At 49.7% G+C, this 144,179-nt stretch overlaps 2 protein-coding genes across 2 annotated transcripts; one reads left to right on the top strand and one right to left on the bottom strand.

The window, feature by feature from the left end:
• Nucleotides 1-47,274: 47,274 nt before the first annotated feature.
• On the top strand, nt 47,275-52,611 carry SPAG7 (sperm associated antigen 7). The gene is made up of 7 exons (XM_040415315.1): nt 47,275-47,408; nt 48,237-48,304; nt 51,336-51,424; nt 51,503-51,587; nt 51,660-51,749; nt 51,849-52,002; nt 52,180-52,611. The coding sequence occupies exons 1-7, from the start codon at nt 47,282-47,284 to the stop codon at nt 52,275-52,277; spliced, it is 711 nt and encodes a 236-aa protein (XP_040271249.1). The 5' UTR covers nt 47,275-47,281; the 3' UTR covers nt 52,278-52,611.
• Nucleotides 52,612-64,095: 11,484 nt separating this feature from the next.
• LOC120986650 (beta-enolase) lies at nt 64,096-114,857 on the bottom strand. Its single transcript, XM_040415314.1, has 12 exons — nt 114,827-114,857; nt 110,430-110,520; nt 110,187-110,282; nt 110,037-110,095; nt 92,724-92,793; nt 92,509-92,642; nt 78,096-78,318; nt 76,070-76,267; nt 69,402-69,603; nt 66,420-66,528; nt 65,134-65,192; nt 64,096-64,509 (listed from the first exon to the last, which is right to left on the bottom strand). Exons 2-12 carry the CDS (start codon nt 110,512-110,514, stop codon nt 64,440-64,442), a joined length of 1,305 nt encoding a protein of 434 aa, XP_040271248.1. The 5' UTR covers nt 110,515-110,520; nt 114,827-114,857; the 3' UTR covers nt 64,096-64,439.
• Between the last annotated feature and the right edge of the window lie 29,322 nt (nt 114,858-144,179).

Below are 144,179 nucleotides of genomic sequence, written 5' to 3'. Positions count from 1 at the left end.
ATTCAGTGATTAGGACCATGATCAGAGCGAGGAAGTCTTCTTCCTCCCGGATTTACTATAGTACCTGGAAGGCCTTCCTGTCCTTTTGTGAGAGTTCGGGGTTCCCTCCCCTTTGCTTTTCCATCCTGATGGTACTGTCTTTTCTTCAGTCCGGGCTTGAGAAGAGACTGTCGCTTAGTTCCCTGAAAGGTCAGGTTTCGGCGCTGGCCGTCTTATGGATCCGGTGAAGACCTTTCTTCAGGGGGTGGCACATTCGGTTCCCCCGTATGTTCCCCCTTTGTCTCCTTGGGATCTCAATTTGGTACTGCACGCTCTGCAGTCGGCCCCCTTCGAGCCTTTGAGGGAGGTCTTTCTGACTGGTCTCACCTGGAAAGTGGTCTTCCTTGTGGCCATAACTTCTAATACAGCTACATAGCATAGTGATTAAAGTTCTGGGCTATTATGCAGAAGCTGTGAGTTCAAATCCCATCACAAGTTTTTAAATCGGACTGGTGTCGGAGCTGGCCGCTCTTTCCTGTCAGGAGCCTTTTCTGGTTTTCCACCAGGATAAGGTTGTGCTCCGTCCGGTCCCCTCCTTTTTGCCCAAGGTGGTCTCTCCCTTCCACCTTAATGAGGATCTTGTCCTGCCTTCCTTTTGCCCTTCTCCGGCTAACCCCAAGGAACGCACTCTGCATTCCCTGGATGTCGTACGGGCCCTGAAGGTGTATCTCGCGGCTACTGCTTCCGTCCGCCGTTCATGGCGCGCTGGATCCGCTCGGCTATTTACGCGGCTCCCCCCCGGAGTTCCCCCGGCTAGGATTACTGCTCACTCCACTAGGGTGGTGGGGGCTTCCTGGGCAAGACGCAATCTGCCTCTGCGTCCCAGCTGTGTAAGGCGGCCACCTGGTCGTCCTTACATATCTTTACAAATTTTTATCAGTTGCATTCACTGGCTTCGGCTGATGCGGTCTTTGGCCGCAGGGTTTTGCAGGCTGTGGTTCCTGTTTGACCGTTAGACGTTCCTCCTGGCGGTGCTGATATTTTTTCCCACCCCATTGACTGCTTTAGGACGTCCCATGGTCTGTGTCCCCCAATGGAAAAAAGTACGAGAAAAGGAGATTTTTTTGTGAAACTCACCTGTAAAATCTTTTTCTCGTCTTTTCCATTGGGGGACACAGCTCCCACCCATTCTGCCTGTTGCAGGAGGGGTCTTCAATTCAGTTTCTGTTTCTGGTTGGACCTTATGGCTTGGTCCGATGGTTTCCATAATTTTTTCTTGCTCCTTCTCCTACTGCTTGTGCAACGCCTGAGTTCCTCCTGGTGGAGTCAGGGGGTATAGCCCGAGGAGGAGGAGCTCTTTTGTATTTGCATAGTGTCCCTCCTACTAATACCTCTAAGCTATACCCATGGTCTGTGTCCCCCAATGGAAAAGACGAGAAAAAGATTTTACAGGTGAGTTTCACAAAAAATCTCCTTTTTAGCTTAGTGTCGGATAAGGAGGTGACACTCCTGCTACTGCAGGGTTGTCCCTGTAATTTTTCTCTTCTCCTGTTTGTTTTTTTCTCAATAGAGGACGCAGGGTTGCATGGTGCGTCCCTGGTCTCTCAGTGGAGCGAGCGCCGGGCTCGAATGGCCGTCCCCGGCTACCTCCCTTTCCCCCCAGAAGGGGGGTCTCATTGGACCCCCCTCCTAACGGGGCTCCCGATAAGGATCCAGTCGGACAATGCCACAGCCGTGGCCTACATCAATCATCAGGGCGGAACCCGCAGCCGGCCGGTGATGCAGGAGGTGAAGAGGATCCTCCAGTGGGCGGAGACTCGCGTTCCGATATTGTCTGCAGTGTATATCCCAGGGGTCGAAAACTGGACGGCGGACTTTCTCAGCCGCAACAGGGTGGATCCGGGAGAGTGGTCTCTGCATCCGGACGTATTCGAGGACGTCTGTCGCCGTTGGGGCCGCCCGGATGTGGACTTGATGGCGTCCAGGCTCAACAACAAGGTTCCCACGTTCCTGGCCCGAGCTCGGGATCCGGAAGCGTACGGAGTGGACGCTCTGGTATCTCCGTGGCAAGACTTCGCACTCTGGCGGACGTGCCATGGCCTCTTCCTCTCAGGGAGGACCTGCTGTCTCAAGGACCTCTCTTCCACCAGAATTTGCAACCACTTTGTTTAACGGCATGGCTGTTGAGACCTCCATCTTGAAGAAGAGGGGTTTCTCGGACTCTGTCGTGAAGACCATGATCAAAGCCAGGAAGCCAGCTTCCTCCCGGATATACTATCGTACCTAGAAGGCCTTTCTTGCCTTTTGTGAGAAGATAGACGTTTTTCCTCTTCATTTCTCCGTTCCGGGGTCCTCTCCTTTCTCCAGTCGGATCTGGAGATGGGAATGTCGCTGAGCTCTCTGAAGGGTCAGGTCTCCACTCTGGCCATTTTCTTTCAGCGCTCTCTGGCTCTGCTAGGGCCGGTGAGGACCTTCCTGCAGGGGGTGGCACATTCGGTCCTCCGTATGTCCCTCCTCTGCCCCCCTGGGATCTGAACCTGGTTCTGTCTTCACTTCAGGCGGCTCCTTTTGAGCCCCTGAGGGACATTTCCCTGAGTTTTCTCACCTGGAAGGTGGCCTTTTTGTTGGCCATCAGCTTTATCAGGAGGGTATCGGAGCTAGCCGCCCTTTCCTCAAAAGAGCCCTTTTTTGGTCTTCCACAAGGACAAGGTGGTACTGCGCCCTGTCCCTTCCTTTTTGCCCAAGGTGGTTTCCGCCTTCCACCTTAATGAGGACATTGTACTGCCATACTTTTGCCCCGCTCCGGTGAACTCCAAGGAGCGCGCTCTCCATTCTCTGGATGTTGTCCATGCTCTACGGGTGTACCTGACGGTGACTGCCCCATCTCGCTGCTCGGACTCCCTTTTTGTGGTTCCCGAGGGGCCTCGTAAGGGTCTGGCGGCCTCCAAGGTCACTGTGGCTCAGTGGATTCGGTCGACTATTGCCATGGCCTATCGGTCCAGGGGTAGGGTTCCCCCAGCGGGGGTTACCACACACTCCACCAGAGTGGTGGGTGCCTCCTGGGCGAGGCTCAATCGAGCCTCTATGTCACAACTTTGTAAGGCGGCCACCTGGTCGTCCTTACATACCTTTATAAGGTTCTACCAGATGCACTCTTTGGCGTCTGCTGATACTGCCCTAGGGCGCAAGGTATTGCAGGCTGTGGTTCCTGTTTAACCGTTGGACGTTTTCCCTCTGGAGGTGCTGGTCTTCCCGACCCATGGACTGCTCTAGGATGTCCCCTGGTCTGTGTCCCCCAATGGAATGGGCGAGAAAAGGAGATTTTTTGTGAAACTCACCTGTAAAATCTTTTTCTCGTCTTTTCCATTGGAGGACACAGCTCCCACCCATTCTTGTCTGTTGCAGGAGGGGTTGGTTCTCTTCTAGTGGACCTTATGGTTAGCGGCCCGATGACAGTGTTCCTTGGGTCTGTTTTTCTTGGTTAATATTTGGTTTCTGATCTCCTTCTCCTACTGCTTTTGCACACACTGAGGTCCTCCTGTTGGAGCATGGGGGTATAGCCAGTGGAGGAGGAGCTGTTTTTTACTATTTGCATAGTGTCTCCTCCTAGTAATAACCTATGGTCTGTGCCCCCCAATGGAAAAGACGAGAAAAAGATTTCACAGGTGAGTTTCACAAAAAATCTCCTTTCGTAACCTCAGACCACTGTATATATTCTTTGTGTATAGTGTGTTATCTAGTGAGCCCTTAAGGCGATTAAATATATAATTTAATCTTGTGCTGTCTTGTATCTCGATCACGAATCCCTATGTCCGTGTTTCGGCCTAGTTATAAGCTACCCCGGGTTGGTTTCTCACCCTATATAATCCCATTAGCGGACCGAACTTCTATCAAACGAGAATTTCCCAGGCTGAGGAAGCACTGTTTCACCGGGGCAGTGAGAAGGCTTACTCAGCTTGTTGCATCTCTGTGCGCGTGTGGACAGGAGGTGTGTGTGTAAACTGTACCAAGCTGACCTTACCCGCTCCTCCGGGAGGGCGTAACATCACGCCTTGGTAATCCGTAACCATACCGTATCTCGTGAGCTCGACGTAGAATGATATTGATCTAGGTGCGCAGGTCCACCCAAGCCATCCAACAGATCTGAAGTAACTTTGAGGCTTACTGAATCTCGGTCAGATGAAAGCTGGTTTGGAATGTCTTATAGTGCACAAGGCTGCCATTGTAAGGTATGCTGGCTGTTATCTGTCTCATGGATAGGTTGTTGGCTTGCACATACGTGGCTTTTGGCATATAGCCTTTGTGTGGTTGTCTATTGTATGTCGTAGATAATAGGAGTCCAAGACGCATCCAGCTATCCTCTTAATGCTGTTTCCAAACCATTTTGATGGGGTTTCTATCAATTTCTAACCTTTTTTTGTGAACCAGACACCCTCTCTCCTTCAGAGCCTGGTTTGATGCTTGGGTCTCCCATTGACTTTCATTGTATTAAATTGTACTCGAGCACCCGCAGTATTCGGCTGAGCACTCCGATGTGCCGAGCATAGTGATGCTCGAGCTGAACAACAGTTTTCGCCGAGCATGCTCGCTCAACACTAATGAGAACAGAGAAATGGTCTGTGGTCACCACCTGCAGAACCACTCCTTTATAGTTCAGTGTTGCTTCATAACTGGACAGGCTAATTTCGCAGAAGTGTGATTAACTTGGAGTTGGATTGTGTTGTTTAAGTGTTCCCTTTATTTTTTTGAGCAGTGTACTTTGTTGAAGTAATCTTTGAATGCACAGCATATTTTGGGTAGGAGTCTACCAGCATGGCACATCTAGACTTTCCCATCTTTGCCCTCTCTTCCTTGCAAAACCTCTCCTATCTACCGCCCTCTACAGGTCAACCCTCAGATTTTTAATTGGATTCAGGTCTGGGCCATTCCAAAACTTTGATCTTCTGGCGAAGCCATTCTTTTGTGGATGTGGAGGTACGCTTTGGGTCGTCGTGCTGAAAGGTCAAATTTCCCTTAAGCTTTTTAGCAGAGGCCTGAAGGTTTTGTGCCAAAATTGACTTATATTTGGAAATGTTCATAATTCCCTCCACCTTAACTAAAGCCCCAGTTCACGCTGTAGAACGACAGCGCCAGAGCATAATGGTGCTTCTACTATGGTTCACTGTGTGTAGGGCGGTCTATTACAAAATGCCACCTCCACCATGCTTCACTGTGTGTATGGCGGTCTATTACATAATGCCACCTCCACCATTCTTCACTAAGTGTAGGGCGGTCTATTACAAAATGCCACCTCCACCATGCTTCACTGTGTGTATGGCGGTCTATTACAAAATGCCACCTCCACCATTCTTCACTGAGTGTATGGCGGTCTATTACATAATGCCACCTCCACCATTCTTCACTAAGTGTATGGCAGTCTATAACAGAATGCCGCCTCCACCATTCTTCACTGAGTGTATGGCGGTCTATTACAAAATGCCACCTCCACCATGCTTCACTGTGTGTATGGCGGTCTATTACATAATGCCACCTCCACCATTCTTCACTAAGTGTAGGGCGGTCTATTACAAAATGCCACCTCCACCATGCTTCACTGTGTGTATGGCGGTCTATTACAAAATGCCACCTCCACCATTCTTCACTGAGTGTATGGCAGTCTATAACAGAATGCCGCCTCCACCATTCTTCACTGAGTGTATGGCGGTCTATTACAAAATGCCACCTCCACCATGCTTCACTGTGTGTATGGCGGTCTATTACATAATGCCACCTCCACCATTCTTCACTAAGTGTAGGGCGGTCTATTACAAAATGCCACCTCCACCATGCTTCACTGTGTGTATGGCGGTCTATTACATAATGCCGCCTCCACCATGCTTCACTATGGGTATCAGGGGGCATAGAGAGGGGGGGCAGCCAGGGCATGTGCCCCGGACTGCAGAGGCTCGGGGGGCACACCCACCCGGTGGTTCCTTTCCATGGTGAAGCAGGGACCCGTCCTCTCACTGTTTCGCTGGTCTCCGGTGCTCCTCAGCAATCTGCACATCGCTCAGCGGACTGTGTGGGCGGAGCCACCAGTGCAATGTGTGTGTGTGAGCGCTTCTGGCTATCGCTGGGAACGCCGGATGTGCCGATCATTAGAGAAACTGGTAAGTGTTATTTTTTTTTTTTATGTAGGGGCACAAAGGTGGCCATTACTACAGTGAGGGGGCACGCAGGTGGTCATTACTACTGTGAAGGGACCACAAGGAGGACATAACTACTGCCAAAGGGCCACAAGGTGGGCATAACTGCTGTGAGGGGATATAATGTGGGCAAAACTGCAGTGAGGAGGCACAATGTAGGCATTAATACTCTGTGGTAGCACTAAGGGGAAATGCCCTATATTACCCTGTAACACATTGGGATGGCTCGGTTTTACAGGGCAGCACAGCGCCCCTGCTGAGGATTTCACGGGGGCATTTACCATCCCTTACTTATGTGATTATTCTTTTTACTCTATCACCACAGGGACCTTGTTCCAGATCCGGCGGACATCACGCCGATGCCAGCGACACCCTGGATTTGGTAGAACCAGTTGGTTCTTTCATTTATTCTCAGACCAATTTTCTTCTTGTCTTTTCATAAATTTTTGAGAGACGTCCAGTTCTTGGTAAATATCACTGTTGGCCAAATGTTATCCACTTCTTGATGACAGCCTGTACTCTTCCATGGTACATCTAATGCCTTAAAGACCATGGCTTCTGCTGTAAAATAGAACGTAGAAAATGTCAGGAGAATCCCCCTGGAAGAGCTGGACTTCAGAGTCACTGTTTAACATAAGTGTAAATGTGACTGGCTAAATCCGAACACGACCACATCCCCAATTATAAGAGGGTGTTCCCACTCATGTTACCACATTATTTTAGTTTTCATTTTCCCCACTAATTTATTTTAGTTTGTTTTTCAATGGATTTGTACAAATTATGGGTCACATTGAAGGTGGAAATAAATCTGAAATAATTTCTCTTGATCTGATTTTTTTTTTTACAAGTCAAAAACCTGTGAAGACTTCTTATATCCACTGTAAGAGATTTATAATGTAGGCGAGGTGAGGGGGTAACGTGATGTAACGATTTATAAACAGGGGTGAGGTGTGAGGGGGTTACGTGATGTAACGACTCTTAACAAGGTCGAGGTGAGGGGTTACGTGATGTAACGACTCTTAACAAGGTCGAGGTGAGGGGGTTACGTGATGTAACGAGGTCGAGGAGAGGGGGTTATGTGAAGTGGCGTCTCTAGCTTTCAAATTTTGGGGGGGCACACTGGGGGCCAGGACAAAAGTAGGGGGGGCAGCTATAACAACGATACATTTACACAAGTATGCTTAGAAATGCTGCGATGCTTTACCCAATACCTAAAACCGCAACAGGGAAGAAAAGTCCTGCTGTCTGGTTTTAAAAAAATAAATAAAATCACTCAGATTTCAACATGTCCTAGTTGCCTGTGGCTGACACTGTTATAGGGAGGAGGATGTGTGGATGACACTGTTATGGAGGGGGATCGGTGGATGACACATACCGTATATAGCATCTTATGCTATACAGTACAGACCAAAAGTTTGGACACACCTTCTCATTCAAAGAGTTTTCTTTATTTTCATGACTATGAAAATTGTAGATTTACACTGAAGGCATCAAAACTATGAATTAACACATGTGGAATTATATACATAACAAACAAGTGTGAAACAACTGAAAATATGTCATATTCTAGGTTCTTCAAAGTAGCCACCTTTTGCTTTGATTACTGCTTTGCACACTCTTGGCATTCTCTTGATGAGCTTCAAGAGGTAGTCCCCTGAAATGGTTTTCACTTCACAGGCGTGCCCTGTCAGGTTTAATAAGTGGGATTTCTTGCCTTATAAATGGGGTTGGGACCATCAGTGGCGTTGAGGAGAAGTCAGGTGGATACACAGCTGATAGTCCTACTGAATAGACTGTTAGAATTGGTATTATGGCAAGAAAAAAGCAGCTAAGTAAAGAAAAACGAGTGGCCATCATTACTTTAAGAAATTAAGGTCAGTCAGTCAGCCGAAAAATTGGGAAAACTTTGAAAGTAAGGACCGGACCTGAACCCAATCGAGATGGTTTGGGGTGAGCTGGACCGCAGAGTGAAGGCAAAAGGGCCAACAAGTGCTAAGCATCTCTGTGGAACTCCTTCAAGACTGTTGGAAGACCATTTCAGGGGACTACCTCTTGAAGCTCATCAAGAGAATGCCAAGAGTGTGCAAAGCAGTAATCAAAGCAAAAGGTGGCTACTTTGAAGAACCTAGAATATGACATATTTTCAGTTGTTTCACACTTGTTTGTTATGTATATAATTCCACATGTGTTAATTCATAGTTTTGATGCCTTCATAGTCATGAAAATAAAGAAAACTCTTTGAATGAGAAGGTGTGTCCAAACTTTTGGTCTGTACTGTATGTATCATCCACAGATCCCCCTCCCTATAACAGTGTCATCCACAGATCCCCCCAATAACAGTGTTATCCACAGATCCCCCTCCCTATAACAGTGTCATCCACAGATCCCCCTCCCTATAACAGTGTCATCCACAGATCCCCCTCCCTATAACAGTGTCATCCACAGATCCCCCTCCCTATAACAGTGTCATCCACAGATCCCCCCAATAACAGTGTTATCCACATATCCCCCTCCCTATAACAGTGTCATCCACAGATCCCCCTCCCTATAACAGTGTCATCCACAGATCCCCCTCCATAAGTGTCATCCACAGATCCCCCCCCCAATAGCAGTGTCATCCACAGATCCCCCTCCCTATAACAGTAGAAATAGAAGGCCACAGCAGCATATCCAACCAATTCTTCTTTATTGTACAAAACTCCAACGCACAGTGTACAAAGGTAGCGACGTTTCGGCTAAGTGTAGCCTTTATCAAGCATTCATCAAATTCCTTTTTTCCCTCCCTATAACAGTGTCATCCACAGATCTCCCCATAACAGTGTCATCCACAGATCCCCCTCCATAACAGTGTCATCCACAGATCCCCCTCCATAACAGTGTCATCCACAGATCCCCCTCCATAACAGTGTCATCCACAGATCCCCCTTTATAACAGTGTCATCCACAGATCCCCCTCCATAACAGTGTCATCCACAGATCCCCCTCCAATAGCAGTGTCATCCACAGATCCCCCTCCCTATAACAGTGTCATCCACAGATCCCCCTCCCTATAACAGTGTCATCCACAGATCCCCCTCCCTATAACAGTGTCATCCACAGATCCCCCTCCCTATAACAGTGTCATCCACAGATCCCCCTCCCTATAACAGTGTCATCCACAGATCCCCCTCCCTATAACAGTAGAAATAGAAGGCCACAGCAGCATATCCAACCAATTCTTCTTTATTGTACAAAACTCCAACGCACAGTGTACAAAGGTAGCGACGTTTCGGCTAAGTGTAGCCTTTATCAAGCATTCATCAAATTCCTTTTTTCCCTCCCTATAACAGTGTCATCCACAGATCCCCCTCCCTATAACAGTGTCATCCACAGATCCCCCTCCATAAGTGTCATCCACAGATCCCCCTCCATAAGTGTCATCCACAGATCCCCCTTCCTATAACAGTGTCATCCACAGATCCCCCTCCATGACAGTGTCATCCACAGATCTCCCTCCCTATAACAGTGTCATCCACAGATCTCCCTCCCTATAACAGTGTCATCCACAGATCCCCCTCCCTATAACCGTGTCATCCACAGATCCCCCTCCCTATAACAGTGTCATCCACAGATCCCCCTCCCTATAACAGTGTCATCCACAGATCCCCCTCCCTATAACAGTAGAAATAGAAGGACACAGCAGCATATCCAACCAATTCTTCTTTATTGTACAAAACTCCAACGCACAGTGTATAAAGGTAGCGACGTTTCGGCTAAGTGTAGCCTTTATCAAGCATTCATCAAATTCCTTTTTTCCCTCCCTATAACAGTGTCATCCACAGATCTCCCTCCCCATAACAGTGTCATCCACAGATCCCCCTCCCTATAACAGTGTCATCCACAGATCCCCCTCCCTATAACAGTGTCATCCACAGATCCCCCTCCCTATAACAGTGTCATCCACAGATCCCCCTCCCTATAACAGTGTCATCCACAGATCCCCCTCCCTATAACAGTGTCATCCACAGATCCCCCTCCCTATAACAGTGTCATCCACAGATCTCCCTCCCCGCCGCACACAGGAGTGTACATTTGACATTTCTAAACTGTAATCCATATCCTGCAGTAACTTTAAATCAGGATTCAGCGGCCGCTCATCTCTACTAGTACCTTAACCTTACACCACTCGGCTAGCTTCAGTAACAGGGCCAGGCTACAGCCTACAGGCACTGCCTGTTAGTTGTTACCGAGCGAGCGCTGATTTCTGCAGGTCAGAGGATACGGATTACAGTTTAGAAGAAATGTACACTCCTATGAGCGGTCCAGTGGCGGATCCAGAGCCTGGTCTCGGGAGGGGCACTTCCAGATTATTTTATGTCCGTCGCCACAAAACAATGGTGCTTATAGAACAGATTACACAGTGTAGAGGTATACTGTATATTGTGTGGCACAGTGTAGAGGTATACTGTATATTGTGTGGCACAGTGTAGAGGTATACTGTATATTGTGTGGCACAGTGTAGAGGTATACTGTATATTGTGTGGCACAGTGTAGAGGTATACTGTATATTGTGTGGCACAGTGTAGCGGTATACTGTATATTGTGTGGCACAGTGTAGAGGTATACTGTATATTGTGTGGCACAGTGTAGAGGTATATTGTATATTGTGTGGCACAGTGTAGAGGTATACTGTATATTGTGTGGCACCGTGTAGCGGTATACTGTATATTGTGTGGCACAGTGTAGAGGTATACTGTATATTGTGTGGCACAGTGTAGAGGTATACTGTATATTGCGGGGCACAGTGTAGAGGTATACTGTATATTGCGGGGCACAGTGTAGAGGTATACTGTATATTGCGGGGCACAGTGTAGAGGTATACTGTATATTGTGGGGCACAGTGTAGAGGTATACTGTATATTGTGGGGCACAGTGTAGAGGTATACTGTATATTGTGTGGCACCGTGTAGCGGTATACTGTATATTGTGTGGCACAGTGTAGAGGTATACTGTATATTGTGTGGCACAGTGTAGAGGTATACTGTATATTGCGGGGCACAGTGTAGAGGTATACTGTATATTGCGGGGCACAGTGTAGAGGTATACTGTATATTGCGGGGCACAGTGTAGAGGTATACTGTATATTGCGGGGCACAGTGTAGAGGTATACTGTATATTGCGGGGCACAGTGTAGAGGTATACTGTATATTGCGTGGCACAGTGTAGAGGTATACTGTATATTGCGTGGCACAGTGTAGAGGTATACTGTATATTGCGGGGCACAGTGTAGAGGTATACTGTATATTGCGGGGCACAGTGTAGAGGTATACTGTATATTGCGGGGCACAGTGTAGAGGTATACTGTATATTGCGTGGCACAGTGTAGAGGTATACTGTATATTGCGTGGCACAGTGTAGAGGTATACTGTATATTGCGTGGCACAGTGTAGAGGTATACTGTATATTGCGGGGCACAGTGTAGAGGTATACTGTATATTGCGGGGCACAGTGTAGAGGTATACTGTATATTGCGGGGCACAGTGTAGAGGTATACTGTATATTGCGGGGCACAGTGTAGCGGTATACTGTATATTGTGGAGCACAGTGTAGAGGTATACTGTATATTGTGTGGCACCGTGTAGCGGTATACTGTATATTGTGTGGCACAGTGTAGAGGTATACTGTATATTGTGTGGCACAGTGTAGAGGTATACTGTATATTGTGTGGCACAGTGTAGAGGTATACTGTATATTGTGGGGCACAGTGTAGAGGTATACTGTATATTGCGGGGCACAGTGTAGAGGTATACTGTATATTGTGTGGCACAGTGTAGAGGTATACTGTATATTGTGGGGCACAGTGTAGAGGTATACTGTATATTGCGGGGCACAGTGTAGAGGTATACTGTATATTGCGGGGCACAGTGTAGAGGTATACTGTATATTGCGGGGCACAGTGTAGAGGTATACTGTATATTGCGGGGCACAGTGTAGAGGTATACTGTATATTGCGGGGCACAGTGTAGAGGTATACTGTATATTGCGGGGCACAGTGTAGAGGTATACTGTATATTGCGGAGCACAGTGTAGAGGTATACTGTATATTGTGTGGCACAGTGTAGAGGTATACTGTATATTGTGTGGCACAGTGTAGAGGTATACTGTATATTGTGTGGCACAGTGTAGCGGTATACTGTATATTGTGCGGCACAGTGTAGCGGTATACTGTATATTGTGCGGCACAGTGTAGAGGTATACTGTATATTGTGCGGCACAGTGTAGCGGTATACTGTATATTGTGGGGCACAGTGTAGGCTATATGTGTATGACAAACTTATTTCACATGAAAACTTACAATTACTTGCCTTCGCCCTTGGGGATCTCGGACGCCACTTCAACACTTTGGCCGGGGGCTCGGCGGAGCTGATGATGTGTTTTATCCTAATGAGAGAGATTTCATAATAAGGATTTGGAGAAGGGGCAGAGGGATAGTAGAGCAGGGAGAGGCTGGCGCTGCTACTAGGGCAGTGGTGGCGAACCTATGGCACGGAGGTGGCACTCTATGGTGTACCAATATGCCTTAGACATTTCCTGCCATTCATCAACGCAGGATGCACTATGAACAGCACAGGCAGCGCACTGAATGTAGGCAGGATATTATAGATAAGTGATAACGTACATGGAAGATATACTATTGGACTGTAGTATTCAGGTTACATTGTATAAATATGTGGGTTTTGGGTTGCAGTTTGGGCACTCGGTCTCTAAAAGGTTCGCCATCACTGTACTAGGGGGCTCATACCATGGGGGAGTAATAAAGCCCACCATAATGCCCCCCCCCCCCCCCAGTAGAAATAACTCTGCTTATAATGTGACAGTGCAAAAAATACCCCCTTGTAATGCCCCCAGTTGAGCTAATGTCCCGTAGTGCCCCTATAATGTGCCAGTATAAAATACCCCTATATAATGCCCCCATAGTGCTCCTCTCCCCCCTTCCTCCTAGTGCCCCCCATAATGTACCAGTATAAAATGCCCCATATATAGTGCCCCAGTAGATGCCCTCAGTGTCCCCCATAATTTGCAAGTATAAAATACCCCTTTTTAGTGCCCCCGTAGATGACCCCATAGTACTCCTCTCCCCCTTTCCATATAGTACCCACCATAATGTGTCCCAGTATAAAATGCTACTGTACAGAACCCCCCATATAAAATACCCCTTCTTTGTGGCCTCAGTAGATGCCCCAGTAGTGCCCACCAATAATGTGCCAGTAATAAGTGCCCCTAATAATGTGCCAGTAATAATTGCCCCCAATCGTGTGCCAGTAATAAGTGCCCCAATCATGTGCCAGTAACAAGAGCCCCATCACGTGCCAGTAATAAGAGCCCCCCCATCACATGCCAGTGACAAGAGCCCCCCATCGTGTGCCAGTAATAAGAGCCCCCCATCGTGTGCCAGTAATAAGAGCCCCCTATCGTGTGCCAGTAATAAGAGCCCCCCCATCGTGTGCCAGTAATAAGAGCCCCCCATCATGTGCCAGTAATAAGAGCCCCCCACCATGTGCCAGTAACGAGCCCCCCACCATGTGCCAGTAACGAGCCCCCCACCATGTGCCAGTAACAAGAACCCCCCATGTACCAGTAACAAGAGCCCCCCACCATGTGCCAGTAATAAGAGCCCCCCATCGTGTGCCAGTAATAAGAGCCCCCCATCGTGTGCCAGTAATAAGAGCCCCCCACCATGTACCAGTAACAAGAGCCCCCCCATGTGCCAGTAAGAGGCCCCCCCATCACGTGCTAGTAATAAGAGCCCCCCCCATCACGTGCTAGTAAAAAGAGCCCCCCATCATGTGCCAGCCCAGTAACAAGAGCCCCCCCCAATGTGCCAGTGACAAGAGCCCCCCTAAAGTACCTGTAAAACTATTGTACATATAAACAAAATAAAAAAATAAACACTTATACCTCCATAAGTAGGATTTGGAATAAACCAGCAATAGACCGCACTGCTGTGTGAGGCGGCCCGGATGGGTGCTCTCAGCCCACAGATTCACCCAATCTATAAGCTGCAACAATATTTCAAAAGAAGGGCTGGGCACTCGCAATATATGCAGTATGTGGTACTTTATTAAATAAAATGCTATAATACTGATAAAATTAGCAATAACAATAATACTGATAAAAATATAATGACACTACAATCAATAAACACAATAAATAGGTCTGGCCAGACTATATAGTACCTTCACAATAAAAACAGTAAATTATTAAAACCACAGAGTTCCAATAAAACGCAATGGTTATCCTTAAATCTGATGTCCATAAATTTCGCATCAATACACACAAGTCCAAAATTTCGTGCCGGCCTCTGATAGGCTGCAGGCACTAGGTTGGCAGCCTATCAGAGGAAGGAGAAGGGACACGCCTCTCCCTCCCCTGCCCCGCCGCACTAGCACAGGCATCTGTATCGCTGTCCTGAGGACGGCGATACAGATGACTATGGAGATGAGCGCAATGGGAGCGCTCATCTCCCTGTGCCCTGCGGCCACCGCCCCGCCCCCCCAAGCTGCTCAGTTGGGGGGGGGGCATTTCAGTTGGGGGGGTACAGCGCCCCCCCCCCTTTGACGACGCCACTGGTTATGTGATGTAACGACTCTTAACGTGGTCGAGGTGAGGGGGTTACGTGATGTAACGACTTATAATATCGTCAAGGTGAGGGGGTTAGGCCAGTTTCACATCTGCGGCACATGGACTCGGCCAACAATGCCAGGAATCAGCCGGCCGATTCTCCACATTTCTGCTGGAACTCCACCCGACCCCATTATACTTAACGAAGCCACAGGCATTCCATTTTTGTCCAGCAACGCCAAATCCGGAGAATTCTGGCAGGCTGTTGTGAAAGTAGCCTTACGTGGGGTAACCCAAGATTTGCAGATTTACAGGTTGAATTGAGGTTTGAGTAGACGTTTGGATAGTAACATGGCCAGATGGGCAGTTATAGTACAGGCCTCCCATGGCAGGATTATGAAGAGGCCAGAACCCCAGGGGATAACATGGACCAGGCCTTTATTGACAAAGTTAACAGTACCACATCAATATACACGTTATCAAGTACAGAATATGCATGACAGATTCAAGACCTCTATGGTCCGAGTTCCTTGATTCATTAAACAAAAACAAATAAAACTAAAAAATAATAATGCAGAAAGAAGTTGAGAAAAATCCAGCTCCACTTTAAAGGAATTGCGTTTATTCAGCTTGCGGTTAAAAACTCATCCAAGAAATACAAAAATTTAGCAGTCTTGTCTTGTCTACATGTTTCGGGCTATCAGAGACATTTCCAGCCCTTCTTCATGACACAGAAAGACATTAAAAGTGAGACCTTTTAAAGGGGAGGGTGCACCTGTCCTCACTGATTGTTTCCACAGGCCTGTAACCGCCCCCAGGAAAAGGTGCCACACTTCCAGTTAACTCTTCTCATGAAAATTAAATGAAAGAAAAAACAAAAATATATAACCATATGTATGCATAGAGAAAATAAAAGTATAGTGACTATGAAAAAAACTATGTCATACAAGGGTATACATATATAGAGGATACATGGGGTATGAGCCGGATATACAGCAATATTCTAGCAAACCATGGTGGAATGTAATGGAAATCAGGTCACCAGAAATGTGTTGTAGCATTCTCAGGAAAGGAAGAAATTCACATGCCAAAATATTATTAGCATGAGAATTATTGCTGCAAAATCAGATCTAGGCGTTTATTGAGCCCCTCAGGTTGGCGTGTATTCAGTGAAAAAATCCAAAAGATTTTCAGAAGGAACTCAGGGCCATCTTGGATTTAGGGATCCAATCAGGCTTCCTAACCAAAAAAGAATCAGAGTATATTTATACCATGTCCCCAGTCATCCCAGTGTTCCATGCACTTCCTAAAACACATAAAAATGTTTTTCCACCTCCCCTTAGGCCAATTGTAGCAGGCATTGGCTCCTTTTCAGAGAGAATGTCACAATGGGTTGATTCCATACTTCAGCCACTCATACCATTAATACCGGGTTATCTCAGGGACACCACGTCTGTTTTACAAACAATTGATAACATTGAATGGTCCTCAAATTATGTTTGGATCACAGCAGACGTGGTGTCCCTGTATACCAATATTCCCCATGAATTGGCCATTAAATACCCTAACCTGGTTCCTACAGATATATGGAAACATTACCGCAGGCCTGCAGGAATATGTCCTGATGGTGGTGGACTTCCTCCTCAGGCGCAATTTCTTCATGTTCAACAATAAATTTTATCTCCAGACATCGGGGGTTTCGATGGGGGCTAAATTCTCTCCCTCCATCGCCAATATTTTTATGGCATGGTGGGAGAGGTGTTTTCTCTTCATCGACACCCACCCTTTCTGGCACCACATCAGGTGGTATGGCCGTTACATCGATGACCTGATCCTGATCTGGACGGGCGATGTGGCGGCCATACCATCCTTTTGTGGTTACATCAATTCCTGTGTGGATACCATCTCCTTTAGTGTCCATTATGACACGCTGGAGGTGGCCTTTTTGGATTTGTGCCTGAGGGGGGACCCCGCCACCAGTCAGGTATCCACCTGCACATATAGGAAACCTATGGCAGGCAATACCACATTACATGCGACGTCATGTCATCCTAAACATGTAACTGCCAATATACCCAGGGGGGAAATCATCCGTGCAAGAAGGAATTGCACAGAGGAAATTGGCTTCATGGAGGAAGCTGGACATATTTGCCATAGACTGGGTAAAAGAGGCTATAGCATCAAACATCTAAAAGATGCTATAGCTCAGGTCTCAACCATTGAAAGGGGATCCCTCCTTTATCCCAAACAGCAAAATCCTGTGCATAAGGAGGTTCCACTACTGGATATAGGCACTAATAGTGAAAACAAAAATAGAAACACAAACAACATTATCAAGGACAAGGACAGAAGGAATCTGTTTGTAACACAATATAGTACAGAGCACCAACAGATATGTCATATTATAAAGAAACATTTTCCTGTCCTGTCTTATGACAGAGAATGGACTGACATAGTTGCAGATGGGGTTAAATGCGCAGCCAGACGGGCGCCCACAATTGCAAACTATGTCAGCCCGAGCCTATACCAAGAAGACAAAAAGTCGCAACCTGTGTGGCTTAGGACCAAGGGGAGTTACAGGTGCGGACACCACAGATGCATCTGCTGCAGACATATGATGAAATCCAAAACCTTTTCCTCAACTGCAAACAACAGAGTCTTTCCAATGAAAGCGTATCTTAACTGCAATACAACCCACGCTGTCTACTTGATCACCTGCACAAAGTGCAAACTGCAATACGTGGGCTGCACTATTAATGCAATAAAATCCAGGATACGCAAACACATCTCTGATGAGCCCACCATGGCAGTCGCAATGTGTCTGCAGCTAGTCTGCATTTTGCTGTCTGCCATGGTGGGGACACATCAGATATGATAGTACAAGGCATAGAAAAAGTTTTTCTGCCTAAACGTGGAGGAGACCATAGAAGAAAATTATTAAACAGGGAATCCTTTTGGATTTTTTCACTGAATACACGCCAACCTGAGGGGCTCAATAAACGCCTAGATCTGATTTTGCAGCAATAATTCTCATGCTAATAATATTTTGGCATGTGAATTTCTTCCTTTCCTGAGAATGCTACAACACATTTCTGGTGACCTGATTTCCATCACATTCCACCATGGTTTGCTAGAATATTGCTGTATATCCGGCTCATACCCCATGTATCCTCTATATATGTACACCCTTGTATGACATAGTTTTTTTCATAGTCACTACACTTTTATTTTCTCTATGCATACATATGGTTATATATTTTTGTTTTTTCTTTCATTTAATTTTCATGAGAAGAGTTAACTGGAAGTGTGGCACCTTTTCCTGGGGGCGGTTACAGGCCTGTGGAAACAATCAGTGAGGACAGGTGCACCTCCCCTTTAAAAGGTCTCACTTTTAATGTCTTTCTGTGTCATGAAGAAGGGCTGGAAATGTCTCTGATAGCCCGAAACATGTAGACAAGACAAGACTGCTAAATATTTGTATTTCTTGGATGAGTTTTTAACCGCAAGCTGAATAAACGCAATTCCTTTAAAGTGGAGCTGGATTTTTCTCAACTTCTTTCTGCATTTGCTGCCCGCACCTGACACGGGCCATCCGTGCTCACAACTAAAGGAAGGGCAGGTGAGAGCTGCTACATTTCTCTTTTCCTAAAAAATAATAATAATTCCGTTACTGTTAGGGATGAGCGAACCCGAACTGTATAGTTCGGGTTCGTACCGAATTTTGGGGTGTCCGTGACACGGACCTGAACCCGAACATTTTCGTAAAAGTCCGGGTTCGGTGTTCGGCACTTTCTTGGCGCTTTTTGAAAGGCAGCCAATCAACAAGCGTCATACTACTTGCCCCAAGAGGCCATCACAGCCTTGCCTACTATTGGCATGGCTGTGATTGGCCAGTGCAGCATGTGACCCAGCCTCTATATAAGCTTGGGTCACGTAGCGCCGCACGTCACTCTGCTGATACAAGTGTAGGGAGAGGTTGCAGCTGCGACGTTAGGGCGAGATTAGGCAGATTAACTCCTCCAAAAGACTTCATTCTGTGATCGATCTGCAGCTGTGGATCATTGAACTGCTGCTATTCAATTGCTCACTTTTTTTAGGCTGCCCAGAGCGTTTTTATATCACTTTTTTCTGGGGTGATCGGCGCCCATTTTGTGGCTTGTGGAGCGCCCTTTACAAGCTATCACCAAGTGCATTTAACCATCAATAGTGTGGTTATTTTTTGCTATATCCTACATCAGCTGCAGGCTGAGCCTGTGTCACCGAAGTGCATTTAACCATCAACAGTCTGGTTATTTTTTGGCCATATACTACATCTGGTGCAGGCTGAGCCTGTCACCCAGCGCCTAAAAAATAGGCCTGACATTTCTATTCAACCAAATCTGTACTGTTTTAGCTGGTCAAGTTATATTTAGTGACCGTAAAAGCACAGTTTTTGTTCTGGGTTGAAAAACTATTCCCAAATTTGCCATTCTCAAAATTAGTAGTTTCTGCTATATCAGGCCTACTTTAAATCTATCCCAAAAAGGATATCTTAGATTCAAGGTGCTGATAGTGTCATTCAGAAAAACTTAACACACACGCTACCGTGCAGTTACAAGTCTAATTCTGTGATTAAAGGTATATCTGTCACACAGCGCGTAAAAAATAGGCCTGACATTTCTATTCAACCAAATCTGTCATTACTGCTGTGCCTGTATTAGTGTAATACGGTACCTAAATAGATAGCCAGACAGTGTTAGGTGCCTGTAAAAAAAAGGCCTGAATTTTAATTCAATACATTGGCCCGAATAATATTTTTCTTATTGTGGTGAACGGTAACAATGAGGAAAACAACTAGTAAGGGACGCGGACGTGGACATGGTCGTGTTAGTGGACCCTCTGGTGCTGGGAGAGGACGTGGCCGTTCTGCCACAGCCACACGTCCTAGTGTACCAACTACCTCAGGTCCCAGTAGCCAGCAGAATTTACAGGGATATTTGGTGGGGCCCAATGCCGTTCTAAGGATGGTAAGGCCTGAGCAGGTACAGGCATTAGTCAATTGGGTGGCCGACAGTGGATCCAGCACGTTCACATTATCTCCCACCCAGTCTTCTGCAGAAAGCGTACAGATGGCGCATGAAAACCAAGCCCATCAGTCTGTCACATCACCCCCATGCATATCAGGGAAACTGTCTGAGCCTCAAGTTATGCAGCAGTCTCTTATGCTGTTTGAAGACTCTGCTGGCAGGGTTTCCCAAGGGCATCCACCAAGCCCTTCCCCAGGGGTGGAAGAGATAGAATGCACTAACGCACAACCACTTATGTTTCCTGATGATGAGGACATGGGAATACCACCTCAGCACGTCTCTGATGATGACGAAACACAGGTGCCAACTGCTGCGTCTTTCTGCAGTGTGCAGACTTAACAGGAGGTCAGGGATCAAGACTGGGTGGAAGACGATGCAGGGGACGATGAGGTCCTAGACCCCACATGGAATGAAGGTCGTGCCACTGACTTTCACAGTTCAGAAGAAGAGGCAGTGGTGAGACCGAGCCAACAGCGTAGCAAAAGAGGGAGCAGTGGGCAAAATCAGAACACCCGCCGCCAAGAGACTCCGCCTGCTACTGACCGCCGCCATCTGGGACCGAGCACCCCAAAGACAGCTTCAAGGAGTTCCCTGGCATGGCACTTCTTTAAACAATGTGCTGACGACAAGACCCGAGTGGTTTGCACGCTGTGCCATCAGAGCCTGAAGCGAGGCATTAACGTTCTGAACCTTAGCACAACCTGCATGACCAGGCACCTGCATGCAAAGCATGAACTGCAGTGGAGTAAACACCCTAAAAACAAGGAAGTCACTCAGGCTCCCCCTGCTACCTCTTCTGCTGCTGCCGCCTCGGCCTCTTCTGCTGCTGCCGCCGCCTCGGCCTCTTCTGCTGCTGCTGCTGCCGCCGCCTCGGCCTCTTCCTCCGCCTCTGGAGGAACGTTGGCACCTGCCGCCCAGCAAACATGGGATGTACCACCAACACCACCACCTACGTCACCAAGCATCTCAACCATGTCACACGGCAGCGTTCAGCTCTCCATCTCACAAACATTTGAGAGAAAGCGTAAATTCCCACCTAGCCACCCTCGATCCCTGGCCCTGAATGCCAGCATTTCCAGGGCCGTCTTTAATATTGATTGGACCCTGGGCAAGAATTTACTTGGGCCCCTGGATCCCGCCTTCCCACACCCTAGCATGCAATCACGCCCTCCACCACAGCACACACACAAAAAAAAAAATCCACACACCTCGTAGAGTAGTGAACTACTACTGCAGTATTATTTATTTAGGGACTGTAAGGCCTCATGCACACGACTGTGCCGTTTTTTGCGGTCCGCAAACCGGCAAAAAACGGAAGCCGCCCGTGTGCCTTCTGCAATTTGCGTAACGGAACGGGCGTCCCATTGTAGACATGCCTATTCTTGTCCGCAAAACTGACAAGAATAGGACATGTTCTATTTTTTGGGCGGGGCCACGTAACGGAGCAACGGATGCGGACCCAAACAACGGCCGTGTGCATGAGGCCTAAGCACATGCAGTCTCGGGAGTGGTCCACACCACACCCCTGCCTTGCAGCCTCACAGGAGTACAGGACCAGTATCTGCACACGTATGTATGGCATAATTGGGATGCACATCACACATGACATGACACAGGTCTTTACCAGGCTGCAGGCCGGCAGACACGTTATTATTGCCACATGTGTCACATGCCACTACTGACTGTACAGCCGTTCAGAGTTCAGACAGTTCACAGTTCCACTGCCTGCCGTGCCCTCCAGCCACTTACAGATAGAGGCAGTGGCGTTGCTATGGCTGGTGTCACCCTTTGCTCAGGGGGGCCCTCATGAATATAGTTTAACCGTTTATGTGCAAAAGAGAAAAAAAGAAGTCACTATGTCAGCTCCAATCAGATATCTGCACATAGACCCAGAGTCTTGGTCTATGTGCAGATATCTGATTGGAGCTGACTTCTTTTTTTCTCTTTTGCACATAAATGGTTAAACTATATTCCTTAGTGAAAATGACCAGTCCACACCACACCATGAGGGCCCCCCTGAGCAAAGATTAGTGAATGTGGCTGGTGGTGGCCCCAGGCCACAGTTCAGCAGACAGAGAGAACCCAACCCCTTATGTCTCCCGTCTCTATAATAATCCCCCACTATTGGGGTTATTTAAATTACTGGTCGATTATTAGACGACAGACGAGAGAAATAAGGGATTCTCTCTGTCTGTCTGCTGAACTGTGGCCTGGGGGCCACCACCGGCCACATTTACTAATCTTTGCTCAGGGGGGCCCTCATGGTGTGGTGTGGAATGGTCATTTTTTACTAAGGAATATAGTTTAACCGTTTATGTGAAAAAGAGAAAGAAAGAGGTCACTAAGTCAGCTCCAATCAGATATCTGTTCTGCACATAGACCCAGAGTCTTGGTCTATGTGCAGATATCTGATTGGAGCTGACTTCTTTTTTTCTCTTTTGCACATAAATGGTTAAACTATATTCCTTAGTGAAAATGACACCATGAGGGCCCCCCTGAGCAAAGATTAGTAAATGTGGCCGGTGGTGGCCCCAGCCCCCAGGCCAGTTCAGCAGCAGACAGAACCCAACCCCTTATGTCTCCTGGGGCCGTCCGTCTCTATAATCCCCCACTCATTTATGAATGGATCTGGGGTGGTTAATTATTAATTTGGTGATCAGCCTGACTGGTCTAAATTTCTAATGTAGAATTAAGTCAATATATATGCGTGCTTTTTGCTTTAAAGCCTTTACCATACCTACCGAGTCCTCCCCTCCTGGCGCGGCAGTGGCAGGTCTGGTCTGGCCTGTAAGGTGAGTGAGTCACTGGTGCCTGGTCTGGTCACGTGAGGCCGTGACTCACCACCCAATCCCTTTAGCTCCGGACCGGAGGAGAAGACTTATTCCCTGCTGCTGGCTGCTCCGCCGTGGCGCCACTCTACTCACCAGGCTGTGGTGAGTCACATCATACACCCCTTTTACCACGTGACGGCGGGGCGCCGACATGCTTGCTAACTAAGCAGCGCAGCGCAGTTGTAACTTGTTCTGAAGAGTGTCTGCTGCGCTGCTGCATAGTGATTTGGAGTCGCGAGTCGGGCCCCCAGGAACAACTGGGCCCGGGGCAGCTGCCCCTTTTGCCCTGCGGCAAAGACGGCCCTGTGTCCGCTCCCATTACTTCCTGTATAGTCGGTATAGTCTGTGTAACGGTCACGTACACACACACACAGGGGGGAGGGAAGTGACCACTGCGCTCCACCCTTACCCCTGGCCCTGCCTACTTGCCTCGCGAGTCCTAATGACAGGGGACAACTGGACTGCAATCCCTAACTTGGAGTAAGTGCAGGGATGACAGACAGACAAACAACAGGACGTGAACAGTCCGAGTCAATACCAGGAAAGCTGCAAAGTACAAATGGAGCAAGCAGAGAATTGTCAGGAGAAGCCGGGGTCATAAATACCAGGAGAGCTGAGAAGTACAAGAGGAGTCCTAAGAGAGTAGTCAGGTGGGAGCCGAGGTCACAATACCAGGACGGATGCGCAGTACAGGAGGAGCAGGCAAAAGGATGGTCAGGGAACAGGATCAGGTAAGTATTCAGCAGTCCAACAAATAGCCAGGAACCTAGAAATTAACAGGCAACCTGTAGCCAGCAGGCTGCCTGTATTTATAGTGGGGAGTGAGGGTCATGTGACGTGGCCAGCGTCACATGACCAACAGACCAACCAGTCGAGCACCGAGTGATCAGCTCGGCGCTCAAGGCAGACTAGGAGAAGGGAGCCACCCAGCTAGTAAAGCCACCCTGGGAATGAGGTCAAACACAGAACCTCATTCCAAAAGCTAAGCAACAGTTCTGCGGGCAATGGGGGACCGAGTGCACCTTCGGAACCCCGTGACAGTCTGGCTATCCCACAAAGGTATGCCCGAGGCTACCTCAGTAAATTTATCTAGTGTTTTGGCTTCTTTCCAGACCGTCCGGACTAGTCTGTGTATTGGTAGCATTGGCTTTTGGAGTTTAGCTGGTCCTTCTAATACTGCCCATAAGGTATTGCATTTAAGGAAGGACTTTAAGAAGTTCTCTGATATGGGAATGTCCTCTGTCGTAAACCAGGTGTGAATGAGCCGTAGTTGGCCCCATATGTAATATATAAAATAGTCTGGTAAGGCCATACTTCCCTCTATTTTTGGGCGTTTTAGTGTATCTAAACTGAGTTTAGCACGGCATCTGCCCCATATAAACATCCTAGTCATAGCATCTAATTCTTTGAACATTGACTTGGGTATAGACACTTCAGAGTGCTGGGCAGCATACAACACTTTTGGAAGAATAATCATTTCCACTAGGTTAATACGCCCTGCCACCGAGATAGGCAACGGCTTCCAGTTTCCAAATTTATTTCGGATATGTTCAATTATAGGAGGTATATTGAGTGACAGTGCCTGGGAGTGTCGCCTAGATATTTGACGGTGGGAAACCTGGGAGGGTCTGTTCCAATATGTCCTGCCCAGTGGCATGTACACCGATTTCCCCCAGTTAATTCTCAAGCCTGAGTAATTCCCAAACTGATCTATTAGGTTCACCGCATTATGGAGAGACGAGTCCGGCGATGACAGATATAGAATAATGTCGTCAGCGTACAGTCCTACTCGAACCTCCCTTTCCCCCATGATTATTCCTGTTATATCACTGCTACTTCTCACCCTGATGGCCAAGGTTTCAATTGCCAGAGCGAATAGAAGTGGTGAAAGGGGGCAACCCTGCCTCATCCCTCTATGGAGGGGGAAGCTGTCTGACAGTTCTCCATTTATCAATAGCCTACTTATTGGGTTGTTGTACAGGATCCTCACCCATCTGAGGAACTAAGGACCAAATCCAAAGCTTCTAAGACAGCCAGTCAAATATGGCCATGGCCGCGTCCAGTGAGGCCAGCGCCCAGTCTGCATTCATAGAGTGCCCCAGCTGTGTCACCACCTGTACCCTTCTTATATTCTCAGTGGTGGATTTCCCTGGCATGAAGCCAGTCTGGTGCTCGTGAACTAACGAGAGGATTACCTGGTTGAGGCGTGTGGCTAATATTCTAGTTAGGATTTTATAATGCACATTTAGCAGTGCTATGGGCCTATAGGACCCATAGTCTAAAGGATCCTTGTTAAGTTTAAGCAAAAGTACTACTGTGGCTTCCCTAAATGATTCCGGTAGGTGCCCCGTCTCTAGAGCCGAGTGAAGAGTGGTCAACAGTTGGGGAGCTAACACCTCTGCATACCTGGTATAGATACCTCTTTGGGGAGACCATCTGGACCTGGGGATTTCCCATTATTGAGATCTGCTATAGCTTGCAGTACTTCCTCCAAGCATATAGGTCGATTCAGTTGGGCACTTTGGGATGTAGTGAGTTTGGGGAAGGACATGTCTTCTAGGTATTTTGCTATTTCCATTTCAGAAACCGTTATATTAGACCTGTATAAATCACGATAAAATTGTGTGAAGGCATTAAGAATGGTTTCTTGGGTTCTAAGTTCTTGCCCCGTGTGGTCCCTAATAGCTAAAATCGCTGTAGATGGTGAGTCATGTCGAATTAACTGGGCCAGTGCCTTAGCCGATTGGTTTCCCAGCTCGAAGGCAGTTTGTTTCATAAAGAATAGTTTCCTGTCAGCTTTATCCTTAAGTATTGCCAAATATTGTCATCCTGCCTGTAGCCACTCGTTTCTGTTGGCCTCAGTCGGGTGACTAATATACTGCATCGGGATTCTAGCTCCAGCTCAGATCTTTTAGTGTCTCTTTTAATATAGGATATATTGGAATGCAGAAATGCTTTTAGAGTGTCCAATACCAGCCCAGTATTGGGTTCATTTTTGTGCCTTTTAAGAAATTCCTGTAGTTGGTATGAGATCTCATCTGATGCACCCATAAGGTTCAACCAGAATGGGTGTATGTTCAATCTATACATGACTGAGGGTGTACTATGAACCAGTGTGCCAAAAATTGGTGAAAGTGATCTGAAATTCCTCGGGGCATGTATGTATAGACCTCAAGTTTAGAAGTTCAGGTTCATTACCTAATATGAAGTCTATCCTGGTTAGGGAGTTATAACTGCTGCTGAGACATGAATATATTCTGGATCTAGGATACCTGGACCTCCAGAGGTCGAGCCATCTAAACTCTGTTAAGAATCTGCTGAGTTGTGAGGGGTTCCCTGTATTAGGTGGGCTTACCACATCCGTGAAACGATCCAGTGAGGGATCTAACATCATATTTAAGTCTCCCATGCAAAGTATTTTGGCGTGTGGATATGCAGCTGCAAACGTGGCTGCTAGATGTAAAATTTGCATGGATCCTGGGGGAGGGTTGTAGATGCCTATTAAAACATAATGTGCATTGTCAATAAGAGCGTGTATGAAGACATGTCTGCCTTCCGTATCTATGGCTTGTTCTTTTACCTCCCATCTTAATTGCTTGTGCACTAACAGGGACACTCCCCTTTGAGGAAGAGGAGTGATAGGAATGTGCGGACCATTGTACCCATGGTTTGTTTAGTACCCGTGATGTGGAGACATATATAGGCGGGTTAGTGTTTCTGATAAAAGTATGCACCATTGATCTTTTTTGTGGAGAGCCTAATCCTCTGACATTCCACAAAAGAATTTTCAATTCAGCCATGGAATTTTGTGCCTGTATGTAACCTCAGGAGGTAAGCGTATTGCCATGGTCATGATAATTCTGGACAGGTTTGTTTGGATAACCATAAACGTGTTAACAATAGCAACGAAACCACGAGAACTTTAACTCTTAACAACGTAATATTTGTTGGTTAATTGTTATGTCTGGTATAGCTATCCATCTACCAGACTCTGGGCCGGTAAAACCGGGATGCCTCTGTCTTTGGTGTTAATGTGACAGCGGCACGCCGGCTACAGCAACTGCCGTGATAATTCCATCTATGCACAAAAGTATAGTGAGTGCGGCCCTGGATAAGTAAATAAATGAAACCTATATAGTTCTAAACCAGAAGCTGCATATAAGAATGTTTGATGCACATTAACTTAGCCTAGCCAGTCCCCTGGCGCCATCAGGTGACTCTTCTGCAGCTGGTTTCAAGGACTTCATCGTCTTGGTGACCTTCTTCGCAGGGCTAGCCACTCGTTAACCCATCCAGGAGAGGTAAAGAAGACCGCATCCTCTATTCGGGATATACGCTCTTCAGTGTGTTGGACTCTGTCCCTCATGTTGTGCATGTCTCGTCGAAGGAGGCCTAAGTCAATTTTGACCTCTAGTTTTCCTGTTAGAGACGTCTTGCAGGCAGTGATGGCTTCCAGGACCTGTGCCGTTACTTGTTTAAGAGTGGGTTCATCTGGAGCCTCCTCAGGTTCCATAGCAGGGGCTGTATTGTCTGACGCTGTACTGGCTCTAGTATGCATATTTCTCTGCCGCAAAGGGGACCGCGGTGCCTCTTCTGGTTATTTGGCAAATTCTTTCAGCCTGTCTGCCGCATTTTGAGCTTTTTGTGGCCCCATTATTCTGATTTTTGAGCGGTTAATATGTCTAAGGTGGAGTTGTACTCCTCTTGTGCGCCTCTTAATGGGCCTTCTTGAAACAGTGTATATTATTAGGGAGGTCTGCAGAGGTTGTGCAAATCTGCTTTTGGAGCTCCTATATCAGGATTGTGGAGTCCTTGCAGTGATAAGTGCCGGTAACAGTCTCTCTTTGTACCCTGCAGGGTTCTGGGGTCTCCTGTGCTGCTGAATGCCACGTCGTATTAGAGCTCTCCCCTCCTCCCTTATACCAGCCGGCGGCTTGCAATATGGCAGACTGGAGGGAAAGTCAGCGAGTTCGCTGTATCTTCTGCGACCTGCTCTCCCACACTCCTTTCTCCCTCTGCCCGAATCGTCTTTCTCCCTGCTCTTCTCACCTTAGACAGGGGCACTGCTGCGCTGGGAGTGCTTCCGGCTGGGGATCTATCCCGACACACGAGCGGCTGGTTGGCACACCGCTCCATCGGATCTTTATAGGGTGAGTCAAGCTGACTCTGTTATGGCTCACTTGTCTTTGATCGGAGTCAGAACACTTTCAGTTAGTACTCTGCTGCTGCACACTCCCAGCCGTCCACATGATATAACAGGATTTACCAGACCAGGCCGCCTTCTTCCCATAGTGCACCTGATGCTATATCATTTCAGGTAAGTGATGCACAAACTACCGGCCGTCCACAAGTCCATCAAGTTCAACCAAGGGATAGGTGGAGACATGAATCCCAGAAGGAAGTGAGACTCAGATTTCTACACATTTTCATAGGCATTTATGTAATTTAAACTGTAGATTTTTATTAGTACATGACGTACAAATTTTCAATGATATGACGTACAAATTTCCACAGTGTTGTTAAGGGACGCCGTGAGGCAATCCATGGACCTGAAGTCACGTGACCCTGGCCAGCAACATGGATTTGGTGGGAGGAGTAGTCTGCTTCCAGGATCCGGAGGACTTGTTCAGTTTCGGAGGTGGTAAATTGAGCAAGTGGATCTAGCGGTCCAGGGGATCCAAAACGGGATTGAGCCACGTCCCTCACCTTCTCCCAAAACGGGGTGATGCTGGGGCACAAAAAAAAATATGGTACAAGGAACCTACGTCGTTCAAGCACCACCAGCAGACAGACGGAATGGTGGGGTTTATGGAATGTAGAAGGGCATGAGTGTGGTACCAGTGCATGAGCAGCTTATACTGGGTCTCCTTATACGTGGTACAAGTAGAGGACTGGGCTGCCCTATTTCAAGCAATCTGCCAGGCGCCGCGAGAAATGTATGTATGTCCATGTATGTATGGTGGGAAACCTCACCGTCCGCCGATGAAGCCAAGAGGCGATAGATAAGGGAAATCAGACCTCTCGTCCCGGTACCTAGTCAGCACAGACGCTCGAATGGAGTAGGGAGTGACACCTTAAGCGATCCAAAAGTAGTGATAACATAATGATGAACCTGGAGGTAGTGGAGCCTCTCTGTCGTCGGTACTTTTGATTGCTCCCTAAGTTGTGCAAAGGATTTAAAGCATCAGAGTAGAGGCGTCTACAATTTCCGCCAGGCGGAAAGGACCTAACAACGACCAGACCTGGACCATAGGGGCGGTTAAGCTGGAGGGAATAGCTGGATTGTGGAGTAAAGAGATCATAGAGGAGTGCTGGGAGGCTAAGGAAAATCGACTGTGGCAGGTGTTCCATATATGTTTAGTAAAGGCAATAGGCCCCGGGAGGGAGGTGTGGGGGACTACGGGGGTCTGCTGCCATAGCAGGGTGTTCGGATGAACCAGGGCAATCCAAAGCTTTTCGACTTCTACCCATTTGGTGTATGCCTGTTGGGAGGCCCAGAATGGAATGACACACAAATGAGAGGCCCAGTAGTAGTGCATGATATTAGGGAACGATAGGTTGCCTCTATCTGTGGCTGCAAACATGACCTTGCGGGGGATGCAGTGTCGTTTACCTTGCCATATGTAGTCGAGGATGGCCTGTTGAAGGAGGCGTAGTTCAGACATAGGGATTTGTACTGGGAGGGTCTCAAAGTAATAAAGCAATTTTGGGAGGAAGGACATCTTCACCTCCGCTATGCGGTCTAGTAGTAATATGTACAGGGGTTTCCATTTAGCGAGGAGGGACTTGAGCTCATGGAAGAGGGGAGGGAAGTTACTGGAGTACAAGGAGGCATACGTAGGGGTAATGTAAACCTCCAGATACTACAGAGTGGTATCCGACCACCGATAAGGAAAGTTGCTTAGGAGCAATGCTAAGTCAGGGGAGGGTATAAGGACAGGTAGGGCCTCTGTCTTGGAAGTATTGACCTTGTATCCTGAAAGAGCACCATAATGTGATAAGGCTATTTGCAGGTTAGGTAGTGTAATGTGGGGTTTGGTCAGGGTGAGAAGGACATCGTCTGCATAGAGGGAGATCTCGTACTTTAAATCCCTGGATGTCAGGGTTCAGTTGTATGTGTGCTGTAAGAGGTTCTATACACAGTGCAAAAATAAGTGGCGAGAGTGGGCAACCCTGACGTGTACCATTAGAGATATTAAACGGAGTGCAGGAGCAGAAGGGCAACTTGATAAGCGCCGAAGGGGAAGAGTAGAGGCTGAGAATGGCTTTTAAAAAGGGTCCCGCAATACCGAAGGTTTGGAGGGTTTCAAATAGGAAAGACCAGTTGAGCTGGTAAAAGGCCTTCTCCGCGTCAATACTCAAAATTACTGTGGGGGTCGTAGTACGAGTCGCCACATCAATCAAATTAATAACCCGGTGAGTGTTATCTCCACCCTGTCCATAGGGGATAAACCCCACCGTGTCCTTATGTACCTGGGTGGGAAGCCACACATTCAGGCGAGGATACGAGTGAAAATTTAAAAGGTTTGCATTAAGAAGGGTGATCGGTCTATAGTTAGCACAGTCCTGGGGGTCTTAACCTGTTTTATGGATGACGACAATGGGATTGGGGAGCCCAGTAGAAACGAGTCGAGTAAGGTCAGGAGGTGGGGGTAGAGTTCCAATCAAAATGTTTTGTAGTATAGGTCAGTGAACCCATCAGGTCCTGGAGATTTGCCAGGGGGAAGAGTTTTAATCATGTCCTTTAGTTCCTCAATGGATATAGGGCTGTATAGGGAGGAGACAGCCTCCGATGAGAGCCTGGGCAATTTACAAGAGGATAGATAATCAAGTATGCGGGAGAGTGTGCGAGGATCCATGCAGCCGGAGGCAGACCTGGAGTTTGCAGAGGACCTGACGCAGAAACGGAAGCTGGTAGGTGTTGGGGGCATACACATTTCAGAGTACAATAGGGGGACCCTGATAGGTCCCTTCCAAAATGACGTAGCAGCCAGCGGGGTCTATGTGGGAGGATAATGTGATGGGACAGGAAGCCGGTAAAAGTATGGTAACAGCTAGGAAGGCATGGGGGTAGTGGTGCTTGGCAGAATTAAGGATCCAGTCTTGTCGAAGTGGGTCTTCTGAAGAAAGGCCAGATCTGCCCGCAGGTTGAGGAGCTCCCGGAGCACCATAAGCCTCTTAGCATTGGAGCCCAGTCCCTTGACGTTCAAGGTGACACACCTAACCATTGGGGTGGAGTAGAGTAGTAAGGTGTCTTACCAGCTATGAAGGCAGTCTAAGGGGAGCGGGAGGCAACTACTCCAGGGGGAAGAAACAGACACCACAAGACTTCACAGAAACAAACAAGTCTGAAAAGGAACCAACCCCGCTGGGACAAAAGCCAGCAGAGCGGACTCACTGAACCCCACTGTCTGGGGACCAAACTAGTCACGTCCCAAGAGGTGGGGGGGGGGGGGTGACCTGAGCAGAACTAATGGGTCAAAAACAGGAATAAACAATTGTAATCAACATGCGGCGACTATGCCACCATTAGAACTTTCTAGGCCCTGAGCGGGCGATAACATTGGAGCCCCAAGAAGGCAAAGGAGAATCTATAGGCACGTCCATCAGCAATGGGTGGTCATTCCTCCGGGTTCAGGGAGCGCCAGTCTCACTGAAGGGGACACTCAGGGTCAGCAGACATCACTCCAGGTGAGGGCAGTCGACGTCTCTTGTGACCTCCCATCACCTGCCAAGGAAGTGGGGCGGGCAGGGATGTTGTGGCGATCTCTCAGTCAGGAAGGTCAGATACTTGCAAGTCCAGCATGGCACAGAATGGGTCGAGGTCAGTGTAGGACCTTTGTGCGCCTGTTTATCTGGGCGTTTAGGGCACAGAGGAACCCCCAAAGGTATGGGATGCGATGGTCCCTCAGGGTCTCCAGATGTAGGCGGAGATGGCGTAGTTTCTTCAGCATGATCCACGACAAGTCCTGGAAAAGCTGTATTCGGGCACCTCGAAAATCCAGAAATCAGGAGTCCCTAGCTTTCGTCATGATCGCTTCTTTCCGGGTGAAGTCATGGACATAGCAAATAATGTACCTGGGTTGAGAGGTGGACCTTTTCAGTCGGAGAGCTCTATGAGCCCTGTCCAGCTTAGTAGTATGACATAGGGGGTTCCCAATAATTTTGTTGAAGAGCGCGTCCAGAGTTCTTTGTATGTCCTCCTCCCCTGGGGGCTCTGGGAGGCCATGGATTCTGTTATTCCTCCTCCCACGGTTGTCTAAGTCCTCAAAATGACTCTGCAAATCACAGAGCCCCACGACCTGCGAGGACACAGATGCGTGAAGTTGAGAGACACAGGACCGCGTAACTTCGTGTTCCTTCTCCAGGGTCTCCACCCGGGTGGCAATAGATTGTAGGACACGCCGTACCACGGAGATTTCAGAGCGGCACGTTGCGGTGACCTCCCTAACTAGAGCTTGGAAGTCCCCTTTGGTGGGTAACTGAGAGAACATAGAAGCCCAGTCTGTGGGGGGGGGAAACAGCTGTAGGTGCCGTGGTCAGAGTATGGAGAGTGTGCAGGGATTGGGGCAGCGTACCGCTGCATGGAGGGGGAAGCCCCTATGTTGGCCTCAAGTTCCAGAGATGGTGAGGGGGCAGAGGGCACTGCCACTATAATGTCCACAACCGGGGGTCCCCATCTACTGGAAGGATGGCAGGATTGGGTCAGGGTATCTTCCCTGACCAGCACGTGTGGGCGCCATCTTAGAAGCAGGATCTTCCCTCTGGGCCCATGTCCAGGGTGTTAACCCAGCAATCTGTGTCGGCGCTGCCCCTACCCGTGGGCACGGCCACCGGGCTCCCTCTTGTTGCTTTTGGGATTATCTTATTTTGCTTGATCGCCGCCTGCCTTGACTTCGGTCTTTTTAACCATGTATTTCTTCTCGGTGCTTGCACCGGTATCTTTGACCCCCTGGTTAGCTGCCACTGACTCGGGGACTGCTCTGGTGTGGCACCTGGCAACTACCCAAACGGCCCAAGCCTATCCTCACCATCAGAGGCTCTAGTGAAGACCAGGTAGTTGCTTAGTCCCACCCCTCCAGAGTATACCCAGTCAGTGGCGCAGTGGGTCCACACCTGCTTGCTTAACACAGGGCAGCAGAGCAAAAGCTGGAGGCTGGCTGGCCTCAATAATCGGCACTGGGGGGTCCTGTACTGTGAGGGACTCCGTCTCCTTGCGCTAATGTTCCTCCCTGCAGCGCGTTTGCAGGGGCGGCCAGGACTAGAGCGGTGCGCAGGACAAAGTCCCGGACTGTGCCTCGATGAGGATGGTCCAGAGGAGGTAGGGCCCCCTGTGGGGCTTCTTTGGCAGCTTTTTGCTCATGGGGGGAGCGGTGTGATAAGCTCGGGGCCCCTAATGTTGCCACGCTCACGCGTCCTGCTCCATTGACTGCTAGGCCACGTCTCTCATGATTTACTTTTAAGAATTCATCGAAACCCTTTTTAAAACTATCCACTGTTCCTGCTGTGACCACGTCCTGAGGAAGTCTATTCCACAGATTCACAGTTCTTGCAATAAAGAAGCTTTGACGCTTCTGGAGACTTTACGATTTCCTCTCCAGTCGGAGGCAGCGCCCCCTTGTCTTTTGAGGGAATTTTACATGGAACTGTTTTTTTCTGTATTTTTTGTATGGCCCATTTATATATTTGTATAGGTTAATCATTTCCCCCTTAGACGTCTCTTCTCAAGACTAAATAAATTCAGTTCTTTCCTCATAACTCAGACCGTCTAGGCACCTTATCAGTTTAGTCGCTCTCCTCTGTACTCTCTCCAGCTGCAGTGCATCCTTTCTATGGACTGGTGCCCAAAACTGGACTGCATATTCCAGATGAGGCCGCACCAACTCTTTGTAAAGTGGTAATATTACATCCCTGCCCCGCGAGTCCATGCCTCGTTTAATGCATGACAATATCCTGATCGCCTTTAAAGCAGCTGATTGACATTGTATGCGGTTATTTAATCTACAAGGACACCCAAATCCTTCTCTATAGGTGACTCCCCCAGTGTTACATCCCCTAGGTAGGACATGAAGCACAGAGATTATTACTACCAAGATGCAGAACTTTACATTTGTCCACATTGAACCTCATTTGGCAAGTTGATGCCCAATCACTCAGAGCGTCCCGGTCAGCTTGTAGTTTATGGACATCTTCCATAGACTGTACAGTACTACACAGCTTAGTGTCATCTGCAGAAATAGATATGGTACCATTAATCCTGTCTTCGATATCATTAATAAATAAATAAATTAAATAATAAAAAGGGCCCAGCCCTAAACCTTGGGGTCACCACTTATAACCTGGGACTATTCTGAATAGGAACCATTGACCACAACTCTCTGGACACGTTCCTTCACAGTTTTCAATCCAATTACAGACTATACTTTCCAAGCCTATAGACCTCACTTTACCTATTAAACATCTATGAGGGACAGTATCAAAAGCCTCAGCAAAATCCAGAAACACTACATCCACAGCCGCCCCTCTGTCCAGGCTACTACTCACCTCACTACATCCACAGCCGCCCCTCTGTCCAGGTTACTACTCACCTCACTACATCCACAGCCGCCCCTCTGTCCAGGTTACTACTCACCTCACTACATCCACAGCCGCCCCTCTGTCCAGGCTACTACTCACCTCACTACATCCACAGCCGCCCCTCTGTCCAGGCTACTACTCACCTCACTACATCCACAGCCGCCCCTCTGTCCAGGCTACTACTCACCTCACTACATCCACAGCCGCCCCTCTGTCCAGGCTACTACTCACCTCACTACATCCACAGCTGCCCCTCTGTCCAGGCTTCTACTCACCTCATTACATCCACCCCTCTGTCCAGGCTACTACTCACCTCACTACATCCACAGCCGCCCCTCTGTCCAGGCTACTACTCACCTCACTACATCCACCCCTCTGTCCAGGCTACTACTCACCTCACTACATCCACAGCCGCCCCTCTGTCCAGGCTACTACTCACCTCACTACATCCACAGCCCCGCCTCTGTCCAGGCTACTACTCACCTCACTACATCCACCCCTCTGTCCAGGCTACTACTCACCTCACTGCATCCACAGCCCCGCCTCTGTCCAGGCTACTACTCACCTCACTACATCCACCCCTCTGTCCAGGCTACTACTCACCTCACTGCATCCACAGCCCCGCCTCTGTCCAGGCTACTACTCACCTCACTACATCCACCCCTCTGTCCAGGCTACTACTCACCTCACTGCATCCACAGCCGCCCCTTGTCCAGGCTATTACTCACCTCACTACATCCATAGCCGTCCATCTGTCCAGGCTTCTACTCACCTCACTACATCCACAGCTGCCCCTCTGTCCAGGCTTCTACTCACCACACTACATCCACAGCCGCCCTTCTGTCCAGGCAACTACTCACCTCACTACATCCACAGCCGCCCCTCTGTCCAGGCTTCTACTCACCTCACTACATCCACAGCCGCCCCTTGTCCAGGCTACTACTCACCTCACTACATCCACAGCCGCCCCTCTGTCCAGGCTTCTACTCACCTCACTACATCCACAGCCGCCCCTTGTCCAGGCTACTACTCACCTCACTACATCCACAGCCGCCCCTCTGTCCAGGCTTCTACTCACCTCACTACATCCACAGCCGCCCCTCTGTCCAGGCTTCTACTCACCTCACTACATCCACAGCTGCCCCTCTGTCCAGGCTACTACTCACCTCACTACATCCACAGCCGCCCCTCTGTCCAGGCTTCTACTCACCTCACTACATCCACAGCCGCCCCTGTGTCCAGGCTTCTACTCACCTCACTACATTTACCCCTCTGTCCAGGCTACTACTCACCTCACTACATCCACCCCTCTGTCCAGGCTACTACTCACCTCACTACATCCACCCCTCTGTCCAGGCTACTACTTACCTCACTACATCCACAGCCGCCCCTCTTTCCAGGCTACTACTTACCTCATAAAAACAAATCAGGTTAGTCTGACAACTTCTCTCCTTGATAAATCCATGTTGGTTATCACTTATGATATTACTTGCAGTCACATACTCCTGTATATAGTCCCTTAAGAGTACTTCAAACATTTTTCCCACAACAGAAGTTAAACTAACTGGTCTATACCTGTGGAGGACCTAGATCCTTTTTTGAATATTGGCACCACATTTGCCTTGCGCCAATCACTTGGCTCTGTACCAGTACCTGGAGAATCTTTAAACATTATAAACAAGTACACAGCAATGACTGAACTGAACTCTTTAAGTACTCGGGTGTAATCCATCTGGACCTGGAGCCTTGTTCACATTTACCCTATTTAACTTCTCTTGGACTATATCTACAGTTAGCAAATTGGGTATATCACTGGACGTACTAACAGCCCCAGCAACACAGATATCAGCTCCTTTCTCTTCTTTTGTATATACAGAGCTAAATGTAATGCGATTCATCAGACCAGACGGCCTTCTTCCCATAGTGCACCTGGTACCATCTCTTCTCAGGTACGTGATGCATACACACCCGGCCGTCCACGTGATGTAATGTGATTCATCAGACCAGACGGCCTTCTTCCCATAGTGCACCTGGTACCATCTCTTCTCAGGTAAGTGACGCACACACACCCGGCCGTCCACGTGATGTAATGTGATTCATCAGACCAGGTGTCTTCTTCCCATAGTGCACCTGGTACCATCTCTTCTCAGGTAAGTGATGCACACACACACCCGGCCGTCCACGTGATGTAATGTGATTCATCAGACCAGGTGTCTTCTTCCCATTGTGCACCTGGTACCATCTCTTCTCAGGTACATGATGCACACACACCCGGCCGTCCACGTGATGTAATGTGATTCATCAGACCAGGTGTCTTCTTCCCATAGTGCACCTGGTACCATCTCTTCTCAGGTACGTGATGCACACACACCCGGCCGTCCACGTGATGTAATGTGATTCATCAGACCAGGTGTCTTCATCCCATAGTGCACCTGGTACCATCTCTTCTCAGGTACGTGATGCACACACACCCGGCCGTCCACGTGATGTAATGTGATTCATCAGACCAGGTGTCTTCTTCCCATAGTGCACCTGGTACCATCTCTTCTCAGGTAAGTGATGCACACACACCCGGCCATCCACGTGATGTAATGTGATTCATCAGACCAGGTGTCTTCTTCCCATAGTGCACCTGGTACCATCTCTTCTCAGGTAAGTGATGCACACACACCCGGCCGTCCACGTGATGTAATGTGATTCATCAGACCAGGCCGCCTTCTTCCAGTCATCCAGATGATGTACACATGCGGCTCTGGCTGCTGGGGCCAAACAAGGCCATCAATCTGCCGTCTCAGTAAATAAAATGTTCGAAGTAAAAAAAAAAAAAATTTTTAAATTATATATATAACATTTTACGTTATTTATCCCCCAGAAATGCTGTTTGTTTTTTCTCGTTTTGTTGTTCCTGCTTCACAAACTGTCATGTCATGTATACCACAAAATGATAGCAATTATTTATTTATGTTATGCACTTCTATAGCACTACTATATTCGGCAGCACTTCGCAGACATTATCATCCATGGGGCTCACAATCTAAGGTCCCTATCAGTCTGTTTTTGGAGTGTGTAGGAAACCAGAGAACCCGGAGGACCCACGCAAACACGGGGAGAACATACAAACTCCATGCAGATATTGTCCTTGGTAGGATTCAAACCCAGGACCCCAGCGCTGACCACTGAGCCACCGTGCTGCCCAGCAATGAATAATTCACCCCACAAAAAAGCCCTCACACGGCTACTTCAGCAAAAATATAAAAAAGTTATGGCTCTCAAGGTGTTGTTAGGGCCCGCAAAAGGAGAGTGAAGGTTGTAGTACCAGTGATGCCTCCATGATGGGTGTCCTGGGTCAGGTTCTCTGAAATAACTCTGTCTGGGGGGAAATAATGGAACCAAGACAAGGACGTGGCGGTGTATCAGGAGTACACGACGATAGACGGCGGTGCACAGGAGTACACGACGATAGACGGCGGTGCACAGGAGTACACGACGATAGACGGCGGTGCACAGGAGTACACGACGATAGACGGCGGTGCACAGGAGTACACGACGATAGACGGCGGTGCACAGGAGTACACGGCGGTGCACAGCGGTGCACAGGAGTACACGGCGGTGCACAGGAGTACGCGACGATACACGGCGGTGCACAGGAGTACGCGACGATACACGGCGGTGCACAGGAGTACGCGACGATACACGGCGGTGTATCAGGAGTACGCGACGATACACGGCGGTGTATCAGGAGTACGCGACGATACACGGCGGTGTATCAGGAGTACGCGACGATACACGGCGGTGTATCAGAAGTACGCGACGATATACGGCAGTACACAGGAGTACACGACGATATTTGGCAGTACACAGGAGTACACAACAATATACGGCAGTGCACAGGTGTATACACAGGAGTACACAATGATATATGGCAATATACAGCAGTATGTACAGAGGTATACAAGAATACAGTCAGGTCCATAAATATTGGGACATGGACACAATTCTATCATTTTTGGCTCTATACACCACCACAATGGATTTGAAATGAAACAAACAAGATGTGCTTTACCTGCAGACTGTCAGCTGTAATTTGAGGATATTTACATCCAAATCAGGTGAACGGTGCAGGAATTACAGCAGTTTGCATATGTGCCTCCCACTTGTTAAGGAACCAAAAGTAATGGGACAATTGTCTTCTCAGCTGTTCCATGGCCGGGTGTGTGTTATTCCCTCATTATCCCAATTACAATGAGCAGATACAAGGTCCAGAGGTTATTTCCAGTCTGCTATTTGCATTTGGAATCTGTTGCTGTCAACTCTCAAGATGAGATCCAAAGAGCTGTCACCATCAGTGATGCCATCATTAGGCTGAAAAAAACACAACAAACCCATCAGAGAGATAGCAAAAACATTAGGCCTGGCCAAAACAACTGTTTGGAACATTCTTAAATAGAAGGAACGCACCGCTGAGCTCAGCAACACCAAAAGACCCGGAAGACCACGGAAAACAACTGTGGTGGATGAACGAAGAATTCTTTCCCTGGTGAAGAAAACACCCTTCACAACAGTTGGCCAGATCAAGAACACTGTCCAGGAGGTAGGTGTATGTGTGTCAAAGTCAACAATCAAGAGAAGACTTCACCAGAGTGAATACAGAGGGTTCACCACAAGATGTAAACCATTGGTGAGCCTCAAAAACAGGAAGGCCAGATTAGAGTTTGCCAAACGGCATCTAAAAAAGCCTTCACAGTTCTGGAACAACATCCTATGGACAGATGAGACCAAGATAAACTTGTACCAGAGTGATGGGAAGAGAAGAGTATGGAGAAGGAAAGGAGCTGCTCATGATCCTAAGCATACCACCTCATCAGTGAAGCACGGTGGTGGTAGTGTCATGGCGTGGGCATGTATGGCTGCCAATTGAACTGCTTCTCTTGTATTTATTGATGATGTGACTGCTGACAAAAGCAGCAGGATGAATTCTGAAGTGTTTCGGGCAATATTATCTGCTCATATTCAGCCAAATGCTTCAGAACTCATTGGACGGCGCTTCACAGTGCAGATGGACAATGGCCCAAAGCATACTGCAAAAGCAACCAAAGAGTTTTTTAAGGGAAAGAAGTGGAATGTTCTGCAATGGCCGAGTCAATCCCCGGACCTGAATCCGATTGAGCATTTCACTTGGTGAAGACAAAACTGAAGGGAAAATGCCCCAAGAACAAGCAGGACCTGAAGACAGTGGCAGTAGAGGCCTGGCAGAGCATCACCAGGGATGAGACCCAGCGTCTGGTGATGTCTATGCGTTCCAGACTTCAGGCTGTAATTGACTGCAAAGGATTTGCAACCAAGTATTAAAAAGTGAAAGTTTGATTTATGATTATTATTATGTCCCATTACTTTTGGTTCCTTAACAAGTGGGAGGCTCATATGCAAACTGTTGTAATTCCTGCACCGTTCACCTGATTTGGATGTAAATACCTCAGATTACAGCAGACAGTCTGCAGGTAAAGCACATCTTGTCCGTTTCATTTCACATCCATTGTGGTGGTGTATAGAGCCAAAAAAGGAGATTTTTGTGAAACTCACCTGTAAAATCTTTTTCTCGTAATTTCCATTGGGGGACACAGACCATGGGTATAGCTTCGAGATATTACTAGGAGGGACACTATGCAAAAAAAGAAGCTCCTCCTCCTCGGGCTATACCCCCAGGCACCTCCAGGAGAACTTCAGTCGTTGCAAAAGCAGTAGGAGAAGGAGAACGGAAACAAAACACTATGGAAACCATCACACAGCACACCATAAGGCGTAAACCAAAAAAGGGGCGGGAGCTGTGTCCCCCAATGGAAATTACGAGAAAAAGATTTTACAGGTGAGTTTCACAAAAATCTCCTTTTCTCGTTCATTCCATTGGGGGACACAGACCATGGGACGTCCCAAAGCAGTCCATGGGGTGGGAAAAAAGAACAAATCCAACACCGCCAGGAATAAACGTCCAGTAGTCAAACCGGAACCACAGCCTGCAATACCCTGCGCCCAAGAGCAGCATCAGCCGAGGCCAGAGAGTGTAACTGATAAAACTTTGTGAAAGTATGTAAGGACGACCAAGTGGCCGCCTTACACAACTGGGAAACGGATGCGCGATTGCGTCTAGCCCAGGAAGCTCCCACTGCCCTTGTGGAGTGAGCGGTAATCCGCGACGGCGGAACATGGCCACGAGCGCGATATGCCGCAGCAATAGCGGAACGGATCCACCGCGCCACGGTGACCTTGGAAGCCGCCAGGCCCTTACGGGACCCTTCAGGAATCACAAAGAGAGAGTCTGAACGCCGGAAGGAAGCGGTAGCCCCCAGGTACACCTTCAGGGCCCTGACGACGTCCAGGGAGTGGAGAGCGCATTCCTTGGGGTTCGCCAGAGAAGGACAAAAAGAGGGCAGGACAAGATCCTCGTTAAGGTGGAAGGGAGAAACCACCTTGGGCAAAAAAGAAGGCACCGGTCTGAGCACCACCTTATCCTGGTGAAAGACCAGAAAAGGTTCCCGGCAGGAAAGTGCAGCCAGCTCCGAAACTCGCCTGATGGAGGTTATGGCCACCAGAAAAACTACCTTCCAGGTGAGTAAAACCAGAGAGACCTCCCTCAGAGGTTCAAAAGGCGCCGCCTGAAGGGCGCGCAGAACCAAGTTGAGATCCCAGGGGGGCAAGGGAGGCACATACGGGGGAACAGAATGCGCCACCCCCTGCAGGAAGGTTTTTACAGGTCTCAAAAAGGCAATGGACCTCTGAAAAAAGATAGCCAAAGCAGAAACCTGACCCCTCAAAGAACTGAGCGACAGACCCATGTCGAGGCCGGACTGGAGAAAGGACAGCACCACTGGGACAGAGAAACGTAGGGGCGAGTAGCCCGATTTCTCACAAAAAAACAGGAGGCCTTCCAGGTGCGATAATAGATTCGTGAAGAAGTCGGCTTCTGAGCCCTGATCATGGTTCTCACCACCGCATCAGAGAAGCCTCTCTTCCTCAGGATGGCGGTCTCAACAGCCACACCGTTAAACGCAGCTGCCGTGAATTCTGGTGGAAGAGCGGCCCCTGAGACAAGAGATCCTCTCTGTCGGGCAGAGGCCACGGAACGTCCGCCAACATACGAGCGACGCTGGAGAACCAGGCGCGGCGAGGCCAATCCGGAGCGACGAGAATGGTTGGTATCCCCTCCGCCTCGATCTTGCGCAGCACCTTCGGCAACAGAGGAATCGGAGGGAAGACGTAAAGGAGGCTGAACTGCTGCCATGGAAATACCAGCGCGTCCACCCCGCCCGCCCGTGGGTCTCGAGCGCGGGCAAGATACACCGGCACCTTGTGGTTGAGCCGGGAAGCCATCAAATCTACGTCCGGACGGCCCCATCGGTGGCAGATGTCCTCGAACACCTCCGGATGGAGAGACCACTCTCCCGGATCCACCTTGGTGCGACTCAGAAAATCCGCCGTCCAATTGTCGACTCCCGGGATGTACACTGCCGACAATACTGGAACATGAGACTCCGCCCATAAGAGGATCCTCGCTACTTCCCGCATTACTGCCCGACTGCGAGTCCCGCCCTGATGGTTGACATAAGCCACAGCCGTGGCATTGTCCGACTGAACCCGCACTGGGCGAGTCGCAAGGAGAGGAGTCCAATGGGAGAGGGAGTGGAAAATCGCCCTCAATTCCAAAACGTTTATAGGGAGACGGGATTCCTCCGTCGACCAGACACCCTGAACTGTGAGGTTCCGGAGAACACCTCCCCAACCGATGAGGCTGGCGTCGGTGGTGACTATCGTCCAGGAGAACGGAAGGAAGGACTTTCCTGACGATAGGTTCAGGGGAGACTGCCACCAAGGGAGAGACGCTCGAACTTGCCGGGACAGACGAACAGGAGTGTCTAGACCCCGAGGGTTCTTGTTCCAGAGGGCAAGGATCACCTGTTGTAGCGGACGAGTGTGAAATTGGGCGTACGGAATCGCCTCGAAAGAGGAGACCATAAGGCCCAGCACCCGCATGCACTCCCGAATGGTGGGACGTGGAGAGCGTAGAAGGAGCACCACTGCCAGACGAATCTGGGAAGCCTTGGAATCTGGAAGAAACACCCGAGAAATCGAGGTGTCCAAGATCATCCCCAGGAACGAGAGTCTCTGGGAGGGGTGCAGAGAGGACTTGGGGAGATTGATCAGCCATCCGAACCGTTCCAGGGATTGAACCGTGATTCGGACGCTGTCCTCGGCCTGTGGAAGAGACGGAGCTTTTATCAAGATGTCGTCTAGGTATGGTAACAAAGAGATGCCCCTGGTGCGAAGAAGCGCCATGAGAGGCGCCAGAATCTTCGTAAAAACTCGAGAGGCGGTTGCCAACCCAAAAGGTAGGGCGACGAACTGGTAATGACGCCCCCCTATGGCAAAGCGCAGAAAGCGATGGTGGGACTCTGCAATAGGGACGTGCAAGTAGGCGTCTTGAATGTCCACAGACGCGAGAAATTCTCCTGGAAGCAGAGAAGCAATAACGGAGCGAAGGGACTCCATGCGAAACTTCCGCACCCGTAGAAACTTGTTGAGAAGTTTTAGATCCAAGATTGGACGCACTGACCCCTCTTTCTTTGGAACAACCAACAGGTTTGAGTAAAAACCTGTCCCTTGCTCTTCTGGGGGAACGGGGGAAATGACACCACGGTCCAGAAGAGAGGAGACCGCAAAAAAGAGGTCCGAGGCCCTGGCTGGATCCCCCGGAACGCGAGAAGGGAAAAAACGTTCCGGCGGGCTGGACGCGAACTCCAACTTGTAGCCGGACGTCACCACTTCCAGAGCCCAGGCGTCCTGAACGTGAGCCCTCCAGACCTGTTGAAAGGAGAGCAGACGGCCCCCCACCACGAGGGATGGGGGCACTCCTTCATGCGGAGGGTTGCTTGGGAGCAGGAGGACGGGCTGACTGCGCCCGAGGCCGCCAAGAGGGCTGGGGCTTGAAGAAAGGCTTCTTGCGGGAGTCCTGGGATCCCCCTGCTGATGAGGACGACGGCGTCCTGGCAGTGGAGAAGCGACGAAAGGACTGGCCCCGGAAACCTGAAGGCCGAGACCGAAAGGGACGCTTGGTCCTGGGCTGGGGTAGATGAGTGCTCTTGCCCCCTGTTGCGGCAGAAATGAATTCATCTAGTTGAGCCCCAAAGAGCCTGGACCCTTCAAAGGGAAGGTTAGCGAGGGAACGCTTGGATGAGGCATCAGCATCCCACACCTTCAGCCAGACCTCCCTGCGCTGAATGACAGAGAGGGCCGAAATACGGGCAAAGAGGGAGCCGATGTCCATTGAAGCCTCACAGAGATATTTAGACGCTTTAGACATCTGGATGATAAAATCCAGAGTATCTGCAGAGGCGTCCTGCTCTGACAGATCCTGGTGGTGGCGCTGCAACCACGTTGTAAGGGCTCTGGCGACCCAAGCCGACGCAAAGGCCGGTCGCAGGGAAGCGCCCGCCAGCGAGAAGATGGACTTGGAAAGTGAATCCAAACGTCTGTCCACCGCATCCTGCAGAGAGGAACCGTCTAGGACGGGAAGGGCCGTGTTCTTGGCTAACCTGGCCACCGGAGGATCTACCTTAGGGGAAGAAGTCCACTTTTCCACTGTGTCAGCTGGAAAAGGATAAAGCGTATCCATACGCTTGGTGGCCGAAAAATTTTGATTAGGTCGATCCCAAGCTTTTGATAGGACCGCAGTGAATTCCTCATGAATAGGGAACACGGCGGACTCCTGTTTCTTGGGTGGAAAAAGGGAGAACTCCCGACTAGTGGAGGGAGGAGAATCCCCTTGTATATTAAAAGTGTCACGGACAGCTGCCACCAACTCGGTTACCATGGTGGAAAGCTTAGGCAGGGGTTCCCGCTCCGTGACTTCGTCCGATCCGGACAATTCCCCATCGGATTTGCGCTCCCTGCGAGGGGGAGAGTCAACCGGGCATGCCTCAAGGCGAGGGGGAGAAGCGGAGTTATCCGAGGAGGAATGCTGCCGCTCACGCTGCCTTTTAGAAGTCAGACGCCCTCTGTGAGAGTCACTGAGAGGGGATGGAGTGGTGGATGCCACTGGAGTAGTAGCCGACATGCGCTCCATGAAGGACATGGCTGCCTTGGCAACTAAGGCCAGATCAGCTGCCGCATTAGACATGGCGGAGGCCCAGGCGGGTACCGCTGGATCCGCAGGGGCAGAGGGAGGACCGGGCTGAGCAAGAGAAGGAGGCTGATCCTGTCCAGGAGCAGGGCATGAGTCACAGGAACCAGTGACAGAAAAAGGCCTAAGGCATATTTTACATGACTCCAGTGGAGCCTGAGAGGAAGCCTTGGAAGGCTTAGGGGCCCCAGGTTTAGGCATGATGGTATTCCAAAAAAGATTTCCTACCAGGTTGCTGCAATTCCTACCACCCAGGCAACAGCAGAAGTCTCCGGTCACCGAGAACTGAGGAGCTGCACGGCCGCAATCCAGCAGAGTCTCCGGCGTAGGGAGAGACAGAGCTGGACGCCGAGGCTCCGCCCCCTTGGACGCGTCATTGCGGCGCGAAATAAGCGCGCGCGCATTTCAAAATACACCCCTTCGCCAGATACGGCGCAACGGGGGTTAATATCGGGAGGAGCAGGCCGGCGGGAGCTGCAGAGAGCGCAGCGGCCATAAGATAAAATAAAATACACTCCTTCAGTGCCAAGATTGCCGCCGATGCGGCCATAGTCTGAGCTGCAGGCAGGTAGGAGAGACGCAACCTGTTCCCAGAGTCAGTGGAATCACCAGCCCTCCCCAGAAGGGGCCCCCTCCCAACGGGAAAAAATGCCCCCAGCCGGTCCTTCTCTAGCTCACCTCAGGTCACAGAGCGCCAGACAGACGACATGAAGGGGTGGGGGGAGGGGGGAAGGAGGGAGATTGAAGCAGGCAATACTTATCTGCACAGCATGCTCCCTCGATGTCCAGACCAGCAGGGATTCACCTCTTCAGATGTCTGACTCCAATCAAGGAGAGCAGTGCTCTGGTGGAGGGTAGGCAGCAGGTGTCCCAGCAGCTGGTGGGATGCCAGAGCTAACATGTCGAGCCTGGATCCACTTTTCTTCTGTGGGGGAATGGGAGGTAGCCAGGAACCTTCAGAAGACCGTGGCAGACCCTCCACAGGGGCCAGGAAAGCGCAATGCTGACCTGCGTCCCCATCTGAAACCAGAAAAAAATAACAAACAGGAGAAGAATAAATGTCAACCTCCTTGAACGGACACTAAGCAAAGACTGAAGTTCTCCTGGAGGTGCCTGGGGGTATAGCCCAAGGAGGAGGAGGAGCTTCTTTTTTTGCATAGTGTCCCTCCTAGTAATATCTCTAAGCTATACCCATGGTCTGTGTCCCCCAATGGATTGAACGAGAAATGTTAGAATTGTGTCCATGTCCCAATATTTATGGACCTGACTGTATATACAGGAGCATATATAAGGGTATACAGGAGTTTACATAGGTGGACACTGAGTATACTCCACACAAGTATATACAGAACAGTAGTACATAAATGGTTGTACAGAAGTGTATACATGACAGGGGTACACAGGAGTATGAGAATATACAGAACAGTAGTATACATACAGGAGTACATACAGAGCAATACAGGAGTATATATGGGGTATAGAGGAGTATATAAAGGGATACAAAGGAGTATATAGGGGGTACACAGCAGTATATAAAGAAGTACACAGGAGCACACGGGAGTACGCAGCGGGGTACACGGGAGTACGCAGCGGGGTACACGGGAGTACGCAGCGGGGTACACGGGAGTACGTAGCGGGGTACACTGGAGTACGTAGCGGGGTACACTGGAGTACGTAGAGGGGTACACGGGAGTACGTAGAGGGGTACACTGGAGTACGTAGAGGGGTACACGGGAGTACGTAGAGGGGTACACTGGAGTACGTAGAGGGGTACACTGGAGTACGTAGAGGGGTACACGGGAGTACGTAGAGGGGTACACGGGAGTACGTAGAGGGGTACACTGGAGTACGTAGAGGGGTACACTGGAGTACGTAGAGGCGTACACTGGAGTACGTAGAGGGGTACACTGGAGTACGTAGAGGGGTACACTGGAGTACGTAGAGGGGTACACTGGAGTACGTAGAGGGGTACACTGGAGTACGTAGAGGGGTACACGGGAGTACGTAGCGGGGTACACGGGAGTACGTAGCGGGGTACACTGGAGTACGTAGCGGGGTACACTGGAGTACGTAGAGGGGTACACTGGAGTACGTAGAGGGGTACACTGGAGTACGTAGCGGGGTACACTGGAGTACGTAGAGGGGTACACTGGAGTACGTAGTGGGGTACACTGGAGTACGTAGTGGGGTACACTGGAGTACGTAGAGGGGTACACTTGAGTACGTAGAGGGGTACACTGGAGTATGTAGAGGGGTACACGGGAGTATGTAGCGGGGTACACTGGAGTATGTAGCGGGGTATCTAGAGGGGTACACGGGGCCACACTGCCCATCTCCTCCGGGGCCACACTGCCCATCTCCTCCGGGGCCACACTGCCCATCTCCTCCGGGGTCACACTGCCCATCTCCTCCGGGGTCACACTGCCCATCTCCTCCGGGGTCACACTGCCCATCTCCTCCGGGGCCACACTGCCCATCTCCTCCGGGGCCACACTGCCCATCTCCTCCGGGGCCACACTGCCCATCTCCTCCGGGGTCACACTGCCCATCTCCTCCGGGGCCACACTGCCCATCTCCTCCGGGGTCACACTGCCCATCTCCTCCGGGGCCACACTGCCCATCTCCTCCGGGGTCACACTGCCCATCTCCTCCGGGGTCACACTGCCCATCTCCTCCGGGGTCACACTGCCCATCTCCTCCGGGGCCACACTGCCCATCTCCTCCGGGGCCACACTGCCCATCTCCTCCGGGGTCACACTGCCCATCTCCTCCGGGGTCACACTGCCCATCTCCTCCGGGGCCACACTGCTCTTTTATTTCGGCTTCGCACTAGGTGGGGACAGACAAGGTGTTGCCCCTTTAAGAACGCGCATGCGTTTAAGGCCGGGCGCGCTCCCGCTCACAGGATCCAAGATGGCGGATCTGCTCGGTTCTATCCTGAGCTCCATGGAGCGGCCGCCTCAGGTCGGGGACCAGGAGAGTAGGCGGAAGGCCAGAGGTGAGTCCGCTCTCGCAGTTCGGTGAAGTATGTACGGTAACCCCGGTCACCGAGCTCTTCTAACCCGAGGAGCGGCTCGGAGCCGCCCGCTACATTTTGTGTGTCCGAGAGACCGGACCGGCGAATTTCCGCAGTTTCATTGGTCTGTCAGTGTGTCAGTCAAGATATCAATGACCAATCGGCGAGGAGCTCACGTAGAAGCTGTGTTACTATTGGTCCTGTGCGCGATTGGGCGTGTTCTTACTCTGCTTTTGGCTGAGTGTGAGCTGATTGGCTGTTTTAATGTCCTGCTTGTGTCGCAGCTGCATTGTGATTGGTCCATCGAGGTCGTGTCCTGTTTCCTCATTCGCAGTTCGAGCCCTCTTGTATTTTGTTTGCCCCGCCTCTTAGGGTGTCACGTGTTCCAGTGGCTGCTTCTCGTCAGTCGGTGGTAATTAGAGGGGCCGTCCATCCGCCTGCATCTGTGTCTGTATCCCAGGCTTATAATGAACGTGTATGGTCTGCTGGGACTTGTAGTGTTCAGGGTCCCATACAAATGGCACCTGACCTTGAGAAATGTAAGGTGTCAGTCCTCTGACCCTGGTCAAGCCCCTCCAGTCCTCTGTGCCCCCCTGACACCAATATTGCCCCCCACAGAGTAGGATGTCCCCATCACTGACATGACAGAAGAGCCCGCTGCGCCTGGACGGAGCCCGGTACTGCAACTCCCATCATTGAGTGGACAGAGCCGCAGAGTGTGTCAGAAGTGAGGGCGAGCGCTGTTCACACCCAGAAAACCCAGCGTCCTGGTATCAGCGGGAAATAATAGCACCTTCTCCTTCCTTTCAGAGCAAGCGGCCCGACTGAAGAAGATGCAAGAGCACGAGAAGCGGCAGAAGGTGGAGTTCCGAAAAAAGGTGAGACGCTGAGCCCGCCCCCTGCAGGGTGATGTAGAAGGGAGCTATGAGCCTTCCCCGCCCCCTGCAGGGTGATATAGAAGGGAGCTATGAGCCTGCCCCTCCCCCTGCAGGGTGATATAGAAGGGAGCTATGAGCCTGCCCCGCCCCCTGCAGGGTGATTATAGAAGGGAGCTATGAGCCTGCCCCTCCCCCTGCAGGGTGATACAGACAGAAAAGAGCTATGAGCCTGCCCCTCCCCCTGCAGGGTGATACAGACAGAGGAGAGCTATGAGCCTGCCCCTCCCCCTGCAGGGTGATACAGACAGAAAAGAGCTATGAGCCTGCCCCTCCTCCTGCAGGGTGATACAGACAGAGAAGAGCTATGAGCCTGCCCCTCCTCCTGCAGGGTGATACAGACAGAAGAGAGCTATGAGCCTGCCCCTCCTCCTGCAGGGTGATACAGACAGAAGAGAGCTATGAGCCTGCCCCTCCTCCTGCAGGGTGATATAGACAGAAGAGAGCTATGAGCCTGCCCCTCCTCCTGCAGGGTGATACAGACAGAAGAGAGCTATGAGCCCGCCCCTCCTCCTGCAGGGTGATACAGACAGAAGAGAGCTATGAGCCTGCCCCTCCTCCTGCAGGGCGATACAGACAGAAGAGAGCTATGAGCCTGCCCCTCCTCCTGCAGGGTGATACAGACAGAAGAGAGCTATGAGCCTGCCCCTCCCCCTGCAGGGTGATACAGACAGAAGAGAGCTATGAGCCTGCCCCTCCTCCTGCAGGGCGATACAGACAGAAGAGAGCTATGAGCCTGCCCCTCCTCCTGCAGGGTGATACAGACAGAAGAGAGCTATGAGCCTGCCCCTCCTCCTGCAGGGTGATACAGACAGAAGAGAGCTATGAGCCCGCCCCTCCTCCTGTAGGGTGATACAGACAGAAGAGAGCTACGAGCCTGCCCCTCCTCCTGCAGGGTGATACAGACAGAAGAGAGCTATGAGCCTGACCCTCCTCCTGCAGGGTGATACAGACAGAAGAGAGCTATGAGCCTGCCCCTCCTCCTGCAGGGTGATACAGACAGAAGAGAGCTATGAGCCGGCCCCTCCTCCTGCAGGGTGATACAGACAGAAGAGAGCTATGAGCCTGCCCCTCCTCCTGCAGGGTGATACAGACAGAAGAGAGCTATGAGCCTGCCCCTCCTCCTGCAGGGTGATACAGACAGAAGAGAGCTATGAGGCTGCCCCTCCTCCTGCAGGGTGATACAGACAGAAGAGAGCTATGAGCCTGCCCCTCCTCCTGCAGGGTGATACAGACAGAAGAGAGCTATGAGCCTGCCCCTCCTCCTGCAGGGTGATACAGACAGAAGAGAGCTATGAGCCTGCCCCTCCTCCTGCAGGGTGATACAGACAGAAGAGAGTTATGAGCCTGCCCCTCCTCCTGCAGGGTGATACAGATAGAGGAGAGCTATGAGCCTGCCCCTCCTCCTGCAGGGTGATACAGACAGAAGAGAGCTCTGAGCCTGCCCCTCCTCCTGCAGGGTGATACAGACAGAAGAGAGCTATGAGCCTGCCCCTCCTCCTGCAGGGTGATACAGACAGAGGAGAGCTATGAGCCTGCCCCTCCCCCTGCAGGGTGATACAGACAGAAGAGAGCTATGAGCCTGCCCCTCCTCCTGCAGGGTGATACAGACAGAAGAGAGCTATGAGCCTGCCCCTCCTCCTGCAGGGTGATACAGACAGTAGAGAGCTCTGAGCTGGCCCCTCCCCCTGCAGGGTGATACAGACAGAAGAGCTATGAGCCTGCCCCTCCTCCTGCAGGGTGATACAGACAGAAGAGAGCTATGAGCCTGCCCCTCCTCCTGCAGGGTGATAAAGACAGAAGAGAGCTATGAGCCTGCCCCTCCTCCTGCAGGGTGATACAGACAGAAGAGAGCTATGAGCCTGCCCCTCCTCCTGCAGGGTGATACAGACAGTAGAGAGCTCTGAGCCCGCCCCTCCTCCTGCAGGGTGATACAGACAGAAGAGAGCTATGAGCCTGCAGGGTGATAGACAGAAGAGAGCTATGAGCTGGCCCCTCCCCCTGCAGGGTGATACAGACAGATGAGAGCTATGAGCCTGCCCCTCCCCCTGCAGGGTGATACAGACAGAAGAGAGCTATGAGCCTGCCCCTCCCCCTGCAGGGTGATACAGACAGAAGAGAGCTATGAGCCTGCCCCTCCTCCTGCAGGGTGATACAGACAGAAGAGAGCTATGAGCCTGCCCCTCCTCCTGCAGGGTGATACAGACAGAAGAGAGCTATGAGCCTGCCCCTCCTCCTGCAGGGTGATACAGACAGTAGAGAGCTATGAGCCTGCCCCTCCCCCTGCAGGGTGATACAGACAGAAGAGAGCTCTGAGCCTGCCCCTCCCCCTGCAGGGTGATACAGACAGAAGAGAGCTATGAGCCTGCCCCTCCCCCTGCAGGGTGATACAGACAGAGGAGAGCTATGAGCCTGCCCCTCCTCCTGCAGGGTGATACAGACAGAGGAGAGCTCTGAGCCTGCCCCTCCTCCTGCAGGGTGATACAGACAGTAGAGAGCTATGAGCCTGCCCCGCCCCCTGCAGGGTGATACAGACAGAAGAGAGCTCTGAGCCGGCCCCTCCTCCTGCAGGGTGATACAGACAGAAGAGAGCTATGAGCCTGCCCCGCCCCCTGCAGGGTGATACAGACAGAAGAGAGCTATGAGCCTGCCCTTCCTCCTGCAGGGTGATACAGACAGAAGAGAGCTCTGAGCCTGCCCCTCCCCCTGCAGGGTGATACAGACAGAAGAGAGCTATGAGCCTGCCCCTCCTCCTGCAGGGTGATACAGACAGAAGAGAGCTATGAGCATGCCCCTCCTCCTGCAGGGTGATACAGACAGAAGAGAGCTATGAGCCTGCCCCTCCTCCTGCAGGGTGATACAGACAGAGGAGAGCTATGAGCCTGCCCCTCCCCCTGCAGGGTGATACAGACAGAAGAGAGCTCTGAGCCGGCCCCTCCCCCTGTGGGGTAACCTGTTGCTTTCTGCCCTGTAGATGGAGAAGCAGGTCTCGGACTTCATTCAGGACAGCTCGCAGACGAAGAAGAAGTATCAGCCGATGAGTAAGATTGAGCGCAGCATTCTGTGAGTATTGTCGCCCGTTTCTCGCCCTCTCTCTGTCTCTTACGCCCTTCGTGATGTCTCTGACGCCTCCTCTTGCAGACACGACGTGGTGGAGGTCGCCGGCCTGACGTCGTTTTCATTCGGGGAGGATGAGGAGAGCAGATACGTCATGATCTTTAAGAAGGTGGAGTGTGCTCTGCTGGGGGTTGTAGTTGTCCTGCTGGTGGAGTAGTGTCTGACGACGCTCTGTTTTTAGGAGTTTGCCCCGTGTGACGAGGAGCTGGAGGCGTACCGCCGCGGGGAGGAGTGGGACCCGGTGAAGGCCGAGGAGAAGAGGAGGCTGAAGGTGAGGTCCCAGCATGTGACCCGGAGAGGCCAATCTGAATGCTGCCTTCTGGTTGCTAGGGGCAACCACTGTGTATATAATGAGTCCATGTTCTGACAGGAGTTGGCACAGAGGGAGGAGGAGGACGCAATGAAGGCGCCGTCCAATGTCAACCCCAACAGTGACTACAAAGATAAGTACAGTCACCTGATCGGGAAGATGGCCGCCAAGGACGCCGCCCACACCCTGCAGGCCAACAAGGCCTACGGCTGCGGTAAGAACCTGCAGGCAGCGCTGATCCACTCGTTAGGTCTGGGGGGGCGGGGCTTGACTGAGATTCCTGTTATGCTCCACCCCCTCCCTAGGCATAACCAGTGGATCTGTTTCAGGATTGATGGGGGGGGGGGGGGGGGGGGTGATGTTTTGGTAATTGTGACTTCTCGCCCCTCAGTTCCTGTCGCCAATAAGCGGGACACGCGATCCATCGAGGAGGCCATGAACGAGATCCGAGCCAAGAAACGTTTAAAACAAGAGGACGGCGCCCAGTAAACGCTGTGGGGCCCCCCGGAGCCCGCGCCTCCCTCTCCTCCGGGGTTTCCTGGCGGCGGCCGTTGACCGTTCTTCACGCGGACGCTGCCGAGACTCCGGATCTTATCATTTTACTGAACTTGTTTTAACCTTTGGGGATTTTAAATTTTTGTTTTTAAGTCTTGGATGTAAGATGGTGGCTGTCAGTGAACGTGGCCTCTGGGGGCCCCCCCCGTCTATGAAGCTGCGACCTGGGGGTCCCTGATCTAACATGGCCGCTCCTGGACGCAGAGTGGCTTCGTGGAGGTCAACAAAAGTGTTTTTGGGGGTTTTAGTTTTTTTTTGCTTTGTAAATATTTTCTTTGAAATAAAAAAAACTAAAAAGAGATTGTTGTCGTTTGATGAGCGCGGTCCCGGGGTCGTCGCCGTTCGCTGCCCTCAGTACTAAGGAGCGCTGCTCCTGAGGCCGAAGTCTGTCCTAATATCTGGCGGCTGTAAGGCTGCGTTCACTCTGGACAGGCGGCCCTCGCGCGAGAGATGGTCCTGGATGTCCAGAAGCAGCGCCCCCGCTGTCCTCAGGCTGTGTCCGGTATTGCTGTTAACCACTTCCTGACCGGCCCGTGTCACTTTGTGTGGTAATAACTTTGGAACACTTTTACGTATCCGAGCCGCTCTGCGACTGTTTATTCGTGACACATTGCACTTCATGTTAATGGTAAATTTGAGTCGATTGTGTTTTACCTTTATTTCTAAGAGAGGAAAAAAAAGCTAAATTTACCAAACATTTGGAAAAACGTGCTATTTTCTAAATTTGAATTTCTCTTCTTTTGCGATATCTCGTAAAATACTTTATTATTGGACATTCCCCGTATGTCTACTTTAGGTTGGCGTCATTTTGGAAACCTTATTTTTATTTTTTTAAGACATTAGAAGGTTTCGAATTTTAGAAGCAATTTATGAAATTTGCAAGAAATTCTCCCAAATCAAATAACCGTATTTCCAGGACGTCCTCCATGACAGCACTACAGGGAGGTTGTCTCCCCCGCCCACTATTGGGACAGGAAACAGAGAGGTTAAAATCTCCCCCCCCACCCACCATCACCAGTGTTTTTTCCTGTCCCAATAATGGACAGGGCAGAGAGGGGTCTCTCTTGTAGACCTGTATAATTTTTTTTTCTTTTTCCTTTTTTTTTCCTATTTTGCCGGGCTAAACCCCCTATGCTGGGGTCCCTTAGCCTCCCAGCCCTCTCCAGTACCTGTGGGTCATGCGGCTCTCGGCTGGAAACAGGTATACCAGGGGCTGGGAAACGGTAGCCGCAACCCCGCCGGGGCTCTGGGCTGCAGGACGCTCCTCCAGGAGGGATCGCGCGGGAGCCGGAGCATCTTTTTTCCTCACTTTCGGCTTCGGCGCTGAGCCGGAAGTGACGTCTAAGCGCCGCCAGAGGAGTGCGCATGTGCGTGACCTCCGACGCCGGATCCAGTATGGCGGCGCCCTGCGATCGGTCCCCAAGCGGCGAGGGACGCTGAGGCCTAGCGGTCGGCCTCGCGTCCATCCAGATCTATGGGAGGAGCATCCACGTCAGGAGGGGTAAGTGCCAGTGGCATTTAAAGTCTGGTTGGGCTAGGTGTTAGTCCCTCAGTCATGGACTCGTCCGGTATGAGAGAGCAGTCCCCAGACCCTCCTGCCCAGGGACATGTGAGTAACCCAGCACTACATGGTGGGAATAGTGATAGGCTCAGAAGGTTTATGGCCTGTTTTTTCTATCATCATGTCTCCTAGGGAGAGAAAGATCCTACCCCAAAGGTGGACATCAAAAAGAAGCCCAAAAGATGCGCTATTTGCAACAAAAGGCTTCAGGAGTCATATACAAAGAAGCTTTGTACCGATTGTATTAACAAAATGATGAAAGAGGAACAGTCGTCCCTTCTAACAGACATTAGAGCCATCATTAAAGAAGAGGTCAAAGCGTCAGTTTCCTCCTTAATAACGCCTAAGGTGGCTGAACAGACCACCGGGATTAAAAGACCTAGGGAAATCCTGGAGTCAGACACAGAAGTCATAGAGGTGGAATATTCAGGGGAGGAGGAAGAAGAGGAGTCTTTACCTTCCTCATCCCATGAGGAGAAACGCAAGTACTGTTTCTCAACTGAGGATATGGATTCCCTCCTAACTGCAGTTAGGCAGACTATGGATATCTCAGACGAACCAACTAAGAGGTCCATTCAGGAGGAGATGTTTGCTGGCCTAATTACAAAACAGAGGAAGGTGTTCCCCTTAAATTCTAGCCTAAAACAAATGATCCTGGATGAATGGGAGGATGTAGAAAAAAGGCTGTTTATTCCCAGAGAATTTAAAAGCCGTTTATCCTTCAACAAAGAAGACACTAAGGTTTGGGAAGAAATCCCCAAGATCGACGCCCCGGTCGCCAGGGTAGCTAAAAAAACAGCGATCCCATTCGAGGACTCCTCCCAGCTGAAAGACCCCATGGACCGCAAAGCCGATGGTCTCCTGAGGAAATCTTGGGAGGCTTCTGCGGCCTTAATTTCTACTAACGTGGCAGCTACTTCAGTGGCTAGGTCCCTATTATTGTGGTTATCTCAGCTGGAGAATCATTTGTCAATGGGAACTCCCAGGGAGGACATTTTGGAGACTATCCCGCTCCTAAAGATGGCGACAGCCTTTACAGCGGACGCCTCAGCAGAGTCAGTCAGATTCGCAGCTAAAGGTATAAGGATAAGGGGAAGTCGGGGAGATGGTCCTATCCTAAAGGGGGTAGGGGCAGAGGATTTCTGCTTAATCCCAACACTTCCCAAGACAAACAATGACGCCAGACCAGTCGGGGGGAGATTAAGATCCTTTCTCCCAGCATGGAGCAAAATAACTCAGAACCCTTGGGTGCTCCAAATTATTCAAGAAGGCTACAAGATAGAATTTATATCTATTCCGCAACACAAATTTGTGCTGACAGGGTACGGAAAATCTTTTAAAAGACGTCGCAAAATTAAAAAATCTAGGTGCAGTGACCCGCGTCCCTGCGGGTCAGGAAGGCAGGGGCTTCTATTCAAGGTTATTCCTGGTCAAAAAGCCAGATGGTTCGTTCAGAACTATAATCAACCTAAAACCCCTAAACGTCTTCATAAAGTACCGTCGTTTCAAGATGGAATCGATAAGATCAACAACACCCCTCATTTCTCAGGGAGCGGTAATGTGCACCTTGGACTTAAAAGATGCTTATTACCATGTACCAATACACCCGGACCACCAAAAATTCCTAAGATTCGCGGTAAGGGAAGCAGACAAAGTAAACCATTATCAATTTCAGTGCCTGCCCTTTGGGATATCAACAGCCCCCCGGGTGTTTACAAAGTTGATAATAGAGATAGTGGCCTTCCTCAGACTGAAGGGTATAAAGATTGTACCTTATCTAGGCGATCTCCTCCTAACCGCAGACTCTGCACCGGTTCTAGCGACACAAACACAGACAACAATATCCCTCTTACAGGATCTCGGCTGGATCATAAATTGGGAAAAATCGGATCTAGTACCAGAGACCAAGAAGATCTTCCTGGGAACACTGCTAGATTCGAACCTACAGAGGTCTTTCCTTCCACCTCAAAAACAACAGAACCTTGTCAAGAAATTGAAAGCGTTTCAAGGGAAATCAGTGTGCACCATCAGAAACGCCATGAGCATTCTGGGCCTGATGACATCTTGCATATTCACGGTACCATGGAGTCAACATCACAAGAGAGTCCTACAGAAGATGATTCTATCAGTCCGGGACAGAGACCACCGATCCATAGACCGGAAAATCCTTATAAAGGAGAAATAAACAAGCTGAAATTAACAGCGTGGCTTCTGAAAGGGACTTGTTAAAATTACAGGGGTTCTCAGACGAAGTAATAGCCACTATTCAGAGAGGCCATAAACAGGTGACATCGGCGATTTATAATAAGATCTGGAAAAAATTCTGCTCCTGGATGGCGCTGAGAGGGAAGAATCCTCTACTCCCGAGTGTGGGAGATATTCTTGATTTCCTCCAGGAAGGGTTTAACATGGGTCTTAGGCCCAGTACCCTTAAGGTCCAAACTGCAGCCTTAAGTTGGTTTCTAAATTACTCCCTGTCAGAAAATCGATGGGTAAACAGGTTCTTAAAGGTAACCACTCGGATTAGGCCAACACTAAGGTCCCCGGTCCCTCCCTGGGATCTGTCGCTAGTTCTTAATGCCTTAACAAAATCATGGGCTGAACATGCGAATGCTTCTATCGCCACCTTTTGAACCCCTACACGAGAGTAGCCTAAGGAACCTGACCTTAAAAATGATGTTCTTAGTGGCTATCACATCAGCCCGTAGGCTAGGAGAGATCCAGGCCCTCACCATCCGTGAGCCGTACCTTACAATCTGTGAAGATTGTCATATTAAGGCTAGACCCGTCCTTTATACCTAAGGTAGCTTCTTCCTTTCATCGTAACCAGGAAATAGTACTACCAACTTTCTTCACAGACCGAAAGGGAGAAGGAGTTCCATCTTCTAGACGTCAGACGTTCTCTCCTCTCCTACCTAGACGTTACCAGTACCTTTAGATTGGATAAAGGCAAGAAAGCTTCTAAAGCAACATTAGCAAGATGGATTAAAATTGTCATTAACCACCTCCGGACCGCCTAACGCAGATTCGCGTTCCGGAGGTGGCAGCGCTGCGCAGAGTCACGCATATACGCGTCATCTCGCGAGACGCGAGATTTCGCTCAAAGCCGGCCCGCGCATGCGCATCGCGGGCCGGCAAAAGTTAAAGGACAAGTTCGTCACCAGCCTGCCAGCAACGATCATTGGCTGGCAGGCTGGCGATTTTCAAAAAATCCAATCACAAGTCATATAACAGATCATATTAGTAAATATGATCTGTTATATGGCTTGTCTGCTCCTCAGCTGGTCCTTTTCGTCGGTTGGATCCAGCAGAGGAGCAGACTTTCACAGTGAGTAGCACCAACACTACACCTTAGCCCCAGATCACCCCCTGCACCCCAATTAACCCTTTGATCACCCCTGTCAATCACCTAGTGAAAGGAAAAAAGTGATCAGTGTAAACTGTCACTTTTTTTTTCACTGGTATTGACTGATAGGTTTTAGGATAGTTTAGGCCCCTTGGTTAGGTAGTTTAGGGATCAGTTAGCGCCCAGCCCACCGCACCGCAGTCACTTATTCGCTGTTTAGCGTATCACTAATCAGCATTTGTACTTTTATAGTATCTGTAAGTGATCAAAACTGATCACGGTCAGATCTATAATAGTATTAGTGTCACCTTAGCTCACCCTCCACCCAAAACGCAGTGTTTGCCCGATCAGGCCTGATCGGTCGCCCACACGTGCGTTCACCCACGCCCGCCCCACCGCAGTGACAAAAAATTTTTTTTTTTTGATCACTGCACATTCACTTTACACGCACTGCGGCGATAAAAAAATCAGTTTTGATATTTTTTATCAACCGCAGCGGCCTCCGGTACTTCGCTAGCCTCCCCTTTGTAAGACAGGCTTGCTTTTTTTCTTGGGTAGTCTCAGGGAATACCCCTAAATTTAGTAGTCCAAAATGTCAAACAGGGGGTCTTCTTCTGAAGAGGCCTACAGGATTCTGACCCAGTCGGATGAGGAATGGGAACCCTCATCTGACGAATCTAGCGGGTCAGAATATGAACCTGTAGAAAGCAGTGGCTCTCTGACCCAAAGTTCGGACGAGGAGGTGGAGGTCCCTGGCAGCACCAGGCGTACCCGGCCCCGTGTCGCTAGACCACAGGTCGTGCAGGATCCGCTTCAAGAGCAGCAGAGTGGGGCTGGCGCTGTCGGATCACGTGGTGAGGCATACACCAGCAGCGCAGCCCTCCCTGGACCTAGTACCAGCACTGCCGTACAACATGGTGAAGTAGCGAGCACCAGAAGGGCAGTTGAAGCTGGTACGGTGGCACGTGCAGTAGTTACCCCGTCGCAGCCACCGCACAGACAGGCCCGTAGAGTCCCTGAGGTGCTGGCAAACCCTGATTGGCAGTCACCAACTTCAGCCGCACCATTAGTTCCCCCTTTCACCGCCCAGTCTGGAGTTCGGGTTGAGACGGCTCAGATCGGTTCGGCCCTGGGATTTTTTGAGCTGTTCTTGACTGCGGAGCTCTTGGACTTAGTCGTGGCAGAGACAAACCGGTATGCCACACAATTTATATCCGCCAACCCGGGAAGCTATTATGCCCAGCCTTTCCGGTGGAAACCAGTCCAAGTTTCCGAAATTAAATTTTTTTTGGGCCTTCTCCTCAACATGCGTCTAACTAAAAAGCATGAATTGCGGTCATATTGGTCCACGAACCCAATTCATCACATGCCCATGTTCTCTGCTGCTATGTCCAGGGCACGTTTTGAGACCATCCTGCGTTTCCTGCACTACCTCCCGTCCCAGAGGCCACCCAGCTTTTGACCGGCTCCACAAAATTCGGCCCCTCATAGACCATTTCAACCAGAAATTTGCAGATTTGTATACCCCCGAGCAAAACATCTGCGTAGACGAGTCCCTAATACATTTTACTGGGCGCCTTGGCTTCAAACAATACATCCCAAGCAAGCGTGCCCGGTATGGGGTCAAATTGTATAAGCTCTGTGAAAGGGCCACAGGCTATACCCACAAATTTCGGATCTATGAGGGAAAAGATCAGACCCTGGAGCCGGTCGGTTGCCCTGACTACCTGGGGAGCAGTGGGAAGACAGTCTGGGACTTGGTGTCACCCTTATTCGGCAAGGGGTACCATCTTTATGTGGACAATTTCTACACAAGTGTGGCCCTCTTTAGGCATTTGTTTCTAGAACGAATATGCGCCTGTGGCACCGCGCGAACTAGTCACGTGGGCTTCCCCCAACGGCTTGTAACCACCCGTCTTGCAAGGGGGGAGAGGGCTGCCTTGTGTAACGAAGAACTGCTCGCGGTGAAATGGAGAGACAAGCGTGACGTTTACATGCTCTCCTCCATTCACGCAGACACGACAATCCAAATTGAGCGAGCAACCCGTGTCATTGAAAAGCCCCTCTCAGTCCACGACTATAATTTGCTCATGGGAGGGGTGGACTTCAATGACCAGATGTTGTCTCCGTATTTAGTTTCCCGACGCTGGTATAAGAAGGTGTCTGTATATTTAATTCAATTGGCGCTGTACAATAGTTTTGTTCTCTACAGTAAGGCTGGGAGAACACGATCCTTCCTCAAATTCCAGGAAGAGATCATCGAGAACCTCCTGTATCCAGGAGGTTCCGTGGCCCCATCCACCAGTGTAGTTAGCCGTCTACACGAGCGACATTTCCCCAGTGTCGTTCCTGGTACCTCAACCCAACCGTCACCCCGAAAAAGATGTTGTGTCTGTAGCAGGAGTGGAATAAGGCGTGAGACCCGCTATTTCTGTCCTGACTGCCCTGACCACCCTGCCCTATGCTTTGGTGAGTGTTTCCGGAAGTACCACACACAGGTACACCTAGCATAGGGATTGCATCTCACAGGACAGGCACACAGGGCTATTAGGGCCCTTTTACTCACAGCTGCTGCAAACCTCTCCTTTCACCTGGGATAAAGTGCATAACGTACTTCGCCACATCTTTGAGCGATTTGCGCTTTGCACATTGTCCCATGGGGAAGGAGAGGTTTGTTCTATAAAAGGTAAAAAAAACTAAAAAAAAAAAAAATACCGGTAAGTATAAAAGTTAACGTTCAGTTAAAAAAAAGTTTTATATGTTCTGTTCAAAAGTTAATAAAATTATTGTGTTACGGCCTGGTTTTTTCTTTTTTGTTTTGTTTTTTTTACCTTCCAGGTGGACCAACCGATCGACTAGCTGCAGCACTGATGTGCATTCGGACAGAAGCATTGCGCTGCTGTCAGATTACACACAAGTCGGTGTATGCGGCGCTGCAAGACGAGATTTCTCCTCTGCAGTAAAAGATATGTTTGCCGAGGCATATGAGCTGTGGAGGCGGTGGTGTTTATATACTTTGACAAACACTTTGTATATAAAAAAAAAAAAATCCCGGCAATGATTTATTCATCCACATCGATTCATGTGAATGGAGAAATCTGGTTTGCCAGGGCATACGAGCTAAGTTGGTATGGATGTTGGGCGGAGCTCCTATGTCCTGGCAGACGCCTTTCCCCTCCTTTTTCTTTTTTTGGCAGAGATTTTTTCATCCACATTGATCGATGCGAATGAAGAAATCTGTGCCGTTCATTTTTTTCTTTCAGCCCAGAGGCTGAACGGAAAAAAAATATCTCATTACCCGTATGCTCAATATAAGGAGAATAGCAGAAACTCCTAATGCTGGGCATACATGTAATGATTGTGGAGACCCTCAAATGCCAGGGCAGTACAAACACCCCACAAATGACACCATTTTGGAAAGAAGACACCCCAAGGTATTCGCTGAGGGGCATATTGAGTCCATAAAAGATTGAAATTTTTGTCCCAAGTTAGCGGAAAGGGAGACTTTGTGAGAAAAAAAATCAATTTCCGCTAACTTGTGCCCAAAATTTTTTTTTTCTATGAACTCGCCATGCCCCTCATTGAATACCTTGGGGTGTCTTCTTTCCAAAATGGGGTCACATGTGGGGTATTTATACTGCCCTGGCATTTTAGGGGCCCCAAAGCGTGAGAAGAAGTCTGGTATCCAAATGTCTAAAAATGCCCTCCTAAAAGGAATTTGGGCCCCTTTGCCCACCTAGGCTGCAAAAAAGTGTCACACATGTGGTATCTCCGTATTCAGGAGAAGTTGGGGAATGTGTTTTGGGGTGTCATTTTGCATATACCCATGCTGGGTGAGATAAATATCTTGGTCAAATGCCAACTTTGTATAAAAAAATGGGAAAAGTTGTCTTTTGCCAAGATATTGCTCTCACCCAGCAAGGGTATATGTAAAATGACACCCCAAAACACATTCCCCAACTTCTCCTGAATACGGCGATACCACATGTGTGACACTTTTTTGCAGCCTAGGTGGGCAAAGGGGCCCACATTCCAAAGAGCACCTTTCGGATTTCACAGGTCATTTACCTACTTACCACACATTTGGGCCCCTGGAAAATGCCAGGGCAGTATAACTACCCCACAAGTGACCCCATTTTGGAAAGAAGAGACCCCAAGGTATTCGCTGATGGGCATAGTGAGTTCATGGAAGTTTTTATTTTTTGTCACAAGTTAGTGGAATATGAGACTTTGTAAGAAAAAAAAAAATCCACTCTTACAAAGTCTCATATTCCACTAACTTGTGACAAAAAATAAAAACTTCCATGAACTCACTATGCCCATCAGCGAATACCTTGGGGTCTCTTCTTTCCAAAATGGGGTCACTTGTGGGGTAGTTATACTGCCCTGGCATTCTAGGGGCCCAAATGTGTGGTAAGGAGTTTCAAATCAAATTCTGTAAAAAATGGCCTGTGAAATCCGAAAGGTGCTCTTTGGAATGTGGGCCCCTTTGCCCACCTAGGCTGCAAAAAAGTGTCACACATGTGGTATCTCCGTATTCAGGAGAACTTGGGGAATGTGTTTTGGGGTGTCATTTTACATATACCCATGCTGGGTGAGAGATATATCTTGGCAAAAGACAACTTTTCCCATTTTTTTATACAAAGTTGGCATTTGACCAAGATATTTCTCTCACCCAGCATGGGTATATGTAAAATGACACCCCAAAACACATTCCCCAACTTCTCCTGAGTACGGAGATACCACATGTGTGACACTTTTTTGCAGCCTAGGTGGGCAAAGGGGCCCACATTCCAAAGAGCACCTTTCGGATTTCACCAGCCATTTTTTACATAATTTGATTTCAAACTCCTTACCACACATTTGGGCCCCTGGAAAATGCCAGGGCAGTATAACTACCCCACAAGTGACCCCATTTTGGAAAGAAGACACCCCAAGGTATTCGCTGATGGGCATAGTGAGTTCATGGAAGTTTTTATTTTTTGTCACAAGTTAGTGTAATATGAGACTTTGTAAGAAAAAAAAAAGAAAAAAATCATCATTTTCCACTAACTTGTGACAGAAAATAAAAAGTTATATGAACTCACTATGCCCATCAGTGAATACCTTAGGGTGTGTACTTTCAGAAATGGGGTCATTTGTGGGGTGTTTGTACTGTCTGGGCATTGTAGAACCTCAGGAAACATGACAGGTGCTCAGAAAGTCAGAGCTGCTTCAAAAAGCGGAAATTCACATTTTTGTACCATAGTTTGTAAACGCTATAACTTTTACCCAAACCATTTTTTTTTTTACCCAAACATTTTTTTTTTTATCAAAGACATGTAGAACAATAAATTTAGAGCAAAATTTATATATGGATCTCGTTTTTTTTGCAAAATTTTACAACTGAAAGTGAAAAATGTCATTTTTTTGCAAAAAAATCGTAAAATTTCGATTAATAACAAAAAAAGTAAAAATGGCAGCAGCAATGAAATACCACCAAATGAAAGCTCTTTTAGTGAGAAGAAAAGGAGGTAAAATTCATTTGGGTGGTAAGTTGTATGACCGAGCGATAAACGGTGAAAGTAGTGTAGGTCAGAAGTGTAAAAAGTTGTCTGGTCATTAAGGGGGTTTAAGCTCTGGGGGGCTGAGGTGGTTAAAGAGGCCTATCAGAGCCAGGAGCTTCCCTGTCCCCAAGAGATTAGGGCTCATTCAACGAGAGCAGTCTCGGCTTCATGGGCCGAACATGCGAATGCTTCTATCGACCAGATATGTAGGGCAGCCACCTGGGCAAGCTCCCAAACCTTTTGTAAGCATTACAGATTAAATGTGTCAGGGAATATTGACCAGTCTTTTGGATGTAAAGTTCTTCAGGCTGCGGTCCCTCCCTAGTTATTGGATTAATTTGGTATTCCTACTCCATGTAGTGCTGTCATGGAGGACGTCCTGGAAAGTAAGAATTAGTCTTACCGGTAATGATGTTTCCAGGAGTCCGACATGACAGCACTGGTAGTTCCCTCCCTAAATGGTTAGAGTAATCTTCCTTTTCTTCTTTTTCTTCTTTTTCTTTTGTACTATGTTACCCATTATTGTGTGATAATCTATAAAACACTGGTGATGGTGGGTGGGGGGGGGGGAGCTTTTAACCTCTCTGTTTCCTGTCCCAATAGTGGGCGGGGGAGACAACCTCCATGTAGCGCTGTCATGTCGGACTCCTGGAAACATCATTACCGGTAAGACTAATTCTTACTTTTTCGCCCTATAAGACGCACCTAGGTTTTTGAGGAGGAAAATAAGAAAAAAAATATTTTGAACAAAAAGGTGTGCTTTTGGTGGGTTTTGAACTAATGGTGATCTGTGGGTGACACTGTTATGCGGGATCTTTTGGGGGGGGAAAAGTGCGTCTTATAGGGCGAAAAATACGGTATATATATTTTTTTATAGACCAGTTCCGTTCTGAAGTCACTTTGAGGCGCTGACGTAATAGAGACCACCCATAAATGACCCCATTTTTAGAAGCTACACTCCTCAAACTAGGAAATGTTGTTAACCCTTTAGGTGTTCCATGGGAATTAAAGCAAAATGGAGGTGAAATTTCAAAATTTCGCTACAGTGAAAATTCACTAAAATTTTGGAAACCACACCTCCCAAGGAATTTTTAAGGGGTTGTAGTGAGCACCTTGACCCAACAGGCGTTTCATAGAATTTCTAACACTTGGTTGTGAAAATTATATATAATTTTTTTTTTTTTTTTACAAGGGAATGGAGCTTTAGGCTGAAACTTTCTTTTTCACTAGGGATAACAGGAGAATATTCCCCCACAATGGGGGTAACACATTTTCCAAGAAAAAAAAAGACAATCTCAGTGTTTTTTAGATTTATACTTTATTTAAAATGTTCTGGATGTGTGGTGCGTTCATACATGAGGAGTACCTGTGACATCATCAGTAAGTGCAGTGATGTCATAGGGGCAGGTTGGTCGCCGGTCACATATATGTGGAGATGCGGTATGAGGCACAGACAATCCTGCCTCTTACTGCACCGGACGTGCTATATGTGTAAGGAGTGGGCCTGGCAGATGATGTAGGGCGCGTTCACACTCTTCTGGGTGACGTGTTTAGTGACCACAGCCGGGCGGCGTCTCCAGGCACAGACGTAAGGAGGAGTACGGGGGCGACTGGAGCGGAAGGAGGTTCTTGAGTTTTCATCATTACTTGGCTCGGGGGTTTCTGAATTTACGTCCAGCAAACTTGGCTTTGTCGCCCAATTCTTCCTCAATTCTGCAGAAGAAATCAATGGTGGTCAGTGAGGGGCGGGTTTACAGGAGGTGGTCAGTGAGGGGCGGGTGTACGGGAGGTGGTCGGTGAGGGGCGGGTGTACAGGAGGTGGTCAGTGAGGGGAAGGGTGTACAGGAGGTGGTCAGTGAGGGGCGTGTGTACAGGAGGTGGTCAGTGAGGGGGCGGGTGTACGGGAGGTGGTCAGTGAGGGGGCGGGTGTACGGGAGGTGGTCGGGGAGGGTAGGGTGTGGTGTACGGGAGGTGGTCGGTGAGGGGAGGGTGTACGGGAGGTGGTCGGTGATGGGAAGGGTGTACGGGAGGTGGTCGGTGAGGGGCGGGTGTACGGGAGGTGGTCGGTGAGGGGCGGGTGTACGGGAGGTGGTCGGTGAGGGGCGGGTGTACGGGAGGTGGTCGGTGAGGGGCGGGTGTACGGGAGGTGGTCGGTGAGGGGCGGGTGTACGGGAGGTGGTCGGTGAGGGGAGGGTGTACAGGAGGTGGTCAGTGAGGGGAGGGTGTACAGGAGGTGGTTAGTATGGGGAGGGTGCACGGGTGCTGGTCAGTGAGGGGGAAGGGTGTAATGAATTGATATTATGCAGTGAAAATGCCTGGTGTGCATGGCATCCTTACCTCATCAGCTGGTTGTATTTAGACAGTCTCTCTGACCTGCAGGGGGCGCCAGTCTTAATCTGGGAAGAGAAGGAGCCGGATATCATCTAATGTGCTGGAGGTTTCATCTCTATGTGTTGTTTGTGCCCCCTCCTCTCCTGTCCTGTGCACAGTCCTTGTCTCTTTACTTCCTCCTCCCCTGTCCTGTGTACAGTTCTTGTCTCTTTACTTCCTCCTTCCCTCTCCTGTGTACAGTCCTTGTCTCTTTACTTCCTCCTCCCCTGTCCTGTGTACAGTCCTTGTCTCTTTACTTCCTCCTCCCCTGTCCTGTGCACAGTCCTTGTCTCTTTACTTCCTCCTTCCCTCTCCTGTGTACAGTCCTTGTCTCTTTACTTCCTCCTCCCCTCTCCTGTGCACAGTCCTTGTCTCTTTACTTCCTCCCCTCTCCTGTGCACAGTCCTTGTCTCTTTACTTCCTCCTCCCCTGTCCTGTGCACAGTCCTTGTCTCTTTACTTCCTCCTCCCCTGTCCTGTGTACAGTCCTTGTCTCTTTACTTCCTCCTCCCCTCTCCTGTGCACAGTCCTTGTCTCTTTACTTCCTCCCCTCTCCTGTGCACAGTCCTTGTCTCTTTACTTCCTCCTCCCCTGTCCTGTGCACAGTCCTTGTCTCTTTACTTCCTCCTCCCCTGTCCTGTGTACAGTCCTTGTCTCTTTACTTCCTCCTCCCCTCTCCTGTGCACAGTCCTTGTCTCTTTACTTCCTCCTCCCCTGTCCTGTGTACAGTCCTTGTCTCTTTACTTCCTCCCCTCTCCTGTGCACAGTCCTTGTCTCTTTACTTCCTCCTCCCCTGTCCTGTGCACAGTCCTTGTCTCTTTACTTCCTCCTCCCCTGTCCTGTGTACAGTCCTTGTCTCTTTACTTCCTCCTCCCCTCTCCTGTGCACAGTCCTTGTCTCTTTACTTCCTCCTCCCCTGTCCTGTGTACAGTCCTTGTCTCTTTAGTTCCTCCCCTCTCCTGTGTACAGTCCTTGTCTCTTTACTTCCTCCTCCCCTGTCCTGTGTACAGTCCTTGTCTCTTTAGTTCCTCCCCTCTCCTGTGTACAGTCCTTGTCTCTTTACTTCCTCCCCTCTCCTGTGTACAGTCCTTGTCTCTTTACTTCCTCCTCCCCTGTCCTGTGTACAGTCCTTGTCTCTTTACTTCCTCCCCTCTCCTGTGTACAGTCCTTGTCTCTTTACTTCTTCTGTGTTCCCTAAGTCCCAGTATTTCCTGCCTTCCCTGCAGGCAGTTCTTATCTTCACATTCTACTCACCTGTCCTGTACAGAGTCCAACCACCAGGTCGGCAATGAAGGTGTCTTCTGTCTCTCCAGATCGATGGCTGACCATCACACCCCATCCGTTGGACTGAGCCAATTTACAGCTGTAAGAATTAACGAAACTCCATTACACCAGAGATCCCGGCATCACCGCGTGATGATCACCAGTACACTTACTCCCACCACCCACTGGGTGTAGAACTATCAACCCACGTGACACCAGGGCTATAAATATCAACCCACGTGACACCAGGGCTATAAATATCAACCCACCAGACATCAGGGCTATAAATATCAACCCACCAGACACCAGGGCTATAAATATTCACCCACCAGACACCAGGGCTATAAATATCAACCCACCAGACACCAGGGCTATAAATATCAACCCAAGTGACACCAGGGCTATAAATATCAACACACGTGACACCAGGGCTATAAATATCAACCCACGTGACACCAGGGCTATAAATATTCACCCACCAGACACCAGGGCTATAAATATCAACCCACGTGACACCAGGGCTATAAATATTAACCCACGTGACACCAGGGCTATAAATATTAGCCCACTAGACACCAGGGATATAAATATTAACCCACGTGACACCAGGACTATAAATATCAACCCACCTGAAACCAGGGCTATAAACATTAACCCACTAGACACCAGGGGTATATGAATTAACACACTAGATGCCAGTGACATAAATAACCCAATAGACACCAGAAATATAACTATTAACCCACTAGATGCCAGGGACATAAATATTAACCCACTAGACACCAGGGATATAAATATTAACCCACTAGACACCAGGAATATAACTATAAGGGTACTTTCACACTAGCATTTTTCCGGTATTGAGTTCCGTCCTCGGGGCTCAATACCAGAAAAGAACTGATCAGTTTTATCCTAATGCATTCTGAATGGAGAGCGATCCGTACAGGACGCATCAGTTCAGTCCCTCTTACGTTTTTTTGGCCGGAGAAAATAGCGCAGCATGCTGCAGTTTTCTCTCCGGCCAAAAATACTGAACACTTGCCAGAATGCATTAATGCCGGCTCCGGCCTCAAGTGTCCCGGCAAAACGGATCCGGTTTTGCGGTCTGCGCATGCGCAGACCTTTAAAAATGAGAAAAAAAAATACCGGATGCGTTTTTCCAGATGACAACCGGAAAGACAAATCCGGTATTGCAACGGCAGAATCCTCTGCCGCAAGTGTGAAAGTACCCTTAACCTACTAGCCCCCGGGGATATAAATATTAAAGGTGTTTATTTTGGGGGTGTCAGAAGTTTGACCTGCAGTGGTGAAGTGGTCCGAAGTCAGTGTAAATGGGAGACTGACACCAGGGCTATACTGGACCCTCTAGACACCAGGGCTATACTGGACCCTCTGGGCACCAGGGCTATACTGGACCCTCTAGACACCAGGGCTATACTGGACCCTCTAGACACCAGGGCTATACTGGACCCTCTAGACACCAGGGCTATACTGGACCTTCTAGACACCAGGGCTATACTGGACCCTCTAGACACCAGGGCTATACTGGACCCTCTAGACACCAGGGTTATACTGGACCCTATAGACACCAGGGTAATACTGGACCCTCTAGACACCAGGGCTATACTGGACCCTCTAGACACCAGGGCTATACTGGACCCTCTAGACACCAGGGCTATACCGGACCCTCTGGACACCAGGGCTATACCGGACCCTCTGGACACCAGGGCTATACTGGACCTTCTAGACACCAGGGCTATACTGGACCCTCTAGACACCAGGGCTATACTGGACCCTATAGACACCAGGGTTATACTGGACCCTCTAGACACCAGGGTTATACTGGACCCTCTAGACACCAGGGCTATACTGGACCCTCTAGACACCAGGGCTATACTGAACCCTCTGGACACCAGGGCTATACTGGACCTTCTAGACACCAGGGCTATACTGGACCCTCTAGACACCAGGGCTATACTGGACCCTATAGACACCAGGGTTATACTGGACCCAATAGACACCAGGGTTATACTGGACCCTCTAGACTCCAGGGCTATACTGGACCCTCTAGACACCAGGGCTATACTGGACCCTCTAGACACCAGGGCTATACTGGACCCTCTAGACACCAGGGCTATACTAGACACCAGGGCTATACCGGACCCTCTAGACACCAGGGCTATACTGGATCCTCTAGACACCAGGGCTATACTGGACCCTGTAGACACCAGGGCTATACTGGACTCTGTAGACACCAGGGCTATACTGGACCCTCTAGACACCAGGGCTATACTGGACCCTCTAGACACCAGGGCTATACTAGACACCAGGGCTATACCGGACCCTCTAGACACCAGGGCTATACTGGACCCTCTAGACACCAGGGCTATACTGGACCCTCTAGACACCAGGGCTATACTGGACCCTCTAGACACCAGGGCTATACTGGACCCTCTAGACACCAGGGCTATACTGGACCCTCTAGACACCAGGGCTATACTGGACCCTCTAGACACCAGGGCTATACTGGACCCTCTAGACACCAGGGCTATACCGGACCCTCTAGACACCAGGGCTATACCGGACCCTCTAGACACCAGGGCTATACCGGACCCTCTAGACACCAGGGCTATACTGGACCCTCTAGACACCAGGGCTATACTAGACACCAGGGCTATACCGGACCCTCTAGACACCAGGGCTATACCGGACCCTCTAGACACCAGGGCTATACTGGACCCTCTAGACACCAGGGCTATACTGGACCCTCTAGACACCAGGGCTATACTGGATCCTCTAGACACCAGGGCTATACCGGACCCTCTAGACACCAGGGCTATACTGGACCCTCTAGACACCAGGGATCTTATTATCCAGTAGATGTAATTTGGCCATTAGTGACCCAGATCTTATTCCCATGTACACGCTAAACAAAACAGAAAGACACTGGCGAGGGGGAGGCCGGGGACTTACGCCTGGATGGACTCGGTGACAGAGCCGATCTGGTTGACCTTCAGTAACAGACAGTTACAAGCTTTCTGCTCCACGGCCTTCTGGATCCGCTTTGGGTTTGTGACGGTCAAATCATCTCCAACCACTTGTATATCAACAGTGGAGAGGAAGTTCTTCCAGTTCTCCCAGTCATCCTGGTCAAAGGGGTCCTCAATGGAGACCACTGCAGAGAAAGAGAACGAGATCAGCATGAAACGGGAGGGGCGGGCTCATAGCTCTCTTCTATATCACCCTGCAGGGGGCGGGGCAGGCTCATAGCTCTCTTCTGTCTGTATCACCCTGCAGGAGGAGGGGCAGGCTCATAGCTCTCTTCTGTCTGTATCACCCTGCAGGAGGAGGGGCAGCTCATAGCTCTCCTCTGTCTGTATCACCCTGCAGGGGGCGGGGCAGGCTCATAGCTCTCTTCTGTCTATATCACCCTACAGGAGGAGGGGCAGGCTCATAGCTCTCTTCTATATCACCCTGCAGGGGGAGGGGCAGGCTCATAGCTCTCTTCTATATCACCCTGCAGGGGGCGGGGCAGGCTCATAGCTCTCTTCTATATCACCCTGCAGGGGGCGGGGCAGGCTCATAGCTCTCTTCTGTCTGTATCACCCTGCAGGAGGAGGGGCAGGCTCATAGCTCTCTTCTGTCTGTATCACCCTGCAGGAGGAGGGGCAGGCTCATAGCTCTCTTCTGTCTGTATCACCCTGCAGGAGGAGGGGCAGACTCATAGCTCTCTTCTGTCTGTATCACCCTGCAGGGGGAGGGGCAGGCTCATAGCTCTCTTCTGTCTGTATCACCCTGCAGGAGGAGGGGCAGGCTCATAGCTCTCTTCTGTCTGTATCACCCTGCAGGGGGAGGGGCGGGCTCATAGCTCTCTTCTGTCTGTATCACCCTGCAGGAGGAGGGGCAGGCTCATAGCTCTCTTCTGTCTGTATCACCCTGCAGGGGGAGGGGCAGGCTCATAGCTCTCTTCTGTCTGTATCACCTTGCAGGGGGAGGGGCAGGCTCATAGCTCTCTTCTATATCACCCTGCAGGAGGAGGGGCAGGCTCATAGCTCTCTTCTGTCTGTATCACCCTGCAAGAGGAGGGGCAGGCTCATAGCTCTCTTCTATATCACCCTGCAGGGGGAGGGGCAGGCTCATAGCTCTCTTCTGTCTGTATCACCCTGCAGGAGGAGGGGCAGGCTCATAGCTTTCTTCTATATCACCCTGCAGGGGGCGGGGCAGGCTCATAGCTCTCTTCTGTCTGTATCACCCTGCAGGAGGAGGGGCAGGCTCATAGCTCTCTTCTATATCACCCTGCAGGAGGAGGGGCAGGCTCATAGCTCTCTTCTGTCTGTATCACCCTGCAAGAGGAGGGGCAGGCTCATAGCTCTCTTCTGTCTGTATCACCCTGCAGGAGGAGGGGCAGGCTCATAGCTCTCTTCTGTCTGTATCACCCTGCAGGAGGAGGGGCAGGCTCATAGCTCTCTTCTGTCTGTATCACCCTGCAGGAGGAGGGGCAGGCTCATAGCTCTCTTCTATATCACCCTGCAGGGGGAGGGGCAGGCTCATAGCTCTCTTCTGTCTGTATCACCCTGCAGGGGGAGGGGCAGGCTCATAGCTCTCTTCTGTCTGTATCACCTTGCAGGGGGAGGGGCAGGCTCATAGCTCTCTTCTGTCTGTATCACCCTGCAGGAGGAGGGGCAGGCTCATAGCTCTCTTCTGTCTGTATCACCCTGCAGGAGGAGGGGCAGGCTTATAGCTCTCTTCTGTCTGTATCACCCTGCAGGAGGAGGGGCAGGCTCATAGCTCTCTTCTGTCTGTATCACCCTGCAGGAGGAGGGGCAGGCTCATAGCTCTCTTCTGTCTGTATCACCCTGCAGGAGGAGGGGCAGGCTCATAGCTCTCTTCTGTCTGTATCACCCTGCAGGAGGAGGGGCAGGCTCATAGCTCTCTTCTGTCTGTATCACCCTGCAGGAGGAGGGGCAGGCTCATAGCTCTCTTCTGTCTGTATCACCCTGCAGGAGGAGGGGCAGGCTCATAGCTTTCTTCTATATCACCCTGCAGGGGGCGGGGCAGGCTCATAGCTCTCTTCTGTCTGTATCACCCTGCAGGAGGAGGGGCAGGCTCATAGCTCTCTTCTATATCACCCTGCAGGAGGAGGGGCAGGCTCATAGCTCTCTTCTATATCACCCTGCAGGGGGCGGGGCAGGCTCATAGCTCTCTTCTGTCTGTATCACCCTGCAGGAGGAGGGGCAGGCTCATAGCTCTCTTCTGTCTGTATCACCCTGCAGGGGGAGGGGCAGGCTCATAGCTCTCTTCTATATCACCCTGCAGGAGGAGGGGCAGGCTCATAGCTCTCTTCTGTCTGTATCACCCTGCAGGGGGAGGGGCAGGCTCATAGCTCTCTTCTGTCTGTATCACCTTGCAGGGGGAGGGGCAGGCTCATAGCTCTCCTCTGTCTGTATCACCCTGCAGGGGGCGGGGCAGGCTCATAGCTCTCTTCTGTCTATATCACCCTACAGGAGGAGGGGCAGGCTCATAGCTCTCTTCTATATCACCCTGCAGGGGGAGGGGCAGGCTCATAGCTCTCTTCTATATCACCCTGCAGGGGGCGGGGCAGGCTCATAGCTCTCTTCTATATCACCCTGCAGAAGGAGGGGCAGGCTCATAGCTCTCTTCTGTCTGTATCACCCTGCAGGGGGAGGGGCAGGCTCATAGCTCTCTTCTATATCACCCTGCAGGAGGAGGGGCAGGCTCATAGCTCTCTTCTGTCTGTATCACCCTGCAGGGGGAGGGGCAGGCTCATAGCTCTCTTCTGTCTGTATCACCCTGCAGGAGGAGGGGCAGGCTTATAGCTCTCTTCTGTCTGTATCACCCTGCAGGAGGAGGGGCAGGCTCATAGCTCTCTTCTGTCTGTATCACCCTGCAGGAGGAGGGGCAGGCTCATAGCTCTCTTCTGTCTGTATCACCCTGCAGGAGGAGGGGCAGGCTCATAGCTCTCTTCTGTCTGTATCACCCTGCAGGAGGAGGGGCAGGCTCATAGCTCTCTTCTGTCTGTATCACCCTGCAGGAGGAGGGGCAGGCTCATAGCTCTCTTCTGTCTGTATCACCCTGCAGGAGGAGGGGCAGGCTCATAGCTCTATTCTGTCTGTATCACCCTGCAGGGGGAGGGGCAGGCTCATAGCTCTCTTCTGTCTGTATCACCCTGCAGGAGGAGGGGCAGGCTCATAGCTCTCTTCTGTCTGTATCACCCTGCAGGAGGAGGGGCAGGCTCATAGCTCTCTTCTGTCTGTATCACCCTGCAGGAGGAGGGGCAGGCTCATAGCTCTCTTCTGTCTGTATCACCCTGCAGGAGGAGGGGCAGGCTCATAGCTTTCTTCTATATCACCCTGCAGGGGGCGGGGCAGGCTCATAGCTCTCTTCTGTCTGTATCACCCTGCAGGAGGAGGGGCAGGCTCATAGCTCTCTTCTATATCACCCTGCAGGAGGAGGGGCAGGCTCATAGCTCTCTTCTATATCACCCTGCAGGGGGCGGGGCAGGCTCATAGCTCTCTTCTGTCTGTATCACCCTGCAGGAGGAGGGGCAGGCTCATAGCTCTCTTCTGTCTGTATCACCCTGCAGGGGGAGGGGCAGGCTCATAGCTCTCTTCTATATCACCCTGCAGGAGGAGGGGCAGGCTCATAGCTCTCTTCTATATCACCCTGCAGGAGGAGGGGCAGGCTCATAGCTCTCCTCTGTCTGTATCACCCTGCAGGAGGAGGGGCAGGCTCATAGCTCTCCTCTGTATCACCCTGCAGGGGGAGGGGCAGGCTCATAGCTCTCCTCTGTCTGTATCACCCTGCAGGAGGAGGGGCAGGCTCATAGCTCTCTTCTGTCTGTATCACCCTGCAGGAGGAGGGGCAGGCTCATAGCTCTCTTCTATATCACCCTGCAGGAGGAGGGGCAGGCTCATAGCTCTCTTCTGTCTGTATCACCCTGCAGGAGGAGGGGCAGGCTCATAGCTCTCTTCTATATCACCCTGCAGGGGGAGGGGCAGGCTCATAGCTCTCTTCTGTCTGTATCACCCTGCAAGAGGAGGGGCAGGCTCATAGCTCTCTTCTATATCACCCTGCAGGGGGAGGGGCAGGCTCATAGCTTTCTTCTGTCTGTATCACCCTGCAGGGGGAGGGGCAGGCTCATAGCTCTCTTCTGTCTGTATCACCTTGCAGGGGGAGGGGCAGGCTCATAGCTCTCTTCTGTCTGTATCACCCTGCAGGAGGAGGGGCAGGCTCATAGCTCTCTTCTGTCTGTATCACCCTGCAGGAGGAGGGGCAGGCTCATAGCTCTTTTCTGTCTGTATCACCCTGCAGGGGGAGGGGCAGGCTCATAGCTCTCTTCTGTCTGTATCACCCTGCAGGAGGAGGGGCAGGCTCATAGCTCTCTTCTGTCTGTATCACCCTGCAGGAGGAGGGGCAGGCTTATAGCTCTCTTCTGTCTGTATCACCCTGCAGGAGGAGGGGCAGGCTCATAGCTCTCTTCTGTCTGTATCACCCTGCAGGAGGAGGGGCAGGCTCATAGCTCTCTTCTGTCTATATCACCCTACAGGAGGAGGGGCAGGCTCATAGCTCTCTTCTATATCACCCTGCAGGGGGAGGGGCAGGCTCATAGCTCTCTTCTATATCACCCTGCAGGGGGCGGGGCAGGCTCATAGCTCTCTTCTATATCACCCTGCAGAAGGAGGGGCAGGCTCATAGCTCTCTTCTGTCTGTATCACCCTGCAGGGGGAGGGGCAGGCTCATAGCTCTCTTCTATATCACCCTGCAGGAGGAGGGGCAGGCTCATAGCTCTCTTCTGTCTGTATCACCCTGCAGGGGGAGGGGCAGGCTCATAGCTCTCTTCTGTCTGTATCACCCTGCAGGGGGAGGGGCAGGCTCATAGCTCTCTTCTGTCTGTATCACCCTGCAGGAGGAGGGGCAGGCTTATAGCTCTCTTCTGTCTGTATCACCCTGCAGGAGGAGGGGCAGGCTCATAGCTCTCTTCTGTCTGTATCACCCTGCAGGAGGAGGGGCAGGCTCATAGCTCTCTTCTGTCTGTATCACCCTGCAGGAGGAGGGGCAGGCTCATAGCTCTCTTCTGTCTGTATCACCCTGCAGGAGGAGGGGCAGGCTCATAGCTCTCTTCTGTCTGTATCACCCTGCAGGAGGAGGGGCAGGCTCATAGCTCTCTTCTGTCTGTATCACCCTGCAGGAGGAGGGGCAGGCTCATAGCTCTCTTCTGTCTGTATCACCCTGCAGGAGGAGGGGCAGGCTCATAGCTCTCCTCTGTCTGTATCACCCTGCAGGAGGAGGGGCAGGCTCATAGCTCTCTTCTGTCTGTATCACCCTGCAGGAGGAGGGGCAGGCTCATAGCTCTCTTCTGTCTGTATCACCCTGCAGGAGGAGGGGCAGGCTCATAGCTTTCTTCTATATCACCCTGCAGGGGGCGGGGCAGGCTCATAGCTCTCTTCTGTCTGTATCACCCTGCAGGAGGAGGGGCAGGCTCATAGCTCTCTTCTATATCACCCTGCAGGAGGAGGGGCAGGCTCATAGCTCTCTTCTATATCACCCTGCAGGGGGCGGGGCAGGCTCATAGCTCTCTTCTGTCTGTATCACCCTGCAGGAGGAGGGGCAGGCTCATAGCTCTCTTCTGTCTGTATCACCCTGCAGGGGGAGGGGCAGGCTCATAGCTCTCTTCTATATCACCCTGCAGGAGGAGGGGCAGGCTCATAGCTCTCTTCTATATCACCCTGCAGGAGGAGGGGCAGGCTCATAGCTCTCCTCTGTCTGTATCACCCTGCAGGAGGAGGGGCAGGCTCATAGCTCTCTTCTATATCACCCTGCAGGAGGAGGGGCAGGCTCATAGCTCTCTTCTATATCACCCTGCAGGGGGAGGGGCAGGCTCATAGCTCTCCTCTGTCTGTATCACCCTGCAGGAGGAGGGGCAGGCTCATAGCTCTCCTCTGTCTGTATCACCCTGCAGGAGGAGGGGCAGGCTCATAGCTCTCCTCTGTATCACCCTGCAGGGGGAGGGGCAGGCTCATAGCTCTCCTCTGTCTGTATCACCCTGCAGGAGGAGGGGCAGGCTCATAGCTCTCTTCTGTCTGTATCACCCTGCAGGAGGAGGGACAGGCTCATAGCTCTCCTCTGTCTGTATCACCCTGCAGGAGGAGGGGCAGGCTCATAGCTCTCTTCTATATCACCCTGCAGGGGGAGGGGCAGGCTCATAGCTCTCCTCTGTCTGTATCACCCTGCAGGAGGAGGGGCAGGCTCATAGCTCTCTTCTGTCTGTATCACCCTGCAGGAGGAGGGGCAGGCTCATAGCTCTCTTCTGTCTGTATCACCCTGCAGGAGGAGGGGCAGGCTCATAGCTCTCTTCTGTCTGTATCACCCTGCAGGGGGAGGGGGAGGCTCATAGCTCTCCTCTGTCTGTATCACCCTGCAGGGGGAGGGGCAGGCTCATAGCTCTCCTCTGTCTGTATCACCCTGCAGGAGGAGGGGCAGGCTCATAGCTCTCTTCTGTATGTATCACCCTGCAGGAGGAGGGGCAGGCTCATAGCTCTCTTCTGTCTGTATCACCCTGCAGGGGGAGGGGCAGGCTCATCAGTTATTGCTATCTGGGCAGTTTACGCGCCCTTTCTCACCGGGGTAGTTCTTTATGAAGGACTTGTACAGATTTCCCAGCTCTTCTCCACTTATGTAGCGGTTTGGATCGTCTGGTGATTTGAAGTCCAGATCGTATTTCCCTTTGCGGAAGAATTCAGATGCAGCAACGTCCATCCCGATGACAATCTTGTCCGGGTACCCGGCTTTCTCTATGGCGGCTTTCAGGAGCTCCAGAGCTGCGGAGAGACATAACATCCTCGTTTATTTCCTGCTGATGAGGGGAAATGTGATCTGACTTTATGTCGTGTTATACAGTTGTGTTCAAAATAATAGCAGTCAGACATCACTAACCTGATCAATCACTGTTTCTGGTAGAATTGATATTTCTATATGGCAGATAATTTACTAGCAGGTGTAGTAGAGTAATAGAAATCCAACAGACCCGACAGTCAGGACATGCATGCTGCTGATTCTGTGTAATTCAATCACTATTTGAAAGGGGCATGTTCAAAATAATAGCAGTGTGGAGTTCAATGAGTGAGGTCATTTATTCTTTGAAAAACAGGTGGCAATTATTGCGCTTATTTAAGGAAGAAAGGCAGCAAATGTTGTACCTGCCGGTTACAGTGCATTTATCTCTGAAATTCTGAGGAAACTGGGTCGTTCCAGACATTGTTCAGAAGAACAGCGCGCCTTGATTAAAAAGTTGATTGGAGAGGGGAAAACATATAAAGAAGTGCAGAAAATGATTGGCTGCTCAGCTAAAATGATCGCAAATGCATTAAAATGGCAACTAAAACCTGAAAGATGTGGAATAAAGCGAAAAACTACAATTCGAATGGATAGAAGAAAAGCCAAAATGGCGAGGACTCGGCCAACAATCAGCTCCAGGAAGATGAAGAAGGTGTAAAGTTCCCTGTGAGGACTGTTACAATGAGAAGACGCCGATGTGAAGCCGAGCGATCTGCAAGAAGCCCCCGCAAAGTCCCACTGCTGGAAACAAGACATGTGCTGAAGAGCTTACAATCTGCCAAAGAGCACATTGACCGGCCTGAAGAGACATTCTGTGGACTGATGAAAGTAGGATGGTTTTGTTTGGGTCTAGTGGCCAGAGACAGTTTGTCAGACGACCCCCGAACACTGAATTCAGCCCCAGTACACTGTGAAGAAGTGGTGGACAAGCATCATGATGGGGATGTGTCTCATACTACGGTGTTGGGCTTATTTATCGCAGACCAGGGATCATGGATCAGTCTGAATCCATCAGAATACTGGACGAGGTCACGCTGCCTTATGCTGAAGAGGAAATGCCCTTGAAATGGGTGTTCCAACAAGACAACGACCCCAAACACTCCAGTAAACGGGCAACATCTCGGTTCCGGACCAACAAGATTGACGTTATGGAGCGGCCGGCCCAATCCCCGGATCTTAATCCAATAGAAAACTTGTGGGTGACATCAAACATGCAGTTTCTGAGGCAAAACCAAGAACTAGAGAAGAACTGTGGAATGTGGTCCCATCATCCGGGGCTGGAGAACCTGGTCACAGGGGCCGAAGGTGGTGACTCCGAGCAGCACAGACGTCCAGCAGGTCTCAGAGACAGCGGGTATACAACTGAGTATTAGTGACGGGATTCAGAGGGAAGAGAATCTACAGACATTTCTCAGTTTATAGAGGGAATGTTTGAGATTGTAAAGAAGAAGACAAACACTGCTATTTTTTTGAACAGTCTAATATTCACTTTTCTTCAATTTTTTTAGAGGAACAACACAAATTTGATATATTTTTCTTCATGTTTTGATTTGGAATAGAAGGTGTAGTGTTCCCGATGCATCTGTGTGGATGGAGATAGAAGCTGTTAGAAGGATTCTGAGCTTTATTCACTTTTTTAAACACACTGCTATTATTTTGAACACAACTGTATCTGCTGTCACCGTTATACAGTATAAGGTTACGGTGATCTCTGCAGAGTGATGGGCACACGTGTAACCCGTTGGGAAGACGTCTCGTAACAATTCAGGGGAACATTTCATCTCTAGGACTGTGACATTGGCTTCGACTCACCCTCATTGTTCTCCAAGATGTTGGGAGCAAATCCACCTTCATCACCAACGTTGGTGGCGTCTTTGCCATACTTGGCCTTAATAACAGCCTTTAGGTTATGGTAGACCTCTGCCCCAATGCGCATGGCCTCCCGAAAGGTTGATGCCCCCACAGGCAGGATCATGAACTCCTGCATCGCCAGCTTGTTTCCTGCGTGTGAACCGCCATTAATGACATTGAATGCCTGAGAAGAAACGGAAAACACGACAAAATTAAAGAGCAGATGGGGGGACGGTGATAGAGAGAGAATGAGGAGATGGGGGGGATAGAGAGAGAATGAGGAGATGGGGGACGGTGATAGAGAGAGAATGAGGAGATGGGGGGGATAGAGTGAGAATGAGGAGATGGGGGGGATAGAGAGAGAATGAAAAGATGGGGGGGATAGAGAGAGAATGAGAAGATGGGGGGGGGGCGGTGATAGAGAGAGAATGAGGAGATGGGGGGACGGTGATAGAGAGAGAATGAGGAGATGGGGGGGATAGAGAGAGAATGAGGAGATGGGGGGGACAGGGATATAGAGAGAATGAGCAGATGGGGGGACGGGGATAGAGAGAGAATGAGGAGATGGGGGACGGGGATAGAGAGAGAATGAGGAGATGGGGGGGATAGAGAGAGAATGAGGAGATGGGGGGGACGGTGATAGAGCGAGAATGAGGAGATGGGGGGATAGAGAGAGAATGAGGAGATGGGGGGATAGAGAGAGAATGAGGAGATGGGGGGGATAGAGAGAGAATGAGGAGATGGGGGGATAGAGAGAGAATGAGGAGATGGGGGGATAGAGAGAATGAGGAGATGGGGGAATAGAGAGAGAATGAGGAGATGGGGGGATGGTAATAGAGAGAGAATGAGGAGATGGGGGGACGGTGATATAGAGACAAAGAGGAGATGGGGGGACGGTGATAGAGAGAGAATGAGGAGATGGGGGGACGGTGATAGAGAGAGAATGAGCAGATGGGGGGACGGGGATAGAGAGAGAATGAGGAGATGGGGGACAGGGATAGAGAGAGAATGAGGAGATGGGGGACGGGGATAGAGAGAGAATGAGGAGATGGGGGGACGGTGATAGAGAGAGAATGAGGAGATGGGGGGGATAGAGAGAGAATGAGGAGATGGGGGGACGGTGATAAAGAGAGAATGAGGAGATGGGGGATGGTGATAGAGAGAGAATGAGGAGATGGGGGGGACGGTGATAGAGAGAGAATGAGGAGATGGGGGACGGTGATATAGAGAGAATGAGGAGATGGGGGGACGGTGATAAAGAGAGAATGAGGAGATGGGGGACGGTGATAGAGAGAGAATGAGGAGATGGGGGACGGTGATAGAGAAAGAATGAGGAGATGGGGGGGTAGAGAGAGAATGAGGAGATGGGGACGGTGATAGAGAGAGAGAATGAGGAGATGGGGATAGAGAGAGAATGGGGGGGGATAGAGAGAGAGAATGAGGAGATGGGGGATAGAGAGAAAAAATGAGGAGATGGGGGGACGGTGATAGAGAGAGAATGAGGAGATGGGGGGACGGTGATATAGAGAGAATGAGGAGATGGGGGATGGTGATAGAGAGAGAATGAGGAGATGGGGGACGGTGATAGAGAGAGAATGAGGAGATGGAGGGATGGTGATAGAGAGAGAATGAGGAGATGGGGGACGGTGATAGAGAGAGAATGAGGAGATGGGGGGGACGGTGATAGAGAGAGAATGAGGAGATGGGGGGGACGGTGATAGAGAGAGAATGAGGAGATGGGGGTACAGTGATAGAGAGAGAATGAGGAGATGGGGGGGACAGGGATAGAGAGAGAATGAGGAGATGGGGGACGGTGATAGAGAGAGAATGACGAGATGGGGGGATAGAGAGAGAATGAGGAGATGGGGGGATAGAGAGAATGAGGAGATGGGGGAATAGAGAGAGAATGAGGAGATGGGGGGATGGTAATAGAGAGAGAATGAGGAGATGGGGGGACGGTGATATAGAGACAATGAGGAGATGGGGGGACGGTGATAGAGAGACAATGAGGAGATGGGGGGACGGTGATAGAGAGAGAATGAGCAGATGGGGGGACGGGGATAGAGAGAGAATGAGGAGATGGGGGACGGGGATAGAGAGAGAATGTGGAGATGGGGGGGGGGGAGAGAGAGAATGAGGAGATGGGGGGGACGGTGATAAAGAGAGAATGAGGAGATGGGGGACGGTGATATAGAGAGAATGAGGAGATGGGGGGACGGTGATAAAGAGAGAATGAGGAGATGGGGGACGGTGATAGAGAGAGAATGAGGAGATGGGGGACGGTGATAGAGAAAGAATGAGGAGATGGGGGGGTAGAGAGAGAATGAGGAGATGGGGACGGTGATAGAGAGAGAGAATGAGGAGATGGGGATAGAGAGAGAATGGGGGGGATAGAGAGAGAGAATGAGGAGATGGGGGGATAGAGAGAAAAAATGAGGAGATGGGGGGACGGTGATAGAGAGAGAATGAGGAGATGGAGGGATGGTGATAGAGAGAGAATGAGGAGATGGGGGACGGTGATAGAGAGAGAATGAGGAGATGGGGGGACGGTGATATAGAGAGAATGAGGAGATGGGGGATGGTGATAGAGAGAGAATGAGGAGATGGGGGACGGTGATAGAGAGAGAATGAGGAGATGGAGGGATGGTGATAGAGAGAGAATGAGGAGATGGGGGACGGTGATAGAGAGAGAATGAGGAGATGGGGGGACGGTGATAGAGAGAGAATGAGGAGATGGGGGATGGTGATAGAGAGAGAATGAGGAGATGGGGGGGACGGTGATAGAGAGAGAATGAGGAGATGGGGGGGGCGGTGATAGAGAGAGAATGAGGAGATGGGGGTACAGTGATAGAGAGAGAATGAGGAGATGGGGGGGACAGGGATAGAGAGAGAATGAGGAGATGGGGGACGGTGATAGAGAGAGAATGAGGAGATGGGGGACGGTGATAGAGAGAGAATGAGGAGATGGGGGACGGTGATAGAGAGAGAATGAGGAGATGGGGGACGGTGATAGAGAGAGAATGAGGAGATGGGGGACGGTGATAGAGAGAGAATGAGGAGATGGGGGACGGTGATAGAGAGAGAATGAGGAGATGGGGGGACGGCGGTGATAGAGAGAGAATAAGGAGATGGGGGGGACGGTGATAGAGAGAGAGAATGAGGAGATGGGGGGGGTAGAGAGAGAATGAGGAGATGGTGGGATAGAGAGAATGAGGAGATGGGGGAATAGAGAGAGAATGAGGAGATGGGGGGATGGTAATAGAGAGAGAATGAGGAGATGGGGGGACGGTGATATAGAGACAATGAGGAGATGGGGGGACGGTGATAGAGAGACAATGAGGAGATGGGGGGACGGTGATAGAGAGAGAATGAGGAGATGGGGGGACGGGGATAGAGAGAGAATGAGGAGATGGGGGACGGGGATAGAGAGAGAATGAGGAGATGGGGGGGGGGTAGAGAGAGAATGAGGAGATGGGGGGGACGGTGATAAAGAGAGAATGAGGAGATGGGGGACGGTGATATAGAGAGAATGAGGAGATGGGGGGACGGTGATAAAGAGAGAATGAGGAGATGGGGGACGGTGATATAGAGAGAATGAGGAGATGGGGGGACGGTGATAGAGAAAGAATGAGGAGATGGGGGGGTAGAGAGAGAATGAGGAGATGGGGACGGTGATAGAGAGAGAGAATGAGGAGATGGGGATAGAGAGAGAATGGGGGGGATAGAGAGAGAGAATGAGGAGATGGGGGGATAGAGAGAAAAAATGAGGAGATGGGGGGACGGTGATAGAGAGAGAATGAGGAGATGGAGGGATGGTGATAGAGAGAGAATGAGGAGATGGGGGACGGTGATAGAGAGAGAATGAGGAGATGGGGGGACGGTGATATAGAGAGAATGAGGAGATGGGGGATGGTGATAGAGAGAGAATGAGGAGATGGGGGACGGTGATAGAGAGAGAATGAGGAGATGGAGGGATGGTGATAGAGAGAGAATGAGGAGATGGGGGACGGTGATAGAGAGAGAATGAGGAGATGGGGGGACGGTGATATAGAGAGAATGAGGAGATGGGGGATGGTGATAGAGAGAGAATGAGGAGATGGGGGGGACGGTGATAGAGAGAGAATGAGGAGATGGGGGGGACGGTGATAGAGAGAGAATGAGGAGATGGGGGTACAGTGATAGAGAGAGAATGAGGAGATGGGGGGGACAGGGATAGAGAGAGAATGAGGAGATGGGGGACGGTGATAGAGAGAGAATGAGGAGATGGGGGACGGTGATAGAGAGAGAATGAGGAGATGGGGGGCGGTGATAGAGAGAGAATGAGGAGATGGGGGACGGTGATAGAGAGAGAATGAGGAGATGGGGGACGGTGATAGAGAGAGAATGAGGAGATGGGGGACGGTGATAGAGAGAGAATGAGGAGATGGGGGGACGGCGGTGATAGAGAGAGAATAAGGAGATGGGGGGGACGGTGATAGAGAGAGAGAATGAGGAGATGGGGGGGATAGAGAGAGAATGAGGAGATGGTGGGATAGAGAGAATGAGGAGATGGGGGAATAGAGAGAGAATGAGGAGATGGGGGGATGGTAATAGAGAGAGAATGAGGAGATGGGGGGACGGTGATATAGAGACAATGAGGAGATGGGGGGACGGTGATAGAGAGAGAATGAGGAGATGGGGGGACGGTGATAGAGAGAGAATGAGGAGATGGGGGGACGGGGATAGAGAGAGAATGAGGAGATGGGGGACGGGGATAGAGAGAGAATGAGGAGATGGGGGGGGGGTAGAGAGAGAATGAGGAGATGGGGGGGACGGTGATAAAGAGAGAATGAGGAGATGGGGGACGGTGATATAGAGAGAATGAGGAGATGGGGGGACGGTGATAAAGAGAGAATGAGGAGATGGGGGACGGTGATATAGAGAGAATGAGGAGATGGGGGGACGGTGATAAAGAGAGAATGAGGAGATGGGGGACGGTGATAGAGAGAGAATGAGGAGATGGGGGACGGTGATAGAGAAAGAATGAGGAGATGGGGGGGTAGAGAGAGAATGAGGAGATGGGGACGGTGATAGAGAGAGAGAATGAGGAGATGGGGATAGAGAGAGAATGGGGGGGATAGAGAGAGAGAATGAGGAGATGGGGGGATAGAGAGAAAAAATGAGGAGATGGGGGGACGGTGATAGAGAGAGAATGAGGAGATGGAGGGATGGTGATAGAGAGAGAATGAGGAGATGGGGGACGGTGATAGAGAGAGAATGAGGAGATGGGGGGACGGTGATAGAGAGAGAATGAGGAGATGGGGGATGGTGATAGAGAGAGAATGAGGAGATGGGGGACGGTGATAGAGAGAGAATGAGGAGATGGAGGGATGGTGATAGAGAGAGAATGAGGAGATGGGGGACGGTGATAGAGAGAGAATGAGGAGATGGGGGGACGGTGATATAGAGAGAATGAGGAGATGGGGGATGGTGATAGAGAGAGAATGAGGAGATGGGGGGGACGGTGATAGAGAGAGAATGAGGAGATGGGGGGGACGGTGATAGAGAGAGAATGAGGAGATGGGGGTACAGTGATAGAGAGAGAATGAGGAGATGGGGGGGACAGGGATAGAGAGAGAATGAGGAGATGGGGGACGGTGATAGAGAGAGAATGAGGAGATGGGGGACGGTGATAGAGAGAGAATGAGGAGATGGGGGACGGTGATAGAGAGAGAATGAGGAGATGGGGGACGGTGATAGAGAGAGAATGAGGAGATGGGGGACGGTGATAGAGAGAGAATGAGGAGATGGGGGATGGTGATAGAGAGAGAATGAGGAGATGGGGGGACGGCGGTGATAGAGAGAGAATAAGGAGATGGGGGGGACGGTGATAGAGAGAGAGAATGAGGAGATGGGGGGGATAGAGAGAGAATGAGGAGATGGGGGGATAGAGAGAATGAGGAGATGGGGGAATAGAGAGAGAATGAGGAGATGGGGGGATGGTAATAGAGAGAGAATGAGGAGATGGGGGGACGGTGATATAGAGACAATGAGGAGATGGGGGGACGGTGATAGAGAGAGAATGAGGAGATGGGGGGACGGTGATAGAGAGAGAATGAGCAGATGGGGGGACGGGGATAGAGAGAGAATGAGGAGATGGGGGACGGGGATAGAGAGAGAATGAGGAGATGGGGGGGGGGGAGAGAGAGAATGAGGAGATGGGGGGGACGGTGATAAAGAGAGAATGAGGAGATGGGGGACGGTGATATAGAGAGAATGAGGAGATGGGGGGACGGTGATAAAGAGAGAATGAGGAGATGGGGGACGGTGATAGAGAGAGAATGAGGAGATGGGGGACGGTGATAGAGAAAGAATGAGGAGATGGGGGGGGAGAGAGAGAATGAGGAGATGGGGACGGTGATAGAGAGAGAGAATGAGGAGATGGGGATAGAGAGAGAATGGGGGGGATAGAGAGAGAGAATGAGGAGATGGGGGGATAGAGAGAAAAATGAGGAGATGGGGGGACGGTGATAGAGAGAGAATGAGGAGATGGAGGGATGGTGATAGAGAGAGAATGAGGAGATGGGGGACGGTGATAGAGAGAGAATGAGGAGATGGGGGGACGGTGATATAGAGAGAATGAGGAGATGGGGGATGGTGATAGAGAGAGAATGAGGAGATGGGGGACGGTGATAGAGAGAGAATGAGGAGATGGAGGGATGGTGATAGAGAGAGAATGAGGAGATGGGGGACGGTGATAGAGAGAGAATGAGGAGATGGGGGGACGGTGATATAGAGAGAATGAGGAGATGGGGGATGGTGATAGAGAGAGAATGAGGAGATGGGGGGGACGGTGATAGAGAGAGAATGAGGAGATGGGGGGGGCGGTGATAGAGAGAGAATGAGGAGATGGGGGTACAGTGATAGAGAGAGAATGAGGAGATGGGGGGGACAGGGATAGAGAGAGAATGAGGAGATGGGGGACGGTGATAGAGAGAGAATGAGGAGATGGGGGACGGTGATAGAGAGAGAATGAGGAGATGGGGGACGGTGATAGAGAGAGAATGAGGAGATGGGGGACGGTGATAGAGAGAGAATGAGGAGATGGGGGACGGTGATAGAGAGAGAATGAGGAGATGGGGGATGATGATAGAGAGAGAATGAGGAGATGGGGGGACGGCGGTGATAGAGAGAGAATAAGGAGATGGGGGGGACGGTGATAGAGAGAGAGAATGAGGAGATGGGGGGGATAGAGAGAGAATGAGGAGATGGGGGGGACGGTGATAGAGCGAGAATGAGGAGATGGGGGGACGGTGATAGAGAGAGAATGAGGAGATGGGGGGGATAGAGAGAGAATGAGGAGATGGGGGGGACGGTGATAGAGAAAGAATGAGGAGATGGGGGGATAGAGAGAGAATGAGGAGATGGGGGGGATAGAGAGAGAATGAGGAGATGGGGGATAGAGAGAATGAGAAGATGGGGGAATAGAGAGAGAATGAGGAGATGGGGGGATGGTAATAGAGAGAGAATGAGGAGATGGGGGGACGGTGATATAGAGAGAATGAGGAGATGGGGGACGGTGATATAGAGACAATGAGGAGATGGGGGGACGGTGATAGAGAGAGAATGAGCAGATGGGGGGACGGGGATAGAGAGAGAATGAGGAGATGGGGGGGACGGTGATAGAGAGAGAATGAGTAGATGGGGGATGGTGATAGAGAGAGATTGAGGAGATAGGGGGGACGGTGATAGAGAGAGAATGAGGAGATGGGGGACGGTGATATAGAGAGAATGAGGAGATGGGGGGACGGTGATAAAGAGAGAATGAGGAGATGGGGGACGGTGATAGAGAGAGAATGAGGAGATGGGGGACGGTGATAGAGAAAGAATGAGGAGATGGGGGGGATAGAGAGAGAATGAGGAGATGGGGGACGGTGATAGAGAGAGAGAATGAGGAGATGGGGATAGAGAGAGAATGGGGGGGATAGAGAGAGAGAATGAGGAGATGGGGGGATAGAGAGAGAGAATGAGGAGATGGGGGGACGGTGATAGAGAAAGAATGAGGAGATGGGGGGGTAGAGAGAGAATGAGGAGATGGGGACGGTGATAGAGAGAGAGAATGAGGAGATGGGGATAGAGAGAGAATGGGGGGGGATAGAGAGAGAGAATGAGGAGATGGGGGGATAGAGAGAGAGAATGAGGAGATGGGGGGACGGTGATAGAGAGAGAATGGGGAGATGGGGGACGGTGATAGAGAGAGAATGAGGAGATGGAGGGATGGTGATAGAGAGAGAATGAGGAGATGGGGGACGGTGATAGAGAGAGAATGAGGAGATGGGGGGACGGTGATATAGAGAGAATGAGGAGATGGGGGATGGTGATAGAGAGAGAATGAGGAGATGGGGGGGACGGTGATAGAGAGAGAATGAGGAGATGGGGGGGACGGTGATAGAGAGAGAATGAGGAGATGGGGGTACAGTGATAGAGAGAGAATGAGGAGATGGGGGGGACAGGGATAGAGAGAGAATGAGGAGATGGGGGACGGTGATAGAGAGAGAATGAGGAGATGGGGGGACGGTGATAGAGAGAGAATGAGGAGATGGGGGACGGTGATAGAGAGAGAATGAGGAGATGGGGGACGGTGATAGAGAGAGAATGAGGAGATGGGGGGGGGGGCAGGGATATAGAGAGAATGAGGAGATGGGGGACGGTGATATAGAGAGAATAAGGAGATGGGGGGGATGGTGATAGAGAGAGAGAATGAGGAGATGGGGGACGGTGATAGAGAGAGAATGAGGAGATGGGGGACGGTGATAGAGAAAGAATGAGGAGATGGGGGGGTAGAGAGAGAATGAGGAGATGGGGGGGATAGAGAGAGAATGAGGAGATGGGGATAGAGAGAGAATGGGGGGGATAGAGAGAGAGAATGAGGAGATGGGGGGATAGAGAGAGAGAATGAGGAGATGGGGGGACGGTGATAGAGAGAGAATGAGGAGATGGGGGACGGTGATAGAGAGAGAATGAGGAGATGGAGGGATGGTGATAGAGAGAGAATGAGGAGATGGGGGACGGTGATATAGAGAGAATGAGGAGATGGGGGGACGGTGATAGAGAGAGAATGAGGAGATGGGGGGACGGTGATATAGAGAGAATGAGGAGATGGGGGATGGTGATAGAGAGAGAATGAGGAGATGGGGGGGACGGTGATAGAGAGAGAATGAGGAGATGGGGGGGACGGTGATAGGGAGAGAATGAGGAGATGGGGGTACAGTGATAGAGAGAGAATGAGGAGATGGGGGGGACAGGGATAGAGAGAGAATGAGGAGATGGGGGACGGTGATAGAGAGAGAATGAGGAGATGGGGGGATAGAGAGAATGAGGAGATGGGGGAATAGAGAGAGAATGAGGAGATGGGGGGATGGTAATAGAGAGAGAATGAGGAGATGGGGGGACGGTGATATAGAGAGAATGAGGAGATGGGGGACGGTGATATAGAGACAATGAGGAGATGGGGGGACGGTGATAGAGAGAGAATGAGCAGATGGGGGGACGGGGATAGAGAGAGAATGAGGAGATGGGTGACGGGGATAGAGAGAGAATGAGTAGATGGGGGGGACGGTGATAGAGAGAGAATGAGGAGATGGGGGATGGTGATAGAGAGAGATTGAGGAGATAGGGGGGACGGTGATAGAGAGAGAATGAGGAGATGGGGGACGGTGATAAAGAGAGAATGAGGAGATGGGGGACGGTGATAGAGAAAGAATGAGGAGATGGGGATAGAGAGAGAATGGGGGGGATAGAGAGAGAGAATGAGGAGATGGGGGGATAGAGAGAGAGAATGAGGAGATGGGGGGACGGTAATAGAGAGAGAATGAGGAGATGGAGGGATGGTGATAGAGAGAGAATGAGGAGATGGGGGACGGTGATAGAGAGAGAATGAGGAGATGGGGGGACGGTGATAGAGAGAGAATGAGGAGATGGGGGGACGGTGATATAGAGAGAATGAGGAGATGGGGGATGGTGATAGAGAGAGAATGAGGAGATGGGGGGGGGGACGGTGATAGAGAGAGAATGAGGAGATGGGGGGGACGGTGATAGAGAGAGAATGAGGAGATGGGGGTACAGTGATAGAGAGAGAATGAGGAGATGGGGGGGACAGGGATAGAGAGAGAATGAGGAGATGGGGGACGGTGATAGAGAGAGAATGAGGAGATGGGGGGACGGTGATAGAGAGAGAATGAGGAGATGGGGGACGGTGATAGAGAGAGAATGAGGAGATGGGGGACGGTGATAGAGAGAGAATGAGGAGATGGGGGACGGTGATATAGAGAGAATAAGGAGATGGGGGGGACGGTGATAGAGAGAGAATGAGGAGATGGGGGGGATAGAGAGAGAATGAGGAGATGGGGGGGACGGTGATAGAGAGAGAATGAGGAGATGGGGGGGATAGAGAGAGAATGAGGAGATGGGGGGGATAGAGAGAGAATGAGGAGATGGGGGGGATAGAGAGAGAATGAGGAGATGGGGGGGATGGTGATAGAGAGAGAATGAGGAGATGGGGGGACGGTGATATAGAGAGAATGAGCAGATGGGGGAACGGGGATAGAGAGAGAATGAGGAGATGGGGGGACGGTGATAGAGAGAGAATAAGGAGATGGGGGGATAGAGAGAATGAGGAGATAGGGGAATAGAGAGAGAATGAGGAGATGGAGGGGACGGTGATAGAGAGAGAATGAGGAGATGGGGGGGATAGAGAGAGAATGAGGAGATGGGGGGGATAGAGAGAGAATGAGGAGATGGGGGGATGGTGATAGAGAGAGAATGAGGAGATGGGGGGACGGTGATATAGAGAGAATGAGGAGATGGGGGACGGTGATATAGAGACAATGAGGAGATGGGGGGACGGTTATAGAGAGAGAATGAGGAGATGGGGGGGGATAGAGAGAGAATGAGGAGATGGGGGGGGATAGAGAGAGAATGAGGAGATGGGGGGGATAGAGAGTGAATGAGGAGATGGGGGGGATAGAGAGAGAATAAGGAGATGGGGGGACGGTGATAGAGAGAGAATGAGGAGATGGGGGGATGGTGATAGAGAGAGAATGAGGAGATGGGGGGGGATAGAGAGAGAATGAGGAGATGAGGGGGATAGAGAGAGAATGAGGAGATGGGGGGGACAGGGATATAGAGAGAATGAGCAGATGGGGGGACGGGGATAGAGAGAGAATGAGGAGATGGGGGACGGGGATAGAGAGAGAATGAGGAGATGGGGGGGATAGAGAGAGAATGAGGAGATGGGGGGGACGGTGATAGAGAGAGAATGAGGAGATGGGGGATGGTGATAGAGAGAGATTGAGGAGATGGGGGGGACGGTGATAGAGAGAGAATGAGGAGATGGGGGATGGTGATAGAGAGAGAATGAGGAGATGGGGGACGGTGATAGAGAAAGAATGAGGAGATGGGGGGGTAGAGAGAGAATGAGGAGATGGGGGGGATAGAGAGAGAATGAGGAGATTGGGGACGGTGATAGAGAGAGAGAATGAGGAGATGGGGATAGAGAGAGAATGGGGGGGGGGATAGAGAGAGAGAATGAGGAGATGGGGGGACGGTGATAGAGAGAGAATGAGGAGATGGGGGGACGGTGATAAAGAGAGAATGAGGAGATGGGGGACGGGGATAGAGACAGAATGAGGAGATGGGGGACGGGGATAGAGACAGAATGAGGAGATGGGGGACGGTGATAGAGAGAGAGAATGAGGAGATGGGGATGGTGATAGAGAGAGAATGAGGAGATTGGGGACGGTGATAGAAAGAGAATGAGGAGACGGGGGGACGGTGATAGAGAAAGAAGGAGGAGATAGAGGGACAGTGATAGAGAATGAGGAGATGGGTGGACGGTGATTGAGAGAGAATGAGGAGATGGGGGGACGGTTATAGAGAGAGAATGAGGAGATGGGGGACGATGATAGAGAGAATGAGGAGATGGGGGGACGGTTATAGAGAGAGAATGAGGAGATTGGGGACGGTGATAGATAAAAATAGGGAAGAGATGGGGGACAGTGATAGAGAATGAGGAGATTAGGGGACGGTCATAGAGAGAATGAGGAAATGGGGGGATGGTGATAGAGAGAAATTGAGGAGATGGGGGGGGTGATAAAGAATGAGGATTTGGAGGGACAGTGATAGAGAGACCGAGGAGGTGGGGAGGACGGTGATAGAGAGAATGAGGAGATGGGGGGACGGTGATAGAGAAAATCTGGAGATGGGGGGACGGTGATAGAGAGAATGAGGAGATGGGGGGACGGTGATAGAGAAAATCTGGAGATGGTGGGACGGTGATAGAGAGAATGAGGAGATAGGGGACGGTGATAGAGAGAAGGAGGAGATGGGGGATGGTGATAGAGAGAGAATGAGGAGATGGGGGGACGGTGATAGAGAGAATGAGGAGATAGGCTACGGTGATAGAGAGAAGGAGGAGATGGGGGATGGTGATAGAGAGAGAATGAGGAGATTGGGGGACGGTGATAGAGAGAGAATGAGGAGATGGGGTCGGTGATAGAGAGAGAATGAGGAGATGGGGGGACAGTGATAGAGAGGATTAGTAGATGGGGGACAGTGATAGAGAAAATGAGGAGATGGGGGGACGGTGATAGAGTGTATGAGGAGATGGGGGGACGGTGATAGATTGTATGAGGAGATGAGGGGGGACAGTGATAGAGAAAGAATGAGAAGATGGGGGTGGTGATAGAGAGAATGAGGAGATGAGGGGGCGGTGATAGAGAGAATGAGGAGATGGGGGACGGTAATAAAGAGAGAATAAGGAGATGGGGATGGTGAGAGAGAAATTGAGGAGATGGGGGGGGGGGGGGATAAAGAATGAGGATTTGGAGGGACTGTGATAGAGAGACCGAGGAGATGGGGGGGACTGTGATAGAAAGAGAATGAGGAGATGAGGGGGGACGGTTATAGAGAGAATGAGGAGATGGGGGGACGGTGATAGAGAGAGAATGAGGAGATGGGGGACGGTGATAGAGAAAATATGGAGATGGGGGGGAGGACGGTGATAGAGAGAATGAGGAGATGGGGGGACGGTGATAGAGAAAATCTGGAGATGGGGGGACGGTGATAGAGAGAAGGAGGAGATGGGGGGACGGTGATAGAGAGAGAATGAGGAGATGGGGGACGGTGATAGAAAGAATGAGGAGATGGGGCCGGTGATAGATTGAGAATGAGAAGATGGGGGGACAGTGATAGAGAGGATGAGTAGATGGGGGACAGTGATAGAGAAAATGAGGAGATGGGGGGACGGTGATAGAGTGTATGAGGAGATGAGGGGGGACCTTGATAGAGAAAGAATGAGGAGATGAGGGGACGGTGATAGAGAAAATATGGAGATGGGGAGGACGGTGATAGAGAGAATGAGGAGATGGGGGGACGGTGATAGAGAAAATCTGGAGATGGGGGGACGGTGATAGAGAGAATGAGGAGATGGGGGGACGGTGATAGAGAAAATCTGGAGATGGGGGGACGGTGATAGAGAGAATGAGGAGATGGGGGGACGGTGATAGAGAAAATCTGGAGATGAGGGGACGGTGATAGAGAGAAGGAGGAGATGGGGGGACGGTGATAGAGAGAGAATGAGAAGATGGGGGGACAGTGATAGAGAAAATGAGGAGATGGGGGGACGGTGATAGAGTGTATGAGGAGATGAGGGGGGACAGTGATAGAGAAAGAATGAGAAGATGGGGGCGGTGATAGAGAGAATGAGGAGATGGGGGACGGTGATAGAGAGAATGAGGAGATGGGGGACGGTGATAGAGAGAGAATGAGGAGATGGGGGACGGTGATATAGAGAGAATGAGGAGATGGGGGGGATGGTGATAAAGAGAGAATGAGGAGATGGGGGACGGTGATAGAGAGAATGAGGAGATGGGGGACGGTGATATAGAGAGAATGAGGAGATGGGCGGGATAAAGAGAATGAAGAGGTGGGAGATGGTGATAGAGAGAACGAGGGGATGGTGGGGGCAAGTGATAGAGGGAATGAGGAGATGGGGATTTGGTGATAGAGAGAAAATTAGGAGATGGGGTGATAGAGAGAATGAAGAGGTGGGAGACGGTGATAGAGAGAGATAGAGGAGATGAATAAGGGACGGTCATAGAGAGAGAATGAGGAGATGGGGGGCAGTGATAGAGAGAGAATCAGGATATGGGGGGGATAGAGAGAGAATGAGGAGATGGGGGGGGCGGTGATAGAGATAATGAGGAGATGGGGGGACGGTTATAGAGAGATAATGAGGAGATGGGGGATGGTGTTAGAATGAATGAGAAGATGGGAAGGAACCGTGATCATTGTTAATGTGGGGTTTAGGGGTACAGTATTTGGTATTGATGCTCACAGGGACAGGAAGAATGATATCAGGGTTTCCTGCTAGGTCAGCAATGTGCCTGTAGAGTGGGACGCCTTTTTCTGCCGCACCAGCCTTGCACACGGCCAGTGACACCCCCAGGATAGCGTTAGCACCAAACTTAGCTGAAAAAGAAAAGAACATCAGATATTTTCCCCGTGGACAGCTCGTCCCTCACATCTTAGGTACTTCTGTTTCATACTCACATTTGTTCTCAGTCCCATCAAGATCCAGCATCAGTTTATCAATCTTCTCTTGCTCCACAACACTTAATTTCTATAAAGAGAGAAGCCGGAGATAAGAGGTCTCAACCCATTAACTTGATCTCCATGTGTCCTATAGCTTGTCTCTACACAATGATCACCACAAGTCCTACTTTGCCACAATGTCATGTGTCAGCCGCTACATCCAATTGACTGACCTCATATAGATAGGTTCTTGATAGTTCTTAGATGGGTGAAGTAGATCATTGAATGGATGGTGAATTACCAATATCTAAATGGCTTGTTGGTGGATTATGGATATAGAATAAATTTATGGTGTATGGACGGGTTCCTTGAGAATTATTCAACGGATGGACCACACATGATCAATAGATGGATGAATGGGTGGATGAATGATGAATAGATATCTGATATAATTCCATTTACAGTATGTGTAGATAGATCATTGGTTGAATTTCATATTAACCTCAGATGAACTTTGGATCGACCCCTGACCATATGACACCTGAACACCAGAAGCTCTTACCACCAGACCCCTAACCATATGACACCTGAACACCAGACCCACGACCATTAGACATCCAACCATTAGACACATGACCACCAGACCTCTGACCATCAAACACCTGACCACCAGACCACTGACCATTAGAAACCTGCCCATCAGATACCTGACCATCGGAAACCTGCCCACTAGACCACTGACTATCAGACATTTGACCACCAGGCCTCTGTTAGACACCTCACCACCAGATTTCTGACCATCAGGGACCTGACCACCAGACCACTGACTAGCCAAACACCTGACTACAAGACCTCTTGTACAGTCGTGGCCAAAAGTTTTGAGAATTACATAAATATTGGAAAAGTTGCTGCTTAAGTTTTTATAATAGCAATTTGCATATACTCCAGAATGTTATGAAGAGTGATCAGATGAATTGCATAGTCCTTCTTTGCCATGAAAATTAACTTAATCCCAAAAAAAAACTTTCCACTGCATTTCATTGCTGTCATTAAAGGACCTGCTGAGATCATTTCAGTAATCGTCTTGTTAACTCAGGTGAGAATGTTGACGAGCACAGGGCTGGAGATCATTATGTCAGGCTGATTGGGTTAAAATGGCAGACTTGACACGTTAAAAGGAGGGGGTGATGCTTGAAATCATTGTTCTTCCATTGTTAACCATGGTGACCTGCAAAGAAACGCGTGCAGCCATCATTGCGTTGCATAAAAATGGCTTCACAGGCAAGGATATTGTGGCTACTAAGATTGCACCTCAATCAACAATTTATAGGATCATCAAGAACTTCAAGGAAAGATGTTCAATTCCTGTTAAGAAGGCTTCAGGGCGTCCAAGAAAGTCCAGCAAGCACCAGGATCGTCTCCTAAAGAGGATTCAGCTGCGGGATCAGAGTGCCACCAGTGCAGAGCTTGCTCAGGAATGGCAGCAGGCAGGTGTGAGCGCATCTGCACGCACAGTGAGGCCAAGACTTTTGGAAGATGGCCTGGTGTCAAGAAGGCCAGCAAAGAAGCCACTTCTCTCAAAAAAAACCCATCAGGGACAGATTGATCTTCTGCAGAAAGTCTGGTGAATGGACTGCTGAGGACTGGGGCAAAGTCATATTCTCCGATGAAGCCTCTTTCCCATTGTTTGGGGCATCTGGAAAAAGGCTTGTCCGGAGAAGAAAAGGTGAGCGCTGCCATCAGTCCTGTGTCATGCCAACAGTAAAGCATCCTGAGACCATTCATGTGTGGGGTTGCTTCTCATCCAAGGGAGTGGGCTCACTCACAATTTTGCCCAAAAACACAGCCATGAATAAAGAATGGTACCAAAACACCCTCCAACAGCAACTTCTTCCAACAATCCAACAACAGTTTGGTGAAGAACAATGCATTTTCCAGCACGATGGAGCACCGTGCCATAAGGCAAAAGTGACAACTAAGTGGCTCGGGGACCAAAACGTTGACATTTTGGGTCCATGGCCTGGAAACTCCCCAGATCATAATCCCATTGAGAACTTGTGGTCAATCCTCAAGAGGCGGGTGGACAAACAAAAACCCACTAATTCTGACAAACTCCAAGAAGTGATGATGAAAGAATGGGTTGCTATCAGTCAGGAATTGGCCCAGAAGTTGATTGAGAGCATGCCCAGTCGGATTGCAGAGGTCCTGAAAAAGAAGGGCCAACACTGCAAATACTGACTCTTTCCATCAATGTCATGTAATTGTCGATAAAAGCCTTTGAAACGTATGAAGTGCGTGTAATTATATTTCACTACATCACAGAAACAACTGAAACAAAGATCCAAAAGCAGTTTAGCAGCAAACTTTGGGAAAACTAATATTTGTGTCATTCTCAAAACTTTTGGCCACGACTGTAGACTAGGTCATAATTAATATACACTGCGTGCAGAATTATTAGGCAAATGAGTATTTTGACCACATCATCCTCTTTATGCATGTTGTCTTACTCCAAGCTGTATAGGCTCGAAAGCCTACTACCAATTAAGCATATTAGGTGATGTGCATCTCTGTAATGAGAAGGGGTGTGGTCTAATGACATCAACACCCTATATTAGGTGTGCATAATTATTAGGCAACTTCCTTTCCTTTGGCAAAATGGGTCAAAAGAAGCACTTGACAGGCTCAGAAAAGTCAAAAATAGTGAGATATCTTGCAGAGGGATGCAGCACTCTTAAAATTGCAAAGCTTCTGAAGCGTGATCATCGAACAATCAAGCGTTTCATTCAAAATAGTCAACAGGGTCGCAAGAAGCATGTGGAAAAACCAAGGCGCAAAATAACTGCCCATGAACTGAGAAAAGTCAAGCGTGTAGCTGCCAAGATGCCACTTGCCACCAGTTTGGCCATATTTCAGAGCTGCAACATCACTGGAGTGCCCAAAAGCACAAGGTGTGCAATACTCAGAGACATGGCCAAGGTAAGAAAGGCTGAAAGACGACCACCACTGAACAAGACACACAAGCTGAAACGTCAAGACTGGGCCAAGAAATATCTCAAGACTGATTTTTCTAAGGTTTTATGGACTGATGAAATGAGAGTGAGTCTTGATGGGCCAGATGGATGGGCCCGTGGCTGGATTGGTAAAGGGCAGAGAGCTCCAGTCCGACTCAGACGCCAGCAAGGTGGAGGTGGAGTACTGGTTTGGGCTGGTATCATCAAAGATGAGCTTGTGGGGCCTTTTCGGGTTGAGGATGGAGTCAAGCTCAACTCCCAGTCCTACTGCCAGTTTCTGGAAGACACCTTCTTCAAGCAGTGGTACAGGAAGAAGTCTGCATCCTTCAAGAAAAACATGATTTTCATGCAGGACAATGCTCCATCACACGCGTCCAAGTACTCCACAGCGTGGCTGGCAAGAAAGGGTATAAAAGAAGAAAATCTAATGACATGGCCTCCTTGTTCACCTGATCTGAACCCCATTGAGAACCTGTGGTCCATCATCAAATGTGAGATTTACAAGGAGGGAAAACAGTACACCTCTCTGAACAGTGTCTGGGAGGCTGTGGTTGCTGCTGCACGCAATGTTGATGGTGAACAGATCAAAACACTGACAGAATCCATGGATGTCAGGCTTTTGAGTGTCCTTGCAAAGAAAGGTGGCTATATTGGTCACTGATTTGTTTTTGTTTTGTTTTTGAATGTCAGAAATGTATATTTGTGAATGTTGAGATGTTATATTGGTTTCACTGGTAAAAAGAAATAATTGAAATGGGTATATATTTGTTTTTTGTTAAGTTGCCTAATAATTATGCACAGTAATAGTCACCTGCACACACAGATATCCCCCTAAAATAGCTAAAACTAAAAACAAACTAAAAACTACTTCCAAAAATATTCAGCTTTGATATTAATGAGTTTTTTGGGTTCATTGAGAACATGGTTGTTGTTCAATAATAAAATTAATCCTCAAAAATACAACTTGCCTAATAATTCTGCACTCCCTGTATATGACAACTAGTGCCCTACAGCAGGGATGCTTTATAGTCTGGACATTTGTGAACATTTGCCCCTGATTCCCCTATGCAAAATCATCATCAACTTCTTACTTTATTTTACTTTAAAGGGTTGTATGTATGTTGTGATATATACCCTATTCATTTGCGTTATGTTTGCACAGCACTGTTGAAAGGGTTAACAAATGCTAAGACACTTTAGGGACTTTCTAGCTAATAATGAGAAGCTGGTTTAAAGAAGAGCATGAAGGCAGACTTGTTTACCACTAGGTTTGAGAGAATTACGCTTTCAATCATAGATCGTTGGTAATGCTGTCTCGTACAGCAATAAAATGTATGGGCTCCGCGTATCCAAACTTCGTCTCGGCTGAACTTGTGCGGGACTTGTGCAGTACCAAAGCCCACTTCGGATTCCTGTTTTAAATTGTTTTGAATACGCAGATAGGCAGGGCCGTCTTTAATATTGATTGTACCCTGGGCAAGAATTTACTTGGGCCCCTTGGATCCCGCCTTCCCACACCCTAGCAGCAATCACGCCCTCCACCACAACACACACACAAAAAAAAAAATCCACACACCTCGTGGAGTAGTGAACTATTACTGCAGTATTATTTATTTAGGGACTGTAAGGCCTCATGCACACGACTGTGCCGTTTTTTGCGGTCCGCAAACCCGCAAAAAACGGAAGCCGCCCGTGTGCCTTCTGCAATTTGCGTAACGGAACGGGCGTCCCATTGTAGACATGCCTATTCTTGTCCGCAAAACTGACAAGAATAGGACATGTTCTATTTTTTTGGCGGGGCCACGTAACGGAGCAACGGATGCGGACCCAAACAACGGCCGTGTGCATGAGGCCTAAGCACATGCAGTCTCAGGAGTGGTCCACACCACACCCCTGCCTTGCAGCCTGACAGGAGTACAGGACCAGTATCTGCACACGTATGTATGGCATAATTGGGATGCACATCACACATGACACAGGTCTTTACCAGGCTGCAGGCCGGCAGACACGTTATTATTGCCACATGTGTCACCTGCCACTACTGACTGTACAGCCGTTCAGAGTTCAGACAGTTCACAGTTCCACTGCCTGCCGTGCCCTCCAGCCACTTACAGATAGAGGCAGTGGCGTTGCTATGGCTGGTGTCACCCTTTGCTCAGGGGGGCCCTCATGAGTGGTAGGCAATTAAGAGTGCCGCATTTGTGTGAGGGGAGGCGGGGCGTTCACTATTTAAACCTGGCCCTCCTCCCCCCACTTGTCGGTTCGAACGATTTCGAATCGGCTTGTGGGTTGGTGCCAGAGAAGGGCGTGCGTCACTGGAGGATCGGGGGATCGGCTGCGTCGGGCTCGTCGCTACGGTGATTAGGTAGGCAGGGTGGCTTGCACACCCGTCTCGCTATGTATAACATGTGGGGCTGCCGAGCGTGCCGCCGGTCCCCAGCTGCGCTGGAGACTGCCCGCACTCCCGATCGCTTCCGGCACCCCGATCCGCTCCAGGCCCTGCGCTAAGCACCCCCGCTCCCACATGCAGCGTCCCCCAGGCGGGCACCCCTCACCTGTGGCTCAGCAGCGACAGGGCACGACGTCCGCTCGCATACCCTGAGCATCGGTCACGCCGGCCGTCGGCTCCACGACGCAGCGTTATATATCACTCACTCCCGTATCAGAACGTTCCGCCGTAGAGGAAAACGCCGTCCGCTCACACAGGGATCCATTCATTAGCTGCAATCAGTAAGCGGAGGTCCAGCTGCAGGATCAGGGGGCGGAAGCCGAAACCTATAGGCGATTAATACGCCGCGGCTTTCCCTGTACAAATAGTCGATAGCGGTGGGCACGGGATGCAATGTTCCACATGGCGGAGCGCAAATCCCTCACAGCCGCTCCTGATGCACGGTCTCCTGGTAATTACAATTAGCGAGGCAGTGAAGGTGGACATGCTTATGTGACTTTCAGTCATGTCTAGGAATCCGCTGCAGAATAAACTCGTCTTCTTTACTGCGCCAAACTCAGGCAAGACAAGATAAGCAGATACTCAGACATGTGCACTGTATAACAAGTTAGGATTTCAATGGTTAATTCTAACCTAGAAGGGAATCACTGGCTTGCTGCGCTCCAGCAGGTCCTGGCTGATAGAGGGCGACACCTACAGGCCCCTACTGGTACTGCAGTCCAGGTGCAGGGCTCCTCTGCTCAGGCACAGTGGCTAGGTACTAAGGCAGAAGTGTAAAAAAAAAAAATTAAAATAAATTTGGAACATGTTCAAGGATCAAATATAAAGAGGGCTCCAAGGAGGGGGGCTGGCCACGTCACTTTGCGCACGCAGCCGGGCTGCCCGTAAGCCCATACGGTCAGTCAGGGGGTTGGTTCGGGCGCAGTCACAATAATCCGGTGGTTAGCTAGGGAGCGGTGGCATGAGTGAAGGGTCGCCCAGCCGGCGTGCGCTCACTCACACGTCTGTCCTTGGTTATTCAGGTCCATAGGTGGTGGGCTAACTTACGATACTGTGGGGTTCGTGGCTGTCATGGCCGCCAGGTGAGTCAGGGGTGGTGCATGCGGGGGCCAACCCCCTCTTTTCTCCTGCATAGGCTTGGGGGACGGGGGATGGTGGACTATTATGTCCAGGCCTCTGGCGCATCTCTTACAGGGTGGCGCCTATAGTCGTGGCCTTTGGTGGGGGGGAAAAAAAATAAATAATATAATGGTATAGATAGGAATGTTGCTTTGCCAGGTCTGTCACGACTACAGACTCCTTATAAAGCCCTGCCACGACTGCAGGCAACAGTCTGTCACGACTACAGACTCGTTATAAAGCCCTGCCACGACTGCAGGCAACAGTCTGTCACGACTACAGACTCGTTATAAAGCCCTGCCACGACTGCAGGCATCAGTCTGTCACGACTACAGACTCGTTATAAAGTCCTGCCACGACTGCAGGCATCAGTCTGTCACGACTACAGACTCGTTATAAAGTCCTGCCACGACTGCAGGCATCAGTCTGTCACGACTACAGACTCGTTATAAAGCCCTGCCACGACTGCAGGCATCAGTCTGTCACGACTACAGACCCGCTCTAAAGCCCTGCCACGACTGCAGGCATCAGTCTGTCACGACTACAGACTCATTATAAAGTCCTGCCACGACTGCAGGCATCAGTCTGTCACGACTACAGACTCGTTATAAAGTCCTGCCACGACTGCAGGCATCAGTCTGTCCTTCACGGTCACAGGTAGGTCCAGTTAGGCTTCAGTCTCCCAGCGGGTTCCAGTCACAATAACCAGCCCCTAGGTAAGCGGGGGCACTCCCGCACCGGCGCACAATGCCAGCTGTGCGGCTCCTCACGCGGCACACGGTTCAAACCAGCGGGGGCCGGGGCCCACGGTAAAGGAAGGGCTCCCTCTGATCCGGTGCACATTGCCAGGGAGTGGCGCTGCTCCCCATGCGGTACGAGTGTCCAGCCGGCGGTGGGTCGGCCCTAGCTGAGGAGGGGGGCTCCCCCGCACTGGTGCATTCTGCCAGGGAGCAGCGTGAGCTCCCCACGCGGCTGGGGGGTAAGGCTCCTCATCTTCAATAAAGTCTGGCACGGGCCGCCGTGCCGTTAGGTAGGCAGGGATCAGAGGAAGGAGTACTAGGCTCGGTCAGAGGGAGCAGATCATAGGCGGTGGCTGGCTTCCTGCTGCCGGCCGTACATAAGGTTCCAAGGGGGTTATTTAGGCACAGGATGTTAGTTAGTCCGTGCAGGTGATCTGCGTTATACCATGCTCTTCATGCTCGTACTCAGAGCTGTGCCCGTACGGGAGCTGCTTAAGAATGACTCCGCCATTAGAGTCTCACGCATGGCTTCCCCGTTTTAGGTTACACATATGACTCCGCCATTAGAGTCGCTCACGCATGGCTTCTCCGTTTTAGGTTCACACATATGTCTCCGCCATTAGAATCTCTCACGCATGGCTACTCCGTTTTAGGTTTACACATATGACTCCGCCATTAGAGTCTCACGCATGGCTTCCCCGTTTTAGTTTTACACATATGACTCCGCCATTAGAATCTCTCACGCATGGCTACTCCGTTTTAGGTTACACATATGACTCCGCCATTAGAGTCTCTCACGCATGGCTTCTCCGTGTGAGTTTTACACATATGACTCCGCCATTAGAGTCGCTCACGCATGGCTTCCCCGTTTTAGGTTACGCATATGTCTCCGCCATTAGAGTCTCACGCATGGCTTCTCCGTTTTAGGTTCACACATATGTCTCCGCCATTAGAATCTCTCACGCATGGCTACTCCGTTTTAGGTTTACACATATGACTCCGCCATTAGAGTCTCACGCATGGCTTCCCCGTTTTAGTTTTACACATATGACTCCGCCATTAGAATCTCTCACGCATGGCTACTCCGTTTTAGGTTACACATATGACTCCGCCATTAGAGTCTCTCACGCATGGCTTCTCCGTTTTAGGTTTACACATATGACTCCGCCATTAGAGTCGCTCACGCATGGCTTCTCCGTTTTAGGTTACACATATGACTCCGCCATTAGAGTCGCTCACGCATGGCTTCTCCGTGTGAGTTTTACACATATGACTCCGCCATTAGAGTCTCACGTATGGCTACTCCGTTTTAGGTTACACATATGACTCCGCCATTAGAGTCGCTCACGCATGGCTTCTCCGTTTTAGGTTCACACATATGACTCCGCCATTAGAGTCGCTCACGCATGGCTTCTCCGTTTTAGGTTCACACATATGACTCCGCCATTAGAGTCTCTCACGCATGGCTTCTCCGTTTTAGGTTTACACATATGACTCCGCCATTAGAGTCTCTCACGCATGGCTTCTCCGTTTTAGGTTTACACATATGACTCCGCCATTAGAGTCTCTCACGCATGGTTTCCCCGTTTTAGGTTACACATATGACTCCGCCATTAGAGTCTCACGCATGGCTTCCCCGTTTTAGGTTCACACATATGACTCCGCCATTAGAGTCTCTCACGCATGGCTTCTCCGTGTGAGTTTTACACATATGACTCCGCCATTAGAGTCGCTCACGCATGGCTTCCCCGTTTTAGGTTATGCATATGACTCCGCCATTAGAGTCTCACGTATGGCTTCCCCGTTTTAGTTTTACACATACGACTCCGCCATTAGAGCCTCTCACGTATGGTTTCTCCGTTTTAGGTTACACATATGACTCCGCCATTAGAGCCTCTCACGTATGGCTACTCCGTTTTAGGTTACACATATGACTCCGCCATTAGAGTCTCACGCATGGCTGCTCCGTTTTAGGTTTACACATATGACTCCGCCATTAGAGTCTCTCACGCATGGCTTCTCCGTTTTAGGTTACACATATGACTCCGCCATTAGAGTCTCACGCATGGCTTCTCCGTTTTAGGTTTACACATATGACTCCGCCATTAGAGTCGCTCACGCATGGCTTCTCCGTTTTAGGTTTACACATATGACTCCGCCATTAGAGTCTCTCACGCATGGCTTCTCCGTTTTAGGTTCACACATACAACTCCGCCATTAGAATCTCTCACGCATGGCTTCTCCGTTTTAGGTTACACATATGACTCCGCCATTAGAGTCTCACGCATGGCTTCCCCGTTTTAGTTTTACACATATGACTCCGCCATTAGAATCTCTCACGCATGGCTTCTCCGTTTTAGGTTTACACATATGACTCCGCCATTAGAGTCTCTCACGCATGGCTTCTCCGTTTTAGGTTTACACATATGACTCCGCCATTAGAGTCTCTCACGCATGGCTTCTCCGTTTTAGGTTTACACATATGACTCCGCCATTAGAGTCGCTCACGCATGGCTTCTCCGTTTTAGGTTTACACATATGACTCCGCCATTAGAGTCTCTCACGCATGGCTTCTCCGTTTTAGGTTTACACATATGACTCCGCCATTAGAGTCTCACGCATGGCTTCTCCGTTTTAGGTTTACACATATGACTCCGCCATTAGAGTCTCTCACGCATGGCTACTCCGTTTTAGGTTTACACATATGTCTCCGCCATTAGAGTCTCACGCATGGCTTCTCCGTTTTAGGTTTACACATATGACTCCGCCATTAGAGTCTCTCACGCATGGCTTCTCCGTTTTAGGTTACACATATGACTCCGCCATTAGAGTCGCTCACGCATGGCTTCTCCGTTTTAGGTTACACATATGACTCCGCCATTAGAGTCTCACGCATGGCTTCCCCGTTTTAGGTTACACATATGACTCTGCCATTAGAGTCTCTCACGCATGGCTTCTCCGTTTTAGGTTACATACCTATCACTCACCTATTGGGCTTTGTCGGGGTTTTGCCACTCTCAATTAAACCTGTCCTAAAGCATTGTTAACTATACCTGGCAGGTATTCAGCACCATTGGTACAGGTTACACCCGGACCTACCGTCACTCTTCTCCGCCCACACGATCAAAGCGGCGTTGAAAGGTTTGCGCAAGATGTCTGTTGTGAAACGACATGGGCGTCAGCCATTTACCGGTAGCTTGTTCAGGCCGTGACAGGCAAACTGCAGGGTAAACCGTTCGGGCCGCAGCTTAGCGCTCTGGTAGAAACAGCCTGGTACCTGGCCTTCCATGGATTCCTCAGGTCAGGCGAGCTCATGGGTACCAATACGCTGGCTGGGTGCTTGCGGAAAGGTCAGCTCATCCAGCGCGGGTCCATCTATGTCCTCACCTTGGCCTCGTCCAAGACGTCACGGCCGGGGCAATCAGTGGCGGTCAGATACTTTCCCACGGACAGCAGATGGTGTCCGGTGCAGGCCTTGGAGGCTTGGCTGCGTAGTATTTAGTCCAAGGGGCATGTTCTCCCGTACTCGAACTAGACCCAGAGTCTTGGTCTATGTGCAGATATCTGATTGGAGCTGACTTCTTTTTTTCTCTTTTGCACATAAATGGTTAAACTATATTCCTTAGTGAAAATGACACCATGAGGGCCCCCCTGAGCAAAGATTAGTAAATGTGGCCGGTGGTGGCCCCAGCCCCCAGGCCAGTTCAGCAGCAGACAGAACCCAACCCCTTATGTCTCCTGGGGCCGTCCGTCTCTATAATCCCCCACTCATTTATGAATGGATCTGGGGTGGTTAATTATTAATTTGGTGATCAGCCTGACCGGTCTAAATTTCTAATGTAGAATTAAGTCAATATATATGCGTGCTTTTTGCTTTAAAGCCTTTACCATACCTACCGAGTCCTCCCCTCCTGGCGCGGCAGTGGCAGGTCTGGTCTGGCCTGTAAGGTGAGTCACTGGTGCCTGGTCTGGTCACGTGAGGCCGTGACTCACCACCCAATCCCTTTAGCTCCGGTCCGGTGGCGGAGACTTATTCCCTGCTGCTGGCTGCTCCGCCGTGGCGCCACTCTACTCACCAGGCTGCGGTGAGTCACATCACACACCCCTTTTACCACGTGACGGCGGGGCGCCGACGTTCTTGCTAACTAAGCAGCGCAGCGCAGTTGTAACTTGTTCTGAAGAGTGTCTGCTGCGCTGCTGCATAGTGAATCGGAGTCGCGAGTCGGGCGTCGGGCCCCCAGGAGCAACCGGGCCCGGGGCAGCTGCCCCTTTTGCCCTGCGGCAAAGACGGCCCTGCAGATAGGAATACCGTACTCATTCTTGCACATCTTCGGCCGAGACGAAGTTTGGCTACATGGAGCCCATACAATTTAATGCTGTATGGAAACAGCATTAACAACTAAGTTATTTAACCCTTTCTACCCCGGGCCAGTTTTCACCTTCCTGCCCAGGCCATTTTTTGCAAATCTGACATGTGTCACTTTATGTGGTAATAACTTGGGAACGCTTTTACTTATCCACGCCATTCTGAGATTGTTGTCTCGTGACACATTGTACTTCACAACAGTGGTAAATTTGAGTCAATATATTTTTCCTTTATTTATAAGAAAATCCCAAATTTACCAAAAATTTTGAAAAATTCACAATGTTCTAAATTTAAATTTCTCTACTTTTAAGGCCTCCTGCACACGACCGTTGTGTGCACCCGTGGCCGTTGTGCCGTTTTCCGTTTTTTTTCGCGGACCCATTGAAAGTGGAAAAATCGGAAAATGCACCGTTTTGCAGCCGCATCCGTGATCCGTGTTTCCTGGCCGTGAAAAAAATATGACCTGTCCTATTTTTTCCACGGCCAACGGTTCACGGACCCATTCAAGTCAATGGGTCCGTGAAAGAACACGGATGCACACAAGATTGGCATCCGTGTCCGTGATCCGTGGCCGTAGGTTAGTTTTTATACAGACAGATCCGAAGATCCGTCTGCATAAAAGGTTTTTCATAGCTGAGTTTTCACTTCGTGAAAACTCAGAACCGACAGTATATTCTAACACAGAGGCGTTCCCATGGTGATAGGGACGCTTCAGGTTAGAATATACTAAAAGAACTGTGTACATGACTGCCCCCTGCTGCCTGGCAGGTGCTGCCAGGCAGCAGGGGGCATCCCCCCCCCCTGTAGTTAACACATTGGTGGCCACATTGGTACCTGTGAGCTGCGATGTCTGCGTCCCGCCGGGAGCTCCTCCTACTGGTAAGTGACGTCCGGCCGGGAGCTCCTCCTACTGGTAAGTGACATGACCTATCACTTACCAGTAGGAGGAGCTCCCGGCCGGACGAAGACATCGCAGCTCACAGGTAAGTATAATGCTGCTACAAATTGCTAAGTAACCATGGCAACTGGGACTGCAGTAGCGTCCTGGTTGCCATGGTTACCGATCGGAGCCCCAGCGATTAAACTGGGACTCCGATCGGTACACTCCGCTGCCACCAATGATAGGGGGGAGATTTTAATTAGGAGGGGGAGGGAGGGGGAGAAGGCCCACTGGCCACCAACGAGTTAACTACAGGGGAGGGAGGGGGGGCCCACTGGCCACCAACGAGTTAACTACAGGGGAGGGAGGGGGGCCGGCCGCACTGGCCACCAATGAGTTAACTACAGGGGAGGGAGGGGGGCCCACTGGCCACCAACGAGTTAACTACAGGGGAGGGAGGGGGGGGGGGCGGCCGCACTGGCCACCTATGTGTTAACTACAGGGGGGGGGGGGCTGCCCCAGGCAGCAGGGGGCAGTCATGTACACAGTTCTTTTAGTATATTCTAACCTGAAGCGTCCCCATCACCATGGGAACGCCTCTGTGTTAGAATATACTGTCGGATTTGAGTTTCACGATGTAACTCAAATCGGACGGTATATTCTAACATAGAGGCGTTCCCATGGTAATGGGGACGCTTCAAGTTAAAATATACCATCGGATTGGAGAAAACTCCGATCCCATGGTATATTAACTCCTGACTTTACATTGAAAGTCAATGGGGGACGGATCCGTTTGAAATTGCACCATATTGTGTCAACGTCAAACGGATCCGTCCCCATTGACTTGCATTGTAATTCAGGACGGATCCGTTTGGCTCCGCACGGCCAGGCGGACACCAAAACGACTTTTTTTTCATGTACGTGGATCCTCCAAAAATCAAGGAAGACCCACGGACGAAAAAACGGTCACGGATCACGGCAAAACGGAACCCGTTTTTGCGGACCGCAAAAAAATACGGTCGTGTGCATGAGGCCTAAGACAGATAGTAGTGCCTCATAAAATAGTTATCAGTCATCGTTCCCCATATGTCTGCTTTATGTTGGGATCATTTTGTAATTGTCATTTCCTTTTTTTAGAACATTAGAAGGCTTAGGCCGAGTGTGACCCGTGATCCGTGCCCGTGCTGCAAATTGCGGGCCGTAATGCACGATCGCCAGCCGTTCCGCAAAAAGATAGGACATGTTCTATCTTTTTGCGGAACGGAAGTACGGGACGCAACCCCACGGAAGCACTCCGTAGTGCTTCCGAGGGATCCCGTTCCGTGCGGCCGTTCCGCAATTCCTGATTTGCGGACCCATTAAAGTGAATGGGTCCGCATCCATGATGCGGAATGCACACGGAACTGTGGCCGTGTATTGCGTTCGTGTGAACTAGGCCTTAGAAGTTTAGAAGCCATTTTTCTAATTTTTCAAAACCATTTTTTTAAGCACCAATTCAGATATAAAGTGATTTTGAGGAGCTTACATAATGGAAACCACCCATAAATTACCACATTTTAGAAACCCCTCAAATTATTCAAAAATGATGTTACAAACTTTGTTAACCCTTTAGATGTTCCACAAGAATTAAAGGAAAATGGAGGTGAAATTTCAAAATTTCATGTTTTATGCAGATTTTTCATGTTAATCAAATTTTACAGAAATACCCCATATGTGGTAGTAAACTGCTGTCGGGGCACATGGCAGTGGTCAGAAGGAAAGGAGCGCCATATGGAGGCAGATTTGGCTAGAATGGGTATTGGGCAACATTTTGTATGTGAAGAGACCCTGACGTTTTACGGAATTTGGAAACACTTGGCTGTGAAAATGAAAACTTTCATTTCTTCCAATACAATTATACTTTAGCCCCAAATTTTTCATTTTTACAAGGGGTAACAGGAGAAAAAGCACCCATAATTCGTTACCCATTTTCTCCTGAATACGGCAACACCCCATATGTGGTGGTAAACTGCTGGGGGGGGGTGGGGCACATGGCAGGACTCAGAATGGAAGGAGCATCATATTGCTTTTGCAGCGCACATTTGGATGGATTGGTTTATGGGCACCATTGATTTTTATTTTTTGAGTGATTGTCCTTTGTGGGGGCTTCATTTTTGCAGGATGAAGTGATCTTTTCATTGGTACCATTTTAGGGTACATAAGAATTTTTTGATCACTTGGTATTAGACTTTTTGTAAGGCAAGGTGAGGCTTATTTTTTTTTACAGAATTCACCTGAGGGGGCATCTCATGTCATATTTTATAGAGCAAGTTGTTACGGACGCGGTGATACCCAATATGTCTATTATTTTTTAACAGATTTAAATCTTGTTTTTGTGTTGCCATTTTCTGACTGCCCAATTTTTTTTATTTTTTGGATGATTGTCTTAGATAGGGTCTCAATTTTTGCAGGATGAGATGACGGATTGATTGGTACCATTTTGGGGTACATATGCCTTTTGATCGCTTGGTATTACACTTTTTGTGAGGAAAGGTGACCAAAAAATGGCTGTTTTGCTATTTTTTCTTTTTTTTACTGCATTCACCTGACAGGGTGGATCATGTGATATTGTTATAGAGCTGGTCGATACGGATGCGGCAATACCTAACCTTATTTTTTGTATTGTAATGCATTGGCTGTAAGTGTATTACTCACTGTAATACACTTACAGCCTTCCTGCCTGTGAGATTTCACAGGCTAACAGGGAAGGCAGCCGCGATGCCGAAGGAAGGCAGCACGGGGACCCGATGGGGACGGGGGTGCACATGCTGATGCTGATGGCGATGCCGGCGCATACAGCAGGGGTCTGGCTAAAAGGAACAGCCGGTCCCCTGCAGCTGATCGGGCGGGGGCGCAGCTCCTGCACCCGACTGATCAGAGCGCTGTAGTATTACGGCGCTGGTCGGAAAGTCACTTCCCGCAGCGCCATACTATTACGGCGCTGGTTGGGAAGGGGTTAATGAATGGACTTCAGATCTATGGTCTGAAGCTCGATTAGCTCAAGCCTAATTACCATTGTGTCATTGCCATTGAGTATCATTGAAGCTCTAATGTAAGTCTATGAGAGACGGAAAGTGTAACATTGTATTTATTTGTGCTGAGTTTCTCCACTCCACCCCTCCCGCTAGAAGGTTCTAGTTCAGCCAGAAACTGTGTATAAGGAGAGCAAAGCCCCTGGTGTTCTGCAGTTAGTGATTAGTGCTTAGAAGAGAAGACTCTGCCAGTCTGCATGAGTGACCAGAAGAAGACGGTGTGACGGGGATACTCTGCCACAGACCCTGGACCTCAAGCCTTTGACCAGGGGTACCAGCCTTCTGAGAGAGAGAGGGACAGCTAAGCTCAGGCCTTTCCTCAGTATCAAACCCTTCTTCTGTAAGGGAGGAGACTGGAGATGCCAGCACTATGCCTCATCTCAGGGAGAAGGCTGGAGAAGCCAGTCCTATGCCTCATCTCAGGGAGGAGACTAGAGAAGCCAGCCCTATGCCTCATCTCAGGGAGAAGGCTGGAGAAGCCAGCCCTATGCCTCATCTCAGGGAAGAGACTAGAGAAGCCAGCCCTATGTCTCATCTCAAGGAGGAGACTAGAAAAGCCAGCCCTATGCCTCATCTCAGGGAGGAGACTGGAGAAGCCAGCCCTATGCCTCATCTCACGGAGGAGACTAGAGAAGCCAGCCCTATGCCTCATCTCAGGGAGGAGACTGGAGAAGCCAGCCCTATGCCTCATCTCAGGGAGGAGACTAGAGAAGCCAGCCCTATGCCTCATCTCAGGGAGGAGACTTGAGAAGCCAGCCCTATGCCTCGTCTCAGGGAGGAGACTGGAGAAGCCAGCCCTATGCCTCATCTCAGGGAGGAGACTAGAGAAGCCAGCCCTATGCCTCATCTCAGGGAGGAGACTAGAGAAGCCAGCCCTATGCCTCATCACAGGGAGGAGACTAGAGAAGCCAGCCCTATGCCTCATCTTAGGGAGGAGACTGGAGAAGCCAGCCCTATGCCTCATCTCAGGGAGGAGACTGGAGAAGCCAGCCCTATGCCTCATCTCAGGGAGGAGACTGGAGAAGCTGGCCTTATGCCTCGTCTCAGGGAGGAGACTGGAGAAGCTGGCCCTATACCTCGTCCTAGGGAGGAGACTGGAGAAGCCAGCCCTATGCCTCATTCCGGGAAGAGACTAGAGAAGCCAGCCCTATGCCTCATCTCAGGGAGGAGACTGGAGATGCCAGCCCTATGCCTCGTCTCAGGGAGGAGACTGGAGAAGCCGGCCCTATGCCTCATCTCAGGGAGGAGACTGGAGAAGCCAGCCCTATGCCTCGCCTGTATTGTTTTGCACCTGAATTCCTCCAGTAAAGAAGCCCCCTGGTTACTGCAGACCCTGACTCTCTGGACTCATTTCCTACTGGGGTGCACCACACCTTACCATCCCTTCCAGAGAGCAGCAACACGGGGTGACACCTTGATGGTGTCCAGAGGACTCAGCATAGTGTTGCGGCCACCCCAAACCCGGCCACTGCAATCTGACCATCAGAAACCTGACCACTAGAACCCTGACAATCAGACATCTGATCACCAGACCTCAGACTATCCAGACCTCTGACTATCCAGACCTCTGACTATCCAGACCTCTGATTATCCAGACCTCAGACTATCCAGACCTCTGACTATCCAGACACCTGACCACCAGACCTCTGACCACCAAGCCCTGACCACCAGTGTATTTGCTGTGATCTCACCTACCTTCTCTAACAAGGCTGGGACGATAGTCTTGTTGATGTGCTCCACGGCCTTCTGGACACCTGTTGGGAGTAGTAGTGGTTACAGAACATGTAGAGTATGAATGATAATGGAGAGTGAGAGTCTCTGGGCTGACCACCATGTCCACCTCACCTTTTCCCAGATATCGGGATTTGTCCCCATCTCTGAGCTCCAGGGCTTCATAGATTCCAGTGGAGGCGCCGCTGGGGACGGCTGCCCGAAACAGACCTGCAGTATTGAGGGCATCATGTAAGAACCTGCACAACAGATAGCAATCTATATCCTGAAATACTCTGTGCTGCACCTCCAGGATATTGACCCTAATCTTATTGGCTCTCCTTTTGTATTTTGGGTATATGAATGATATAGACGCACCTTTCCCAGTGTACAGGTCCACCTCTACAGTAGGGTTACCCCTGGAGTCCAAGATCTCCCGAGCATGAATCTTCTGAATAGACATGTTGCCCTGAAGAGGGAGATATGGATCACATGACTATGTAACAATAATGCAAAGTACTGATCACATGGCTGTGTAATAATACTGATATATACTGATAATGATCACATGGCTGTGTAATAATACTGATATATACTGATAATGATCACATGGCTGTGTAATAATACTGATATATACTGATAATGATCACATGGCTGTGTAATAATACTGATATATACTGATAATGATCACATGGCTGTGTAATAATACTGATATATACTGATAATGATCACATGATTGTATAATAACACTGATATATACTGATAATGGTCACATGGCTGTATAATAATACTGATATATACTGATAATGATCACATGGCTGTATAATAATACTGATATATACTGATAATGATCACATGGCTGTATAATAATACTGATATATACTGATAATGATCACATGGCTGTGTAATAATACTGATATATACTGATAATGATCACATGGCTGTGTAATAATACTGATATATACTGATAATGATCACATGGCTGTGTAATAATACTGATATATACTGATAATGGTCACATGGCTGTGTAATAATACTGATATATACTGATAATGATCACATGGCTGTGTAAAAAAACTGATATATACTGAAAATGATCACATGGCTGTGTAATAATACTGATATATACTGATAATGATCACATGGCTGTATAATAATACTGATATATACTGATAATGATCACATGGGTGTGTAATAATACTGATATATACTGATAATGATCATATGGCTGTATAATAATACTGATATACACTGATAATGGTCACATGACTGTATAATAATACTGATATATACTGATAATGGTCACATGACTGTATAATAATACTGATATATACTGATAATGATCACATGACTGTGTAATAAAACTGATATGTACTGATAATGGTCACATGACTGTATAATAATACTGATATATACTGATAATGATCACATGGCTGTGTAATAATACTGATATATACTGATAATGATCACATGACTGTGTAATACAACTGATATGTACTGATAATGGTCACATGACTGTATAATAATACTGATATATACTGATAATGATCACATGGCTGTGTAATAATACTGATATATACTGATAATGATCACATGGGTGTGTAATAATACTAATATACACTGATAATGATCACATGACTGTGTAATAATACTGATATACACTGATAATGATCACATGGCTGTGTAATAATACTGATATATACTGATAATGGTCACATGACTGTATAATAATACTGATATACACTGATAATGATCACATGGCTGTGTAATAATACTGATATACACTGATAATGATCACATGGCTGTGTAATAATACTGATATATACTGATAATGATCACATGGCTGTTTAATAATACTGATATACACTGATAATGGTCACATGACTGTGTAATAATACTGATATATACTGATAATGATCACATGGCTGTATAATAATACTGATATATACTGATAATGATCACATGGCTGTATAATAATACTGATATATACTGATAATGGTCACATGACTGTATAATAATACTGATATATACTGATAATGGTCACATGGCTGTATAATAATACTGATATATACTGATAATGATCACATGACTGTGTAATAATACTGATATACACTGATAATGGTCACATGACTGTATAATAATACTGATATATACTGATAATGATCACATGACTGTGTAATAATACTGATATACACTGATAATGATCACATGGCTGTGTAATAATACTGATATATACTGATAATGGTCACATGGCTGTGTAATAATACTGATATGTACTGATAATGATCACATGGCTGTATAATAATACTGATATGTACTGATAATGATCACATGACTGTATAATAATACTGATATGTACTGATAATGATCACAACACTGTATAATAATACTGATATACACTGATAATGATCACATGACTGTGTAATAATACTGATATACACTGATATTGGTCACATGACTGTATAATAATACTGATATATACTGATAATGATCACATGACTGTGTAATAATACTGATATACACTGATAATGATCACATGGCTGTGTAATAATACTGATATATACTGATAATGGTCACATGGCTGTGTAATAATACTGATATATACTGATAATGATCACATGGCTGTATAATAATACTGATATATACTGATAATGATCACATGGCTGTATAATAATACTGATATATACTGATAATGATCACTTGGCTGTGTAATAATACTGATATATACTGATAATGATCACATGGCTGTGTAATAATACTGATATATACTGATAATGATCACATGACTGTGTAATACAACTGATATGTACTGATAATGGTCACATGGCTGTATAATAATACTGATATATACTGATAATGATCACATGGCTGTATAATAATACTGATATATACTGATAATGATCACATGGCTGTATAATAATACTGATATATACTGATAATGATCACATGGCTGTGTAATAATACTGATATATACTGATAATGATCACATGGCTGTATAATAATACTGATATATACTGATAATGATCACTTGGCTGTGTAATAATACTGATATACACTGATAATGATCACATGGCTGTGTAATAATACTGATATATACTGATAATGATCACATGGCTGTGTAATAATACTGATAATGATCACATGCCTGTATAATAATACTGATATATACTAATAATGATCACTTGGCTGTATAATAATACTGATATGTACTGATAATGATCACATGACTGTGTAATAATACTGATATACACTGATAATGATCACATGACTATAATAATACTGATATACACTGATAATGACCACATGGCTGTATAATAATGCTGATAATGATTACATGACATTATAACAGTACGGCTCTGTATAATAGCCCCGTACACGGACTGCACATGTAGCTCGGGTTGTTCTTGCATCTAGAATTATCTCTGGAGGTTTATAAATAGTCTCTGGAGACGGATAAAGGTCAGGACAGTAATAGCCGAAGGGAAAGGTCACCGGGGCTGTGACATTCACCTCAGGGGCCCTGGTGCCCCCGCTCCATACAATATTGTGTCCTGGTTGTGACATCACAACATGTAATGTCAGGGGCAAAGATATATCATATAATGTGCAGGGCGGGAGTAAATGTATAATGTACAGTACATAAAGTATAATATATAACGTACAGGAGTAAATGTATAATATAAATGACAGTATAAGAGTAAATTTATAATATACAGTATATAAAGTACAGTATACAATGTAAGATATAGGAGTAAATGTATAGTATACAGTATATAATGTACAGTATATAATGTACAGTATAGGAGTAAATGTATAATATACAGTATATAAAGTACAGTAAAGGAGTAAATGTATAATATACAGTATATAAAGTACAGTAAAGGAGTAAATGTATAATATACAGTATATAAAGTACAGTAAAGGAGTAAATGTATAGTATACAGTATATAATGTACAGTATATAAAGTACAGTATAGGAGTAAATGTATAATATACAGTATATAAAGTACAGTCCAGGTGGTGAGTCTATATAATGCATGGTGCAGGTCTTATTATGTAATAGACAGTCCAGGTGAAGATGATAAGTATTGTAGGGGTTAATATATAATATACTGCATAGGAATAAGTGGGCAATGCGGTGAGGAATAAATCCTCCAGTATATAATGTACAGAAGAGGTGGTGATATATAATGTGCAAAGGAGATGGGAAGTTGCAGAGGTGGCGCTCAGTGGGTGCTATATGTAAGGAGCAGCGGTATCGCGGCAGAACCACACAAATCTGCCGCACAGGGGAGACAATGTAATGTATTAAGATACTGCGCTGAAGGACATATTGTGGTAAGTATTACTGTACAGGTGACTAGCACACGAAGATATATCACTATACTACAGGTACTCAGCTGGTTACAGACCATGTACCTGTAGTGGGGGCTTCTGTCCGCGTCCCCGCACTTGGTAATAAGGCGATGTTTTCTTCTTTGCTTTTGTTTCTATGTTCGGTAATTATCTTCTCTCATTCAGAACACCAAGAAAAACCGAAGATAGAAACAAAAGCAAAGAAGAAAACCTCGCCTTATTACCAAGTGCGGGGACGCGGACAGAAGCCCCCACTACAGGTACATGGTCTGTAACCAGCTGAGTACCTGTATAGTGATATATCTTCGTGTGCTAGTCACCTGTACAGTAATACTTACCACAATATGCCCTTCAGCGCAGTATCTTAATACATTATATATAATGTACAGAAGAGGTGGTGATATATAATGTGCTCTTACCGGTTGTGTAGGTGCCACTGGCTGGTGGGTGCTGTGTCTGCACTCAGTCCTGTCTTATATAGAGGGAGGGAGATGCTGGGACGAGCACCCAGCAGGGAGGGGGCACCCGGGGCACCCACCCACCGCCCATATAATGTACTCATGGGATCAGAGCGCTGCCCACTGGTGCCCCTAGTACTCCTCACCCTGAACATTGACAACACAGGTGGATCCTACTGCATCCAAACAAAGCCCCCCAATAATACCCCCTGTGTAATTACCCCTCATTCCCCCTGCTCCTGTGTAATTACCCCTCATACCCCCTGCCCCTGTGTAATTACCCCTCATTCCCCCTGCTCCTGTGTAATTACCCCTCATACCCCCTGCCCCTGTGTAATTACTCCTCATACCCCCTGCCCCTGTGTAATTACTCCTCATACCCCCTGCCCCTGTGTAATTACTCCTCATACCCCCTGCTCCTGTGTAATTACTCCTCATACCCCCTGCCCCTGTGTAATTACTCCTCATACCCCCTGCTCCTGTGTAATTACTCCTCATACCCCTGCCCCTGTGTAATTACTCCTCATACCCCCTGCCCCTGTGTAATTACTCCTCATACCCCCTGCCCCTGTGTAATTACTCCTCATACCCCTGCCCCTGTGTAATTACTCCTCATACCCCCTGCTCCTGTGTAATTACTCCTCATACCCCCTGCCTATGTGTAATTACTCCTCATACCCCCTGACCCTGTGTAATTACTCCTCATACCCCCTGCCCCTGTGTAATTACTCCTCATACCCCCTGCTCCTGTGTAATTACTCCTCATACCCCCTGCCTATGTGTAATTACTCCTCATACCCCCTGACCCTGTGTAATTACTCCTCATACCCCTGCCCCTGTGTAATTACTCCTCATACCCCCTGCCCCTGTGTAATTACTCCTCATACCCCCTGCCCCTGTGTAATTACTCCTCATACCCCTGCCCCTGTGTAATTACTCCTCATACCCCCTGCTCCTGTGTAATTACTCCTCATACCCCCTGCTCCTGTGTAATTACTCCTCATACCCCTGCCTATGTGTAATTACTCCTCATACCCCCTGCCCCTGTGTAATTACCCCTCATACCCGCTGCTCCTGTGTAATTACCCCTAATACCCCCTGCTCCTGTGTAATTACTCCTCATACACCCTGCTCCTGTGTAATTACCTCTCATACCCCCTGCCCCTGTGTAATTACTCCTCATACCCCCTGCTCCTGTGTAATTACTCCTCATACCCCTGCCCCTGTGTAATTACTCCTCATACCCCCTGCCCCTGTGTAATTACTCCTCATACCCCCTGCCCCTGTGTAATTACCCCTCATACCCGCTGCTCCTGTGTAATTACCCCTAATACCCCCTGCCCCTGTGTAATTACTCCTCATACCCCCTGCTCCTGTGTAATTACTCCTCATACCCCTGCCCCTGTGTAATTACTCCTCATACCCCCTGCCCCTGTGTAATTACCCCTCATACCCCCTGCTCCTGTGTAATTACTCCTCATACACCCTGCTCCTGTGTAATTACCTCTCATACCCCCTGCCCCTGTGTAATTACTCCTCATACCCCTTGCTCCTGTGTAATTACCCCTCATACCCCCTGCTCCTGTGTAATTACTCCTCATACCCCCTGCTCCAGTGTAATTACCTCTCATACCCCCTGCCCCTGTGTAATTACTCCTTATACCCTCTGCTCCTGTGTAATTACTCCTCATACCCCCTGACCCTGTGTAATTACCCCTCATACACCCTGCTCCTGTGTAATTACTCCTCATACCCCCTGACCCTGTGTAATTACTCCTCATACCCCCTGCTCCTGTGTAATTACTCCTCATACCCCTGCCCCTGTGTAATTACTCCTCATACCCCCTGCCCCTGTGTAATTACTCCTCATACCCCCTGCCCCTGTGTAATTACCCCTCATACCCGCTGCTCCTGTGTAATTACCCCTAATACCCCCTGCCCCTGTGTAATTACTCCTCATACCCCTGCCCCTGTGTAATTACTCCTCATACCCCCTGCCCCTGTGTAATTACTCCTCATACCCCCTGCCCCTGTGTAATTACCCCTCATACCCGCTGCTCCTGTGTAATTACTCCTCATACCCCCTGCTCCTGTGTAATTACTCCTCATACACCCTGCTCCTGTGTAATTACCTCTCATACCCCCTGCCCCTGTGTAATTACTCCTCATACCCCCTGCTCCTGTGTAATTACCCCTCATACCCCCTGCTCCTGTGTAATTACTCCTCATACCCCCTGCTCCAGTGTAATTACCTCTCATACCCCCTGCCCCTGTGTAATTACTCCTTATACCCTCTGCTCCTGTGTAATTACTCCTCATACCCCCTGACCCTGTGTAATTACCCCTCATACACCCTGCTCCTGTGTAATTACTCCTCATACCCCCTGACCCTGTGTAATTACTCCTCATACCCCCTGCTCCTGTGTAATTACCCCTCATAACCCCTGCTCCTGTGTAATTACTCCTCATACCCCCTGACCCTGTGTAATTACCCCTCATACCCCCTGCTCTTGTGTAATTACTCCTCATACTCCCTGACCCTGTGTAATTACTCCTCATACCCCCTGCTCCTGTGTAATTACCCCTCATACCCCCTGCTCCTGTGTAATTACTCCTCATACCCCCTGCTCCTGTGTAATTACTCCTCATACCCCCTGCCCCTGTGTAATTACTCCTCATACCCCCTGCTCCTGTGTAATTACTCTTCATACCCCCTGCTCCTGTGTAATTACTCCTCATACCCCCTGCCCCTGTGTAATTACCCCTCATACCCCCTGCCCCTGTGTAATTACCCCTCATACCCCCTGCTCCTGTGTAATTACCCCTCATACCCCCTGCCCCGTGTAATTACTCCTCACACCCCCTGCTCCTGTGTAATTACCCCTCATACCCCCTGCTCCTCTGTAATTACCCCTCATACCCCCTGCTCCTGTGTAATTACTCCTCATACCCCTGCCCCTGTGTAATTACTCCTCATACCCCCTGCTCCTGTGTAATTACCCCTCATACCCCCTGCCCCTGGGTAATTACTCCTCATACCCCCTGCCCCTGTGTAATTACCCCTCATACCCCCTGCTCCTGTGTAATTACTCCTCATACCCCCTGACCCTGTGTAATTACTCCTTATACCCCCTGCTCCTGTGTAATTACCCCTCATAACCCCTGCTCCTGTGTAATTACTCCTCATACCCCCTGACCCTGTGTAATTACTCCTCATACCCCTGCTCCTGTGTAATTACCCCTCATACCCCCTGCTCCTGTGTAATTTCCCCTCATACCCCCTGCCCCTGTGTAATTACTCCTCATACCCCCTGCTCTTGTGTAATTACTCCTCATACCCCCTGCCCCTGTGTAATTACTCCTCATACCCCCTGCTCCTGTGTAATTACTCCTCATACCCCTGCCCCTGTGTAATTACTCCTCATACCCCCTGCCCCTGTGTAATTACTCCTCATACCCCCTGCCCCTGTGTAATTACCCCTCATACCCGCTGCACCTGTGTAATTACCCCTAATACCCCCTGCTCCTGTGTAATTACTCCTCATACACCCTGCTACTGTGTAATTACCTCTCATACCCCCTGCCCCTGTGTAATTACTTCTCATACCCCCTGCCCCTGTGTAATTACTCCTCATACCCTCTGCTCCTGTGTAATTACTCCTCATACCCCCTGACCCTGTGTAATTACCCCTCATACCCCCTGCTCCTGTGTAATTACTCCTCATACCCCCTGACCCTGTGTAATTACTCCTCATACCCCCTGCTCCTGTGTAATTACCCCTCATACCCCCTGCTCCTGTGTAATTACTCCTCATACCCCCTGCTCCTGTGTAATTACTCCTCATACCCCCTGCCCCTGTGTAATTACTCCTCATACCCCCTGCTCCTGTGTAATTACTCTTCATACCCCCTGCTCCTGTGTAATTACTCCTCATACCCCTGCCCCTGTGTAATTACCCCTCATACCCCCTGCCCCTGTGTAATTATCCCTCATACCCCCTGCTCCTGTGTAATTACCCCTCATACCCCCTGCTCCTGTGTAATTACTCCTCATACCCCCTGACCCTGTGTAATTACCCCTCATACCCCCTGCTCCTGTGTAATTACTCCTCATACTCCCTGACCCTGTGTAATTACTCCTCATACCCCCTGACCCTGTGTAATTACCCCTCATACCCCCTGCTCCTGTGTAATTACTCCTCATACTCCCTGACCCTGTGTAATTACTCCTCATACCCCCTGCTCCTGTGTAATTACCCCTCATACCCCCTGCTCCTGTGTAATTACTCCTCATACCCCCTGCTCCTGTGTAATTACTCCTCATACCCCCTGCCCCTGTGTAATTACTCCTCATACCCCCTGCCCCTGTGTAATTACTCCTCATACCCCCTGCCCCTGTGTAATTACTCCTCATACCCCCTGCCCCTGTGTAATTACTCTTCATACCACCTTCTCCTGTGTAATTACTCCTCATACCCCCTGCCCCTGTGTAATTACCCCTCATACCCCCTGCCCCTGTGTAATTACCCCTCATACCCCCTGCTCCTGTGTAATTACCCCTCATACCCCCTGCCCCGTGTAATTACTCCTCATACCCCCTGCTCCTGTGTAATTACCCCTCATACCCCCTGCTCCTGTGTAATTACCCCTCATACCCCCTGCTCCTGTGTAATTACTCCTCATACCCTTGCCCCTGTGTAATTACTCCTCATACCCCCTGCTCCTGTGTAATTACCCCTCATACCCCCTGCCCCTGTGTAATTACTCCTCATACCCCCTGCCCCTGTGTAATTACCCCTCATACCCCCTGCTCCTGTGTAATTACTCCGCATACCCCCTGACCCTGTGTAATTACTCCTTATACCCCCTGCTCCTGTGTAATTACCCCTCATAACCCCTGCTCCTGTGTAATTACTCCTCATACCCCCTGACCCTGTGTAATTACTCCTTATACCCCCTGCTCCTGTGTAATTACCCCTCATACCCCCTGCTCCTGTGTAATTTCCCCTCATACCCCCTGCCCCTGTGTAATTACTCCTCATACCCCCTGCTCTTGAGTAATTACTCCTCATACCCCCTGCCCCTGTGTAATTACTCCTCATACCCCCTGCTCCTGTGTAATTACTCCTCATACCCCTGCCCCTGTGTAATTACTCCTCATACCCCCTGCCCCTGTGTAATTACTCCTCATACCCCCTGCCCCTGTGTAATTACCCCTCATACCCGCTGCACCTGTGTAATTACCCCTAATACCCCCTGCTCCTGTGTAATTACTCCTCATACCCCCTGCCTATGTGTAATTACTCCTCATACCCCCTGACCCTGTGTAATTACTCCTCATACCCCTGCCCCTGTGTAATTACTCCTCATACCCCCTGCCCCTGTGTAATTACTCCTCATACCCCCTGCCCCTGTGTAATTACTCCTCATACCCCTGCCCCTGTGTAATTACTCCTCATACCCCCTGCTCCTGTGTAATTACTCCTCATACCCCCTGCTCCTGTGTAATTACTCCTCATACCCCTGCCTATGTGTAATTACTCCTCATACCCCCTGCCCCTGTGTAATTACCCCTCATACCCGCTGCTCCTGTGTAATTACCCCTAATACCCCATGCTCCTGTGTAATTACTCCTCATACACCCTGCTCCTGTGTAATTACCTCTCATACCCCCTGCCCCTGTGTAATTACTCCTCATACCCCCTGCTCCTGTGTAATTACTCCTCATACCCCTGCCCCTGTGTAATTACTCCTCATACCCCCTGCCCCTGTGTAATTACTCCTCATACCCCCTGCCCCTGTGTAATTACCCCTCATACCCGCTGCTCCTGTGTAATTACCCCTAATACCCCCTGCCCCTGTGTAATTACTCCTCATACCCCCTGCTCCTGTGTAATTACTCCTCATACCCCTGCCCCTGTGTAATTACTCCTCATACCCCCTGCCCCTGTGTAATTACCCCTCATACCCCCTGCTCCTGTGTAATTACTCCTCATACACCCTGCTCCTGTGTAATTACCTCTCATACCCCCTGCCCCTGTGTAATTACTCCTCATACCCCTTGCTCCTGTGTAATTACCCCTCATACCCCCTGCTCCTGTGTAATTACTCCTCATACCCCCTGCTCCAGTGTAATTACCTCTCATACCCCCTGCCCCTGTGTAATTACTCCTTATACCCTCTGCTCCTGTGTAATTACTCCTCATACCCCCTGACCCTGTGTAATTACCCCTCATACACCCTGCTCCTGTGTAATTACTCCTCATACCCCCTGACCCTGTGTAATTACTCCTCATACCCCCTGCTCCTGTGTAATTACTCCTCATACCCCTGCCCCTGTGTAATTACTCCTCATACCCCCTGCCCCTGTGTAATTACTCCTCATACCCCCTGCCCCTGTGTAATTACCCCTCATACCCGCTGCTCCTGTGTAATTACCCCTAATACCCCCTGCCCCTGTGTAATTACTCCTCATACCCCTGCCCCTGTGTAATTACTCCTCATACCCCCTGCCCCTGTGTAATTACTCCTCATACCCCCTGCCCCTGTGTAATTACCCCTCATACCCGCTGCTCCTGTGTAATTACTCCTCATACCCCCTGCTCCTGTGTAATTACTCCTCATACACCCTGCTCCTGTGTAATTACCTCTCATACCCCCTGCCCCTGTGTAATTACTCCTCATACCCCCTGCTCCTGTGTAATTACCCCTCATACCCCCTGCTCCTGTGTAATTACTCCTCATACCCCCTGCTCCAGTGTAATTACCTCTCATACCCCCTGCCCCTGTGTAATTACTCCTTATACCCTCTGCTCCTGTGTAATTACTCCTCATACCCCCTGACCCTGTGTAATTACCCCTCATACACCCTGCTCCTGTGTAATTACTCCTCATACCCCCTGACCCTGTGTAATTACTCCTCATACCCCCTGCTCCTGTGTAATTACCCCTCATAACCCCTGCTCCTGTGTAATTACTCCTCATACCCCCTGACCCTGTGTAATTACCCCTCATACCCCCTGCTCTTGTGTAATTACTCCTCATACTCCCTGACCCTGTGTAATTACTCCTCATACCCCCTGCTCCTGTGTAATTACCCCTCATACCCCCTGCTCCTGTGTAATTACTCCTCATACCCCCTGCTCCTGTGTAATTACTCCTCATACCCCCTGCCCCTGTGTAATTACTCCTCATACCCCCTGCTCCTGTGTAATTACTCTTCATACCCCCTGCTCCTGTGTAATTACTCCTCATACCCCCTGCCCCTGTGTAATTACCCCTCATACCCCCTGCCCCTGTGTAATTACCCCTCATACCCCCTGCTCCTGTGTAATTACCCCTCATACCCCCTGCCCCGTGTAATTACTCCTCACACCCCCTGCTCCTGTGTAATTACCCCTCATACCCCCTGCTCCTCTGTAATTACCCCTCATACCCCCTGCTCCTGTGTAATTACTCCTCATACCCCTGCCCCTGTGTAATTACTCCTCATACCCCCTGCTCCTGTGTAATTACCCCTCATACCCCCTGCCCCTGTGTAATTACTCCTCATACCCCCTGCCCCTGTGTAATTACCCCTCATACCCCCTGCTCCTGTGTAATTACTCCTCATACCCCCTGACCCTGTGTAATTACTCCTTATACCCCCTGCTCCTGTGTAATTACCCCTCATAACCCCTGCTCCTGTGTAATTACTCCTCATACCCCCTGACCCTGTGTAATTACTCCTTATGCCCCCTGCTCCTGTGTAATTACCCCTCATACCCCCTGCTCCTGTGTAATTTCCCCTCATACCCCCTGCCCCTGTGTAATTACTCCTCATACCCCCTGCTCTTGTGTAATTACTCCTCATAACCCCTGCCCCTGTGTAATTACTCCTCATACCCCCTGCTCCTGTGTAATTACTCCTCATACCCCTGCCCCTGTGTAATTACTCCTCATACCCCCTGCCCCTGTGTAATTACTCCTCATACCCCCTGCCCCTGTGTAATTACCCCTCATACCCGCTGCACCTGTGTAATTACCCCTAATACCCCCTGCTCCTGTGTAATTACTCCTCATACACCCTGCTACTGTGTAATTACCTCTCATACCCCCTGCCCCTGTGTAATTACTTCTCATACCCCCTGCCCCTGTGTAATTACTCCTCATACCCTCTGCTCCTGTGTAATTACTCCTCATACCCCCTGACCCTGTGTAATTACTCCTCATACCCCCTGCTCCTGTGTAATTACCCCTCATACCCCCTGCTCCTGTGTAATTACTCCTCATACCCCCTGCTCCTGTGTAATTACTCCTCATACCCCCTGCCCCTGTGTAATTACTCCTCATACCCCCTGCTCCTGTGTAATTACTCTTCATACCCCCTGCTCCTGTGTAATTACTCCTCATACCCCTGCCCCTGTGTAATTACCCCTCATACCCCCTGCCCCTGTGTAATTATCCCTCATACCCCCTGCTCCTGTGTAATTACCCCTCATACCCCCTGCTCCTGTGTAATTACTCCTCATACCCCCTGACCCTGTGTAATTACCCCTCATACCCCCTGCTCCTGTGTAATTACTCCTCATACTCCCTGACCCTGTGTAATTACTCCTCATACCCCCTGACCCTGTGTAATTACCCCTCATACCCCCTGCTCCTGTGTAATTACTCCTCATACTCCCTGACCCTGTGTAATTACTCCTCATACCCCCTGCTCCTGTGTAATTACCCCTCATACCCCCTGCTCCTGTGTAATTACTCCTCATACCCCCTGCTCCTGTGTAATTACTCCTCATACCCCCTGCCCCTGTGTAATTACTCCTCATACCCCCTGCCCCTGTGTAATTACTCCTCATACCCCCTGCCCCTGTGTAATTACTCCTCATACCCCCTGCCCCTGTGTAATTACTCTTCATACCACCTTCTCCTGTGTAATTACTCCTCATACCCCCTGCCCCTGTGTAATTACCCCTCATACCCCCTGCCCCTGTGTAATTACCCCTCATACCCCCTGCTCCTGTGTAATTACCCCTCATACCCCCTGCCCCGTGTAATTACTCCTCATACCCCCTGCTCCTGTGTAATTACCCCTCATACCCCCTGCTCCTGTGTAATTACCCCTCATACCCCCTGCTCCTGTGTAATTACTCCTCATACCCTTGCCCCTGTGTAATTACTCCTCATACCCCCTGCTCCTGTGTAATTACCCCTCATACCCCCTGCCCCTGTGTAATTACTCCTCATACCCCCTGCCCCTGTGTAATTACCCCTCATACCCCCTGCTCCTGTGTAATTACTCCGCATACCCCCTGACCCTGTGTAATTACTCCTTATACCCCCTGCTCCTGTGTAATTACCCCTCATAACCCCTGCTCCTGTGTAATTACTCCTCATACCCCCTGACCCTGTGTAATTACTCCTTATACCCCCTGCTCCTGTGTAATTACCCCTCATACCCCCTGCTCCTGTGTAATTTCCCCTCATACCCCCTGCCCCTGTGTAATTACTCCTCATACCCCCTGCTCTTGTGTAATTACTCCTCATACCCCCTGCCCCTGTGTAATTACTCCTCATACCCCCTGCTCCTGTGTAATTACTCCTCATACCCCTGCCCCTGTGTAATTACTCCTCATACCCCCTGCCCCTGTGTAATTACTCCTCATACCCCCTGCCCCTGTGTAATTACCCCTCATACCCGCTGCACCTGTGTAATTACCCCTAATACCCCCTGCTCCTGTGTAATTACTCCTCATACACCCTGCTCCTGTGTAAATACCTCTCATACCCCCTGCCCCTGTGTAATTACTTCTCATACCCCCTGCCCCTGTGTAATTACTCCTCATACCCTCTGCTCCTGTGTAATTACTCCTCATACCCCCTGACCCTGTGTAATTACCCCTCATACCCCCTGCTCCTGTGTAATTACTCCTCATACCCCCTGACCCTGTGTAATTACTCCTCATACCCCCTGCTCCTGTGTAATTACCCCTCATACCCCCTGCTCCTGTGTAATTACTCCTCATACCCCCTGCTCCTGTGTAATTACTCCTCATACCCCCTGCCCCTGTGTAATTACTCCTCATACCCCCTGCTCCTGTGTAATTACTCTTCATACCCCCTGCTCCTGTGTAATTACTCCTCATACCCCTGCCCCTGTGTAATTACCCCTCATACCCCCTGCTCCTGTGTAATTACCCCTCATACCCCCTGCTCCTGTGTAATTACTCCTCATACCCCCTGACCCTGTGTAATTACTCCTTATACCCCTGCTCCTGTGTAATTACTCCTCATACCCCCTGCCCCTGTGTAATTACTCCTCATATTCCATGCTGCTGAGTAATTACCCCTCATACCCCCTGCCCCTGTGTAATTACTCCTCATACCCCCTGCCCCTGTGTAATTACCCCTCATACCCCCTGCCCCTGTGTAATTACTCCTCATACCCCTGCCCCTGTGTAATCACTCCTCATACCCCCTGCCCCTGTGTAATTACTCCTCATACCCCCTGCCCCTGTGTAATTACTCCTCATACCCCCTGCCCCTGTGTAATTACTCCTCATACCCCCTGCCCCTGTGTAATTACTCCTCATACCCCCTGCCCCTGTGTAATTACTCCTCATACCCCCTGACCCTGTGTAATTACCACTCATACCCCCTGCTCCTGTGTAATTACCCCTCATACCCCCTGCTCCTGTGTAATTACTCCTCATACCCCCTGACCCTGTGTAATTACCACTCATACCCCCTGCTCCTGTGTAATTACCCCTCATACCCCCTGCTCCTGTGTAATTACCCCTCATACCCCCTGCCCCTGTGTAATTACTCCTCATACCCCCTGCCTCTGTGTAATTACTCCTCATACCCCTGCCCCTGTGTAATTACTCCTCATACCCCCTGCTCCTGTGTAATTACTCCTCATTCCCCCTGCCCCTGTGTAATTACTCCTCATACTCCCTGCCCCTGTGTAATTACTCCTCATACCCCCTGCTCCTGTGTAATTACCCCTCATACCCCCTGCCCCTGTGTAATTACTCCTCATACCCCCTGCCCCTGTGTAATTACCCCTCATACCCCCTGCTCCTGTGTAATTACTCCTCATACCCCATGACCCTGTGTAATTACTCCTTATACCCCCTGCTCCTGTGTAATTAGCCCTCATAACCCCTGCTCCTGTGTAATTACTCCTCATACCCCCTGACCCTGTGTAATTACTCCTTATACCCCCTGCTCCTGTGTAATTACCCCTCATACCCCCTGCTCCTGTGTAATTACCCCTCATATCCCCTGCTCCTGTGTAATTACCCCTCATACCCCCTGCTCCTGTGTAATTACTCCTCATACCCCCTGCCCCTGTGTAATTACTCCTCATACCCCTGCCCCTGTGTAATTACTCCTCATACCCCCTGCTCCTGTGTAATTACTCCTCATTCCCCCTGCCCCTGTGTAATTACTCCTCATACCCCCTGCTCCTGTGTAATTACCCCTCATACCCCCTGCCCCTGTGTAATTACTCCTTATACCCCCTGCCCCTGTGTAATTACTCCTCATTCCCCCTGCCCCTGTGTAATTACTCCTCATACCCCCTGCCCCTGTGTAATTACTCCTCATACCCCCTGCCCCTGTGTAATTACTCCTCATTCCCCCTGCTCCTGTGTAATTACCCCTCATACCCCCTGCCCCTGTGTAATTACTCCTCATACCCCCTGCTCCTGTGTAATTAACTCTCATACCCCCTGCCCCTGTGTAATTACCCCTCATACCCCCTGCCCCTGTGTAATGACCCCTCATACCCCCTGCCCCTGTGTAATTACCTCTCATACCCCCTGTGTAATTACCCCTCATACCCCCTGCCCCTGTGTAATTACCCCTCATACCCCCTGCTCCTGTGTAATTACTCCTCATTCCCCCTGCCCCTGTGTAATTACTCCTCATACCCCCTGCTCCTGTGTAATTACCCCTCATACCCCCTGCCCCTGTGTAATTACCCCTCATTCCCCCTGCTCCTGTGTAATTACCCCTCATACCCCCTGCCCCTGTGTAATTACTCCTCATACCCCCTGCTCCTGTGTAATTACCCCTCATACCCCCTGCCCCTGTGTAATTACCCCTCATTCCCCCTGCTCCTGTGTAATTACCCCTCATACCCCCTGCCCCTGTGTAATTACTCCTCATACCCCTTGCTCCTGTGTAATTACCTCTCATACCCCCTGCCCCTGTGTAATTACTCCTCATACCCCCTGCCCCTGTGTAATTACCCCTCATACCCCCTGCTCCTGTGTAATTACTCCTCATACCCCTGCCCCTGTGTAATTACCCCTCATACCCCCTGCTCCTGTGTAATTACCCCTCATACCCCCTGTGTAATTACCTCTCATACCCCCTGCCCCTGTGTAATTACCCCTCATACCCCCTGTGTAATTACCCCTCATACCCCCTGCCCCTGTGTAATTACTCCTCATACCCCCTGCCCCTGTGTAATTACCCCTCATACCCCTGCCCCTGTGTAATTACTCCTCATACCCCCTGCCCCTGTGTAATTACTCCTCATACCCCCTGCCCCTGTGTAATTACCCCTCATTCCCCCTGCTCCTGTGTAATTACCCCTCATACCCCCTGCCCCTGTGTAATTACTCCTCATACCCCCTGCTCCTGTGTAATTAACTCTCATACCCCCTGCCCCTGTGTAATTACCCCTCATACCCCCTGCCCCTGTGTAATGACCCCTCATACCCCCTGCCCCTGTGTAATTACCTCTCATACCCCCTGTGTAATTACCCCTCATACCCCCTGCCCCTGTGTAATTACCCCTCATACCCCCTGCTCCTGTGTAATTACTCCTCATTCCCCCTGCCCCTGTGTAATTACTCCTCATACCCCCTGCTCCTGTGTAATTACCCCTCATACCCCCTGCCCCTGTGTAATTACCCCTCATTCCCCCTGCTCCTGTGTAATTACCCCTCATACCCCCTGCCCCTGTGTAATTACTCCTCATACCCCCTGCTCCTGTGTAATTACCCCTCATACCCCCTGCCCCTGTGTAATTACCCCTCATTCCCCCTGCTCCTGTGTAATTACCCCTCATACCCCCTGCCCCTGTGTAATTACTCCTCATACCCCTTGCTCCTGTGTAATTACCTCTCATACCCCCTGCCCCTGTGTAATTACTCCTCATACCCCCTGCCCCTGTGTAATTACCCCTCATACCCCCTGCTCCTGTGTAATTACTCCTCATACCCCTGCCCCTGTGTAATTACCCCTCATACCCCCTGCTCCTGTGTAATTACCCCTCATACCCCCTGTGTAATTACCTCTCATACCCCCTGCCCCTGTGTAATTACCCCTCATACCCCCTGTGTAATTACCCCTCATACCCCCTGCCCCTGTGTAATTACTCCTCATACCCCCTGCCCCTGTGTAATTACCCCTCATACCCCTGCCCCTGTGTAATTACTCCTCATACCCCCTGCCCCTGTGTAATGACCCCTCATACCCCTGCCCCTGTGTAATTACTCCTCATACCCCCTGTGTAATTACCTCTCATACCCCCTGCCCCTTTGTAATTACCCCTCATACCCCCTGTGTAATTACCCCTCATACCCCCTGCCCCTGTGTAATTACTCCTCATACCCCCTGCCCCTGTGTAATTACTCCTCATACCCCCTGCACCTGTGTAATTACCCCTCATACCCCTGCCCCTTTGTAATTACTCCTCATACCCCCTGCCCCTGTGTAATGACCCCTCATACCCCCTGCCCCTGTGTAATTACTCCTCATACCCCCTGCCCCTGTGTAATTACTCCTCATACCCCCTGCTCCTGTGTAATTACCTCTCATACCCCCTGCTCCTGTGTAATTACTCCTCATACCCCCTGCCAGTGGCGTACCAAGGGGGGGGCGGGGGGGCTGCCCGCCCCGGGTGCCACTCACAAGGGGGGTGCCATGACGGAGTCACCCCTCCATCCACTGCTGCACCGCGACGCGACTCCGCCAGGCGCCGGCTTTTGTGGAAGGATTATTGCGGCGGCGCGCAACATGACGTCACGACGCTGACGCCGCGCCGCCTTCACGGATCTTTTAAAGAAGCGGAAGGATCCATTACCAGCGGTCGGACGGAGCCTGAGGCATCATCAAAATGTGAGTAAATAATTGTGTAATTAAGGGGTGTGTGTGTGTGTATTTAAGTGGGGGTTTGTAATTAAGGGATGTGTGTGTGTAATTAAGGGATGTGTGTGTGTAATTAAGGTGGGGAGGGAGGGGGTGTAATTAAATGTAAATCCTTTCAAATTACCTCGGCCTAATAGACTGAGTGGTCACTTTGGATCTGTGTTTTTTTTTGTTTCTAGAAAGCTGTTCAGTAATTATTTAAGTTTAATTTATTTCCAAGTTCATTTATTTTTCACAGTTATAGTTTTTTCAAGTTGATATAGAGCTTACAAATTTGTAATAAATATTATTGAAAACATTCAAAAAAGTTTGTGCATGTTTTCTTAACTTTCTTGGGGGGGGTGCCAAACAAAGGGTTCGCCCCGGGTGCCAAATGCTCTAGGTATGCCCCTGCCCCCTGCCCCTGTGTAATTACCCCTCATACCCCCTGCTCCTGTGTAATTACTCCTCATACCCCCTGACCCTGTGTAATTACTCCTTATACCCCCTGCTCCTGTGTAATTGCCCCTCATACCCCCTGCCCCTGTGTAATTACTCCTCATACCCCTGCCCCTGTGTAATTACTCCTCATACCCCCTGCCCCTGTGTAATTACTCCTCATACCCCTGCCCCTGTGTAATTACTCCTCATACCCCCTGCTCCTGTGTAATTACTCCTCATACCCCCTGACCCTGTGTAATTACTCCTTATACCCCCTGCTCCTGTGTAATTGCCCCTCATACCCCCTGCCCCTGTGTAATTACTCCTCATACCCCCTGCCCCTGTGTAATTACTCCTCATTCCCCCTGACCCTGTGTAATTACTCCTCATACCCCCTGCCCCTGTGTAATTACTCCTCATACCCCCTGCCCCTGTGTAATTACCCCTCATTCCCCCTGCTCCTGTGTAATTACCCCTCATACCCCCTGCCCCTGTGTAATTACTCCTCATACCCCCTGCTCCTGTGTAATTACCTCTCATACCCCCTGCCCCTGTGTAACTACTTCTCATACCCCCTGCCACTGTGTAATTACCCCTCATACCCCCTGTGTAATTACCCCTCATACCCCCTGCCCCTGTGTAATGACCCCTCATACCCCCTGCCCCTGTGTAATGACCCCTCATACCCCCTGCCCCTGTGTAATTACCTCTCATACCCCCTGCTCCTGTGTAATTACTCCTCATACCCCCTGCCCCTGTGTAATTACTCCTCATACCCCCTGCCCCTGTGTAATTACCCCTCATACCCCCTGCTCCTGTGTAATTACTCCTCATACCCCCTGCTCCTGTGTAATTACTCCTCATACCCCCTGACCCTGTGTAATTACCCCTCATACCCCTTGCGTAATTACTCCTCATACCCCCTGCCCCTGTGTAATTACCCCTCATACCCCCTGCCCCTGTGTAATGACCCCTCATACCCCCTGCCCCTGTGTAATTACCTCTCATACCCCCTGCCCCTGTGTAATTACCCCTCATTCCCCCTGCTCCTGTGTAATTACCCCTCATACCCCCTGCCCCTGTGTAATTACTCCTCATACACCCTGCTCCTGTGTAATTACCTCTCATACCCCCTGCCCCTATGTAATTACTCCTCATACGCCCTGCCCCTGTGTAATTACCCCTCATACCCCCTGTGTAATTACCCCTCATACCCCCTGCCCCTGTGTAATTACTCCTCATACCCCCTGCCCCTGTGTAATTACTCCTCATACCCCCTGCCCCTGTGTAATTACTCCTCATACCCCCTGCCCCTGTGTAATTACTCCTCATACCCCCTGCCCCTGTGTAATTACTCCTCATTCCCCCTGACCCTGTGTAATTACTCCTCATACCCCCTGCCCCTGTGTAATTACTCCTCATACCCCCTGTCCCTGTGTAATTACCCCTCATTCCCCCTGCTCCTGTGTAATTACCCCTCATACCCCCTGCCCCTGTGTAATTACTCCTCATACCCGCTGCTCCTGTGTAATTACCTCTCATACCCCCTGCCCCTGTGTAACTACTTCTCATACCCCCTGCCACTGTGTAATTACCCCTCATACCCCCTGTGTAATTACCCCTCATACCCCCTGCCCCTGTGTAATGACCCCTCATACCCCCTGCCCCTGTGTAATTACTCCTCATACCCCCTGCCCCTGTGTAATTACTCCTCATACCCCCTGCCCCTGTGTAATTACCCCTCATACCCCCTGCTCCTGTGTAATTACTCCTCATACCCCCTGCTCCTGTGTAATTACTCCTCATACCCCCTGCCCCTGTGTAATTACCCCTCATACCCCCTGCGTAATTACTCCTCATACCCCCTGCCCCTGTGTAATTACCCCTCATACCCCCTGCCCCTGTGTAATGACCCCTCATACCCCCTGCCCCTGTGTAATTACCTCTCATACCCCCTGCCCCTGTGTAATTACCCCTCATTCCCCCTGCTCCTGTGTAATTACCCCTCATACCCTCTGCCCCTGTGTAATTACTCCTCATACACCCTGCTCCTGTGTAATTTCCTCTCATACCCCCTGCCCCTATGTAATTACTCCTCATACGCCCTGCCCCTGTGTAATTACCCCTCATACCCCCTGTGTAATTACCCCTCATACCCCCTGCCCCTGTGTAATTACTCCGCATACCCCCTGCCCCTGTGTAATTACCTCTCATACCCCCTGCCCCTGTGTAATTACCCCTCATACCCCCTGCTCCTGTGTAATTACCCCTCATACCCCCTGCTCCTGTGTAATTAACCCTCATACCCCCTGTTGCTGTGTAATTACTCCTCATACCCCCTTCCCCTGTGTAATTACCCCTCATACCCCTGCTCCTGTGTAATTACCCCTCATATTCCACGCTGCTGAGTAATTACCCCTCATACCCCCTGTTGCTGTGTAATTACCCCTCATACCCCCTGCCCCTGTGTAATTACGCCTTATACCCCCTATTCCTGTGTAATTACCCCCCATACCCCCTGCCCCTGTGTAATTACCCCTCATACCCCCTGCTCCTGTGTAATTAACCCTCATACCCCCTGTTGCTGTGTAATTACTCCTCATACCCCCTGCCCCTGTGTAATTATGCCTTATACCCCCTACTCCTGTGTAATTACCCCCAATACCCCCTGCCCCTGTGTAATTACCCCTCACATTCCACGCTGCTGTGTAATTACCTCTCATACCCCCTGCTCCTGTGTAATTACCCTTCATACCCCCAACTCCTGTGTAATTACGCCTTATACCTCCTACTCCTGTGTAATTACCCCTCATACTCCCTGCCCCTGTGTAATTACACCTAATACCCCCTACTCCTGTGTAATTACCCCCTATACCCCCTGCTCATGTGTAATTACCCCTCATATTCCACGCTGCTGAGTAATTACCCCTCATACCCCCTGCCCCTGTGTAATTACACCTTATACCCCCTACTCCTGTGTAATTACCCCTAATACCCCCTGCCCCTGTGTAATTACCCCTCATACCCCCTGCTCCTGTGTAATTACCCCTCATCCCCCCTACTCCTGTGTAATTATCCCCCATACCCCCTGCCCCTGTGTAATTACCTTTCATACCCCCTACTCCTGTGTAATTACCCCCCATACCCCCTGCTCATGTGTAATTACCCCTCATATTCCACGCTGCTGAGTAATTACCCCTCATACTGCCTTCTGCTGTGTAATTACCACTGCCACTCTATACTCTGACTGCCCGCCACGCTGCTCCCTGAAGAGCCGGTTTTACCCGGCGAAACGCGTTGGAGGAATTAGGGCTTATACTCTATGAGGGTTTTCTAAATAGGTCGGAGGTTCCAGCTGGCCGGGGTCGCTCTTCTCAGGGCGGGTGCTCCGACTACAGCCAATTTGAGGTGCCCCCCCCCCTTGCTAGACTCGGCCTTAATAGGGAAAGCACAAGTAGGCTAGCACACCAGGAGCACTGCCTCTATGAGGAACCGCCACTACGACCAGCTGATGGTATCTGCACTGAGACCTTAACCCTTCATGATCTGCCAGCACAAAATATTACTCTATTTGAAGATTTTAATTGTTATAGTAAAAGTTACGTTTTACAACACTTTAGAAGGAGGTCCCAGTCTACGGTACCCTCTACTCCCTGGTTCTGTGTAATTACCCGTCATACCCCCTGATTCTGTGTAATTACCCCTCATACCCCCTGGTTCTGTGTAATTACCCCTCATACCCCCTGGTTCTGTGTAATTACCCCTCATACCCCCTGCCCCTGTGTAATCATCCTTCATACCCTATGTTGCTGTGTAATTACCCTTCAGACCCCTCCCCTGCTTTTGCACAGTTACCCCCCTGCCCTTCCCCCAGACTTTCTGATGCTAATTGGATCTGGCTCAGTGCATTTGGATTAATCACTTAATTGAATAGGTGCAGTACAGACTTACGTACTGAGCGCCCCCTGGTGGTGCCTGTGTGACTGACACCAGATCTAGTATTCCCATCCCATCTTACACCTAAGATGAAAATCACTCACTTGAAGTGGTAGAGAGATCTGGAGGAGACAGAGTTAAGATGGAAAAGGAGAAGTCCGAAGAGGGCAAAGAAGTCTAGCTGAACAGACAGAGGAGTCTGGACGAGAGGACAGAGGAGTCTGGAGGAAAGGACAGAGAAAATTGGAGGGTGGACAAAGGGGTCTGGAGGAGGGGATAGAGGAGTCTGGAGGAGAGGATGAAGGAGTCTGAAGGAGGACAGAGGAATCAGGAGGGTACAGAAGAATTTTAATGGAGAAGGAGGAGTCCAAAGGGAGCAAAGAGGTCTAGCTAGGTAGAGTCTGGAGGAAACAGAGGAAGCTGGAGAAGAGGACAAAGGAGTATAGAGGGGGATATTGGAATATGTGGAGGAAAAGGAGTCTGGATGAGATAACAAAGGAGCCTTAAAGGAGACAGAGGAGTTTAGGTGAAGGAGGAGTCAGAAGATGGCAAAGAAATCTAGTTGGGCAGAGTATGGAGGAGACAGAGGAGTCTGGAGGAAAGGACAGAGAAGTTTAGATGGAGAAGGAGGAGTCCAAAAGGGGCAAAGAAGCCTAGTTGGACAGTCTGCGGAAGACAGAGAAGTCTGAAGGGGACAAAGGAGTCTGGAGGAGAGGACAGAAGAGTCTGGAGGAGAGGACATAGGAGTCTAGAGGACAGAACAGTTGAGTCATGATAGAGGACAGAGGAGTCTGGATGAGGGGACAAAAGATCGAGGTAGGGACAAAGAAGTCTGGAGGGAGGACATGTGAGAGAGGAGTCAGTGAGAGAGGACAGAGAAGTCTGCACGGAGGACAGAGGAGTCTGGAGGGAGGACAGAGGGGTCTGGAGTAGAGGACAGAGGAGACTGGAGGGAGGACTGGGGATTCTGGAGAAGAGGGCAGAGGAGTCTGGAGGAGAGGACAGAGGAGTCTGGAGGAGAGGATAGAGGAGTCTGGAGAAGGGTACAGGGGAGTCTGGAGATGAGTACAGTCTGGAGGAAAGGACATAGGAGTTGGAGGGGGACAAATGGTCTGGAGCAGGAGACAGAGGAGTCTGGAGGGAGCACAGAGGGATCTGGAGAAAGGGAAGGAGGAGTCTGAAGAGAGGATAGAGGAGTCTGGAGGAGAGGACAGAGAAGTCTGGAAGGAGGACAGAAGAGTTTGGAGGAGAGGATAGAGGGGTATGGAGGAGGGGACAGAGGAGTTGGAAGTAGGTCACAGAGGTGTCTGGAGGAAGGAACGAGGAGTCTAGAGGGAGGAACGAGGAGTCTAGAGGGAGGACAGAGGGGTCTAAAGGAAGGGACAGCGGAGCCTGGAGGCAAAATGGAGGAGTCTAGGGGAGGACAAAGGTATCAGGAGGAGGTGAATGAGAACTCGGAAAGTGGGGAAAGAGGAGTCTGGAGGGAGGACAGAGGAGTTAGGAGGAGAGGATAGAGTCTGGAGGAGAGGATAGCGGAGTCTAGAGGAGAGGATAGAGGAGTCTAGAGGAGGGTACAAGGGAGTCTGGAGTAGAGGACAGAGTCTGAAAGAGAGGACAGGAGCGTTTGGAGGGAGGGTAGAGGAGGAGTCTGGAAAGAAGACAGAGGGGTCTAGAGGAAGGGACAGAGCAGTCCAATGTAGGAACAAAGGAGTCTGGAGGGAAGACAGAAGTCTGGAAAGAGGATAGAGGTGACTAGAGGAGGGATAAAGAAGTCTAGACAAGTGAAAAGTGGAGTCTGGAGGAAGTACAGAGGAGTCTGGAGGAGAGGACAGAAGAGTTTGGAGGAGAGGAAAGAGGAGTCTGGAGGAGAGACTAGAGGAGTCAAGAGGAGAGAAGAGAGGAGTCTGGAGGTGCGGACAGAGGAAATTGGAGGTAGGACAGAGGAGTCTGGAGGAGAGGATAGAAAATACTACAGTAGGAGACAGAGGAGTCTGGAGGAGGGTACAGAAGAGCTGGAGAAGAGAACAGAATATGGAGGAGAGGACAGAGGAGTCAAGAGGAGGAAGGACAGAGCCGTCTAGAAATATGACAGAAGAATCAGGAAGAGGAGACAGATCATTCTAGAGGAGAGGACAGAGGAGTTTGGAGGGAGGACAAAGGGGTTTGGAGGAAAGAACAGAGAAGTCAGGATGATGGTACAGAGGAGGACAGATGAGTCTGGAGAAGAGAACAGAGGAGTATGGAGGGAAGGACAAAGGAGTTTGGAGGAAAGAATAGAGGATTCTGGAGGGAGGACAAAGGGGTCTGTAGAAGAAGAAAGTATGATCGGAGAGAGAGGTCATAAGAATTGGGAGTGAGAACATAGGAGTCTGGAGAAAAAGACAAAGGGGTCTGGACGTAGGACAAAGGAATATGAAGGGAGTGACTCGCACCTAGTGACCCCCTCCGGGCCTGGTGTCACCTACATCTGCCCCCCCCTGGTGTGTTCCCCCCCCCCCCCCCCCCTACATCTGCCTCCCCCTCCTGGTGTCCCCTGGTGTGTTCTCCCCCTCCTGGGCCCGGTGTCCCCCCCCCCCCTATATCTGTCTCCCCCTCCTGGTGTCCCCTGGTGTGTTCTCCCCCTCCTGGGCCCGGTGTCCCCCCCCCTCCTATATCTGTCTCCCCCTCCTGGGCCTGAGGTGTCCCCCCCCCCTACATCTGCCTCCCCCCTCCTGGGCCTGGGGTGTCCTCCCCCCCCCCTACATCTGCCTCCCCCCTCCTGGGCCTGGGGTGTCCCCCCTCCTGGGCCTGGAGGGAGAACAAAGGAGTCTACAGAAGGCTGCAAAGAAGTCTGTAGAGAAGACAGAGGAGTCTGGACAAACACGGGCAGCAGGTAGCTTAACTATGCTATCTGTGTTCCATGTCAGAGTTTCCTTCCTGCTGGAGACTTGCACTTGTGTTTGAGCTTGCATAGGTGTGTCTCTCTTCACCTATGAGGCAACACATACAGCCCTCTGTTCACAAGTCTATGGCTGGATTGCAGCAGGTATTTAAAGGCGCTTCCTACTACAGGAAGATGCCTGAGCAACCTCATGGTTTTAGCTTGTCTATCTCCAAGTGCTAAGGTGTTTCTTGTCTGCTTCGCTGAGTACCGGACCTTGCTTATTGAACTCCTGAACTTTGCCTGTTTGCCGCCTGCCTCTGACTTCGGACTTCGTTTATGAACTTTTGTAGTGTACGGGAACTGTAATGCCCGTCACTACAGAAAGGTCACTTGTGTGCTGTCGTTTCCCCTTATTTATGGGGAGGTTGGTACAAGTCATCTTCATAATGTAATGCTATGTATTTCCCTGTTACTGTGAAATGTGCATGTACAGGCCTGCTAGGGGTGTCATTCCAGCTCTTAGTCACAAGAGGGAGCTAGGGAGCCCTAGGTTATATAAGGCCCAGTCAGGGAGAGAAAAAGGAGACTTTAGACTGAGTTAGAGATCAGACTATGTCTGAGTCAAGTCCAGGCCTGAAGCCTGCAAACCAGGAGAGGGTATTGCAGTCCCTGTAACCGGGTTCCAGATCCAAGGAGAAGGTTCCCCTCCTGAGTTCATACATGCAGAAGCAGGAACACCACCGTTAATCAGCCTGAGGAGACTGGGGAGTTCAGAAGTTCCTAGAGTCAGTGCTGGGAGAGACAGAGGCAAGTCCAGAAAAGCAAGAGGTACTAAAGACAACAGAGGAGGTACTTGATCATTATAAAACCAAGGATATAAGCCAGAGCTAGGGCATTGGGCCTTGGAGAAGAGTTTCTATGTTCCAGGATCAGTCAGGAATAGAGTGCAAGCCGCCTGTACTGCAAGTCCTGTGTTTAACACTCTGAAGACACCTTGCTATATATATTGCCTGCATCAAATGTATTGAAACCAACTGTCTTCAAAGGAACTGCGCTTCCATCTATGTCCATGTATGATGACTACTAAAGTTTGAGTTCTGTTTTAACATCACGTGGTTCCTCAGTTATTCCTGCTATCAGCAAACGGCGTGCCACCGTTTAATTGGCACTGGCGTCACGAAAATTACCTATCATTACCTGCCCTTGCAGAGAGTCAGCTGTCTCAGGTTAGTGGTCACAATTGCACTACAACACCCAGGAACACTATTAACCCTAACTTGAGTACGCTGCACTTTGCCTCTTTGCCGCCTGCCCCTGACCTCAGATCTCGTTTATGGACTTTGTTTGTTTACCACCTGCCTCTGACCTAGGACTTTGCTTACTGACTTCGCTTGATTGCCGCCTGTCTAGACCCGGAACCTCCTGGCCACGCAAGTCCCCTCATGCTTGCACTGAGTACTCTGACCCCGTGGTCAGCTGTCACTGACTCAGGGACTGCTCTGGAGTAGCCCCTGGCAACTACTCTAATCATGGTGGTTCTAATCATGTGCTCCGTGCTTGTCACGTGAAGCCGGGAAACTCCCGAGCCTAGGGTCTGTTGGAGACCATAAAGCCTAACCCAAGAAAGGGTCACCAGAACCACCCCATAAATGCACATCCGACAAACCAGTATAAAAAGTATATAAAGTTTATTAGACACACCAACAGACACATTAAAAAATTGTATACAATTAGAACAAAGTGCGGTATGCAATAGGTATAATATAACCAGCACATACAGGTCCACTGAATTGCCCCACCATAGGCAAAGATAATAGAAACCAGCATATAATAATAAATATAAAGCATAGAGAGAATGTACTATAAGGTGAGACCTCTGAAAATGCAAACAGACCTAAATATGGTCACAATGGAGGGGTCAAACCTGCATAAGCAGCTGGTGCAGCGAACCTGGAAAAATGAGAAAGCGCCCAACGCGTATCGCCGGAGCAATCCGGCTTCCTCAGGGGTAGCTAGGGTACCTAGGGTCTGTTGGAGAGGCGGCCCTAGGTGAAGATAATTCCTCTCCACCCCTGACTCTGCCGGAAACTTTGTGGTTTGGAGATAATCAGTTCACGGAGACGGCTCTTCTGGATTCCGGATCGGCAGGAAACTTCCTGCAGCAAGCCGTAGTGGATCGATATCGTATTCCAGTCCAACGCCTGCAGAGACCATTGATGGTGTCATCTGTCGATGGAAGGGCTCTATCTGAGTCCGTACAATTTTCTGTACCTGTGAAACTACAGGTAGGAGCTCTTCATACAGGGCCGTCTTTAATATTGATTGGACCCTGGGCAAGAATTGGGCCCCCTGGATCCCGCCTTCCCACACCCTAGCATGCAATCACGCCCTCCACCACAACACACACACAAAAAAAAAATCCACACACCTCGTAGAGTAGTGAACTACTACTGCAGTATTATTTATTTAGGGACTGTAAGGCCTCATGCACACGACTGTGCCGTTTTTCGCGGTCCGCAAACCCGCAAAAAACGGAAGCCGCCCGTGTGCCTTCTGCAGTTTGTGTAACGGAACGGGCGTCCCATTGTAGACATGCCTATTCTTGTCCGCAAAACTGACAAGAATAGGACATGTTCTATTTTTTTGGCGGGGCCACGTAACGGAGCAACGGATGCGGACCCAAACAACGGCCGTGTGCATGAGGCCTAAGCACATGCAGTCTCAGGAGTGGTCCACACCACACCCCTGCCTTGCAGCCTTACAGGAGTACATTATTGAAGGCAACAGAAAGGTGCATTATTGAAGGCAACAGAAAATTGCATTAGACTTGTCAGTAAAAGCAAAAAAAGGAAGAGACCACTGTGGTACTCAGCAGAAGTGGCCCAAATCATTACAAATAAAAAGCTAGCATTTTGTAATTATAAAAAAAAACAGAGCAATGAAGATAAGGAAATCTACAAGATTAGGCAGAAAGAGGCCAAGCAAGTTATAAGAACTTCTAAAGCGCAGGCAGAAGAAAAACTAGCTCAGTCTATGAAAAAAGGGGATAAGACATTCTTCAGATATATAAATGAAAAAAGGAAATTAAAACAAGGAATAACTAAATTAAAAACAAAGGACGGAAGGTATGTAGAAGAGAATAAAGGGCTAGCCGACTGCCTTAATGAATACTTCTGTTCAGTTTTTACAAAAGAAAAAGGAGAAGGACCTCCACTAGAAAGGATGACTAATAAATCGTTTGATGCATGTATCTTTACAGAGGAAGATGTTCTAAGTTTGCTGTCTAAGGTGAAGACAAATAAGTCACAGGGGCCTGATGAGATACACCCAAAATTATTAAAAGAGCTTAGTGGTGAGCTGGCAAAACCGTTAACAGATTTATTTAACCAATCATTAGTAACAGGAGTCGTCCCGGAAGATTGGAAATTGGCAAATGTCGTGCCCATTCACAAGAAAGGTAGTAGGGAGGAATCTGGCAACTATAGACCAGTGAGTCTGACATCAATAGTAGGCAAATTAATGGAAACCCTATTGTAACGGACCGTTCAGCAGACAAGGGGTTAAAATCTGTTTAGGCGATAAGCCCCTTTCTGAGAGACCGGCACAGCTACTGCAGAACACCAATGTCCCGAACTGGATACAAAGTAGCACTCCAAACTGGAACCTCACGAATAGCTGCTAGCAGACGAACAGGAAAAGCATACAATCCTGGCAATCGGTCTTCTAACAGCATACAGTGAATCCCCCCAATAACGAGACAAGGCTCCGTGTTGAGGGTCAAACAGTGGTCTGACTGTACTTCACGTACAGCCTCTTTTATTCATAAACCACAAACATAGTACTGCCCACAGGGGTTTGAAATACAACCAATCAGTAATTACCAACACATACAATGTAACTACAGCAACCAATCGTTCACGCCCCCAGAGGACCAGAATGAAGACTGTGACATAGGACAACATATCCCCACAATGCATCATGGTTTCCTCCTCTCTGTCCAGACAACCTGAAGAGCAATCCAATTATCTCTGAGGACAAAGGAAGATCGCCAATACACATGTGAGGACAACAGAACAGACATCACCATTTTAAACACACAATGGGACAATGGCACAATAGAAACACACCCGCATATTCCTCCCAAGCTGACAAGTTACACTTATTATAAATTGTTACAACTTTGTGAGTTTACATTGGCCATACATATAACTTACATTAATTCAAACAGTATAACTTTGTGACAAACCTATCCAAAATTCACTTGAATAGGTTCAGGGGTTTAAAAGTTAGTATATGACCCATAATCCAGGGGCAAGAGGCCAGCATCCAGTCCTCTCCAAAACCCAGTGGCGAGGTTGGTTTCGCCACACATCTCCCCCCCCAGGGAAGACTAACCAGATACCTGACCTCACGCCGGTCGGTACCTGAGTTAGTCTGGCAGCCCACCCACAACCAAATACTGGACCTGTTGACTTTAGTAGCCTGTCTCTGTCCAGTGAGTCCACCAAGGTTATGTTGGAAGCTGGTACTCTCGGTCTCTGTGTTGCTCCCTGGCTTGGAGTGGAGGTTGCTTTGTGGGCAGGGATCAGCGGTACTCTGCCCTGGTGCCAGCGCTACCACGGAAGAAGCCTGGTTGGAGCCTGGTTGTTGGAGGGGGAGACCGACTGTCTCTACCCCCTGTGCTGTAAGTGCAGAGACCACAGTCCCATCTGCACTGTTGTGGGGCTTACTTTGTCCCCCTGGTGCGTTAAGCTGCCGCTGGGGAGAGGGGGTATTGAGCTCCTCTCCCATACATACTTCCAGCCGCTGGGGAGGGCGACCGACCGTCTCCACTCCCAATACAGTGTCCTGCTGCTGGGGAAAGGAGACTGGGCTCTCTATTCCCTGCTGGACACTCTGCCGCTGGGGGACAGGACCGACTGTCTCTGCCCCGTGTAACTCCGCCTGCCGCTGGGGAATGGAGACTGGGCTCCCAATTCCCAAAAAATCATGCTGCTGCTGGGGGGCAGGAACAACTACCTCTGCCCCCTGTAACTCCGCCTGCCGCTGAGGAGAGAGGACGCTGCTCTCCTCTCCCTGCATTTCACACTGCCTTCCCGGCATATCACTCTGCTGCTGGGAGGCAGGAACTACTACCTCTGCCCCCTGTAACTCAGCCTGCCGCTGGGGAGGGAGGACGCTGCTCTCCTCTCCCTGCACTTCACACTGCCGCTGGGGAGGGAGGACGCTGCTCTCCTCTCCCTGCACTTCACACTGCCGCTGGGGAATGGAGACTGGGCTCCCAATTCCCTGCAATTCACACTGCCGCTGGGGAATGGAGAATGGGTCTGTCACCTTACTGTCCTGCTGAGCCTTCTCACTGGCGTGGAACAGCTGCTGGTAGCCCTGTTCCAGCTCCATCTCCCGGGTCACCAGGTGGACCAGGTCCTGCTCAATCTCATGAGTGTCGTCCCAGTCATACCTGCTCTCCCTCCATTCCAAGAGATCATGGAACCGGGCTTGTGTAGGGCTCCCAAACTCCAGCTCTGAAAAGGTCTCCCATAACAAGCCAGGACCATCAAACTCCTCTCCCTCCGGCTTGTCATGCTCAGCTGTCCTGGGTAGGTGCTGTGCCCCATACCACCAGAGCGCCTGGTAGGCATCTTCCAGCCACAGCTCCCGCCATGCTAGGAGTTCCAATTCCTTTACCCATTCCTCCCGGGGCTGCTTTCCCAGGAAGGGCATCCGCAGGGCTACTCGCTTCTGCAACCGCTGGTCTTCCGTGGGGAGTCTCTCGTCCTGCATATACTCCACAATACCCAGTACCTGGTACCAGATGCCTTTGCGGACTGCATCTCGGTCATCCATGACACCCTCATCGTACTCCACTGCTGTTTCCATTCTGGTGCTGTCAGGGTCGCTGTACTGGGACATGCGTTGCCCTCAAATTGTAATTCCAGGGAATGATGTTTCTTTGTAGCTGTCCTTCTGGGCTGTGGGAACGATCCCGCTGCTTGCCACCAATGTAACGGACCGTTTCAGCAGACAAGGGGTTAAAATCCGTTTAGGCGATAAGCCCCTTTCTGAGAGACCGGCACAGCTACTGCAGGATACACCAACTCCCGAACTGGATACAAAGTAGCACTCCAAACTGGAACCTCACGAATAGCTGCTAGCAGACGAACAGGAAAAGCATACAATCCTGGCAATCGGTCTTCTAACAGCATACAGTGAATCCCCCCAATAACGAGACAAGGCTCCGTGTTGAGGGTCAAGCAGTGGTCTGACTGTACTTCACGTACAGCCTCTTTTATTCATAAACCACAAACATAGTACTGCCCACAGGGGTTTGAAATACAACCAATCAGTAATTTACAACACATACAATGTAACTACAGCAACCAATCGTTCACGCCCCAGAGGACCAGAATGAAGACTGTGACATAGGACAACACATCCCCACAATGCATCATGGTCTCCTCCTCTCCGTCCAGACAACCTGAGGAGCAATCCAATTATCTCTGAGGACAAAGGGAGATCGCCAATACACATGTGAGGACAACAGAACAGACATCACCATTTAAACACACAATGGGACAATGGCACAATAGAAACACACCCAGCATATTCCTCCCAAGCTGACAAGTTACACTTATTATAAATTGTTACAACTTTGTGAGTTTACATTGGCCATACATATAACTTACATTAATTCAAACAGTATAACTTTGTGACAAACCTATCCAAAATTCACTTGAATAGGTTCAGGGGTTTAAAAGTTAGTATATGGCCCATAATCCAGGGGCAAGAGGCCAGCAGCCAGTCCTCTCCAAAACCCAGTGGCGAGGTTGGTTTCGCCACACCTATTAAAGGATAGGATCGTGGAACATCTAAAATCCCATGGATTGCAAGATGAAAAACAACATGGGTTTACTTCAGGGAGATCATGTCAAACAAATCTTATAGATTTTTTTGACTGGGTGACTAAAATAATAGACGGTGGAGGTGCAGTAGACATCGCATATCTAGATTTTAGTAAGGCTTTTGACACTGTCCCACATAGAAGACTTATCAATAAACTGCAGTCATTGAGCTTGGACTCCCATATTGTTGAGTGGATTAGGCAGTGGCTGAGGGACAGACAACAGAGGGTTGTAGTCAATGGAGAACATTCAAAACAAGGTCATGTTACCAGTGGGGTTCCACAGGGATCTGTACTGGGACCAGTTTTGTTTAATATCTTCATAAGTGATATTGCAAAAGGCCTCGATGGTAAGGTTTGTCTTTTTGCTGATGACACAAAGATAGGTAACAGGGTTGATGTTCCTGGAGGGAAACGCCAAATGGAAAAGGATTTAGGAAAACTAGAAGAATGGTCAGAACTCTGGAAACTGAAATTTAATGTGGATAAGTGCAAGATAATGCACCTGGGGCGTAAAAACCCAAGAGCAGAATATACAATCAGTGATACAGTCCTAACCTCAGTATCTGAGGAAAGGGATTTAGGGGTCATTATTTCAGAAGACTTAAAGGTGGGAAGACAATGTAATAGAGCATCACGAAATGCCAGCAGAATGCTTGGATGTATAGGGAGAGGTATAAGCAGTAGAAAGAGTGAAGTGCTTATGCCGCTGTACAGAACACTGGTGAGACCTCACTTGGAGTATTGTGCGCAGTACTGGAGGCCATATCTCCAGAAGGATATAGATACTCTAGAGAGAGTTGAGAGAAGAGCTACTAAACTAGTACATGGATTGCAGGATAAAACTTACCAGGAAAGGTTAAAGGACCTTAACATGTATAGCTTGGAAGAAAGAAGAGACAGAGGGGATATGATAGAAACTGCTAAATACATAAAGGGAATCAACAAGGTAAAGGAGGAGAGCATATTTAAAAGAAGAAAAACTACCACAAGAGGACATAGTGTTAAATTAGAGGGGCAACGGTTTAAAAGTAATATAAGGAAGT

The sequence above is a fragment of the Bufo bufo genome, chromosome 1, assembly GCF_905171765.1.
Source record: "Bufo bufo chromosome 1, aBufBuf1.1, whole genome shotgun sequence".
NCBI lineage: Eukaryota > Metazoa > Chordata > Amphibia > Anura > Bufonidae > Bufo > Bufo bufo.
The sequence above is the reverse complement of the archived record's forward strand: the minus strand, read 5'-3'. Positions and strand labels throughout refer to the sequence as shown.

Excerpts from the sequence above, each read along its gene's own strand:
- SPAG7 (XM_040415315.1), top strand. The coding sequence starts at position 47,282 with ATGCGTTTAAGGCCGGGCGCGCTCCCGCTCACAGGATCCAAGATGGCG. Across the intron at positions 51,425-51,502 it reads AAGATTGAGCGCAGCATTCT|ACACGACGTGGTGGAGGTCG; the intron begins GTGAGTATTGTC and ends CTCCTCTTGCAG. Across the intron at positions 52,003-52,179 it reads CAACAAGGCCTACGGCTGCG|TTCCTGTCGCCAATAAGCGG; the intron begins GTAAGAACCTGC and ends CTCGCCCCTCAG.
- LOC120986650 (XM_040415314.1), bottom strand. The coding sequence starts at position 110,514 with ATGTCTATTCAGAAGATTCATGCTCGGGAGATCTTGGACTCCAGGGGT. Across the intron at positions 92,643-92,723 it reads TGATGGGACTGAGAACAAAT|CTAAGTTTGGTGCTAACGCT; the intron begins GTGAGTATGAAA and ends TTTCTTTTTCAG. Across the intron at positions 78,319-92,508 it reads ATATCATTCTTCCTGTCCCT|GCATTCAATGTCATTAATGG; the intron begins GTGAGCATCAAT and ends GTTTCTTCTCAG.